Source organism: Martes martes (genome assembly GCF_963455335.1).
Source record: "Martes martes genome assembly, chromosome: 4".
NCBI lineage: Eukaryota > Metazoa > Chordata > Mammalia > Carnivora > Mustelidae > Martes > Martes martes.
In genome coordinates, this window is record NC_137891.1 from 189,788,598 (window position 1) to 189,916,190 (window position 127,593).

A 127,593-nucleotide genomic window follows, 5' to 3' on the forward strand; every position below is an offset into this window, starting at 1 on the left:
CTATGAATTTGATGACTCCAGGGACCTCCTGAGGATAGAATCCTATAGGATTTGTCTTTTTGGGACTGGTTGGTTTCACTCAGTGTGATGTCCTCAGGGTTCACCCATGCCGCGGCCCGCATCCGGATTTCCTTCCCGCTGAGGGATAAGCGACAGCCATTGTACGGGACACCGCAGCTGGCTTAGCCGTTCGTCCGTCAGGGAGCGCTTCACTTGTTCCCGCCTTCTAACTTCTGCGGGCCCCGCTGCTGTGAACACGGGTGAGCAAGCGTCTGTCCCAGCGCCTGCTTTCGAGCCACTGAGTGTTCGCCCGGAAGTGGACGTGCTGGGTCGCGTGGCAATCCCACCTCTAACGTCTTCGGAGGAGGCGCGATGCTGTCCCGGCGCCCCAACGGCTCTATTCTTGTTCCCACCGGCGCGAGCGCACGAGCCGTCCAGCTTCTCCACGTCCCCGCCGGCACTTGCTGTGCGTCGTTCTAGAACAGCCGCCCTAATGAAACGCATCCCGATGGACCTGTTCTAGCAGACGCAAGCTACGCCTCGTGATCTAAAATTTGTAAAGCGAAAGAGACGCGATGAAACCACAGTCTTCTGTCCCCGTGCACCAAGAGGAGGGTGGGTGTCTGAATGCGCAGGTCGCGTGGGAAGCCCGGGACCCTCGGGATGCAGAGGAGCGGGGAAGTCTGGGCACCACCATGGGCGTCTTCCTCAGAGAAGCTGGGCGGCCCAGCTGCCTCCTCTGGGTGCCCTTCCTCCTCTCAACACTCAGCCCTGTTGAGACTTTTCTCTGGGAACCCCCACCAGCACTCAGAGGAGACTTTCTAGTGGGACTGGGTAGGCAGCCACAGAAATGAGGCTGACATGGCACTCCGTGCCCGTCCGTGTCAGACCATGGGGCCCTACACCAAGCATTCAAGACCACCGCCAGGCATCCATCTGCTCCGATGGAGAGACCCCTCCTCCGCACCACAGACATGGGGCAAAGGGCAGCACCCAGGGGGGATGGGGACAGCACCTTGGACCCCACAGCATTTGAAATAGAGGACTATGGAGTTTCCAAACATATCTCCCCCTAAATTAACAATGAATTTCCTGGGTTATGCGTACCCCGCTGTGTGCTAACAAGGCTGCTGTTCTGCAGAAGTCGTGAGCCTTGTCCTGAAGAAGCCAAGCCTCGCCCAGGCAGGTGTCCCAGGAGGGGACCGGCGCATCCGGGGGAGGTAAGACCACAGGAGCAAGCTGGCACCACGACTCTGCCCCAGGGAAACACAGGGCCTGCGACCACCTGGCTGCTTCCTGTCTTTAAGAATGAAACCGTCACAAGGGTGCAATGAAGCAGGTTTTGGGAGCGCCCAGTCGTGCGCAAGGATGTGGAGGCTCCAGGCAGGAGATGGCGGGACCCAGGCATCCCACCAGTGGGACCGGGTGGAAACCACCAGGTTTCCTGTGTTTAAGATCTCTATCGTAATGAACAATGTCTACGGCTTTTTTTTTTTTCAGTTGTAGAACAGACAAAAGCATGACATGCATTCCATAATGCTGCCGCCGAGATCACGTACTCCGACGGCTGTGCCGTATCCCTGATGTGTGTTGTAAGTCTGCTAAGGCATCACAGCCAAGTACCCAGATGGAGAGGCTTAGACAATAGACATTTCTTCTCTCACACTTGGGAGGCTGGACGTCAAGACCCAGGTGTGGGCAGGGCTGGTCTCTCCTGAGGCTTCTCTCCGTGGCCTGTGGATGGTTGTCCCCTCTCTGTGTCCTCACACCATTATCCCTCTGTATGTGCCTGTGTCCTGATCGCATCTCCGTTTTTTTTCTTTTGAGAAAAAAAAAGGTGGGGGCAGAGGGACAGGGAGAGAGAGAGAATCCCAAGCAGGCTCCCCCGCCCAGCACGGAGCCCGACACGGGGTTCAATCTCACGACCCTGAGATCATGACCTGAGCTGAAATCAAGAGTCGGACACTCAACCATCAGAGCCACTCAGGCGCCCCACCAATCCCTTCTGCTCATAAGGACGCCTGTCCTATTGGATTATGACCCACCCTGACGACCTCATTTTAACTTAATGACCCCTTGTAAAGACCCCGTCTCCAAACACAGCCCCAGATAGAGGTGCTGAGGGTCAGGACTCCAACGCAAGAGTGTGGGGCGGAGGCCACAGTTCAGCGCCCACCTCGATGATTGCGGTTTTTCTCTTTCTTCCTGGGACCTGGAGACACACTGTCCTGCCTCCTCTGCCCACTTATATCATTGCAACAGAGCAGCCCTTTCCGTGTTAAAAAGCCCAAAGCAAAAAGTGACAGAAACCACCACCAAACCTCCCATCCTGGGACCCCTGTCTCCCAGCCCATGTGCCAAGCCAGTCGCTTGACTGGGTCGATAGAAACCCAAGAGGCGTGAGGTCATTGAGAGCCAGTGACATCCCTGCTGCCCTTCTCCGGACCATGCCTGGAAGCCACGTGCCTGGGTCGTGAGTTGCAGAAGGAAGCAGTCTCGGTTCCTGAGACACCCCCTGGGGACACCCATTAAGGGGCCCCCGTGCCCCCCCAGATCTCCTAAGACTGAGACATGAACGAGAAACAAACCTCGCCTGTGGTAAGCCATGAGAGATTAGGGCTTACTTTGTTCATCTTCGATAACCTGTTGGTCCAGAATGATACCCAAACTTGAACTTTACATAAAAAAAAAAAGAAAGAAAGAAATATTAAGGGATTCTTCCCAACCAGTTCTGAGATTAGACGCTAGATGCCACTCCCCTGTCCCGGACGTTTCTGAAAGCATCATGGTGGAGAATCTGGGTATCATCAGCTCAGGCTGAAAAGAAAGAAACTGGCCTGTGTGAGCGAAAACCAAGCCCCACGAGGGACCCTCTCCGGGGATTCGGTTTCAGCTCTGTTCTCCATGATACAAACTCCCGACGGACCCTGATTAAGTCTGTGTCTAGACCTTAAAGCTCTCATGTGGTCGAAACTATTGCTAAGGTAGAATGATAAGTGAGAGGTGAAGTCATTAGTAGAGCAGGTGCGGAGGGGGGAGGCGGGGAGGGGTGGTCATCGGGGGCAGTTCCGCAAGAGCCGGTGGCGCAGAGTACAGCCGGGCGCGTGGGGGATGTTGCCGGGGGATGCCCAGCACGGCCTGGACGGAGGCGTGCCGCAGGGCCTTACAAAGTTTCTGTCTTTATTTCCACGAAATTAGGAATTTGTCTTCAGGCTGACGGTCATCAGGACTGAGAGCTGCACTTGGTGGTTCCGAAGGAAAGTTCTGGATTTTCGAACAAAGAGAAGACCTAGAATTTTGCCGAAGCTGCTGGTTAGCTTTTACAGGGCGCTTCCCGAGTGTGGAGACCCTGTTCTACCAAGGTCTTGCATACACTCAATCCCACAGGAGCCCTGAGAAGCAGGACCGTTGTCTTTCCCAGCTCAGAGCTGAGGAGGCAGAAGCCGGTCGGTCATGCAGGAGAGGCCGTGGCATGAGACCCCGCGGCCCCACTGTGAGTGCCTGCATCTCACCGTGTGTGATGTGACGTTTGAAAGCGGCAGGTGAAACCATTCCCAACTCTCCATCCGCCCCGAGGCTCTCAGCGTGTCTCTCCACGCACTGCCTCGGGTAGTAGACGCGTTCGTCAAATGCACCGGGGACCTGTTGTCAGCTTAGTCCTCAGACAACTGAAGATATGGGAGAAGATCGACCTTTGGTACTTGCATTGCTTGTACCACAGCTCAATTTTATAAAGGACTATTTCATACTCAGCATTAAAGTACTTTTAGTTTTGCTAGACTGTTCCTGTGTATTACAGTCCATCCCCCCTTCCCTGTAGCTTCAGCAGACCGATCCCCCGACCCAGAACTAAAAACTGCAGTGTATATATTTGAGACGCCCAAGAAGGTGAGGCATGGACATGACCATGATCGGAGATCGGAGAGATGTGGCCGCAAACCAAGGAAAGGGGAAGAAGGTGAGGAAAGAAGCCCCCAGAGCTTCCGGAGAAATGCGCCGACACCTCGGCTTGGGGCTTCTGATCTCGCAAACAAAGGTTCCGCTCCCGCAAGCCCCAGTTCGTGGTGATTTGTGACACTAAGACGTTAGGCCACCCAGAAGAGGAAAAATAAGCACAGACCGTAGAAACAGACCCACAGGTGACCCAGATACCAGCGTTCTCAGGAAAGGCTAAACAAAGGTATATTTCAGAAAATAGAAAGTTTCGCCAGAAATTTGAAATCTGTGAAAAATAATCAATGGAAATTTCAGAACTGAAAAAAAAAAATGTCTTCAAAAGAGCAGTAATACGGACAATGCATTTCTCAACAGACATGACAGAAGCCAAGACATCGAGATGTTCTATCTCACGGGTTGGAATAAAGGAAGAGTCGACTTAGAATTCTGACGCAAGGGGGAAACTTCAAACATAAAGACCAGTGTTTCCTCAAAATGTGAAACACAGATCACATACATGACCAAAAATTCCACTCCCAGGTATACTCCCAAGAGAAATGAAAACATTTGTCCACGGGAGAATTTATACACAAATGTTTATAGCAGCTTTATACCCAAAAGCCAAAAAGAAGGGACAATCCAAATGTCCATCAATTGCTGAATGATGAATAAATGTGGTCTCTCTAGACAGTGGAATGTTAAGCCATAAAAGTGCCAGTTCATGCTACAAAGTGGATGAACCTCAAAAACTGTACCAAGAAAAGCCAGACACAAAAAAATGTGGTACATATCGTTGTACAAAATGTCCAAACTGTCAAATGTATAGAGACACAATGTAGATTAGTAGTTGCCGAAGGCTGGGGTGGGAAATGAGGAGGGACTTTAAACAGGCAGGAGGTCTCTTTTTTGGGTGATGGAAATATTCTAAAATTAGACTGTGGTGGTGGTGGTGGAGGTTGTATAATCCTGCAAATATACCAAAATCCAGTCATACCATGAATTTAATAGTGTGTAAATAAAGCTTAATAAAGTTGTTTTTAATGAAGACCAAAAAGAATTTGCAGACAAATAAAAACTGAGAAAACTGAGACGGCAGCAACGCACACACACAACACATCACACACCATGACACATAGCATCACACACACACACAATCATGCAACTAACACCCAACCACACACCATCGTATACACACCATCACACGTACACACACACACAGATATTAAAAAGAGTTCTCAAGCAGAAAGAAAATTTATACTAACTGAAGAAATGAAATTAAGTACAGAGATGATTAAATACAGAGAAAAGATAACCAGGTGAATAAATATTAATGAATCTTGACTATATAAAACCACAATAGCATTTTATGGGGTTTTGTTTATATGGTAGGATTAACATGTATCACAGCAAAAACACAAAACGCGGGGCACCTGGGTGGCTCAGTGGGTTAAAGCCTCTGCCTTCGGCTCGGGTCATGATCCCAGGGTCCTGGGATCGAGCCCCACATCGGGCTCTCTGCTCAGCGGGGAGCCTGCTTCCTCCTCTCTCTGCCTGCCTCTGCCTACTTGTGATCTCTATCTGTCAAATAAATAAATAAAATCTTTGAAAAAAAAAAAAAACACAAAACGCAAGAGGGGATAAATGGAATAAGATGCTTATTCTAAGATGTTTCCATGGTCTTAGGAGTGAGAAGTACTCAACTGTGGCAGATTTAACAAATCAAGCATGTGTATTTTCATCTTTACGGTAAAGACTAAAAGGAGGAGAAAACATCTAACCCTAACAAGGTAATAGAGAGGGAAAGAAGAAAACAACAGGAAATAAAAAGGAAAGAGAAAAACAGATTTGCTCCATAGAAAAACAATGGAGTCACACGGTAGAATTTAATCCCCAAAATATGAGTAATTATATGTAAAAGTACTAAGTGTTCCAATTAAAAGATAAAGAATGTCATACTCTATTAAAAAAAAAAAAGCACAGCTGCATGCTGCTTGTGATACACTTTAACTATAAAGACGTGCAAAAATTGAAACAAAAAGGATGGAAAAGGGGCGCCTGGGTGGCTCAGCGGGTTAAGCCACTGCCTTTGGCTCAGGTCATGATTCCAGGGTCCTGGGATCGAGCCCCGCATCGGGCTCTCTGCTCAGCGGGGAGCCTGCTTCCCCCACCACCACCTCTGCCTGCCTCTCTGCCTACTTCTGATCTCCGTCTATCAAATAAATAAATAAAATCTTTTTTTTTTTAAAAAAGGGATGGAAAAATCTGTGACTTATAAAGCTAGCCAAAAGGAAAGTCGAGTTTTGATACAGTAATACCAAACAATGCAGCTCCGGAGGGAAACAGCTGTGCTAGAAATCAAGGAGATGGTCAGTGAAGGTAAAACGGTCCCCCTTTCAGGAAAATACAATAATTTTACATTTATATGCATCTAATAATAGAACTTCAAAACATATAAGGGAACACTGACAGATATAAGGGAGAAATGAACAAAAGTTTAATGATAATGGGAAATTTTTTACCGACCTCAGCCTGAAACTGAAAGAACCAAGAAGCAGAAATTCATGAAGAATGTATGAGTCTGAAAATGTAACTAAAATGAGGCCTGCTCCACAGATGTACACCACCATAACCAGAAACTGCATGATACATATTCTTTTCAAGCACATAAAGAATATTAACCAAAGTTTATCATATTCGGAGACAAAAGAGACCTCACAAGTATCGAGGCAGGGCCAGGATGAGGATAACAAGGACAAAAAAGATGAGGAGAGATCGACTCCCGGTTTCTTACAAGTACAGAGTGAGCACTGGTCCATGGAATTAAGCTGGAAATCAATTTATGAAGATACTAGAATACAGGGAAAAAATTATCATAAGGAAAAAATTCTCAGAAAATAATAGAAGGAACTTCCTTAGTCTGACAGAGAGCAAAAAGCTTAGATCACATATTGGGGAAGAACTGGCGAGGCATTGAAAGTTTTCCCCCTGAGATTAGAAATGAAACAAAGACATCTGCTCCTCCTGCCCTGCACGGAGATCCTAGCCAGTGTAATACGGCAAGAAAAAAAAAATAAAATGCATTTGATTGGAAAGGAGGAAATAAAACTTCCATTATTTGTAGACAACATGACTTAATGTATAAAACATCTCTAAGAATCCACAGGAAAAAAAGTATTTTAGTGATCAAATAAATTCAGTCTGGTGTCTGGATACCAGGTCGATACAGGAAAGTTGATCACATTCCCGTATGCTTGTGTCGTGGTCAGCACACGATTAGAGACGAGACGGATCACCCCACCCCATGTAAAATCTTGTTCAGATGTCCATACTGATTACCACCTACACACACACCCAAGAGAATACGAGAAGGTTTATGACTCCCATGATGAGGCTCTGCAGAGAGAGAGGTCCTGGCTCAGCTGTCTGAAGATGGCTTGAAGGGGCTTGGCAAAGAGACGGGTCCGGGTTTCTATGGTGGTTCAGCAGTGGGAGGGGGAAGGGCTCCCACGTATGGGCTGGGGTCACATGGACGAAGAGCAGTTAGTAAAACAACAAAAAGTGGAATGATACCAGTGACATTAAAAAATCAAATACCAGGGGCGCCTGAGTGGCTCAGTGGGTTAACCCTCTGCCTTCGGCTCAGGTCATGATCTCAGGGTCCCAGGATCGAACCCCACGTCGGGCTCTCTGCTCAGCGGGGAGCCTGCTTCCTCCTCTCTCTCTGCCTGCCTCTGCCTTCTTGTGATCTGTATCTGTCAAATAAATAAATAAAATCTTCAAAAAAAAAATCAAATACCTAAGAGTAAGTTTAAAACATGCAGCACCTCTCACAGAACGCTGCAAGACCCGACTTTGCAAAGGTCACGTGGACCCTAAAGAAACAGGGTTGTGCCACGTTAGTGAGAAAACACAGCATCGCCAAGTGTCTCTGAATTAATCATGGATTCAATATTAATTTTTTATTTGCAACAGGCTTTTATTGGTGGAAGGTGACAAGCCAGGTTTTTTGAAGATTTTATTTATTTATTTGAGAGCGAGAGAGCACAAGCCGGAGGAGGGAGAGGGACAAGCCTCCAAGCTGAGCGCAGAGCCTGGGGCGGGCCTCCGACCCACCACCCTGAGATCATGACCTGAGCTAGAATCAAGAGTTGGACACTCAACCGAGGGAGCCCCTCAGGCTCCCCGGCGACAAGCCAGATTTAAAGCATACATGAAAACGGGCCAGGATCAGGAATAGCCAAGGCAATCGTACAGGAGAACAAAGAAAAAGGACCTGCCCCACCAGACACCAACGTTTATTATGAAGCTCCAGTAAGTCAGGGGCAATGACATTGGCACAAGGACAGACAAACGGACCCATGAAACAGACAGATACATGAACAGTCACTTGGTGTAGGTCCAACGCCATATTGCAGGGCAGCAGGGGAATATCGCCTCTTGGAGGAATAGTGCTGGGTCATCTGGATACGGAGAAGAAACCCAGACCTCCACATCACACCATCCATGAGCATCGGTTCCTAGGACAACGTGAGCTCTAAATGTGCGAGGTAAAGCAACCAAACTCCCAGGAGGTAACACAGGAGAAAAACCGCGTGCATCCGAGGCAGGCCGGCATTTCCTAAACAGAATACGCAAACACCGACCGTAAGGCAAAAAGTAAAAAGGCAAACTGTGGACCGAAAGCAAACATAGCAAGTAACAGACTCATATCCGAACGTACACGGGTCATCTACAAACCAGCAAGAGCCGAAGGCAGCCTAAAAATTACATAATTAAAATGTGAGTAGGCCTTGAACAGGTTTTTCATAAACTCCCCCGTGTTGGTGAGCACTCCGGCCTGCGGCGCCCCAGAAGGTGCGTACAGCAGCGTCCAAGTAGCACGACCAGCTGCAGCCCCGGGGCAGGGTGGGGGGGACGACATCCAATCCATTGGCAGTAGATGCTAAGCCGTGGTCTAGAAACGACGGGATACCGTGTAGCGGGAAGGGTGGCAGATTACAGCTCCGTGGGCTGTGGGTTTATGTCACAAACAACGCTGAGCACAAAGGTCCAGGCGCACAGAGGCCACGCCTGGGACTCCGTGTATATCAGGTTCAGAAAGAGGCAGCTCCAGGATGTGCTGGGGGAGGTCAAGTGGTGTCTGCCTTGGGGAGGAACGTGGAGAAGTGACTGGGAGTGGACACTGGGGCCAGGTTGGGAGGCGGGGGTGCTCCGTCTCCTGATTTGGGTGGTGGTGTCTCCAGTGGGGCAGTGACAGTGACAGTGGGGCAGCTCTGGGCATGCACCTGTGCCTTGGTTTACACTAACAGACGTGGGGACGAAAGTTGTGAAGATTTTATTTATTTATTTGACAGACAGAGATCACAAGTAGACAGAGAGGCAGGCAGAGAGAGAGAGAGGGAAGCAGGCTCCCCGCCGAGCAGAGAGCCCGGTGTGGGACTCGATCCCAGGACCCTGAGATGGTGACCTGAGCCGAAGGCAGCGGCTCAACCCACTGAGCTACCCAGGCACCCCAAAAGTTGTCATTTTTTACCCCTCATGAAAAGGTCCGCTGAGCCCCATGCTAGGACCGTGGAAATCAGATTTATTTACTTGAGTGGTGTCATATACTCCTGTCCCACCCCCAATCCACGCAGACCCCGTGATTCCTCCCCGTGTGGGTGAAATGCATGCCGTGTGCACTTTGTACCTCCGAGTGTCCCGCCAAGAATGTACATGCCTCACTGCCGTGCGTGGTCACGTTTGGGTTTTTCAGATGCGTCTTCAACCCCGCAGAGAGGCCAGACGGGCTGCTGCTTCTCTCCTCCGCACACAAACCAAGGTGTCCACCGGGTTCCAGGGCTGCCTCTGGCCTCTGCCCGGGGGCACCCGAAACTGACTGGTCCAATAGCGGCCTTTCCCAAGTGACACAGAGTAAGTGAGCCCCCTCCCACCGGCGACGCCATGGCTTTAGCCACAAGAGCACAGACAGAGGTTAGGAAGTCTCTGGACAATGCTGGCCGGCACCAACGCAGGGCGAGGCCACCCCGGGGAGGCTCGTGCACCGGAGCCCCTCGGCACGTGCCTTGGGCGGCGCTAACGGTAGCTCTGCGCTTTGTCCCATGACCGCGTTGCCAATAAGGCAGTGGACTTATTTTGTGCAGTTTTGATCTCTTCTCAGCCTTTAGCAACAAATACTTCCGCTTAAATCTGCAAAAGCTCTTTGCAGTTGTTCTAGGGCAAGAAGCACACACATACAATTGGTTTTATCCAGAGGTCCCCGAGCTTCCTTTGGAAAAGGTGCAAGGGCAGTAGGGCTCCAAGACTGTATTTGACAAAGTCTCATAAAGATAATGCCCTGGGGGTTGTGGAGATGGATCCCTGGGCCCTGCAGTCCTCCAGGCCCCTGTAGAAGAAAATGATTATTATTTGCATAATGGGATTTCTGTGGAAATCATAATTAATCTTAAACTTCATATTAGCGAATGTTTGTGGACCGTTGGCTCCCCGCACTGTTTCATCCACCGCCACCTCGCCGCCTGAAGGCCCGTGGAGGGGGTGGGCCTGTGCGTGGCCCATGGCCAGGCCCCCAGGAAGCCCCCGGGAGAGGCTGGCGGGGCCCAGGGAAGGGCGCCAGTGATTTTTCCATGCAGGGCCCAGGGTGGCAGAACCCGCGCCGGGGCTTCCGCGTGGCCCAGGCCAGCAGGGCGGCAGCCGGGCCAGGTGTGGGACCGCAGCGGAAGGACCTGTGTCTGAGCGATGACCTGGAAAGTACCTCTCATGATGTTTCACGCCCCGAGGGAACATTTAAAGGGCTAAGGGAGCTGAACCCCTCCTGGATGGGGCCACTTGATTTTTCCCAGATGACCTCACAGATGGGGACTCGTCGGGACCCCCACCTCTGCCACAGTCCAGCTCCAGCTCCGTCCTCCTCCCTCACCCAACGGTCAGGCCCCCTGGGGCTCAGCCCTAAAACCTGGACTCCAAACCCTCAAGTTTGGAAGTCGGAGCCCCCAGGTCTCCCAGGCCGCACATCCCAGTCGCACAGCCCGGCTCCGGCCAGGAGGCCAAGCTTCTGGAAGGCTCTGGGTGGTGGAATGCAGGGTGGGAGCCACGTGCTGCAGGGCAGGGCGGTGCCTGGGTCGGGGAGAGGGTGGTGTGCACAAAGCCCCCATTCTCCTCGCCCGCTGCCCTCCCCAGTCAGGGAAGGGAGAGCCAGGCCAGATTTCCCGGGAAGGTTTTCTGTCGCTGCTCGGGCACCTCCCCCCAGCAAAGCCTCTTTGTCCCCCTGCTTCCTGGCCAGCCTCCATCTCTATAAATACCTCAAGCCCCCGAGGTCTGGGGTCCTTCCCCCCGCCAGCACCAGCCTGCAGGGCTGGGGCAGGGGCGCCTCCTCCCGCTCTCTCTGCCCAGGACACGCGGGCATTTGGGGGAAGCAAAAACAAATCAGGCTTGGGAGGGTGGGGCAAGGACGTGGACTTGACCCGTCCGTCCCTGCCCAGTGGCCTCATCTCTAAGGCAGAATCAAAGTGCCTCCTTGGAGGCCATCGGAGGGTCCCTGAGGCTGTTCCAAGAGGCGTCCGGTTGGGGGCGTTGACTGACTCTGCTCACAACCGTCCGTCCCTGGTGCGTGCGTCCCATCACCCACATGCGGCCGCCACACTCAGCGTCCCGGGGGCCGTCTGAACGCAGCGAACCACGGAGGAGAACCACACGGCGCTGAATGTTCCACAGCGGAGACCGCGTCCACCACCTGAGCAGAAGCGGGCAACGCGTTCCCAGCCACCTGCTCACTCCGAGTGCCCACGTTGTTCCACGGTACTGGTTTGGGGGCCACGGGAGCTGTCAGCAAGGAGGTGAACTTGCCAACGGAGCGCCCGTGCACAATGACGGTCGGCTGCGCTAAAAACCGCTGGCTCGTCCACTCGAAACGGTGGGTTGCATCCGAGGAGACTTCCATCTTGATACAAGGCAACCGAAGGAAGAGAGCCACGTCTCGGAGAAAGGAAACCTCTCCGTGGCGAGAATGCTCATGCGGGCGGCACGGGTCCCACGGCGCCCGCCGGTCACCCCAGACCCACAGACTTCAGGGAGGTCCTCCTCCCGGACGGCCCCACGGACACACACTATCCCAGCCGACATCGAAGGGGGCCCTGCCGTCTCCGGAGCGTCCCAGTCTGTCCAAACCATTATCAGCACCCTCTCGCGTGGACGGCAGGTCACAGCCCAGCATGGCGACGGTGCAGGAGGGGATGGGCACAGGGCTCTTTTCTCAGAAGGTGGACTTTGACACAGACGCCAGCTCCCTCCGCATCAGAGGCCACTGCTGCGCTCACAGAGGCCGAGCTGTGCCACGCTGCTTGCCAAGCGTCTGGCGGAAAGCCGGAAGGAGCTTGGCGCTGCGAGGGGAAAGAGGGGCCAGGGGTCGCCCGTGGAGCTGCCCCTGGGCCCTGCCCCCACGCCCAGCCGGGCAGGGAGAGTGCGGAGGACGGTCACCCAGGGGCCATCTTCCCGCCGGCTCGCCGCAGCCTCGGCTGGCTCTATTAGGGAAAGTATGTTTTATTAATACTGGATATTAAAGTTTAATAGTGTGATTACAGCGGAAAAATGGGACTTCACCTCCGAGGAGTATTAGAGGATCCCGAGGAGAGCCTGCGCGTGAGAGGGACATCCGTCACGGCCTCGCAGGACGGCCGCCTCCATCCATCACGCCCCGGGCGCCCCTCCGCAGCTGGTCGGCCGGCCGCGCCGTGACTGCCCCGTGGTGCCAGCTTCCTCCCCAGGGGCTCTGAGACCCCCAGGGATGGTCGGAGGGCGATGCGGGCTCCCCAAGGCCCCCCAAAGAAGGGGCTCCTGCTCAGCACCCTGCGCCTCGCTGCCCACCCCGGCCACCCTCCCAGACACCCCTCCTCTGCTTTCTCTGTGCGGAAAAACCCGGCGCAACACGGGGGCCTCTCGGACCCTTCTTCGGGGCCCCTTTCACAGGTGCGAGGACAGAGGGCAAGGGGAGCGCTGGGCCTGCTGACAGAGGATTCTGGGAAGTGGAGGGCACTGCTGAGCCCCAGGATCCCTCCCCCCCCCACACCCAGGGCAGAGGCGTCGGGACGTGGACCCCAGGCCAGGCTCAGAGGCTGGTCAGCACAGCGCCGCCTGGACCCAGCAGCCCCCTTCTGCTTCCGTGCTCTCCACACGTGCCGTGACACCTGCTCCTCTCCGCCTGGCACAATGGCAGCCCCACGCACCTGTCCCTCTCCTGGACTCCAGGCACCCAGCCCCCCCAACCCGACGCGCACCCGGCTTCCTTCTGCACAAGATGCTGCTGGACGCGTGTTGGGGGGATGCGGGAAATTAATGAACACTTTGGGAAGACGCCGCAGGTGATGGACAGGTCTGGTGACCGGGGACTGGCCTGGAGGTGGGGGTCCAAGAGCACCCACACTCCCCAAGGGCCGGGAAGGCTAGGAAACAGCCTCGTGGCAGAGGACAGACCCCAGCCCCTGGTGCTCGCTCTCCAGCCCGCGCGGACATCACTAGCCGACTGTCCGTCCCCAGCCGTCCCCGCTGCACCCAACCCGGGCAACCAAGAGTGATCAGAGCGGCACTTGAAGGAAATGCGGCCGCAGCGCAGGGCGGGGCAGCCTGGAGTCCCCAGGTCCCCTCGAAAGGGAGCGAATGCAGATTTCACTCCCCGCCCTGCTGTTGGCTGAGCTCAGGGTTTAGCACGGGGCTGGCACAGAGCAAGGGTTTAATACATGATCTTGAAAGGCCACTCTGAACCAGAAAGGCCCCTTGGGCGCAGGACCCAAGAGAACAAAGAAAAGCGGCTGCAGTAAGGACCCCGCCAGGCCCCCTGGGAGAGCTGAGGTCACCTCGGGGCAGGCGCAGCTCATGCCGGCTCCTCGGGGCAGGGCTGGGCAGAGCTGCCGAGAAGCCGCCCAGTGGCCTCCCAGGCAGGAACCACTTGCGCAGCTGCTGGGCCCTTCCTGGGAAGGAGTTCGTGTAAAAAGTGGCAGAAGCAGTGGCTGGAAACAGATCCTCCTGGCAAAGTGCCCCACGGGCAGTGACCTCACCCAGAGGTGACCACTCGGCCACGGTGCGTGCATAGATGGAGACCCCAGCAGGGGGCCCATCCTGTGCCCAGCTGGGGAGGGTCCTGAGAGCCTGGACCTCAAGGGCAGAGCCAAGATGAGACAGGAGAGGGGGCGGGCGTAAGGATGGGTACAGCTGGCGTCACCCTCTGAGGAGTCCAGGGCAGGCATCGCAGGGCTCACCCCAGCAGCTCTCCGCTACACAGCAGCCCTGGGCCTCGGTCAGCCCTAGAGGGGACTCCGCAGCCCCAGAGCCCAGAGGCAGACAGAATGGGGGGCACACACCCAGGAACACCTAGGGAAACCCCGCGAGGCCTCAGACTGTGCCACCGCTCCTGGGTGCGCCCTCACGGGAGGTGATAGGGACGCACGGGAAGGAGATGTTAACTGACCGAGTAATTCCTCTGTCACTGGGGGCTCCGCGGCCGTGGTCCAGGAGGACGAGACCCATGGGCACCCGCACCCCTGCTTTGTGACTCTTGGGGATTAAGGTGGATTCAGGGCTGGGGAGTGGCTGGCGGCCAGGCAGGGGGGGACCTTCTCTCTTCCCAGATACTGTTGTACATTCTGAACTTCGTATTAGGTTAAAATTTTCCAGTCAAAGGTAAGTACCTTCATGCGTGTCTGACCCTATTTGTCTCTTGCCCAAGAAACGCTGTTCTCCCCCAAAACGGAGGAGGGCACGTGCGTTGCAGAGACACGGGGGCGGGGGTTCCTCTCTGAGTTGGAAAATTGTATCGGACTCATGAGGATTTCACGAGAATTTCAAACACTGCTGTGCAACATGGTAGCCACTAGACAGAAGGAGGATTTCAATTTAAATTAAAATAAATAAAATTTAGAATCCAGCTCCCAAGTCACACTAGTTACATCTCAAATGCTCGACATGCACACGCCACCACCCCCCCCGGACCACACAGGTGTGGGACACTCCCGGCATCGCAGAGCGCTCCGAGGCAGGGCTCCGGACACCCTCAGCCACCGAGGCAGGCTGTGCACTGTGGCCTCCAGCCGGACCTCCTAGGGCTCTCCCACGCACAGTAGGACTTCAGTAAACGCTCGGAGAACTGCGTCCTCATTTGTAGCCAGAGCTGGGCACGGCGGGATGTGGGAAGGAGGGTCTGGTCAGGGAGGGCTTCCTGGAAGAAGAGCAGCACCAGGCCGGAGGGTGAGCCGGGGACTTGAGGAAGGACTAGAGAGGACAGTGGAGGCACCGGGTCAGGGACCACAGCGCCAACCTTGGAAGAGGTGGGAGCCCTCCTAGGGGACAGCACGGATGACGCCGGTGGGTGACACAGACCCGGGGGGCACGGGCGCTCGAGAGAGGTCTCCACACCCCGTGCTTCCCGGCCCGCAGCCTCCCCAAGGGTTCTGAAGGGTACTGGTGAGCAGGGAGGCTTGGACCCCTTCCTTCAGGGAGGCTTGGACCCCACAGAAGCTGGAGCAGAGGGGTCGGTGCCGGACACAGGGCAGTCTGGGCCTCGGGGGGCCGCGCGTGCAGCATGGCCCGGGGGGAGGGGTCTTGGGGCCTCGGGGTCTCGTGCTGCCACACTTCCTCTGCCCCGAGACCCCGGGCACAACCCCCACGGCCCGAGCCTAGTGACGGTTACTTAAAGCTCGAGGAGAAAATAATGCACCCAAAGAAACTCCTTTCCTCATGTTGTGTTTTTTATTTAATTTTCCAACGAACACCCTCTTTTATCATCCAAAACCGTGAAAGTAAATTAAGAAGAAATGGGTTTCTTTCAATTAGGCTCAGCGTTGCTTTGAGTAACTGCCTATAATTCTATTTAATGAAAAAATAAAATCATTATTCCACGTCTCTCCCTGCCCTGTCACAAGCCCACAGACGGGCTCCATTAGCGTGCACCGTAGATTTATTTAATTAGAAAAATATTTTGTTTTCTCTGATTCTTTGGGAAAAGAAAAAAAAACCCTCCAGGCACAAAATTAATCAAATCTGTTACCTGGTGGTTAACGGCTCCCACGCGGGCATCTCTCTGTCCACGCAACAGCTCCCGCCCCTGGATCTCCCCCCGAATCTGGCCGCGTACCACCCACGGGTCCCACCACACCCGCCTGGCTGTGTCTGGCAAACTCCGACGCCAAGACCGTTGCTGCGGGGTGGGGAGCCCCCCCCACGGCGGTCACACGGGGAAAGGAGCCAAATTCTGCCGTCGCCAAACGCCAGTCCTCTGGGCGAGCGCGCGGCGCGCAGGAAGCCGGAGCCCGGACGCACACGTGCTGCTCGTTAAACCAGGGCCCCTGTGACCGCCCCGTCCCAGCCTGGCCCACCAGAGGCTCATCCGGTCCCCGGGGGCCCACACGGCGTCCAGAGCCGCCAGAGGAGGGGGACAGGGACCAGCCAACCGTACACAAGAACCTCCCACTCCAGGAGACTAATGACCCCACAGGGTGACCCCACCCGCACCTCAGTGCCCTCCACTGCCCAGCAGGAGCGTATCCTGCGGGACACGTCCCTTTCCTCGAGGCAGGCCAGCACCTGTGTCCCTGAGGCCTCGGGGCCCCCTGACCTCTGTCTAGGCTTTCGGGCCCTCACAGGGCTCCAGCTTCTCACGACTCATGTGCTAGGCCCCCTGCCCAGCCTGTGGGGCCACCTCTTGGGCTCTGTCCATCCTGAGTGGACAGGAGGGGGCCTACTCACGGGTCGCGCAGTGCGGACCCCGACTTTGGAGCACTGGTTCCTGCGGGAGAGACCTATGTGATCAGAACGAAGGTGCACAGAAAACCCAGCTCTCTGCGGTTTGGAGCCAGACCCTCCCCATCCCAACCCCCACACTTAGAACCGGCCGGGGCTGCCAACTCGGGCTCCTGTCCAAGAACCGTGCGAGCAGCAAGCTGTGTGGCCCTTTGCCCCACCTACCTGCCTCAGTCTCCCCTCCCACACTACGGAGGAGCTTGAGGGGGCCCAAGTACCTCGGCGGACACCGGCCGCCGGCCCAAGCTCGGGAGAACCAAGCGCAGACGCTGGGAAGGCGGCTAGGGGGGAAGGCAGGGCGGACGGCCCGTCACCCACAGCCCTCGCCCCCGTCCACAACGACATTCTCAGAGCCCAAGCCCAGGTCCCCACCTCCCAGGCCCTGCAGACGGCTGAGACCCTGCCTGAGACCCTGCCACTGCGAGCCTGAGGGCTCCAGGCCCCTGCCCTCCTGGACACACCTGGGAGGGGGCCGCCCCTGCGGAAGACCGGGCTGTGCGTGGAACGCGGCCTCCCTCTGCCGGCGGCTGCGTGCAATGACCACGGGAGGTAATCCCGGGAGGCCGCTCTCGGGGCCGCTGGGGGTCGCGGGGCCCACAGGCCGGGGCGGGTGAGGGTGCGGGTGCTGAGCTCGCAGGCGTTCTCCACCCTCCCTGCGAGGGCCGGTGCTGGCTGCGTCAGGCAGAGCCGGCACCAGCTGAGCACGGGCCGTGAGCCGGCAGGCCCTGGGCTGCCCCCGGGGACAGTCTCCCTGATCCCCACCGGCCCAAATCATTGGGAAGGAAACTGAGGCCCAGACGAGGTCGTGATCTGTGGGTGAGGTCATGCTCGGGGAAGAGCCCTGCCTCTCCGTAGGTCAGCCCCCCCCCGAACAGAGTCTCCCCCACTGGCCAGACGGAAGCTGAGACATGAAGAACCAGGGTCCTCGCTGGCCTTTCCTGCCCCCTTTGCTCTGCAGGCTGCCCGGGGCTGGGCTGTCCTGACTGCGGTGCCCTCGAGGGCGGTGCCTGGCGATGGAAGGGGCTGAGGTGGACCTCAGACGCAGGGCCCCGATGCTGCCCTCCCACCCCACGAGACCTCCTTCCAAAGCAGCTGGGGGCAGGAGGCCGGGAGGGATGGTGAGCGAGAGGCTTCAGGTGCAAGCGTCCGGGGTCGGACCCGGCCCAGGGTTCCTCCTTCCTGCACACTGCTGCCCCCCCACCCCGCCCCGGGTCCCAGGCCCCCACCCTGCCCACCCTTCATCAGCTCAAGGCCTGACCACCAGCGGCCAGTGTCCACACCCCCAAGTTACACACTCCCACACCTGGCCTCTGGCCCCCGACAGCACCCCTTCCCTGGTGCCCCAGGGCCTGGCCGTTCCTTCCTGGAGCTGAAGGCCAAGCCTGGCTCAGAGGTTACAGCTTCTGGGTCCCACCGCACCGCCCCCACTCTGCCGCGCCTCCCCCACCCCCCGCCCCGGGCAGCAGCCGGCAGGACCCAGAACCCCGGCAGATGAAGGGCTTCTCTCATCACCACCGTGAGCCGCTCCCCCGCTCCAGGGCCCGGCCGTCTCGGCAGGAATAAACAGCAGCCCGACTGTTTATCTGTCCTGACGGCAAAAGCTGGGACATTTCTGTCCACTGGGCCGTCGTTCCTGGGAGGCTGGGGGCTGTAGCAGGAAGGTGGCTGGAGCTGGGCCAGACTCCGAACCCAAGGCAGAGCTCACCGCGGCCCGCCCAGCTCGCTGGGAGCGTGGGGTCACCACCCCTGCAGGCCTCCTGACCCGGACCCACAGCCCCCAGTTCCGGCTGGGCCCACTCCGGGAGAGAAAGACCCTCGGGGAAGAGACGGCGTCGGTCCCAGGCATCACCCACACCCCAAGGTAAAGCCAGGAGGGGTGGTGGCGGCACATGAGCCCGCCCTCCGGGGAGAGCGCGCAGCAGTCAGCACAGAGCACGGCCTCTCCTGGTGACCCCGCGCCGCCCCTGGACTCCCTGGCCTCAGCTCCGCAACTGGGAGGGGCGGGGCGGGGGGGCCCAGGCTTTGCCGGCCCAAAGCTTCTCCGTGTGTGTCCCACGTGGGAAGAAAGACTAGAGAAGGAGGCACAGTGTGTGGGGGAGACCCCGCAGGCTCGAAGGGCCGCACACCTGCCAGTGCGTGGGCAGGACTGGACAGGCCCCAGCTCTTACCGCATGCCTGGGGCACACGCCTGCGCATGTATGACACACATGTGTGCCCGTGTGTCAACATGTGGACGTGCATTGCACATGCCATCCCAATGCTTCACATGCATGTGCACACAAACCTGAGTGCACACCCACACACCGATGCGTGTGAGAACTCACACCCACACACATGCACACACTCCCACACGTGGCGCGTGCGTGCACACACAGACACGGGCACACACGCGCGCACACACACACACTCACGGGGAGCTCCTGTATTTCCAACGCTCCAAGAAGCTCAGGGCATCCCGGCTAGGAGGCAGGAAGGGGGCTCACGGGATGGGGCCTGAGGGGTCAGAGCCTGCTGGAGGCCGTGCCCGTCTCCTCCAGGGCACCCCGGGAGGGAGGGCAGCACAGAGGCTTAGTGGGTGGGCCTGGCTCTCTGCAGTCTGAGCTGTGAACAGGAGCCCCTCGGCCCACAGCCCGGGGCTGGTCAGAGCAGGAGGCTGCAGCAAGCGTGGCTCCCCACCCCTGCCCACACCCCTCACCCGGCTCATGAAGGGCCTGGGGCCAGAGGGCCTTCGGCGACAGCTCCGAGGGAGGGAGGCCCCGGGGAAGACAGACACCGAGTCCCCCGCCAGCCCAGATGAGGTCGAAGAGGCGGTTTTGTTTGAGTCCAAGAATAAAAGGCAATCAGATGATTCTGATGCTCCCCAGTGTTGTGGGGTCAAGGTCAGAGGGCCGGCAGCTGGCCAGGGGCCCTCAGTGCGGAGTGTGTGCCCCGTCCCTGGGGCCATGGGAAGCAATGGGATAGGGCTTCTCAGGGAGGCAACAGCTCACAGAATGGGGGCTTCGGGAACCCACAGACTCTGGCCAAGCAAGGCCACCCTGCTTTCCAGGACTCCCTACCCTGGCACCCGGCATCCCAGTATCTTTAGCTTCGACCTTGGAAGGGCTCCAGGATACGGCCACAATACCAGCATTTTTTTAAATTTTTTTTTTAATTTATTTATTTGTTAGAGAGAGAGAGCGAGCGAGCACAGGCAGACAGAGTGGCAGGCAGAGGCAGAGGTTGAAGCAGGCTCCCTGCCAAGCAAGGAGCCCGATGGGGGACTCAATCCCAGGACGCTGAGATCATGACCTGAGCCGAAGGCAGCTGCTTAACCAACTGAGCCACCCAGGCGTCCCAATACCAGCATTTTTTTAAATCCAGATCTCACCGTTTACATCCTGAGATAGGGTCAGTGATTCCTTCGCTCGGTTCATCCAGAAAGACAGCCCCGCGCGCCGCTGCCGGGAGTCTGGGCAGCCCGCCGGCGCGAGCCACGGCCACAGCCACGGCCACAGCCACGGCCGCAGACGCTTCTGGCCAGGAGCAACTCCACCCCCGCGCCACGGATTTCCAGAAAGACAGAACGTGCTCTGGATGGCAGGGGGCTGAGAAGTCCGTCCTCGTGCTAGAAACCGCGACCAAGGCAAACAGGGCGGTCCCTCAACAAATTATTTAGAAAGAGCCCCTCACAGCGCACAGTGACCGATTCTTCGCCCCTCGGTCCACGGCGCCGTCCGTGAGGCGGTGGCGCAAGACGTGGACGGATGGGGACTCTGAATCCGGGCTCTGCATCCGGGCTGACCGGCGGAATCCAGCAGCTGCGGCCCCAGGGGCCACGGTGTTCCGTGCTTCGTCCCCGAACAAACTCGGTCCGCGTGTGGCAGGGTGAGACCCGGGTGCCCTGGCCTGCAGCCAGCCAGGCCCCAGACACAGAAGACCCGGCGGGACCTGCAGCCGCCGCCCCCCAGACCCACGGCTGTGCAAGGACACTCAAAGCGCGGCCCAACCGGATCGTTTCAAGCTTCGGGCGGTTTGTTGTGTGGCTGTAGCTCCCGGGTGCCGAGGGGACCGCCACGAGACGGAGCAGTCGGAGACAGATATTCGGGGACGAGAATGCCCTCGCTACTTTCTAAAATACTGAGACTCGGAACCGCTTTTATGTTATTCTATGACATTTCACTTTTTTTCTTACAATACTCTTTCTGGAGTTCATTTATCTACGTATACCTCGTTTTAGGGTAATAGTGTATATTTTTGCTCACTTTTGTAATATGCATGAACATTTCTAGATCTCAAATGTGGGAAATACTCATTCCTTTGATTTTCCTGTACATGAAATGTGGACACCGTTCAACACGACGCTGTCTCGGCGCTGTGGGGAGCAAAAACGAGGCCCCCGGGACGGCCCTTCGGCTGTGGCTTTGCGGCCGCTGCTCTCGCAGCCTCGACAACACTCCAAACCGAGAACAAATCCCCGGCTGATGCTCTGCCCGACCCAGGCCCCCGGTCCTCCCGCCTGGCCTGGAGGCACGGGCTGCCCCGGGATCCCTGGGGTCCGAGCTATGTGACCAGACCCATTCATCTGACCTCTGGGCAGAGACCGAAGCCCAGGACAGGCTGGCAAGAGAAGGGTCCCCATGCCCTTCAGTCCAGGACTCCAGTGGCAACCGGGGTCCGGGTAGAGACACCTGCCACCAGCTTTCCTGACTCAGAAAACCCGTCTCCCTCCTGCTGCCCCCGGGCCCCACTTGCTTCCAAGGGGTCTTGTCCCTTATAAAGTTAAAAACCCGGATCTTCCTCAAGCTGTTGATAACACAGAAACCACACTATTCTTTCTTTTATTTTAAAATTGCAACCATCCTTTTTTAAAGGAGGAAGAGTCATTAAATTCACTCACCATTTTAGACATTTATAAGGAACTAAATTTTATTTCCTTTTTAAGTTCTTCCACTCTCCGATGAAACAGACCTCCCCGAGTACTTGTTAAACTCTCACAATTCTGATGAATTAAACTGACGAATACAGAAAAATCTTGAAATTATCTTCAAATGCCAGGGCTGCTCACACACTTCGGAAAGTCCCACTCAACTTAAAGTTCCAAGTCTGGATCATCCGTTAAAATGTACGAGAGACATGAGGCTAGTCTGTTGGATCACGTAATATGCCAAACTCTCTTAAATTTGCAAGTACTTAAAATACCAAACACTGAGCGCCGATTTCTAAATTTAGCAACACGACGTGCCCAGGATGGCCTTGCTTTCCGGTGTCATCTCTTCGCTTGATACCCATTCTCAAGGGGACAGAGATGGTCACTCCGCGGGGAATGACGACTTGTGGGACCCCACCTCCCTGCCAGTGACCTTTCTCATGACCCACACAGCCGAGCTTTTTATAACCACCACACACTGGACGCCAGACCTTAAAAGGGCTGCTCTCACAGTCGGAGCCCGTGGGTTTAAATCGGCCGGCCCTGAGTGCCCCCCGGGGAGCCGGCCACCCTCATTCGGGCACGAGCCCCAGGAGCCCGGCAGAGCCGCAGTCTTGCTCTGGACCTCGTGCACGTCGGCCACGAGGCGAGCGGCAGTCGTCAGCCCCCGCGACTCTGGGTTTGGTTGCTCCAGCCCCGAATGCTCACTAGCACGCTTCTCTTCGCTGGAAACTTCTTCCCAGCTGTCGCTGCGGATGCTTAATGCCGTCCGTGCTGTGGGTCAGCCCCGTGCGACTCTCAGATGTGGGTCCTTCCCGTCCTCCCTCTGTGGGATGGGACCGTGGCCCCTACACGGAACAGGACAGCTTCGAATCCTGCCTCTGCCCTCGGCTGAGAGTCCTGCTGGCCGTGGCCGGGCAAACTCTCCAGCGACAGGCAGTTGTTTCAACAACCACACACTGTACGTGACAGCAGGGCCTCCCACACGAGCTCCAGAGCACGGAGATCTAGAAGTCGGGGACGGGAGGCGTGTGGGACGGGCTGTGCTCAGGAATCCCAGCACCTCCACTTTGTCAAGTGACGAGCACGGGACGGGGTATTTGACCCTGTGTGTTTCCCAAACTGGTCACACTGTTTCCACGCAGCCGCTGCCGAGGACCTTAGCATCTCACCACAACCCTCCCCAAGGCCCCGCAGCAGGCAGAGCTTCTCCAGCCTCCCGACGTTGGGTTCAGCCGGTGCAACGGTGGGCCGTGTTCCGGCGAAGGCTCTGCCCGCCAGCACCAGCAGAGCCCACCGGCTGCGACCACAAGTGACTGGCTGCTGCGACACAGAGATGCTGACTCATTGGCTCCTGCAGCAAAAGCTGCCCGAGCGGGCAGGTCCCGCTCCAGCCAGGATGGCCTTAGGACATTGGCTTTGGGGGAGAGAAAGCTCCCAGGAGGCTAGAAGCGTGGGACCCATGTCACAGCACAGTATCTCCTAAAACGATGGCTGAGACGCCTGCGAAGGCAGATTTGCTTCAAAGAGACATGCGTCTCTGGGGGAGGAGGGTCCTTGGTGGCCAGGTGGCCCCGGCTGACTACATGTGCCCCGAGAACCCGTGGTCTATTCACAAGTGGGCAGGGTGGGGACAAGGATCTCTGGATCCTTGGACGGCAGGGGTAGAAGTAGGAGACTTCAGATGAAGACCCGGCTGGGGACACAGACCAAGTCGGGGAAGGGGCTTCGCGCCTTTGGTGAGGACCACTGGCGGGTGCAGGTGGCCGTGGCTAGCTCCATGGAGGGAGCGCATGTGGAAGGGAATGGTGGGTGAGGCTTCCGGAACGGGGAGCTACCTCAACTCGGAACACATTTCTCTTAAAGACTTAAGACAGAAGGATTGGCCAGAAGGCCACCAGCCTGGACTGACTGTTAAGGATAAAATACAACCCTTCACCCCAGCCTTTCCGCAGGCGAGGACCAGGCAAGCAAATCTCCTTGGCCACCAAAGAGGTGATCCTCTCAAGTTCCCTCGGACGTGGGCCCGGGCGCCCGGCTGGCTCGGCCCTTATCCTCCGACCTCGGCGCAGGGCCCTGGCGTCCAACGCCTCCCTCAGTGGGGCTCTGCTTCTCCCTCTCCCTCTGCCCTCCATCCCGCTCATGCTCGCTAGCTCGCTCTCCAGTAAATAAAACCTTTTTAACAATGAATACAAAATTTAAAAATTATTTTAAAAAACAGGGCCCTGTCACCGGGGAGGGAGAAAGGGCCCGGCGCGCACCAGCCCCGTCTCGGCGCCTGTGCTCCATCTGGCGGGCCCGTCTCTCCCTCGGGGACTCGCCCCCAGGTCTGGGGGTCCGGGGAGCCGCAGCCAGACAATAGGCTCATCCGGAGATCTTGCTTGACGGCTTTCGGGGGTTGGAGTGTCTTGCGTGCATCAGAGAAGCAAACATCCCTGACCAAACGCGGGGACAAGCGGTGTCCCCACCGCAGCTGGCTCCCTCCTATGCAAACCCCAGGCCCCAAGGGAGAGCCTCCCGGCCCAGAGCTCAGGTGCAGCCGCGCGACCCGGGAGGAGTGGAGCACACCTGCCCCCACCCCCAGCCACAGTGGCTGCCGCTGAAACGCACCAGGACAGGCTCTGCCCTCTGCCCCCCCCACCCCCCTTTATCAATCTCCCAAAGCTGCCGCAAAAAACGGTCCGGACACGACAGCTTGAAACAATCAAAATTCGTTCTTTTACCATGGCAGAGGTCCGAAGTCCAAAACGGGTCTCACTGGGCTAAAATCAAGATCCCGTCGGGGCTGGCTCCTTCCTGGGGCTCCGGGGTGAGTCTGGGCCTCACCTCCCCCTGCACCCAGGGTGTCTGCGTCCCTTGGCTTGTGGACCCGCCTCCATCACCACAGGCGGCCGCATCTCTCTTCTCAGACTCGGACCCTGCCGTCCCCGGAAGACCTTGTCATGACCTTGGCCCACCTGTGTCACCCAGGATGTCCCTCCTCTCGAGGTCCTTCGCCCGATGCCAAATGCCAAGTCCCCTCTGCCGTGGAAGGGCGTGCAGTCGCCGGTTCTGGGGAGCGGCCTGTGGACGGGTTTGGGGCTCTCCGCCCGCTGCTCCTCGCGGAAAGCATCGCGGCCCAGGAGGAGGCCGCCACCTTACGCCTGGGGTCTGGAGTGGGAAGGCCGGGAGCTGCCCCTGGCTGAGCTGGGCTGACCCCAGAAGAGACAGAGGCGTGGGGCGGCTGGTCGTCGCGGCGTCTGCTCCCGCGGGAGAGGCTGGCTGGCACGTCAGGGCCACACGGTGAGCTGAAGAAATGCCACTATTTTAAAATATTGTTAAATGTTGAAGTTCTTTGAGCAGAAATCCCACATCATAGAACATTACACCCCGCAGTCCCCTCCTGACATCCAGGAAAGGGGCTTAAGAAGAACCCCACGGCCTCCCCCCACCTCCCCAGAGGCCCGTGGTGATGACAGTCACAAAGATGACTCTGTCACTAATGGGGCGGGCCCCTCGACATGAGTCAGACCAGAAGGCTAGGGTCCCCGTGTCCTGGGGGGAGGGCAAGAGCTTTCTGCACGCCACCCACCAGTGACTACAGCCCCCAGATCGTCACCTGTCCAGCTCTCTGGAGGGAACCTCTTCTGTCCTCCCCAGTTCCGGAGAGCTTAGAGCTCCAGTCCAGACCCAGCCTCCCAGCCCAGGGCCTGGCTCCAGGCCTTGGATTCCCTGCGGGGTCTGAGGCTCTGAGCCACACTTGTCCCACGGCCGTACCCTCCCTGGCCTGCGAGGACGGGGAGCCCGCACCCGCCCACCCTGCCTGAGACCAGGTGCTTCTACTCGGTCCTGCTGAGCTCACCCCTCTGGGCTGGAGAAGTGGGCACAGAACTTGTCCCCAGGGCCCGTGGGGACCCACAGCGGCCCTTACAGGAGGAGGGTGATCCGCCCAGCAGAGCAGAGGACGGGGAGGCTGTGCAGAGGTGGGGCCGGGACCCATCTGGGCCTCCGAGGGTTTCAGGTAGGATGACAGGGACAGCTCAGGGTTTGGTGAGAAGCAAAGGGGGGGTTCTCCAGGCGGGCCCCGTATCTTACAGGACCCCTGACCAGCATGCCGTGTGGTGTCCTCCCCAGTGGGAGCCAGAAGTGTGCAGGGCCTAGCTGGAGATGGTGAGCCTCCCTAAATTCATCAATAAGCCCCCTCAAATATATTGTGTAGCTTTTTATTGGAACCCATCAGATTCTAAATTTGCATGGAAAAGAAAACCTGAAAGACAGGTGGGCTCTGGCCCAGAGGTCATGTGACCGAGCTAACTAACGATGATTTCTTCAGCTCGTGATGGTCGGAAACTATCAAAAGACTAGAATTTTGTGACACATGGAAAAGATGAGCTGTAACTGTCAGTGGCCATAAATAAAGCTTTACTGGCACACGGCCATGCTCACTAGTTCCCTCTCATTGGTGTTGAGCCCGTGGGACAGAGCCAGGCTGGCCGGCAATGTGAGCTCTTACTCTTGGGGTCCCCCCTGCTCTGGACCAGCACACGACCAGACTTCACCCACTCCCCAGGGCTTGCTGGGTCCTGCTGTGCGCTGGGCTTCTCCCAGCACCGGGAAGACGGTGGTCAAGGGGATGTGTCCTTTCCCTGGTGAGCTGACATTCCGGAAGGGAGGACAGACAGCAAAATGCATGACCGGGTGGGATTCGGTTTAGGTGGTCAGGGAGCCCCCTCTGAAGGGCAGACTCTGGACACAGAGCTGAGTTCACTTGCCAGGCGCACCGGTCCTGGAGGAAGGCGCTTTGGGAGGCGGGAGGGGCGGATGCCAAGCCCCCCGGACAGAAACCACCTGGAATCCAGTGCAGTCGAGAGGGGACCCAGGGCTCAGCAGACAGCATGTCACCCCCTCACAGGGCCATTCTGCAGGCGCGGGGAGGAGTAAGGTGGGAGACGCTAGCACGGAGCATGGCACGGGGTGGGGCAGGCGCAGGCCCGGTGGGTCCAGGGCGGGGCAGGTGCCGACAGGAATGCTCTGCACATGGCGGTGACAGGCTCCTTGACCCGCCATCAGTCGGGCTCCCGGGGCCTTCCCCTGCACTGGCCTCGTCCCTGGAGCCTGCCTCAGCCTGCACGGTGCCGGCCCGAGCAAGACCCCCTGCCCCCGCTGTCTCCTCTCACTCGTCGCCTGCCCCATGAGCACCCCAGCCCTGTTCCTTGCTATCCGCCGGCCTCGTCCGGGCTGCGCGCACACCGCCGGGATCTCTGTCCCCCGCCGCGATCTCTGTCCCCCGCCACAGCAGTCCGGAATAAAGGCTTCCTCGCCGTGTTAACAGGGCGGAGTGATTTTGCTCTAACAGTGACCCGGGTCTCGCCCAACCAGGCCAGACTCGGCTCCTCCCATCCATCCCAAGACCACTGTCTGAGCGGGAGGGGGAGGCTCTCTCCCCAGACGGCATCGGGCGGCCTGAGTCTTCAGCCTCCCGGGGGGGATGGCTCTCTGGGCTCGCCGCCCATCTGCCGCTCGGCACGAAGGCACGCGGCGACCCCTACTAGCGCCCTGCTGGCCAATGTCGCCCAGGCCACGGAGGCCGCTGCGTGGCGGGCACCCCTGCCCCAGGAGGGGCAGCTCCTCCTGACTTCATTAATCCGAGGCTGGCTCACGTGTCAAAGTGCACGCGATTTCTTGTAAAAATGATCTGGCTGCTAATTAGGCTGTTTATAACTTGTTCCCTGGTCACTAATGATAATTAACATGCAAATTAGCTCGGGGAGGGGAGGCTCTCGGGCCCCAGTTCATTACCCTGTTAATTACTGTTTGCATACTTAAACATCACAGATATAAATGGCGGCATTTAGTGTAATGGGCAGGATGATAATTATACCAACGACATTTCGAAAAGTCATTTCACTGTGTTATTTTTCTGTGTGATTAATGATTCTGTGCCTGGTTGATGAACTTCGTTTGTTCAAACCAATACAGGCTCTGTACACAAACCAGCCGGCAGGCTCGGCCCCTTCGCCTCCACGCTCCTCCCTGTTGGCTCCAAAGTTTCAGAGGAAGGAGAGGCAAAGGGGAAAGTTGGGCTGCTTTGGGGAAAGAAACTTTCCAAACTTCTCCTCCCCTCCCTCCTCCCTCCTCCCTCCTCCCCTTCCTCCTCCCTCCCCCTTCCTCCCCTCCCTGTCAAGTTCCCTCTGGACAATGGCAACCCAACCCAACCCTGCTCTCCTGGAGCCAACATCCCAAAGGAAAAAGCCAACAGACAGGTGCGTGACGCAGGGTAGTGAAGCAGGTGAAGAGGCAGAGAAAACTGGGGAGCTGTTTTCGATGAGGGGGGTCAGGGAAGGTCTCTCCAAGGAGGGACCAGTGAGCTCAAACCTGAAGGACGTGAGGGAGGAAGGGTAGGGGAAGAGGGGCCGGTTGTGCAAAGGCCCTGGGGCAGGAATAGGCTTGTGGAGGAACGGGTGCGGTTGGGTACAGCAAGGGGGCCAGGATGGCTGGGCTGAGGGATGGGCAGGAGACAGTGGGGCAGAAGCTGTTCATTTATGGACACCCCAGCAGCGTCCCTGATAAGAACATCTGAGGAAGATCCATTTCCATCGGCATATCTTAAACGTGCTCCTCCCTAAGCCAAAGCTTCCCCCACAATAGCACCCCCAATGCAGGGTGGCCCTGGGCAAGCCACCATGTCGGCACCTGAGATTAAAGCAACCCAGGGCGACAGGTGGGCAGATGGGTGACGGGAACGGCAGGGGCGCTCCTCCCCTCCCCCGCCCCGTTGCATTATTGATCAGGAGATCCAATAGGAGGAGGCAGCCCGGTGACAGGTGTGGCGCCTGCCTGCCAGGCTGAGGGAGGGGTCCAGGCCTGTGGGTGGTCCGCAGCGAGGAGGAAGGGCCCTGAGAGGAGGGGGCCTCCCCACACGGCCTCCAGGCTCCAGAGGACAGCACGACTCCAACGAGTCCTGCCTGTCTGGCCACAGGGACGAGAGGCTGACATTTCACCTGTGACAACCGGGTCCCCAGCCACCGCCGTCCCGGATCCCTGCCACTGTCTGGCTACTGCTGCCACAGGTGAGCCTCTCGGGGTGACAGAGGGGATCCTCAGAGTCCCGAGGGTGTCCCAGGCCCGGCAGCCAGGGGGCTCTGGGTGGGCTCCCACACCCTAGGGGTGACAGGATGGTGGGTGGATGCTGATCCTGGAGAAGTGACCAGAGCCTCGAATGGCTGCCTAGCCAGGAGGCACCCTGGAGAGAGCCCACAACCACCTTTGGGGGGCACTGGGTATCGTCACAGGCTGTTGCTAAGGGATTTCCCTCTCTAATTGGAGTTGGCTGAGACAGAATGTGTCTGCCCTCCGGTTGGGCACCTGGGGGAGGGGCAAGGGGTCAGGCGGCCCCAGGGAACCCCAGGGAGACAGTGCCATCACTGAGTGGATGCTTGGGCCTGGCCGTGTTGGCCTCCCCACCCTCATGTGCCAGGAGGGCAAGGCCTAGCCGGCTTGCCTCCAGGGTCATGCCAAGGGTCCCCACCCGGGACGCCTTCGCTGGGCTCTGGCTGTGGTGGCAGCTCCTGGGCACCTGGGAAGGCCAGACTTCTCACTGGGAGGGAGCAGCCTTCCAAGGCCACAGCAGGGTCTGCAGTCAGGGCCGCAGGGGTGGGGCAGCAGGACAGGGCATGGCCCCCACTTTCTGCACTGGGACCTCCCCGGGGGGAGCACTTGGGTCTCTGGAGGGCAGGGGCTGGGCAAGCGCGAGTAAAGCACACCTTTTACGAAGAGGACTCTGAGCCTCGGGGCCTCTGTGGCCCGGAAAACATCCTGGGCAAAGGGTTTGCAAAGTGTCCTAATGAAATCGCCACCTGCCGGAGCTGGGAGAACAGACAGTGGGGGCCAGACGGGAGACCTCGCGGCCGCAGACCGCGACCTCCCACAGACAGGGCGCAGGGACGCCCTGCCAACCCCGCCTCCCACGAGGCGAAGGTCGCAACACTGTAGGGTCAATCCCAAGGTGGAAGCCGACAGTCCACACCCCTAAACTCCTTCTGTTTCCAACTTCTCTGTCGTCCTTTGGCTCAAACCCAAGAAAATTCTGGTAAGGCCTCAGAGCTTCCTTTCCAGCTGGTGGGGCTTCAGCCCAGAGTTGGCAGTGACTGGGATGACATCTAGAGCAGGACCCTGCGCTCCTGCTGGGGCCACGACATGGGTACCCAGGTCCCTTAGAGCTCCCGCTCCCTGGCTGTTTCAGGCTGCACAAGGAGTCCCGCAGGGGCACGCCCGTCCCTCCCTACACCCAGCCAGGTCTGACAGCATAAACCAGGGGCGAGAGGAACAGCCCCTGGGGGCCCGGGCTTCACACGCAGCGGTTGAGGGTTACACCCCAGGGAGACCCCATTGCCCCTAAAGCTGTGGATGGGCCATGGACTCCCCCCAAAGACCACCTGTGCTGTCCCGTCAAGGTCTGCTGGGCACAGCGGCGCAAAGGCACCATTCAGCACCACTGCCACCTGATACGGCCCAGAAATGGCACGCAACCCTTCGTATAGGAAGTCCGCTGCCTTTTGAATTGGGATCACCCAAGGCCCCAGCAACACACGTCTGTGTCCATGAGACCTGCTCGTGGTCCTGCATCCTGAAACGTCCACCCCGTGGCAGGCAGCAGGCACCCTGGGGTCACCTGCGTCTGCCTGTGCTGCGCTCAGATGGGGCCCGGGATCGCAGGTGGTGACCCGCTGAGACCACCGGCCCATCTGGCCTGCGCTGCGGGTCTGTGGGCACCGTGTGCAGGGCACAGAGGCGGGGGCGGGGGGCCCATCAGGGCTAATGTGATGCGAACGTCAGGCAGCCCTCCCTCCTGCATGCCCCGGGGCCTCCCTACAGCCCGGTGGGGCAGCACTGCTCCATTATGGCTTTGGCCTAATTAGGGTTTTTAAGTGAAAGTAATCAGTGAAAGTAATCAGAACCATGGGAGAGCTCTTAATAAACTGTCGCCACCACGTTCATCGCTCGGGTGTTGTGCCCTTGTGAAAGTCAGGGAAAGTCCGGGCCTGCCCCCTGCACACCTGGATCCCAGACTCTGCCTCTGTGCCTGGTGCCCCCGCAACGGGCCAACTGGCCACAGTCCGTGTCCCAGGAGACCTGGACCCTGGGAAGGACATTGGAGATGCAGCAATTATTGCTGGACACCGCCCCCCCCGTCTCATGGCACCCGTGTTGCCCCCCACTCTGCCACCAGCCACCCCCCCCCCCGTTTCCCTGAGCCCTGCGGAGGAATGAGGACTTACTGGGCATCTGGGGGCCTCGGCAGCTTGAACTGGAAGGGGCCCTCCCCCAAGGCAAGACCATCTCTCCAGGGACATGCATCCACCTTGCCCAATGCCCCCCACCCCCACTCGCTGCCGGTGGGAGTCTCAGCATCTCAGCCCTAACGGCAAAGCCCCTGCCCGCGGAGGCCCCCGGCCGCCTTGGCTTCCCGCTGCTGCCGCTTGGGTGGGGGTGGCAGGAGATGGGGGCTCCCAAAACAGTCACCAGACGCTGCACCCTTCCTCGGCCACAGTGAGGGTGACCCCCGGCCAGCAGTCTCACGTCACAGCCCCTCAGAGCCACCTTCTGGGCCGTGTCCCGAGGAGGGCCGGCCTCTGCTCCAGACCGGTCGCCTGGGCCGGAGCGAGCAAGTCAGCAGGAAGAGACTGGACGTGTGGGAACGTCCACCTGCCGGGGTGTGGGCAGGAGCCCGTGTGGGGGGAGACCCACAGGGCGGGGGGTCGGAGAGACCCACAGGAGCCCGGGCGGAGGGGTGGCCTGGGGCGGCCAGTGTCCCCGGAAGCAGCCCGCAGGAAGAGGGCTGGCGAGGACGGGCCCCGACGAGGCAGAGCTGGGGAAGGGCCGGGCCCAGGGGCTTCTCCCCCGCGGAGCTCCCTCCTCATCTGTGCGGGTGCGGAGAGGATGCGGTGAGGGCTGGCCTCGGCCGGGAGCGGCCCCGAGACCCCCACAAACTCGGGGTCTCTCTCCCCCGCAGCTCCGCCTTCTTCCTCCCCGACACTTCCCCAGCGAGGGCCTGCGGGAGGTAGGGCGGGGTCCGGACGGGGCGGGGGGGGGGGGGCAGGGGCCGGGGAGACCAGGGGCCGGCCGGGGCGGGGCCGGGGCGGGGCCGGGGCGGGGTCTGGACGGGGCGAGGTCCGGGGCCGGGGCGGGGTCTGGACGGGGCGGGGGGGGGGGGGACGGGGCGGGGAGGGGGGGGGACGGGGCGGGGAGGGGGGGGGACGGGGCGGGGTCCGGACGGAGCGGGGTCTAGACGGGGCGAGGTCCGGGGCGGGAACGGGGCGGGGGCGGGGGGGATCCGGGGCGGGGCGGGGACGGGGCGGGGTCTGGACGGGGCGAGGTCCGGGGCGGGGGAGGGATCCGGGACGGGGCGGGGACGGGGCGGGGGCGGGATCCGGGGCGGGGCGGGGCTGGGGCGGAGCCTGGCGGGGTGTTGACGCTCTCCCGGGAAACCGACCCCCGGCAGAGCTGCACCCACCGCCGCTCCCCACCGCCCGCCGCGCGCACCCCGCACGGCCTCGGAGCACAGGCGAGCGTGCGTGTCTGAGTGCACAGGCGTGAGTGTGTGTGGGCGTGTGTGCCTGCGTGCGTGTGCAGGCGTGGGCCGTCTCAGGGCGCTGGTGCCTGTGTCTGTCTCGGGGCGTGCACTGGGCGGGGCTTGGGTGCCGGCACTTGGGGACCCTACAGAGACGGTCCCGAGCAGGGCAGTTCGTACTTAAGATCCGGTTTGGGGAAGGGGGAGGGGCGTGGCAGGGGCTGGTCCCCAGAACCAATCTCAGCGACCCCCTGGCCTGGGCCAACGAGGCTCCCCACCCGCGGCCGAGAGCCAGGCAAGGGCGCCGCCGTCGCCGTAGCCCCGCGCTTCCCCCGGAACGGCGGGCGGTGGGAGGTGGGCAGAGGCCGGGCCCTGACTTTGCGCGGGTCTCTAGAGCCTCGGAGCTCGGAGAAGGCGGCCTGTGTGACTTGGACAGGCGGCGGGTGGGTGGGGGCGTCCCACATTCCCGTGGGGTCCTCTGCTGGCGGTGGTGTGGGGAGCAAGGGCCTGGACCCCCTGACCCCGCAGGCCACCCGGCTCCTCGCGTGGGCCGCCCAGCAGGGTAAGGGTCGCGTTCTGCAGAGGACCCTGGCCTGGCGGACCCTGGCAGATGCGCCAGCCCCACCCGGCTCTTCCCTCCAGGGCGCTGGGCGCTGGTCTGGGGTCTCCGTGGGGAGAGGTGGGGACTAACCACGCCCTCCCCCGCCCCAGGTGCCCGCGAGGACGGGACATGGGCCCGTCTGGGGAGCAGCCGTAATGTCGGCGCGGGAGCTTGTGGCCTGCCTCTGCCGGGAAGGAGACCAGCGCCTGGCCCTGGGAGAGCTCCCCTTGGCCACCGCCTTCTACCTGGCGGCCTTCAGCTGCCACGCCCCCTCGGCGGTGCGGAGCGTCAGAACCGCCCTGGCTGAGGCCCGAGGGGCACCCGTGCTGGCCACCCTGGAGGCCTGGTGCCGCGGTGACAGCCAGATCCCCGCCATCCACTGGGACGGCATGGCGGTTGTCTCCCTGACGGGGACCCTGGCCTCCGCGTTCCTGGCCACCCTCTGCCCGGACCACCCCGCCGCGGTCCTGCACTCCCTGGCCAGTCTGCTGGCTCAGGGGCGCCACCAGGAGGTGGCTCAGCGCTGCAGCACCTTGCTGGATGCACGCTCCCAGCAAGCCCTGGAGCTCCAGCTGACCCGCGCCCTGGCCCGCGTGCTGTCCGGGGTGCAGGTGGACGCTGGCGTGGCAGACTATTTGCAGGCCTTTGCCTCCAGTGCAGACCGGACCGTGGCCTTCGTCCGCACCCACCAGCAGCCCCATCTCCCCATGCTGATAAGCGCCCTGCAGGACCATATCTCAGGGCGCCGGGAGGCCGAGAACAGCATCCGCCAGCAGGAGGCCGGCTGCCAGGGACTCTTGGCAGCCCTGGACCCCGAAGGCACCTGGAGCGATGCCCTGTCACCAGAAGCCCTGCTCCGCAGTGGCCGGTATGAGGACTGCCGGGCGGTGTGCAGCCGGGCCCTTGAGTCTGACCTGACAGGCAGCAGACTCCCAGGTAAGAGTGAGGCCAGAGTGAACGTCGCTCCCGTCGTGCCTTCACAGCATGCTTAAGTCCTGGTTATGGTAGGGCGGGGGGTTGTTCCTGGGCTGGGGACACCACAGTGACAAGATGGACAAACCCTGTCCTTACAGAGCACCCAAGAAAAGGAACAAACAAAATATGTGCTTTGAAAAATGGCCCCTGCCAGGTGCTGCTCTAGCTGGGTGGTCAGGGAAGACTTCTTGGAGGAGGTGTCACTTGAGTTAAGGCTAAAGGATTCCCAGCAGCAGAAACAGAACACACGAGGTCCCTAAGGGAGAAAGAACTTGGGATGTCCTTGCCAGTCAATGGAACCGTAGTGGCTACTGGGGGCCAGGAGCAGAGGAAGAAGACAAGGCATGGAAGAAATAGATGTGGCTAAGCCCTGCTGGGCCTGAAAGGACTTTGGATTTTACCCCCAGAACAGCGAGGAGCCATGGGAGGGTTTTGGACTGTGGAGTGAGGTGCTCTGGGTTGCATTTCTAGTTTCTTCTCTCTGCTGTGTGCAGCGTATGCCGGGAAGTCAGAGTGATGACAGGAGCTGCTGAGAGCCTGGGGGGCCGGGAGGCCGGGAGGCTGGGGGGCCAGAAGAACAGTCCTGGAGAGACAGCAGAGGCCCAGGTGGAGGAAGGAGGAGGGTCAGGAATGATTTCAGGAGTTGGGCCACTGGACTGCAGAGGGCAGGGGAGAAGCAAACAGGGAAAGGGAGTCAACAGGGGCTTTAGACACATCTGGTTTGAGCTACTGCTCCTTTCTGGTCCCTTTACGGAGTCTTCCTTCCCATGGGTGGGTGGAGAGCCAGAAGCCACACGCCAGCCTACCGCAGACACCCCAAGATCCCTCCCGGCCCGGCGGCCCTCTCTGGGCGGCTTCCCCATGTGCACGTGGGGATCGGGGCTACACCCACTCCTCAACATGGTGTTGTGATCTCAGTGAACGTGTGTATCAGACCCTTAAAGTGTTGTCGCCCACAAAGTGTTCAAAAAGACGTCCTTGAGCCGATCGTGCGGACATGTCACTGGGCAGCTGAACACATGAGCCTTGAGGTGAGAGAGGACCTGGTTTGCGGAAGGGATTTCAGAATCCAAACCCACAAAGAAGAGAGTCAGAGTCAAGGGTTTAGATGCGGAGGGAGTGGGGCAGCCGCACACCCGGAGGTGGGGAACGGCCGTGCTCGCCGCACTCCCTGAGCACGAGGCAGGCAGAGCATCATAAGGCTCATGTGCATTCAGTGAGGTTGGACGCAGCTCCCACGGGCCGCCTCCTAGGGCGCCCGGAGTGTTCGTGGTAGGCTCCTAACCACCCACCACACTGCCCCCACGAGGAAGCCAGCAAATGGGACCAGAGGACAGGCAGAAGGAGGGAAATGGGGAGCCTGCAGGGTGCTGACGAGAGCCAGAAGACGCAGGAGTTTGCAAGAGGCTGAGGCACGCGATGCCACGTGCATGACGAGAGGACGGACGGTGTCTGTTTTCTGTGCACATGGGGTTTGCTGGTGACCCCAGTGTTTGTGTGCTGGGGAGGCAGGGATCAGACAGAACTGAAAAGTGAGTGGGCAAATTTGTTTCTGGAAATAAGCTAGATCAGAAGCCCGAAGTCCTCCTACTATAAAAGGTACAAACAGGCTCAGCAGAGTCACAAAGAATCCTGAGCTCATGAGAAAGTAGGGCACCGTCCATGCCCAAAGCATAAACGTGCAGTGGCCTGTGAGCGGGGACACTGAGGCTAAAGCATCAGCAACTCCCAGGGGGGAGGGGCCTTCCACCAGAACGACTGGCAGAGACCCCCATGGAGACCGGAACTCCCAAGGCTACCACCTCAGGGAGCCAGTGTGCTGGGTAAGCCCTTCCCGCCCCACCCCCCAACTCCAGGAAGCTTGTCTGGGCTGCCTTGTCTCCGCAGCGGACAGACCACCCTCCCTAAGAGTTGCTGCATTAAGTAGACCTAAGTCACTTATGTCACAGGGAGTCACCTTATCGCCACCATCAGCACAAACGTGGCTCACAACATGAATAAGTAAATGGCCTCTAACCGGCTTTTTACAAACACAATTTTCTGTAACAAGTGTATTCTAATCCCAAGGTTACTTATAAGGGTCCTTGAAAACACGGAAGAAACCCCGTGTATTTGAGAAAGTGCTCTGCCCTTCTCTGCAAGCAGACATTCAGGCACACTCTGTATGAAGACAAGAATAAGTACAGTTTTAACTCGCATCTCCCATGGGTAAGCGTCCAGGCACCACGGCTCCCTCGGCGCCCGGGACAGCCATATCTCCTTCATTCAAGGTGCTTCATTAAGAGCTACTGCTGTAGGTGGAAAGCATGGCCCTGGTCATTTTAGAATCCTTCCAGCAAGGGGGCAAATTGGCTTGGCCTCCACACATGCTGGGATCAATGAAATAGTGGGGTAGATGTGATGCCATGTGATCCTGAATTAAAGATTATGACAGATAAGGGAGGATACAAAATGTTATCCCATTGGTCCGCTGTTGTTTTAATTTTAATTTTCCTGGTTACTAGTGAGGCCAAGTTATTAAATTAAATTAAATTAAATTAAAAATTTTTTCCAATCTGGTGGGTGGAAAGTGGTATCTCATTGTTTTGATTTGCATTTGCATCGTTACTATGATGCTGAACATTTGCCATGTTTCTTCGCCATCTGTGTTTTCTCTTATGGGAAATGCTTTTGCCAGTTCTCCTATTGGATTTTTTTTATTGATATGTAGGAATTCTTCAAATGCTCTGGGTATTAATCTTTTGCCCATTGTATATTTTGCACATATTTTCTACGTATTTGCTCTACCGGTTGTTACAAAGCTATACTACCCAATGCAGAAGGCTGCTGACTTAAGGGTTTGATAGGAAAACCAATAAAACAAATTAGAAAGGCCAGAAACAGATCCATAGGCATCCAGAACTTAATATGTGAGAGAGAGCATCACAGATCTGTAGCGAAAGAAGAGGACCATTATTCAGTGGATGGTGCTGATTCTGGGAGAAAAAAATTAATTCCAAGTGGATTGTGTGATAGTTAAGTTTTATAGTTTCTAAAGAAAATATAAGAGAATCTCATTAAGATTTCTGTGGACAGCTGGACTTCTTAAGATACAAAAGATGGAAAGAGTAAAGGGAAATTTTTACTATTTGATGAAATTAAAATTTTTAGACTTCCATTTCGCCCATAACTATAGAAAGCCCCCGTCCTCACGAGCACACTCAGACAGCAAGTATGAGGCAGTGGGGTGATGCTGTTGCCGATGGGAACCTCCCTGAGTAAAAGACCCCCAGGCCCTGTTCCAAGCACTAGATGAGCATTAATCCATTTCATCCTCATGGCCCTGTGAGTGCAGACCATTTTAAACCGCATTATAAAACAGAAAAGGAAACTGAGGCACAGTGAGATCCGGTAAACGGCCCAAGCCCCCGTCGTGTAAGCAGCAGTGGGTGTGCCTTTCCCGTTTCCCTGTACCTGAGGGCGTTCCCTATTTCGGAGGGTAGCGTTGGGCCCCAGCTTTGCCCCAAGAAGGCCAGAAGCAAAAATGCTGGAGTAGCAACCAGCCCCTCCCAAGGTCACAGGGTCAGAACCTCAGCACTGACCTGGGGGCACTGATCCCAGAAGAGGAAACTCACTCCCCAAATCCATCATTAAAGAGTAAAGAGGTTTCGTAACTAAATTTCCTTGTTGGCCAATCGGTCAGGTTGACTTTGAACCCATGGGATGTAACACTGTTGGGTAGGTATGTGTGCCGCACCCACCCCAGCTGTCCCTCCGGATTCTGCTCTGTCGCCGGAAGGTCTAGCATCATGATGCAATGTCCTGGGCTACTGGGACACTCTAGGGAGATGCCCTGAGATGCTTCACAGGGTCCAAAGTGCTGGACCGTCGGCGGCTGCAGGTGGCAGCCAGGAGGATGTGGGCCTAGAGGCAGGACCGGAGCCTCTGTTTCTCTCCCCAGGTGAGCGTCGGGCTGCTCTGCTGGTCACCCGCGCAGCTGCGGCCTTATTCCTGGACAGTGGGGCCCAGAACCTGCTTCGAGACCTGCACGAGGCCTTCCGCCAGAGCCCGGCAGAGGCCCGGAGGCAGTTTGAGGCAGTGCTCTCCGCAGGGGACCGGGAGCGCGCGCGGGCCCAGGCCCAGGAAGCCGTGGACATGGGCTTCGCCCAATTCCAGGAGGCCGTGCGGAGCCGCGCTGAGCTCCGCGAAAACTCGGGCCGCGAGCTGCTGGCCCCAGTGACCCGCGCACTCCGTGTCCTGCTGCGCGTTGCACCGCCCGGGGTGCGCCCGGCACTGGGCACTCGCCTGGCCGAGTGCCTGCTGCTGGCTGGGGACGCAGCGGGCGCCCGGGCGCTGTGCGAGCGCTTGCTGCGGCCCGCGCGTCCTGGGCACCGGGCGGACTACCGCGTCGGGGCCCACACCGGGGACCGCGCGCCCCTGTTGGTGCTGCGCGGCTTCTGCGCGCTGCACGCCAGCGACGCGGGGCGCGCCCGGGAGGACTTCCAGGAGGTGGTGGAGCACGGCCCGCCTCACCTGGGCAGCTGCGTGCGCGCTCTGTGTGGCCGCGGGCTGCTGAGGGTGCTGGAGGGTAGCGCGTTCCTGGGAGCGCTGGACTATGTCACCGCCTGCCGGCTGCAGCCCGAGGAGGCACTGCTCATCACCAAGGCCTACGTCCCCTGGAACCAGAGGGGCCTCCTGCTGACCGTGCTGCGAGAGGAGGGCCGCAGGATGCTGCAGCGGGAGCTGGACCTGGGACGCACGCGCGCACCGGGCTGCCGGAGCAAGGCCGTGGAGATGGACAGCCCCGAGGCGCAGGAAGGGTAAAAACTAGCCCCATGCACCCCTGGGGCCACTGCTTCATTCTGGTCTCCCGCGAGATAGCTAGGGATGTGTGTCTTCCTTTTTTACAGATAAGTAAACTGAGGCAGGAAACAGCGGGGCTATTTCCCTGAATCACGGACCGCAGGTTTAGCGCTGGAGCCTGCTTCTTAGGACTCTCAGTCACAAACAGTGTGATGCTTTGTGGGCCTAATTATCATAGAAAATTAAGAACTTAAAAAGGAATGAAAAAATACAACCTTCCCATCACCCACAGGTAGCATCCCCTTCTGGTTGTTTCTCTCTGCACATAGGAGCTAAAACGAGTGGGAGCTCTATGGGCGATGTACGGCCCACTTTTTTCACTCAGTAGATCACAAACATTTCCTGTGCCTCTGGATTCCTCCTCAGGCAGCCCGGTCTATAGCCTGTCCAGTGAACCTGCCATCATTCCTTGTCCATTCCGAGAGCCTTGCCCTCTGTTAGAGCACAAATGTCCTCTGTTAGAGCACTCTGTCCTGAGTGTGGACACAGAGGTGGGGTTTCCTGGTCATGGAGCACAGGCCTCTGTTAGGTCCTTGACTTCCTGACCGGTCCGTCCGCCTGTCGAGCCACAGGCCCAACCCTGATGTTCATTGGAATTTCTCTCGCAGCCTGATGGGTGCCCTGTTTGGATTTGCATTTCTCTGGCTGCCAAGAGGTGACGGGAAGGTGTTTTAGCAAAGTTCAAAGCACTGAACAGTGTGGGGGGCGTGTTTGACGTCAGCTCCCCACCCTGCATGTGCACGCGTGTGCACACACACACACACACACACACTTCCTCTGCCTGCGGGTTGCGCGATTCAAATTGCTTTGATGTGCTGGTACGGAGGATTTCATGTGCGAGATGGGTTCCTTTCTACTTTTTGTCTCCGGGAATTGTCATTCCTGGAGGCTCCAGTCCCTCTCCCAGTGGGAGCTCATTCGCACTCCCAGCGCACCAGGAGAATCCAAGTGAAGCCAGTGTGTTCTCTAACTCTGCCTACAACACACCCCTGAACCCTGCAAGGCCAACACTCTTGTCCCATTTCTACAGAAAAGAAAACTTTCTGTAGAGGCAGGATTGGCCTGTGGCCAGCCTACAGCTTCCATCTCCAATTGCAAAATGGTTGCCACACGGGGTATGGGTGGGGAGTGAGCGCCGAGGGATCAATGTCAGAGAAGGCAGCTGTGGCCTCGGAGATGGCATGTGTGAGGGTCCTTCCAGCAGACCCCAGGGCTCTGTGGTTGGATGGGAAGGGAGCTGCCCGGACCAGGTGCCCGGGGATAGAACTTTCCTGGGGCCCACCTTCCTGGGCAGCTGAACGGGGTGCAGACAGGGGCCAGGCTGGCTATCCCCCAGCTACTCTCTCCACAGGGATGCCCACGGCGTCTACCAGCTGGCCATGCTCCTGATGGAACTGGACCGGGAAGATGAGGCTTCGGGCCTCCTGGCAGCTGATGCCCTATACCGCCTGGGCCGTCTGGAGGACACCCACAAGGCCCTGCTGCTGGCCCTCTCCCGGAGGCCCCAGGCGGCCCCTGTGCTCGTGCGACTGGCCCTGCTGCAGCTGCGGAGGGGCTTCCTCTATGACGCAAACCAGGTGAGGAGACGGGGGGAGGGGGAGGCATGGCAGGTGGACATGGGCCACAGCCCTGTGGAGGGCACAGGCCTCTGGGCCCCTCACTCTGCACCCCACAGCCTAGACTTTGGAGCAGGTGAAACTTGTCCCAGCCCCGGGATCTGCCACCTCCAGCAAGGCCCCCCTCACTTCCCTGACCCTCAGTCTCTTCGTCTGTGCCCTGCCCTTGTGGGCTGTCCTGAACTAGCTGGAGCAGGTACCCTAGGACCCAGCAGGTCTCCAGCACGGAGTAATTCCTTCATATTTGCTTTCAATGTGTTATGAAGGAAAAGGGCCCAAAGTCAGGTTGGACTGAGCTCCGTCCCAAATCTCCCAAGTAAACTAGGCTTGGAGATGACCCTGCCCAGGGAGGGGGGATGGCAGAGGGGTCCCCCGGTCCTCAGGTCCCGCTCACCTCACCTCTCTCCAAGACCACTCTGCTCCCAAGAAAAGCAGAACTTCAACCGGATGTTAGGAGACCATCCGGTTGGAACCCGGGTCAGAAGGTTACGTTCCAGGGGAAGATGTCGGGCTTTGGGGCCTGTCAGCTTCTTCTGCTGTGCTCGGATTTGGGTTCCTGGTCTCCCTGCGCACGGTGGAAGAGGGGAGGATGCCCGGAACTGGCCGGTCCTTCTGCTCTGGGACCCGTGTCTTCAACGAGGGGCAGCAGGGGCAGCATCGGGTCCCTGTGGGACCGAGCCACTCCGAGAGCCGAGGGTGTGTCCCCCCGAGTCTCGCTCCTCCTAGACCAGGCACTGGTCCCAGCGCATTTGCTCCTCGCGCGGCGCCCTCGGTCGCCCTATATCTTGAAAGCCCTCTTTCCCCGCGCTTCTCGTTGGATCTGCAGTGTGCAGGCCGGCGAAGCGAGATCTCCACCTCCATGCCACGGAGGAGTCCTCCGGCCCGGGGACACTGGGATCCCCCACCCCAGGCCACCCCCAGCCCAGACGAGCTGCCCGACGCAAGCTCAGACCTCCCGCCCTCAGCCTTCCCGGGGCTCAGCGCCCGCGTCGCGCAGTCCCTGTCCCTGAGCACGTGGCCCCCGGGCCCCGCCCCGAGCACCGCCCCCGAGCACCGCCCCTGCTCTTCGCCCCCGAGCACCGCCCCTGAGCCCCACCCCTGAGAGCCACCGCCCCGAGCACCGCCCCTAAGCGCACCGCCCCCGGGCCCCGCCCTGAGCACCGCCCCGAGCACCGCCCCGAGCACCGCCCCTGAGCGCACCACCCCTGCTCTCCGGACCCCGAGCACCGCCCCCGAGCCCCGCCCCGAGCCCCGCCCCGAGCCCCGCCCCTGAGCGCACTGCTCCTGCTCCCCGCCCCCGAGCCCCGCCCCTGAGCCCCACCCCTGAGCACCGCCCCCGAGCCCCGCCCCTGAGACCCGCCCCCCGAGCACCGCCCCTAAGCGCACCGCCCCTGAGCCCCGCCCCCGGACGCCCAGCTCGTGGGCCACGCCCCGTGAGCCACGCCCCCTCAAGGGGGAATGAGGGTGGGATGGTCTGGGCGTCCTGCACAGAGAGGAACGGGGTGACTGCCCTGCCCCTTGCAGCTGGTGAAGAAGGTGGTCCAGTCCGGGGACACGGCGTGCCTCCAGCCCACCTTGGACGTCTTCCGCCACGAGGACCGGCAGCTGCTGCGGGGCCACTGCCACGCTCGGGCCCTGGCCATCCTGAGGGCGAGGCCCAGTGGGGCCGAGGGCACAGCCCACACCAGGGAGGCCATCGCCTACCTCTCTCTGGCCATCTTCGCTGCAGGTAGGAGCTGCCCGCCCGCCTCCGGGGCTCCCCCCTGGGCCAGGTACCTAGGGGCAAGAGAAGCCATGCGGGGCTCAAGCCCACTCTTGGTTCGCTGGAGTGTGCGTGCACTGGGGCCCCTCGCGCCGTAGGCCTTGCCGCGAGCGAGGCCCTCGCTGTCCAGGTGAGCATGCTAAAGTGTGGGAGAGGGGCCAGACCAGCTGGGGCCTGAACTGGGATCCTCCTGTCACCCTGGCCTGCCATCCCACAGCCCCTGGGCCCGGTGGGTAGGAAGGCCACACTTGAATAAGGCCTCTCCTAGCTTGGCCCCCTCCACCTAGGAGAGGCCATGGTTCCCCTAAACCCTTCCTGGAAATAGTGGAGTGTCTCTGTGTGGTGTCCCCATGTGTCCAGCCGACCCCCCAGCACCATCCTGGGTGACAGAGCCTCTTGGAGTTGGGCCTTCTTAGCATGGGGTCATAGGGCACCGAGCTGGAGGGAAGGGACTTTCCCAAGGATGCACCCCGATTTCCTGGGGTGCGTGGAGATTCGGAGTGCGGGCTTCGGATCGAAACACCAGGCGGACTCCTGGCTCTCCACTTACTGAACGGCTCCTTGCTTGCCTTTCTCAAAGTGGGTGACAGAGACGCCAGCGAGGGGTGGGAGTGAGGATCCAGTGAGCTAGTTCACGGACAGCGCAGGGCTCGTGCCTGGGGCGGAGCTCATGCCTGCACACGTTAGTGGGGAGGCAGGCACGACCCAGAGTGTGCGCTGTCCTGTCAGTCACCGGACAGACACCGGAGGGAGCGGGGGGGGGGGGGGGGGGGCGCTGTCCTGGGGGAGGGGCCTCTGTGCCCAGCATTCGGAGGGCTCCTCCCGGCCCACCTGGAAACTTCCCACCTTCAGCTGTTCCCTGTCCAGCCCCAAGGAACCGGCCACCTCCCCGCCCCTCCTCCGGCCTCACCTCAGATGCCCCTGCAGCGGCGCCTTCTCTTGGGACCCCTCTCTGACTAGTCGCCCACCAGCCTAGATGCCACCCTCACAGTTGGACTCCCTGTTTCCCACGGCCAGTGCCCCCAGGTGAACCCCAGCTGCCCTCCAAGGCTGTGTCTTGGCTTGTCCGTGAGCTCCCCGAGGCGGCCTCGAATGCTGAAGGAGGGCAGACGCCCCGCACCCACCGAGGCCCAGCAGCGGTCACGTCCCAATGCCACACCCCCTTCCTCCAGGGAGTCAGGCAGTTGAGTCCCTGCTCACCCGCGCCCGCTGTTACGCGCTCCTGGGCCAGAAGAAGACGGCCATGTTCGACTTCAACTCCGTGCTGCGGGCCGAGCCCAAGAACGCACAGGCGCTGTGTGGTCGGGCGCTTCTGCACCTGGCCCTGGGCCAGCAGAAGGTACCGGGGCCGCCCACCCCACCTGGGATGGGCAAGGGGGTTAGGGGAACGGTGCTTTAGGGGAAGAACCCGCACGGCCGCCTTCCTTCTCAGCCGAAGCACAGAGACAGCAGGGCCCGGCCGTCCTGAGTGTGGGGCCCATCACAACCCTTTCTGCTCAGACCTTCCATGGGAAGAGGCCCGCTGCTCCCCGGACTCGGCAGGGACTGTGCAAACCCTGGGGGCTAACAGACGCCCCCCTCCCCCCACTTAAAATAACAAGACCTCGGCTGCCTTTTGGGTACGACACCCAGAGCTGCCTGCGCGGAGCCGGTGGATTCACGCGGTCGGCTTGCAGGGACAGGGGTGGGAGGGGACCCGCACTGTCCGGCCCCAGGCAGGCGCTTTTCGCCAAGCAGGTGGCCACGGCTGCACAGCGGCACGGGGGCCCTTCTCAGCCAAGAGCAAGGTCACAGGCGAGCGGCTAAAGCTGAGTGTCTGCCCCGAGGCCCTGCGCACAGAGGTGACCTGCCTGCCCGGTTTCTTAATGATGTAAGGGCTGGAGTGCGAGGGAGTGAGGAGAAACGGTCGCGGGTGCTGCTGAAGCTGGGTGGCGTCTGCGGGTGCCCGCGGCCTCTTTTCTGTCCCAGCCCGTGGTGGGTTCTTCCTCAGTGAGAGCCCGGGTGTGGCCAACGCTCCCTTCCCACAACCCCAGCACCCTGGCCGCACGCAGCTCGTCAGGCTGTGCCTCCTGTCGTGGAGGGCAAGAACTGGGCCATCTGCCTCTTCTGGTGTCCCCAGCGCCCGGGCAGATGCCCAGCGGGGACGATTCTGCCGCCCACCCTGCCCTCCTCCCCCGCAGGAGGCTGTGGACGACACCCTCTCCGCTCTGAAGCTCGACCCTGGGACGGTGGTCCCTGAGGTTTGCTCTCTGAAGCCAGAGGCCCAGGCCCTCATCACCCAGGGCCTCTGGTCCCGCTGCCGGGCCCTGCTGAGCCAGCCGCTGGACACCGCCCCCCTCAGCGACGAGGACGCCCGGGGCCTCCTAGCTGTGGGGGAAGCGCTGATCAAAATCGATGCCGGACAGCCGAGCGGACACATCCTGCAGGCAGACGCGCTCACTGCCATGGGTATGCCCGGTCCGGGTGTGGGGAATGTGGGTGTCTGCCCCAGCCCCTCTCACCCTTGATTCTGTTCTGTAAAATGGAAGGAGACACCCTGGATTCAGTGCCCCCTGGGGTCCTTTCCACCTCAAGTGCTGGTCCCTGCGACCTGGTCCCGAGTGGGGCCGGGGGTGCTAGTGTCTTTAGCTTTCGTCCACCCGTGTGCTTTTGCCCGCAGCGAAGACAGATAAAGGAGCAACCTGGGGGTTCATAACAGGACCCAGACGCTTGGGGCTTCTCATAAACTCCTGCATTTACTCAACAGCTGTTTACAGAATGCCTGTGGACACCAGGCCAGGTTGTAGGTGGGCTTGTGTCAAGCCCCCATGTGCCAAAACCCTGAGAATATTCCAGTACTAATGTGAAAGGGGAGGGCTCTGGGCAGCCTGCATTTCCCTGACCTGTCCCTGTCGCCTCCAAGCCTGCGGAGCGCCCCTGGCAAGGCCTACACTGCCCAGCAGCCGAGTACACGTTCACGCAGGTGCTCAGGGCAGCCCCTCGTGGTGACCAGTGCGTGTGCTCAGAGCTGTGCTGCTCAACCTGGGGTCATGCAGCTTAGTGACCCCCCCCATGACGGGGTCAACAGGCAAGCAGGGACTGGCGTGGTGTCACCACGTCCATCTCCCTGAGCCAACACCGAGCACTAGAGGCTCTGGCCGGCTTCCCAGCGCGGTGGCCAGTGTCCCACCTCTCCCGCCGCCTGCCCCAGCAGCCCCCTGACTGTCCTTCCCGGATCACGGACAGGCAGCTACGAGGAAGCTGGAGACTGCCTGCAGGACGCCCTGCGGCCCACCCCGGGGTCGGAGGCGGCCCGCGCCCGGCGAGGCCTGCTCTGGCTCAAGAAGGGAGACGCGCCCGCCGCCGCGCGGGACCTGCAGGGCCTGGCCGAGACGGACGCCCCGGAGCTCTGCTTCCTGCTGCAGCGCCTGGGGGCCTCGGAGCGGCAGAGCCTCAGCCAGGTGGGCTCCCCGGGCCCCGCGCGCTCAGGGCTGCTCCGCCCTCCCTGATGCCCTGGTTTCAGTTGCGGGTCAAGGGGGACAAGCCAGTCCAGCCATCATAAACCCCAGCAACCTCCTGGCTTCTTTGCAAGAGGCATCCCACAGGTGACAGGGCCTGGGAGACAGGGTGGACCCCTCCTCAGACCTGGCTGAGCCAGCCAGGGGCACCTGACCTTGCAGGAAGCCCACGCCCACCCCCAGGTCGGGCAGAGGGAGGCACCCAGCACCCCCCAGCGAGAGCACGGCGGGAAGGCAGTGGGCTGAGGGAGGCATCAGGCTGGGGCTGCTGCATCTGGCTGGCTGACGTTTCGTTCCGCGGTGTATTCAACAAGAACATACTGACCACCTTCCACCAGCCACTGGGGAGCCGCTGCCCCAGCCTGTGGGCCTCGTCTCAGGGGAGACAGGCTGAGGGTGCCCCTCTGAGTGTCCTGGTATCGAGAAGACCCTGAATCAGGGCAGTAAGGAAACGAGGTGGCACTCGAGGCGAAACCGTGATGGGACAGACTGGCCAAGGAAGAGTTCAGAAAGTTCAGGAAACGGGCAGAACGTCGGTGTGGCCGGTGTGGATGGAGGAGGGAGGGGGATGGGGGACAGAGGCCTCTGGCCCAATATGACAGACCAGGGGGAGGAGGGGAGGACGACAGGGGGCAGGAGCTCCAGCAGGTGGGGAGGAGAGGGGATTCCCCTGAAGTAGCTGCGTTTCACCTGTGCGGAGGGGCGGGAAGCGACCAGCAGGAAGAGGCGGCCACCAGCACAAACCCACCTCGGAGTCCGGGCGACTCAGAATCAAGCCCCCTGTGGCGTGGGGCTAGCCCCCTACCTCCTCGTTCTGGCATGTGCCCAGGACTCCAGGGGGCTCTCTGGGGACCCCCCGCAGAACAGAAACCACACTGGTGTTCCAGCCAGGGGGGTCAATAGAGCAGGTGGCTGCACAGGCCTCGGGGGCAGAAAGAGCCAAGACAGCCCCGGGTAATGCAGGGGGAACGGCTGCCACATAGGGGAATGGGTCATCAGGACCTGGTGCTCAGAGGAGCAGAGCCCTGGGGAGGGGACGGGCTGGGGTCTCAGCACGGAGACCGGATGGTCTGGTTGACAGGACCAGTTCGGTGGAGTCACTGAGCCCTTACGAGGGGGCGGGGCGGGGTTCCGAGACAGGAGGAGGGGGCGGGGCGGGGTTCCGAGACAGGAGGAGGGGGCGGGGCGGGGTTCCGAGACAGGAGGAGGGGGCGGGGCGGGGTTCCGAGACAGGTGCCGGGCGGGGTTCCGAGACAGGAGGAGGGGGGCGGGGCGGGGTTCCGAGACAGAAGGAGGGGGCGGGGCGGGGTTCCGTGACAGGAGGAGGGGGCGGGGCGGGGTTCCGAGACAGGAGGAGGGGGCGGGGCGGGGTTCCGAGACAGGTGCCGGGCGGGGTTCCGAGACAGGGGGAGGGGGCCGGGCGGGGTTCCGAGACAGGAGGAGGGGGCGGGGCGGGGTTCCGTGACAGGAGGAGGGGGCGGGGCGGGGTTCCGAGACAGGAGGAGGGGGCGGGGCGGGGGTCTCCGAGCGGACAGGAGGGGCGGCGGGAACGCGGGCTTAGCTGGGGCGGCGCGCAGGGTGGTTTCCGCGGCGGTTGAGACCCGCCGGGCCGTTGCCGGGCGACGCGGGCCGACCCGGAAGTCAACCGGAGAGGTCACGCCCCGCTTCCGTAGCGCGCCCCGCCCCTCCGGCCTCACTGCGCTTGCTCCGCGGCGGGTCCCTCCGAGATCCGGGCGGCCCTCGGCGGTCCGTGGGCCGCGGTGCTCCGCTCGCCCGGCCTGCGGGCGCCCGAGGCTCTGCGCTCCTGCCGGGGACCGGGCGCGAGTGCGACCCGCCGCGGGGCGGAGGCACAGGGACAGCGGGGAAGGCCGGCCCCGGGACCCTCGTCCGGCAGCGGGGAGCCAGTGCGGGCTCCGGAGGAGAGCAGGCGCCGGAGACCCGCGGGGTCGTCCGAGGGGCTGGGAGAGCGGGACGGCCTGTGGGCGGGCTGGGGGAGGGGACGTCCGCCATCCCCGGGAGAGGAAGTGAGCCTGGGGCAGAGGCCAGTGGGCTGGGCCGCGCCGACGGGGGTCCGGCAGCCCCCAGGAAGGGAAGGCCGAGGTCGGACGGTGCCCGCTGACCTCGGACTCCGCCCTGCGGCATCCTCCCAGGCCGGGACTGGGGGGGCGCCCCCCACAGCCCTCAGCACCGCGCCGCCAGTCCCGGGCGCGAGCACAGCGAATCCCGCGCCCTGGAGGTCGTGCTGGCAGATGCTGGGGCGGGTGGCCCGTCGGCGACGCAGCCTCTCCCCACCGGCTCCGCTCGGCAGGGTCTTCCGCACCCTGCACTGAGAAACCCAGCCATGCTCCGCGGACCCTGCCCTCCGGACCTCAGGCAGAGGAGAGGGTCCAGGGACCCAGCTGGGCAGAGGCGGTGCTGGCTCCTGCCCTCGGGCCCATCCGTGGGCCTCTGGGGAAGGCAACCGCAGAGAAGGGCTGGGACAGGGAGGAAGGAGGGAGGAGGTCACCAGATGACAGAAGCAGTAGGGCTGGGGGTGGGGGGGACAGTGAGGAGGAGAGGGGAGTCCAGAGGGACCCCATCAGAGTTGGGCTTCCAGGGTGGTGGGGTTGCAGGGCGTGCCCTCTCCCCTGTACTTCCACTCCCAACGAGGAAGTGGGCAGCGCTGTACAGAGGTCAGGACCAGAGGCCCGCTGGGCAGGGGAGGGGCCTGTGTCTCTCTGGGCTGACCCACACTGCCTCCCTCTGTGCCCTCTGTGCAGGCTGCAGCCCAGGAAGCCAACACCCTCCTGAAATCGGGGCGGCCAGAGCAAGCCCTGGGCTACTGCTCACTGGCAGTCCTGGCCGGGAGCAGCAGTGCCCATCACCTGCGCCTGAGGGCCACCTGTCTGGCTGAGCTGCAAGAGTTCGACCGGGCGCTGGAGGACCTGGACCATGTCCTCCGGGGGGACGTGCGGGACCGTGACCTCCCGACGCAGGTGGAAGACCTGTGCTCCCAGGGCCGCCTGCTGCTGAGCCTGGGGCATGGGGCCAGGGCCACAGGGGCCTTTGCCCAGGCTCTCAAGCTGGCACCCACCCTAGCCCAGAGCAGCCTGTGGGAGCGGCCAGGTCGGGGCCCCACTGCCAGGGCGTTTCTGTGCCATGGCCAGACCTGCCTGGAGGAGCAGCGCTATGCAGAGGCCTGGACGGCAGTGGAGAGTGGCCTGCTGGCAGACCCCGAGCACAGTGGCCTGAGGAGGCTGAAGGTGAGACTCCGGAGGGAGGCATCCTTGGGCTGCCGGCTCCACTGACCCCATGCTCCCGAGGCCCAGACGGGGGCCCCCCGCCATTCCACCCTGGATGGGCTCCTGAGCCGCGGGATACAGTGGGCCTGACTGATGTAGCTCCGACTCAGCGGAGAAGAGAGACACCAAGAAGCGTTGATGATGGTGTATAGATAGTGCTCCCTCATCTCACGACAACAAAGCTATAAATCCGTCTTTTAGAGTTCCCTGCGTGTGAAACGGCTCTGGGGTCCAAGAGGAGATCACAGCTGAAGTCAAAAGAAAGTTGAAAAACTAATCATAACAAAACCCGTGCAGAGGAGCACTTGTGGGACGCTGCCCCGGCGGGCCGGGGGAAGGTCCGGCCCCAAGCAGATTATCAAGCAGTGGAAAGAAAATGAAGTACATGTTCAGTTCCAGAAGCTGGAGAAAGACAATAAAACTAAGGAAATCAGGAGATAGGAATTAAGGATAAAAGCAGAAATTAATAAATTAGGAATGAAAGAAGAGTAAATACAAAATCTGGTTCTTCAGAAATAAAGTAGATGAACCAACAGCGACTCTATTGAGACAGGCAGAGGAAGCACAGGGGCCGTCGTGTTCACCGCAGTGAGCCCCGTGCACCTCCCGATGGGCAGATGGTGCGGCTGTGCCGGCTCTCAGGGCAGCCGGTGCCCTTGGGAGAAAGGTCTACACTCCCAAGTCTGGAGGGTCCCCCAGAGGGCTCGGGGTCACACAGCTCCGTGGCAGGAGAGACCGTGAACCTGGCGTTCGGCCTTTAGTAGGGTCTCAGGGTGGGATCTCTGGGGTTTTGTGGGTCACTCGTTGGCTAGTTTGAAGCAGCAGAGTAGGAGTGGTGTCTCGGGAGACCAGAGGCGGGGTCGTACAAGCAGTCGGTTGCCGAGGTAGCCGAGGGCTTTCTGAGGGGGCACCTCACGGGTGGGGGCGGCCCACTTCCTTCTCTGGTCGTTTTGCTAACAGCCGTGTCATACAGCTGGCGACACACGTTTTCCATCAGGCACAGCACAGAGACAGAATTTTAAAGTGACAAGGACAAAGTAACAGAAACAGAGGAAATTAAAAACATCGTAAGAAATTATGTTTCTCTGAGCAAATAAATTTTGAGGCCTGGATGACATGAATTGGCTTCTAGACAAATATTTAACTAAACTGCTCAGAATAGGCCTAAAACTTCTGCAGGACAGTTGCCAAGAAGGAAGAGAGAAGGTTGTCCAGGAGCTTCCCCTAAAGCAGGCTCAGTTGCAGATGGAAAAACCTGTCAACCTTTAAGGAACAGTCAATTCCAAATGTCTCTAAACCCCTCCAGGCCAAGAAAAAGAAGCTTCTGAGTTCTTTGCAGAAGAAAGCATAATCCCAACCGAAAGGAAGCTACAAACCAGTTTACCCGGGTCAGGCGGCACGTTAGTAACACACCCAGCGCAGCACGCACAGGAATGCAGGGATGGCTCGGGGCAGGACGCACAGCCCTACAGCTCATCGCAACCAGAGGCTGGAGAAGATAAGTCCCGTGATCCCTCTTGGGGGCTGCGGGTGGAGGGGGGGTACACATTCACATGTGAGAAGTCCTCCCTGCACCTTTGGGTGCCTGCTCTGTTCTGCTAGGGAGGCTCTGGCATCTCAAGTTTGTTAACGGTAGACCCCGGTGCAGAGGGCATGCAGCCACGTGGCCTGGTGGCGTCACTGCCGGCCGATGGTGTGCGCCCGCGCGTTACCTCCAGCGTCCGTGGTGGGCATGCCCCAGCAGTAGGGCCAGCCCAGCCCAGAGCTGTACCCCCTCCACCATGGCCCGAACCCCTGACTCCATTCCCACACACAGTTCGCAGGTCCCAGTGCCGATTAGCGGAATCTTGCAGCTGTGGGGATGCGCGTGCCGGTTCCTGCAGGACCAGCTTCGCGCCTGAGCCCCACACCCCGAAGATGCTGAGATGAGATCCCTTCTGTGGGTCTAGAGTCAGTGGGTGAAGGAGGGGGTAGTAGAGGTTGAACAGAGCCAGCATCCTCCTTCCTAAGCCCATGAGGCTCTCAGGATTTATAAAGAAAGAAAAGGCAAATCACCCACTGGGGAGCCCAAGTGCATCCACTGCAAAGGGGCTTGGAGGACTTGGCGGTTCCAGGTTCTCTGCTTCCTCTGAGCCCCTCCGAGGTCCAGGGTCCCATCCCATCTCAGTGCCCCAGTTTTTCATTAGAAAGTTGGTGAGGCTCTAAGTGCAGGCGACATCGTCCCTGCACGGCTCACAGAGTTAAATGCCGTGTTTGAGCCTGTGCTGCAGCCCTGTGCCTGTCACAGGGGCTTCTCGGGGGCCACGGAGCCCTCCGACTCCCGGGCAATGACCCGAGGTGGTCATTCTCTTTCTGTGCTCCGGGACGTTTGAGAGAGCCCGCCCCATGCCCCGGCCCCTGCGCCACCGCCGCTGCCTGAACAGCCACGTGCGGCGGCACCTGAGCTCCCACAGCCCCCGATTCGGTGGGCGCACCACAGCCCCTGTGGGGAGATCACCCCACACCATGACTCTCCCTTCCCAACGAACACAGCCCTACAGTCAGACGCCAGATTCATCTTTGAGCGTCTGGTGATGGGGACCGCGCTTGGTACCAACATATGCATCCGTCAGGGGCGCTTTGGAGACGGACCACACCAGTGATTGAGATAGTGAGGGTTTAATAGACTCGCTCGTTAGCCACGAAGGTGTCAGGTAGGTACCAGGTAGAAGGGACTCCAGGGACAGTGGAAGTAGCAACTACAGAGTTGGACGTCGGATGACCAGGCCTCTCCCAACAGCTGCCAGCCGCCACCGACGGCCTCAGCTTGGTGACCGAGCTCTGCCGTATGTGCCTTTGCCCCACGTGGTCCTTCCTGGCCACGCCTTTGTGCCTGGCACTGCGCCTCCCTTCTCTCATCTGATGGGTTGGCTTGGGGGCTCAGGGACAGTCAGACCACCCAGCCCCTTCCCTCCTGGACAGGATACCCAAGGCCCAACCTCAGGAAGTGTGTGTTGGGAAGGTGTGTAGAAGGGGGACTCTCACAGGCCAGACCCTCACCCCAGCTCTCTGAGTGCTCCAGAAACGTCCAACTTCCTCCAGCCTTTCCCTTCTCTGAGCCGGGCCCCCCATGCCTGCCTGCAGCTCGGATGGGCAGACCCAAGGAGAGCTCCGAATCCTGCCCTACAGAGGCCCAGAGACACCTGCCAGATGGGGCTGGCCTCCACGCAGAAGACAGCAGATGGCCCACGACTGTCCCGCCTGGCAGAAGAGGGGTGGGCCCAGCGGTCAGGGGCAGGTGTCTGCTGGGCCTGAGAAGAGCCCCCTGCTCGTAGCAGCAGTGACCAAGGCTAACTCCTAGACCTGCCCTGGTCCCAAGGTTGCTAAGGGAGGTGGTACCCACCCCTCCCCCCCCCCATGGTGGGCTGGGCCTCCCAACTTCACATCTCACATCTTTCGTCCAAGCGACAGGGAGGGGTGAGCAGGGAACGTCCACCAGCCCCGAGCTCACCTAGAAGGAAGGATTAAAATCCACCCTCCAGAGTGTCCCAGGCAGCAGTGGGCCTGGGACTCACTGCATCCAGGGACCTGGCTGGGGCTGGGGGTCTGGAGCTCCTTGGCCGGTTTCTCTCGGCTGCCAGTCCCTGAGCACTGCCTTGCTTGGTCCCACACCACAGTGGGCAAGCTCAACACCCCGGCTCGCGGGGCCCCCGCTTGCTCACAGCCTGCCGTTCGCTGACGGAGCTGCAGATGGAACTCCTGAGCAGGGCTGGGGTGGGAGAAGCGGGCTGAGCCCCAGCCCTCCGCCAGCATCTGCATCCAGGCAGGCTTGTGGCGGCATAAGGAGAGGCGCTCTGGCCGGCCTGAGCTGCCTACGGAGTCGAGGGCCACCACGCCCCACGAAGCAGCTTCTGGCCGGCCAGGCTGGTCCCTGGCCGGCCCAAGCTCCCCAGGAAGAGCCGTCCCGGCCTCTTACTCCCCCAACCTCGACTTCCTCCCCTTCCAGGCCAGCAGCCCAGGCAGCCTCCAGGCCAGGCTACCAGCTCCGTGCTCTGGGTGGGGTTCCCAACCTTCGGATGGGGTGGGTGCCGGGAGGCAGACAGCGGGCTGAGTAGAGCCTCGCCGGGGCTCTGGGGGTCCTGTCTGGTAACTGCCCCCGCAGAGCTGTCTTCCTCCCAGGGTGGGGCCAAAAGGAGAGGCTGCCTGAGCAGGGTCTGGGCACCGTCGACCTGACCCCGTCACCCAGAGCCCCGGAGGCCTGGGGGGACCGCTTGTTCCGTGGGGTTCTGAAACAGAAGCAGAACTGGGCTGGTACTCGAGTCGGGCCTGAAGAAGAGAAGCCTGGCTTCTGGCTGGACGTGCTCTGCCCAGAGCCCCCGCCCCCATCAGCAGGGCACCTGATTCGCTCCCAGAAGCACTGGGATGCTTCTGTGTCCAGGAGGGTCTGTCCCGCCCCTCACCTCTTCCAAAACTTCCACCCGGCATGGCCCCTGGAGCCCACCAGTCTCACTAGAGAGGGAAGTGATAGGATCCCCTGGCAGGGGCTTTGCAACCCCTGTGGCCAGTGTAGCTCTCTGGTTCCTGGGTCTCGGGCAGGGTGGGGAGAAGCATCTGGCCTTCCTTCCCAGCGCCCCTGTGGCCCCTTTGGACTGTGGAATCGAGGAGGGAGGAGGGGTCAGGACCGCAGGGAGCCCTGTGCTCCCTGAGTGGCTCTCTGCCCCCTCCCCCGACGCCAAACCCAGATGGAACTCCCCACCTGTGCGTGGACACGTTCCCCGCCTCCAGGGAACCCACGCCTGCATCACAAAGGAGGCCGGAAGCCTCAGTGGGGCCCCACCCGAAGCCACTGCTCTCCCGCCCCTGGGAGCCCTCCCACCTGGCCCCCCGCTCACCGAAGCGCTAGGCCATCCCGACGCAGCCTTCTGAGACCCGCCCGTCGGGGGCGGCCGTTCCTGAGTGACCTGGAGGTGAGCCGAGTGTGGGTCCAGCCCGCGGGCCAGCTTCCCTCGGCGGCACCGGGGTGCTCCCCACAAGCACCCAGCCTGTCCCCCCGGGGGGCCGGGCGGAGTGTTTTCAGCGCAGCCCGGACCCTGGGGCAGGCATCCCCCCACACACAGCATTCTCCTCCCCAAAGGAACCCCCTTTCCCTGGCCGGCCACCACAGACCTCTTTCCTGATTCTCTAACGCTGGGCTGGGCACTCAGCCCTTGGGAGAAGACTTAGCGCGTGCGCCTCTCGGCTTTAGCGGGCCCCTGGCAGCCCGCAGGACAGGAGCGAGGGAGTTCACTAGTTCTGATGGGAGAAAGACCACACTGGGGAGACCGGGCCGCGGACGGCCAGGCCAAGGCTCGGACCCGTCCAGCTGAATTGATTCAGCCAGCAGATGGTGGTGGACGGCTCGCGGGCACCACTCTGCGTGCTGGGGGCCCGGGAAGGCCGAGCCACCCACCCCCCCCCCCACGGCCCAGACATTCCCCTTGGGGAGGGGGACAATGGGGACAGAAGAGGCACAGAGGCTGAATCGCCCATCCAATGGCAAAACCGCCATCAGGCCTGGGGTCAGCCTGGCTCCGGTGAATACGGACCCAGGGAAGACATCACTGGGAAGGTGACCTTGAGCAAGGACTTTTGGAGAGTGAGAGGAGAGCAGACCGGAGTCTGGGGGAAGGGCAAAACCCCTGAGGCGGGGTCTGTCTGGGGGTGCAGTGGGGAGGACCAGAGCCAGTGCAGAGAAAGGTGACTAGGTCCCCGGGGGATCCTGAGATCAGAGCCAGCCCGGCTTCTCCGCTCAGTCAGGTCATGGGGCAGGTGACCCCTGGCGTTGGCAGGGAGGAACCTCTCCCCCTCCCCCTCCCAGGCAGGACTAGGGTTGCCTTCCTCAGGCTTCTCCCGAACTCCCCCCCCCCCCCCCGGCCTGGTGCAGGGTAGTCGCTGGGATTCCATAGCAGAGGTGTGGTGGGCGTCGAGGACCCGGAGTCTGCCTCGGGGAGGGGCAGCCCACGGTTCTCCGGCCCCAGAAGCAGCTGTCCGGGGCTGGGCTCTGCACACTGGCACAGAGGCGAGCACACACACGTGTGTGCGTCCTCACGCATGCACACACAGAAGCACAGGCCCATGCGTGCACACACTTACGTAAGGGAGATCATCCAGACCCCAGAGCCTGTCCCACAAGCAGCGTGCCCCCTCTGCACACCGTGGCAGCCCTGAGTGTCCACCACCAACGCTCACCTCCTGGCGTGGTCCCTCAAAGGACCAGGCAGGGGAGGTGGGGAAGGGAGGCACGGGAGCGGCACACCCCCCGGGTGACCGCTAGAGCCGGTCCTGCCTGTTCCTGCCTGGCCTGCTGGTCACTGCCTGCATGGGCACAGGTCCTTTTGGTCTCCCCCACCCCCCATTCCTGGACTCTAGGCAGGAAAGGTGGGCAGGGGGCCCAGAGGCCCACACCACCTCCCAGAGGGTTTTCCTGACCCGGTGCCCAGGCCCGTAGCTCCAGGACCCCCTCCCCCAGCCCCCGGCGGGCTCCACAGCAGTGGCCATTGGCCAGCATGGGAGCTGGGCTGGCTGGGTCCCTAGGGCCCCCCCTCCAGCTGTGAGCAGAGGGGTCCCTGGGCCTCCCCTCCAGAGAGCGGGCTTGGAGAGGCCGACCTTGGCAAGAGCTGCCACCGTGGCTGGCACGCTGGGCACCCGCCCCCCCCCACTGTTGCCTCGGGCACTCAGAGACTCTGGCCCAGGGTAGGTGCCGCAAGCCAGAGACACGGGCTGCGCCCGAAAGTCCATGGGTGTGGACTTGGCAATGGGAGAGCGAACGTCCTCCAAGGACCAGCACCTGCTCCCAGCTAGCATCAGGCCTCCCAGCCTCGGGCCGGGCCTCAGGGGCTCCTCACACGTCTCCCCTGCCCTGGTGTCCCCACCCTGGCCAGACACAGCCCCTGCCCTTGGCCTTGGGGTTTCTCAGCTGTGCACTTTCCCCTGGCTAGAGACTTGGTGGCGGGGAAGCCCGGAAGCCCAGTAGGGATGGTGGAGATCGCCGGCTGGTCGGGGCAGAAGCACCGAGGCTTCCTGGAGGGGGGGCTGCTGCTGCTGCTGCTGCTGGTGACAGGCGCCCTGGTGGCCCTGGGCCTCCTCTACGCCGCCAACAGCAGAGGTAAGTGAAGGCGCCCCCCCCCACCGCTGCCTCCCCCAACCCCGATGAGCCAGTCTTGTCAAACTGGGCAGGGGGGGGTCTGCCCTGGGCGCTGACCGGCAGGGGTCCGGCAGCCCCTACCAGAAGGCCCTGTCCAGGGCGGGCTGGCCCCGGCGAGTTCTGCAGGCTCTGCGCTGCGGCCGCTGCGGGACTCCTTGAGATGCACAGACCAGGTCCCCCACACCGTCCGCGCAGCCCCCTCCCTTCCCGCAGGCGGCGACCGCACCCCACAGGTCACAGCCAGCCCAGCACAGGACTCTGCGGACACCCCACCCCCCGCCCATCCCCTCGGCTTACCTGTGTCTCCCCGGCTGGTCGCTGGGCTGGTCCGGAAGGACCTGCTGGGATTCCAACCCCCACCCCCACGCCCACCGGCTGAGGGTTGCGGCCTCCCAGACCGGCTCCGCTTACTGTGAGATGGTGGGAGGGGTCAGCCTGGGGTCCCAGAACAACGGGGGCGTGGCCAACACTGCCTCTTCTGCTCCCCTCCCCCGCCCAGCCCCCCGTGCACCCCCCAAACCCCCCCCCCCCCGCCGCACTTGGCGGTGGAGGGGCTGTCCCCGGCTTGGGTTCCGGGGTGTGCAAGCCACACCCCCTGCTCTTTGGGCACCACCTCAGGCGTGGACTCCGGGGTTCATGGGACTCAGGAGAGGTGTTCCCCTGGCACTTTCAACAGTTGGGTGTCACAGCCTCTGTCCCTAGAATGTTCCCCCACTGGCTGGGCCAGGGCCGTCTGCTGCGGTGGACCGGACCGTGCATCCATTGCTAGTCTGTGGGTGTGACCGACGTCCCAGCCCAGGGCCGCTCCCAGCCTGTGCACGTGCCTGCGGGCCCCTGCCCGCTGCTCTGGTCTCTGGCCCCTCCGGGTCTCCTGCAGGGTAGATGGGCTCTGCCGCATGGGCAGGGGACAGGGGAAGGACCACTGGCTGCACGGAGCCTCAGGGAGCCCAGATCTCCAGGAGCCTTTGCTCAGGGCTCACTGGGCTGGAAACACCTTGGTTGGATGCTTCCAGAGGACAGCGCTGGCCCCCGACCCCGACCCAGTCCGCCTTCTTCTCCTCGTGGTCTCCTAAGTACAGAAGGGGACTCGGCCGGGGCTCCTCCCTCGGAACCCCGTGCCCCCACCCGCAGACGTGGCCTGCCAGCTCATCTCGGCCCCGGCCCTGGTGTCCACGCGGGGTTTACACGCAGCGTTGCTGTTTATGTCTAAGCGCTTTCTCACTTCCACAAGGATCTTTTCCACTGATTCATGAGTTATTTCAAAATATATTTTTTAAATCAAGATGCATGGAAATCTTCCTAGTTACCCTTTTTTTTTTTGGTTTCTGCGTCTGCTGCACTGTTGTCGGAAACCGTGGTTTATGGGGCACTGACTCCTCGGTATTTGCTGAGCCGCTGCAGGACTAACCCGTGGTCCCCACTGCCAGCATCCGGGCGAGCTGGGGGAGGACACCTGACCGTGACCGTTAGATGAAGCCGGAGATGCAGGTCCCTCCATGACACCAGTCAAGTTTTCTCCCTGTTTGGGGTTTTTGTGTGTTAAGTCTTGGGCTAGAGAATCGTGCCGGGTAGCCACTTGCCCACGTTGAGGCTACGCTGTTGTGAGTACAAATCTAGAATCGCTTATCTTCCAAGACCTCACATGGCGTAATGACCCTCTCTACCGTGATGCCGTTTGCCTCGAATTCTGTTTCGTCTGGTACAAGCCTGACTGCCTGGGCCCGCTCACTTAGCAGGCTTTCTTCCATTTTTCTTTCGAACGTTGTGTGTCCTGCTTTCGCTGTGCCTCTTGCAACCGTGCGCAGCTGGCCTGGGGTCCTCGTCTCTTACCTGAAGCAGAGTCTCTCTGCGTTCACCATGATTCATGCAGAGTCTGGTTTTTCTATTGTGTTCTTTCGTGCTTCTCACGCCGCTGTTAGTTTGTTCTCTGCTCTCCCGGAGCCAGCTCGCGGGTTTTCGATCGTTGTCCTTTAAGGGGTTATTATCTCAGATTTTTTTGTTTAAATAGTTGTTATTTTAAAAGTTAGAGACGAAGACTTTTCAGAACATCGAACGTTTTTATAGAAATTATAGTGGGCGATAGAGCCCCTCCTGGAATCCTGCTCCCACAGGCAGCGACAATCACTGTCCGGCACAGAGGCCAGCACACCGCGGCCCGTTTTGGCAAATAAAGTTTTATTGGAACACAGCTGTGCCCGTTTATTCATGTACTGTCTTTGGGTATTTTCTTGCTATAATTAAGTTAAATAGGCGAGACAGGGTCTGTACGTGGCTCACCAAGCCTAAAATATTGATTACTTGGCCCTTTACAGAAAAATACTGCCCACCCCTGGACTCGTGTGTCTTCCCGTCCAAGCCTTGACTGTGAACCTTTTACTGTCGCCATGGGATGGCGAGGAGGCATTATAAGGTTGTGAACACCCAGGTGTGGCTAGGCATGCCAGCTCCCCCAAATCTGCCTGTGTGACCTTGGCGGGTTTCCTTCATGCCTCTGTGCCTCATTTCCCTATCTGTAAAATGGAACATAGCGTAGTACATACATTAGAGGCTTACTTGAGGGCCCAGGATTTAATACATCAATGACACTTAGAAAAACGTCTATGTCTGTCATGCTGTTCGCAATCAGATGTCCTAGCAAAATGGTGCGTTTGGTCATTTCCCAGGGTGGTGGCTGACGTGCTGAAGGGAAGGCAGATTGAGCTCCTTACGCCAGCGAGGTCCTGCCCGCCCAACAGCAGTGCAGCTGTGCTTTGGGGTAAAGCCACCGGCATTGTTTACAGTTTTCTCCTGAGTATTCTCCTTTTCTGAGTATTCTGAGTATTCTCCTTTTCTCCTGAGTATTATTCACAGCTAAGCTCCCTGCCAGGGTCCGGTTTCCTCGGCACGAGTAGCTGCCTTGTTCAAGAGGTTTCCTCTTTCACTGTCAAATTATCTTATTACGAGCCTGTCTTTACCCGTCTCCAGTATCAACCTCTTGCTCGTGAGATAGTTCGTTGTGGGACGCGGCTTGAGGGCAAAGTAGTAATAGCTCAGCAACAGCGCTCACTGCTGACTCCGTCGTGCACGTCTGTTCCAAATGACATTTCTCAATCTTAGTTCTTTTCCGAACGTCTCTGGTGTTTTCTCCAAGTAATTCCTGAGAAGTGAGCAGCTTCTACTGTCGCACAAGTAGTGACACTCGCTGTCTCTGTCCGGAAATCTTCATCAGGTGAACTTTCCGTCCCTCTGAGCTCTGTTCTCTATGTCTTTGGTATTATTCACTTTGACCGTGGAAGCATCGAGCTGTGAAAATTCGTGTTGTTCATTCGGCTCTGGAGAGGCTGCGATCCCTGAATCTGAGCCGTGATACCTCGTGTTTACTGTGGGACATGGCACACGATCTTTCTGAATGTGGCGTCTCTCCCTCTCTTCTCCCGTTGTCGAATTCTGATTCTGTGCGTCCTCGATCCCCCGCCCCATCCCCTGTGTCTCCGGAGAGTTTCTGTCTCCGACTTTGTCCCGCAATCCGGGTCAGTCACTCCGAACCACATTCCGTCTCACTAAACCTCTCTTCCCCCCGTATTCTATCTGCAGAAATTTTCTCCCAAAACCCTGCGATAACTTGGAACCCATACACTTTAGGACACTGCCTTTTCTCACACGTATGAATTAAAATGTTGATTGTGTTTTTGCAAAATGTCCATTCTTCAAAAATACATCTGAATATTTCTGTACCGCAGTGCGGACAGGGTTTAGACAAAACCCCATGATCAGAGGGGTAAGCAGTCACTCCGGTTTCAATCAGCAAAGGAAACTGCAGCTCAGGGGAAAAATCCATTTTGGATTTTTTTTTTTAATTTAATCTCAGTGGGGGCACTGGGTGGCTCGGTGGCTTAAGCCTCCGACTCTTGATTTCAGCTCAGGTCATGATCTCAGGGGTGTGGGATCGGGACCTGCGATGGGCTCCGTGCCGAGCGCAGAGTCAGAGTCTTCCTGCCTCCCTCTCCTCCTCCTCTGCTGCCGCCCCCCCCCCCCGCGCCGGCTCACGGGCACTCGTGTGTGTGTGTGTGTGTGTGTGTGTGTGTGTGTGTCTCAATCTCCCTAAAAAAATAAATAAATGAAATCCTTAAAAAAAGTTAACCTCAGCTACGACTTTCTTCTGTGTTTCTAGAATTTACAATTTATTCTTCCACAAACTTATTCTTTGTGAATGTCTCACAACCTTGTTTTCAATGTTTTCTTTTACTTCTTCAACATACTTGGAATATTTTCTGCGTCGCGGAGGCATTGCTGCCGCGCACGTACCCAGTGCCGAGGGATGACAACGGCACTCGTCTGTGGGGACGTGCCTGCACGCAGCTGTGCGGGGGGCGGGGGGCGGGGGTCAGCTGCCGGGTCAGGTTCACAGGGCGACTCTGTTCCACATGAACTGACACCCCCCCCCCACCCCCGCTGCCCCGAGCACAGCAAGCAGGCCTGGGCAGGTGCCTCTCCCGGCAGAAGTCTGAGAGGACAGCGGGAAGCACGCAGGCCTCCTGGGGTCTAGACCCAGAACCGGAATAGTGTCCAGGAGCACCACTGCCACCCCATTCTGTGGCCAAAGCAAGCCGTGCGGCAAACCCACGGGCAAGAGAGGGAGAAGATGTCCTCTGGCAAAGGCACGGGGCAGAGCAGGGTCTGGATTTGGGGCCATCACGCCCCATACCTTCGGATCCGAGAGTCCCCGAATATACCATCCTTGGGGATCACGGTTTCGCATCTGGTCTGCACTCGTCGAAGCTCGTCTTGGCGTCCGTGTGAATCCAAACTCGCCTGGCTGCCTCTGTGGGGACCGTGTCTCTCGGGCCGGCCAACTTCCCTCCAGAGAACATGCGTGTTTGTTTCCATCGAGCACCTGGGGAGGCCGCCAGCCTGGGCCTGCTGGAGCTGAGCGGCTCACCCCGAGGCTTCCTCGGCCACGCGGTGCTGTGCCCTCGCGCCCACAGCTGCGTGACGACCGGCCCGCCTTCCCCAGGGAGGAGGGCTCTTTGCCACCCGTCTGAGATTTCTGCCGCCTTCCTTTTTGGGAGAGAGACGTGAGGAAGAGACGGAGGGGACATAAATTACTCAAATCAAGGCCACAAGAGCGAACCTCGCAGACAAAAACGTCAAGACATTTCTCTTCAAAAGATTTTTTTTAACGTAGACAGTCTATGTGAAAATAATTCACGTATTACGCAAGTTCCGGGAGCAGATAGAACAGAGAGTGGATTCTGTGTCCGTGGGCGTCAGGGACAGCCGCTCGCGTCTGGACTTACAGAAGAGGAGGGCGGCCTTCTTGGGGCTCCGTCTGCCGCCTTTCCCACTGATCCCGTGTGAGCACTACAGGAAGCTTCGTTTCTATTCGGCCTTGGTGTCGGAAGGGCCTTGCCGTTTTGCGTCCCAGTTAATACTTGGGGCGCCTGGGTGGCTCGGTCGGTTAGGCATCCGACCCTTGATCTCAGCTCAGCTCACGATCTCGGGATCGCGAGAGGGGGCCCCATGTCAGGCTGTGTCTGTACTGGGCGGGGAGCCTGCTTCACATTCTCTCTCCCTCTCCCTCTGTCCCTCCCTCCCTAATAATAATAATGTCCCACAGGTCCTAGATTCTGTGTTCCAGTTGTTTTAAAAGCAATTTAAAAGTTTCTTAGAATAGCTTTGGGCTCAGGCAATATTACGAAGATGGCACAGTGCGGTATGGACCACTCCAGCGTCCCCTGTTAACATGTGCTCCACTCACTGAGATACATTGTTGCAAGTAATGAACCAACATCACTATCTGACGATTAACTAAGGCCACGCTTTGTTCTGATTTCCTCTGTTCGTCCCTCACGCCCGTCCTGTCCCAGGATCCTGCAGGACGGCGCATGACATCATTCGTCAAGTCTCCTTGGGCTACTCTTGGCCGTGATGGTTTCTCAGACTTCCCTTATTCATGATCTTGACAGTTTTGAGGGGTCCTGGCCTTGTATTTTGTGGAATGTCCCTCAGGAGTTGCCTGATGGTTTTCTCCATAATTAGACTGGGGTGATGTGTTTTGGGGAGGAAGCCCGGAAGTCAGGGGGCCACACTTCCAGTGACTGATTCGGTTTCTCCACTTCCCCCCTTTCCATTCTGTCTCCTGGGAAAGGAAACCGGGGGGGGGGGGGGGCAGCCCGCTCCCAAGGGGTGGGGAGTTAGAACCACGCCCCTAGAGGCAGGGCACCGACGGACACTCCTCGGAATTCTTCTGTATGGGGAAATCTATCAATTTCCCCCACTTCTTTATTTATTCAATGATTTATTTGTGTCGGCATGGACTCACGGACGTGTATTTTATGCTGTGGATTATAATCCAATACTAGTGTCTTTTGTCATGCAGACGGTTGCAGCTTTGGCCACTGGGGGTTCTAACCCACCTCCCTCACGGTGGCTTGGGGGTTTCGGAGGGGAGGGGGCGCTTCCTTGCTTTCTAGCCGTTGAGATGTTCCAGGCTTGTCTTATATGCTTTCTGCCCGCCGTTTCTCCAAGGATCCCTGGTTCCTTCTACGGGGTGACAGTGTTAGAAGCCACACTCGGGTTACTAGGTGTGATCATTACTACCGGGTCACTGCGGGCAGCGACTCTCAGCTGACAGTGGGAGGACGTGTGTGTGCGCACGCACACGCTAACCCACGTGTGTACACGTCATCTGTAGCGCTTTTCCGTGCAACCCTCTGTGTCTACATCAGTCTACACTGGGGCTTCTAACCCCTTATCACAGGCATCATCCCAGCCTCCCGCCCTGGCTGGCCCAACCTCCCGTTGCAGTAGTGGGGAGTCTGGCCACCTGCCTGCCACTTCACACTCCCTCAATCCCAATGCTCATGCCTGGCATTCCCGCGGGACCGAGTCCACCAATGACCCCACAGCGCGGCTGGACAGCTCCCCTGCCTTGGGTCTTACGCACCATTCAGGGCCAGGGTGACTTGGGTCAGCACCCTATCCTCACCCCTTTCTGCCGGGTTACTGCATATACGTGGGATGCACTTTGGTTCTTGCGTTCCGTTCCGTCCTGGGATCTGAGACCTCCTCAGGGATTTTCACACTTGCGTACATTAAGCTTCTCTCTCTGCGCTGCAGTTGTATGGGCTTTTGCAGAGACTCCAGACACCTTATCCCACCCCCCGTGGCCCCACAGAACAGCGCACTGCCCGGAATACCCCTCATGCTCCCCGTTCTCTGTCCACCACCCCTACCCCGCACCCCTGCCAAATGCCTGGCGATCGTTGTTTACTGCCTCCGTAATTTTGCTCGTTCAGAATGTCGTCTACTTGGAATCACACTAGTGCAGCCTTTCGGGGCGGCCTCTGCACTTAACAGTACACACGCAGGACCCGTCCGTTCATCGTTTTGTGGCTTGATGGCTTCTCTCTTGTTAACAAAAATTCTATAAAATTCACATTCAGGTTTTCGTATGGACATACGTTTGGAGCCCGTTGGGGAAACACTCAGGAGCGGAATCACAGGATCGCGGGTCAGATGGTTTGGTTCTGTAAGAAGCTCCCACGCTGACTTTTGGCGGGGGAGGGCTGCGTCGTTTGGGGATTTGGGGGTGTTTTCCTCTGTCTGTTTTGTCTTTTTCCTTTGTGCCGTGGTCTGGATCACCCACGGCGACACGGATTCTTTCTTGTTCAGGTTCGGTGTGTTGTGAAGCCTATAAAACTAATTCTTCGTTTCAGTCCTTTCTTATCACTTCCGTTTATCTGGGCATTCACCCCATACCTCGATCCGCTTCGCGTCTCCTGGACCAGACCCTTTACCGAACTGTCATAAGCGCTGAGCGTTTTGTCTGCTCTCTGACATCTGGTCCCCCGAGTCCACGTCCTCGGACTATCTAGGGCTTTTCTGAGGATGGGCCACATTTGCCTGCTTCCTCCTGTGGGGAGATATCTCTCGGCTTTCCTGCCCTGCCTGTGCCCTCAGGAAAGGTCCTGTGAGAAGGACCTGGCAGGTGGGGGTGCCGTGTGGAGCCCCACCCCTGGCGCCAGCCCACAGCGTCTGCCCTCACAGGCTCCTTGCCCAGGGGAAGGCTGCCACAGGCCACTGTCTCTGGGGAGCGCCCCTCCCTGTCTGGAATTCGGCTCTGTGGGCTTCCTGCCCACCGCGCTCCGGCAGGTCAGGTGGGCCGACCTCCCAGTTTTTGTATCTGCAGCTTGTTCCCCTCCCTGGGGAGGGAGCCGCGGTCTCCTCCAACTGTCCTCATCCTGATCAGAAGCAAAAATCCCTTCTCCTCCTCGTCATGTCTGTGGCCAGAGCTCGGACGTCCTGTCCTTCCCGTCCACTGTCCCTGAGGGGGTGGCCCTTTGGGGTCCAAGGTCTAGTTCTCGTCCCAGGGCTCTGGGTTAACGAGCCCGACAAACACCCGTGGGACAGCCATGCCTTGGCACCGACGACCACTTCACTTCCGGTTGCGATCAGCACTGTTCTCCTGGGTCCGCGGGGCTGGGCTCCCTGAGGCGGGACCCGGGTCGGACTCTGTATCTTCAGTGCCTGGCTCTGGGGCTGGTAATCCACAAACGTGGGGCTGACGGATGAACGACGGTGCCCGGGAAGAGCAGCAGCAACGGGCAGGGGAGAAACGCCCACCCCGCCCAGTCCCCATGTCTCATAAGCGTTCCTTCCGATGGCCAGGAGCCCGGCGAGTGTCCCCAACATTTGGGCAGCTCCCTGCACCCTCTGCAGCCTCTGACCTGCATGAGGCCCTATTCCTTCCTTCCCAGCAGGTCTCCATGCGCCTCCCTGGTGGAGGAAACCATCCACAAGCCAGCTCTGTAGGTGGCTAGGCCAGGCATGCCCGCTCCCCAGACCTGCTTCTCCCCTGTCCCTCCCCCTCACCCCTTCCCCACCCCCGCTCCAGGTAGAATTGACAACCACCCAGAAGATCCTGATGCTGACGAGGCAATGCCCCGATCCTGTGCAGGGGAGGGATGGAGGGAAGGTGGCCAATGGGTCAGAAAGTGAAAGTGACCTCCTTTCCCCGGGAATGAGCCTGTCGTACCTGCCTCCGTAGGACTCCAAGACTGTCCACCTTGCCCGGTGTGGCCCGTGGCCCCGAGATAGAAGAGGCAGTCAGAGGGGAAGGAGGTCCTGCATCAGGAACCCTCTGGCCCCCGGCAGAGAAGGGTGGGGCGGCCTGGGTGGGGCGGCTCTGGAGCGTAATGAGGGGGACAAGCCCACAGGGCCCTCTCCCCCACACATGTTCTGCTGGGTGACCCTGGTGACCAGGCCCGGCCACAAGGAGGCAGGCAGCGATCCGAGCGCCCCGGACCCCCGCCCTGCAGCACGATGCCAGGCCCGTCCCGGCAAGCCCCGAGGTACCCCAGGGTGGGGCTGGAGGCCGGAGCTGAGCGCAGTGTCTCTCCCCAGGGAAGCAGCTGACACTCTTTCCCGCCCGGCTTGGCTTCTCAGAGGAAGAGAAGACCATTGTAAAACGAAAGCCCCGAGGTAGCTCTGCCTTCCCTATCAAAACACGGCCCCAGCAGGTGGGCTGGAGACTGGGCCTCCTGTGGGCTGGGCGGCTCGGCAGTCCAGGGTGTGCAGCCGGGAGTGGGGCCTCCTACTCCCCAGAGTCCCGGGGCCCCAGAACCCCATAGAAAGATGGGACAAGACAGGGGTACAGCCATGAGCTGGATGCAGGGTGTTCCTTGGGCTCCAGGAAACCAGCATGAGTTACCCCCAGGCTTGGGGTGCCGTCCCTGAGACTGCGCAGGTGTCCCTTTATACAATCAGCTAGCCCCACGTAGGGGGTGTCAGGGGGCCGCAATGTGCAGAGACGGGCAGCACGGACAGGCTGCCTGGAGGAGGTGACAGGGGCGAGAGCTGGCTGGCAGAGAGGTAGGAGGGCAGAAGGGCAGCTGCGGTCCCGGGGATCCAGAGAAGCTCTGGGGGTCAGTGGAGGCAGAAGGTGTCAAGAGGCTCCCAGTTCCCAGCAGGACTGATGCCGGCGTGAGGCCCACCTCGCTCCAGGCCCCGTCCTGGGCCACCTGGGAGGACTCGGGGTCGCAGGTTGGACTGACCCTGGGAGCTGGGGGTGGTCTGAAGCCTGGCCCTGCCCGCCCCAGCAGACTGACCCCGCCTCACCCTGTCCTGCTCTGCCTCCCCTCTTGCTCACAACGCATCCTGCCCACAGCCGTCCAATGGCCCAAGGAGATGGGCGAAATCTGCACCAGCCCCGGTTGTGTGATAGCAGGTGAGCCCCCTTCCCCCCACCTTCCACAGCCTTGCCCGGGGTCGGGGGCCTCCCGTGATGCTGGCCCAAGCCCCCCAAAGGCCCAGGGGAGCCACCTCAGACGTGGCACAGGGACTGGCAGGCGGACCCTGGTCCTGCTTGCCGGTGGGGCCCCTGCAGTGGGCTAGGCAAAGAGGGGTGCTCCCACTTCCCATCCCCGCACCCCCAGAAGCCGCCCGCCCCCCCTCCGAGGCCCCCGTGACGGGGAGGGAGGTCGTGCTGGGCTGGGGCTTCTTGCGGTTACAGAAAGAAAGGTCACATGAACAGACGAGTTTCCTCCCACAAATTTGTCGACACATTGGAGTCCGTACGCTGCTATTTGCAGACTGAAAAGAGTGAAAATGGCCAGAAGAAACACCAGTGAAAACTCAGAAATGAGATTTTTCTGACCACGTTGGGGGCATGGACAGGCACTCAAGCTGGTGCTTCCTGCCAGGCTCCAGAAGGGACAGAAGGCGAGGGAGGGTCCCAGATTCGGGGGGCCGTGAGGGGGGGTCCAGCCTGGCCGCCTCCGCGGAGAGCCTGCCACCGGGAACCCCAGACCCCACCTACCCCGCACACTCGGGCTGCTAGAGGCCAAGCCGTCTCCTCTAATTGCAGACAAACCCCGCGTGGTGGGTAAGAGCCCCCTCCCCCACAGACACACCAGTGAGTGAGGGGGTTCCAGGGCCAGGGCCCCCAGCAGAGTACCTCCTGGGCGCCCAGACTGCGGGCGTCCCAGGTTTGCAAACGTGGACACGAAGAGCAGAAAAGTCCCAGGGTCCCAGGTCATGTGACTAATAAGTCGTCGCCTAGAACTTGAATTCCTGCTTCCCAACTCACAGAGGCTCAGAGAGGGTGACGGACACTCCCGGGGGCACACAGCCAGGATCAATTATCCAACAGTCCACAAGCCACCCGTAACCAGGTGCCCCCCCTCCCTCCCCACCGTCTCCACGAGTAGCCGCCAGGATCCTCCAGAACATGGACCCGTCCAGGGAGCCATGCGACGACTTCTACCAGTACGCGTGCGGAGGCTGGCTGCGGCGTCACGTGATCCCCGAGACCAACTCCCGATACAGCGTCTTTGACATCCTTCGAGACGAGCTGGAGGTCATCCTCAAAGGTGAGAGCAGCTGTGACCTTGGACGTGGAGCTGGGGTGATGCTGGGCATCTGCCCCACTCTAGGGTGGCCATGAGGCCAGCGGGACCGGCTGCTGGGTCCGCCTTGGTCCAGCGAGCAAGGGGAGAAGAAATCCCCCTGGATAAAGGGCTGCGGGGACAGAGGGACCACCTGTCACTGAATGGGGGGAGGGGGGCACTGCGACCTTTGACCTGGCTCTCTGTGCAGCCGCCTCAGGCCTCCATCCACCTTCCTCCTCTGCCCACAGGAGTGCTGGAGAATTCCACCACCAAGGACAGGCCAGCTGTGCAGAAAGCCAAGATGCTGTACCGCTCCTGCATGAATGAGAGTGAGTGGGGGATGGAGGGGTTGCAGGGTAGGGGAAGTGCTCCGGGACCCACAACCCCTGTAGCACAGCATGGAGAGGGGCACACCACTCAGGATTCATGCCAGAGGGGCTGTGCCCCCCGCGGACCACTGGGCCCAAGCTCCCCTGAGGACACGGCCTTGCTACCAGCTGCCTGTGACCCTGTCTACACCCTGACCCCAGCCCAGGGCCACACTACCCAGGCAGGGGAAAACAGTGAGGGGCCCACCTAGAAGCCCCGGGGAAGGTGCACATGCATGCACATGGATGTGTGTGTGCACACATGTGTGCATGTGTGTGTGCTGATGAACATGCGTGTGGGTGTGTGCGTGCAGGTGGACATGTGTGTGCATGCATGCATTCACATGGATGTGTGTGCTGTAGGTATATGCACGTGTGCATTCATTCACATGGATGTGTGTGCGTATGTGGATGCACGTGGATGTATGTGTACATGTGTGCACGCATGCATTCATTCACGTGGATGTGTGTGCATGCATGTGGACATGTGCGTGTACATGCACGTGGACGTGTGTGCATGTGGTTGTGTGTGCATGTGTGCATTCATTCACATGGTTGCATGTGTGCATGTGCACATGCTCACTGGTAAAGTATTAGCACGACGCTTGTGAAGGACGGTGAGGCTGACTTTATTTGGGGCTGTCCAGACGGGCGCAGGGCCGTCTGTGGTGGGATTTTCCACGGGCGAAACAGCGTGGGGATTTCTAGCACAGGCGCAGGGTGGGGTCTGTGATCAGAAAATTACTAGAATGGGAAATTGAGGTGGGGGCCTCTGGCTAAGCTGGGCTTAGCTGCCCAAGCTGGGCTGCCGAAGGTGGGTCAGGGAGAGGAGACATCACCTGACCGCCCCGAGGCCCCTGTGTCCCCACCTTCATCTTCTGTGTGATGGAAGTTCCCAAGCTCCCAGCCAAACCCTCGCTGCCCCGGAGAACTTGTTTGTGGCCTGTGTTCCATGGGCCACGCTGCTGGGGCTCCCCAGGGGCCCCCACCCAGACCAGAGTGCCCAGGGCTGCCCACGGGGCACCTCTCGGAGCACTCCCGGGCCACAGGGCCTCCCCCAGGCTGGCTTGCCCACCCCCAACCCTCCTCCTGCCTGCCCACCTGCTCTCACCGAGCCCCGGACTCCAGTCGCAGCTGCGTCCGTCAGGCCCCTCCGTGTCTGACGCTGCAGCGTCTGATGGGGACCGGGCTCGGCGCCAGGCAGGCGGTGTCCCGCGGGCCCATGAGAAGGTGCACCCCCGCTGCGTGCTTGCGTGAGTGACCCCTCCTCGCCTCTCAGGCATCATAGAGAAACGAGACTCGCAGCCCCTGCTGAACATCCTGGACCTGATGGGCGGCTGGCCGGTGACCATGGAGAGGTGGAACGAGAGCGTAGGTAAGGCCAGGGCCGGGCGACTCCGCCCGGGGCTGCTCGTAGCTGAGCCCCTCCAGGCTCCTGCGGGCCAGTGTGTCCCGGCTGCCGGTGGGGCCCCTGCCCGACCCCTCAGGAGCCCTCACCTCCCCGCACACGGGCCCAGCTATTCTCTGGGCCCCGTTGAGGGAAGCGGGTCCCTTGAGTCCCTCCAGCCCCCGGGGCCCACCGCGTCCTTGCCACCACAAGCCAGGCAGGGGCTCAGGAGGCCCCGACGGGATCTGGGACCCGGAGTCCAGCAGGGGCCCGGCTGGGACCCCAGGAGCCCAGCCAGGCTCCAGCCCGAGGTGCGGACCCCCAGGCCCCAGGTGGGAGCTGGAGCAGCAGCTGGCGCTGATGAACGCGCAGTTCAACAGACGCGTCCTCATCGACCTCTTCATCTGGAACGACGACCAGAACTCCAGCCGGCACATCATCTACGTACGAGCCGCACGGGGGCCGGGGAAAGCCGGGGCCCTCGTGCCTGGCTGGGGCGCACTCAGGGCCGCGGGGAGCCGGCCAGGGCTGGCTCTGGGGAGCGGGTGAGCTCCAGGGGTGTGTCCCCAAGCCCTGCTCCCGTCCATGTCCTGCTCAGGCCCTGGTCAGGGAAGCTGGCCTGTGTGCCAAGCCGTTTCTTGGGCTGTCGGGGGCCCTGGCACCAGGGCTGGAAGGCTGACCTCAGAAAGCCCCCACGGGCCACAGCTGGGCCATAGTGCTCCAGGAGGGCAAGGGTGCCATGGGGCCACCTCTGGGCCCACCCTGCAGTCCAGCCCCCGCAGCCCTCCACCCATCCCTCGCAGGGCAGGGCCGGGACCTCAGGGCCCCATCCTGGTGGACCCCATGTTTCCACCGGGCCCAGTTCAGGGGGGAGCGGAGGGAGCTGGTGCCCTCCTCAGCCAGGCTGCGGAGGGACCCCCGGCTCCTCGCGCAGCTTCACCCCCTCTGTGTCTCCAGATAGACCAGCCCACCTTGGGCATGCCGTCCCGAGAGTACTATTTCAACGAGGGCGGCAACCGGAAGGTGAGTCAGGCTGACCCCCGGCTCCCCCGGCTCTTTCCTGCAGGCCCCTCTGCCCTCCCACCCATCACTGCAGGGCCCACCCGTGGTCCAGCTTCTCCTTGTGACCCCGTGACCCTCGCCACCCACAGCCTCTGTGAGCATCTGCAGGGGGCTCCGAGGCCTGTGGACAAGCTAAGCGCGACCTTCGGCGTCATCAAAGGGACCGTCCCCCGGCATGCCCTGCCATATGTGGGGACAAGCTCAGCTTGGCCCATAACCCCGCGGGTCACACCCCACATGCCTGTCGTACAGTGCAGGGCTGCGGCCACACCGCAGATCTGCTGCGAGAGCCCGCTGAGATCTGAACACCAGCCACCCCCGCCCAGGCTGCGCCTTATGCACTCAGCTCCTACATCAGGGGAGGAGGGAGATGAGGAGCCAAATAGGGTAGAAGGAAGAGCCAGGCCGCAGCCTGTGACAGGCAGAAGTTGCAAAATGACCCACGGTGGGGAAGCAGTATGGTGGGCTTCCCGGTGGAGGGGCCTATGAGCTAGGCTGGGAAGGAGGGGCCCAGCCAGGAGAAAGGCTGAGCGTGGCTGACAGAAGAGCCCTGGGGTGGGGCAGTGGAGCTGAGAGAACCAGACCAGGCGGCTGGAGCAGGGGCAGGGCATCCACACGGCCTCATGCCGGGCAGCATGGGCAGGACAAGGCGGATACGCCGGCCTTCTGCCGGAGGACGTGCCCCGTGGCTCCTCTGTGGGATGAGGGAAGCCCCTCCCAGAATGGGGTCCCGAGAAAGCAGGCCCAGGAGGGACATCCATCCTCAGTACCCACTTTGTGACCCTAGGGCTGAGCCTGGAGAGGGCAGCCCAGCCAACGGCCCTGGGCCAGCCCCGGACCTTCATTAAGCACCTGCTGTGTGCCCCGCACTTTACACACAGCCACGAAGCCAGGCAGAATAGGTCTCTGGTCCTGCAGGAGCTCAGGGGCACGGGGTGGCCGAGCTGGCAGGGGTGGACAGGGGTGGAGCCGGAGGGCGCTCTGAGCAGGCAGGACGTGGGCTCCGTGTGCAGGCGACCATGCAGGTGCGGGGAGAAGGTCCGCTCCGACGGGCCTCCAGCTCCCGTTCAGCCGATTCTGGGAGCGTGAGCAGCAGCCGAGGCCCCGGCCTGGGGGACAGGGCGGGGACTGGGGTTTGGGGGGGCGGAGAGTCCGGAGACCCCCGTCCCGGGGCTCACGGGCCCTGCCATCACCGCCAGCCGAGCTTGGCCCTGCGAGCCTCCCGGGGGGCTGCTTCCTGTCACAAGCCCACCCGCGCCCCACAGAGAGCCCCACGGGGGCCAAGGCGGCAAGGCCGCCGGGCTCCGTCCCGGTCCTTTGGCGCAGGTGCGGGAAGCCTACCTGCAGTTCATGACGTCGGTGGCCTCCATGCTGCGGGCGGACATGAGCCTCCCGGAGAACAGCGACCTGGTGCGCGAGGACATGGCGCAGGTGCTAGAGCTGGAGACGCAGCTGGCGAACGTGAGGCCGGGCCCGGCGCGGGGCGGGGGATGGGCCCGGCCGCCCGCCCCAGCGTGACCTCCTGCCCCCCCCCCCCGCTCCTGTGCAGGCCACGGCCCCCCAGGAGGAGAGGCATGACGTCACCACCCTGTACCACCGGATGAGCCTGGAGGACCTCCAGAACAAGTTTGGCCTGAAGGTGAGTCCCCCCCCACGCCCTCCCCATCCGCTAAGCCTCAGAAGGATCCCGCGCGCACACCCCAGGGGCGCTCTCACATGGGACAGCAGGTGGCAGCTGGGCTGTCCAGGGCCACAGGGCCCCCATCTATGAGACGGCTGCCGCAATGACCCCACTTTTCTGAGCAGGAAACGAGCCTGGGAGTGTTGCTGATTAACCCGAGCCAGGGGGACGCCCACCCAGGGGTCTCGGTCACCATCCCCACGTCTGCCCCACCGACCCGCCCACCCCAGACTGAAGGCTGCCCCACACCACCACACCCTCAAGCCCTCCCTCCCTGGCCAGGCTTACGCGCAGGGGCCGGGGGCTGGGAAGAGTCAGAGAGAGGGGAGCACCTCACCCAACCCCAAACTCTGCTGGCTGGCCACCCTGAGCCCCCAGCTTGTCCTGCAGCCCCCCTCAGGAGGGGCAGAAGTGCCATCGCCAACCTTACGGTGGAGGCCAAGTCAAAGGGCGGAGACGGTGGGTGAGGACAGAGCTGAAGTCAGAGGGCAGAAGGCCTGAGCAGGGACGGAGCCAAAGTCGGAGGGAGGAGACGACAGGGGGATGGAAACCAAAGCGCCTAACTCCTGATCAGAAAATGCTGTGTTTAGAGCTGCAGAACAGAACAGGAAAACTCAGGGGACTCCTGCCCAGGGCTCGGGGCACTTGGTGTTCCGGAAGGCTCCATGGTCCCCGGATCCTGCCCTCTTCCTTGGCACGGGCTCCCAGTGAGGACCTGCTGTGGCCACCCCCTCAAGATAGCCCAGTAACTGGCCCACCCCCCAGCTCGCACGTTGGGGGGCCAGGCCCTGCTCTGGCACTGCCACATCCAGGAACCGCGCAGGCAATCCCCCCACCTGGCGCCCGCGCGGCCGTGCGGGCCGGGAGCGACAAAGAGCAGGACTTGCAGGGCGTCGGAAAGCAGGGAGAGGGTGGGACGATGGCAGCCAGGAGGGGCCACCACAGGCAGCTGAGAAGTCTTGGAGGAGGGACCGCCTGGGACATGCGGCCCAAACAGAGGGGCAGCAAAGACCAAGGTCCTGAGGCAGGAGCCGCAAGGCCGCTGGAGGGCAGAGGAGGCCCGGGAGGTGACAGGGTGCACCGGGCCGGACTTCCAGGGCACTGGCCTTGATGCTGCGAGATGGGGGTCTGGGGCACCGACTTGACTCACACTGAGGACTAGCCTGCAGCACGGCCCGGGCAGGAGATGGGGGCCGCTGGGCCAACTGTCAGCAGACGCGGTGAGAGGGGGCTGCTGGAGCCATATCGAAGGTGGACCCCATAGGGTTTGCAACTGTGCTAAATGTGGGGAGGGAAGAAAGAGAACTCCGATGGCCCGCAGGTGCCACGCCACGGAGATGGCACGGGAGCGGCCCCGGGGATGTTCTGGGAGCCGGGCCTTGGGCCGTCTGGTGCGTGATGCACTTATAATGCTTAGACTCGCCTCCCCGTGAGCACGTGCGCACAGGCCTTACTCAGATCAGAGCCACCACAGACCCCCTCTTCTTGGTCCTGCCCCTGCCCTTCCCCGAAGCAGCCACCACCCCGACTTCTCCCACCACAAGAAGCAACATCAGAACCAGGCAAGTTGGCTCGTTTGCACAGGGCCTCTCTCGCCCTGCGTCTTCTAGGGGAGCCTCGCCGTCCTTATACCCTATCTCACTGGGCATCGGGCAAGTTTCCCTCATCCTGACTACTGTGTGACCCATTCTGGGAACGCGCAATTACGCCCCTGCTGTACTCTTTTTAGACCTCTGGGTCAGATCCCATTCTGGGCTCTTCTGAATAAAGTGGCCGCGCTCATTCTAGCACATGTCTTTTGGGGTGCACATGCGCGCGCTGCTGTCGGGTGTCGACCTAGGGATGAGATGGCCAGGTCACAGAACACACATACGTCCATCTTCAGCAGACAGCGCCAGACTTTGCTCCTGTGTGCAGAGCTGCTGTCCCCAACGGCAGTGTATGGAAAGTCCTCGTAAGATGCCTTACGCATCTCTCGTCAGATTTATTCTTAGCCGTTTGGCTTTTTTTATACTGTTATGAAGGGCCTCATTTTGTAACATATCTTCGTATTTTTTGTTGTTGGCATACAGAGGTTCTGACCATACACACGGCGGTGTTACCCAGTGCACACACGAGTTCTGACAGGGACAGTGATAGTGCACATCTTGTTTCCTTCCTAAGGGAGGAAGCTGCCCCAGTCCACCATCTTCCTGTTGGCCGCAGACACGTTTGTTGCTGTCGTCGCCGCTGTCGTACACAGATCCCCTTCATCAGATTAGCGAACTCACCTTCTGCTTCTAGTCCACTAAGAGTTTCTATCCTGGACAGATATGACATTTAACAAATATTTTCCTTTCCGCATCCATCAAAATTAGGGTGGGATTTTCCTGCTTTATCCCGTCATCACAGTGAGTTACAGGATTCGATTTTCCAATACCGCACCGAACTTGAACTGCTTGACTAAATGGAATTTGACTGTGATGTATTATCCATTTTATACAGGTACAGATAAGTCCTAATTCCTAAGATTTTTCTTAAGGTTTTTGTATCTACGATCATCAATGAGACAGCCTGTTACCTTCTTATTGTGATATCCTTATTTTAGTATGAAGTGACTCTCGGCGTCATCGTTCCGACTTCCCTTCTCTCTCCTGGGACGTTCAGGGGGTTGGCGGTGTGTCTTCTTTACACATCAGATACCATCCACTGGGAGAGCCGGATGAGTGTGGAAATGTCTTTGTGGGAGTATTTCCAATTAAAGACCTGTTTATTACGTAGAAGACTGTATTAGCTACTCTTCGGTCATTTTGCCAAGTTGTGGGGGGTTTTTTTTCAGGAATTTTCCCACCACACTGAAGTTTTTAAACACATCGGCATAATCTCTGACTGCAGTCTGTAGGCGCTTGCGAATGCCACCCGCCCTCCCCCGATTCTGATCATCTGTGATTTCTCTCTCGTTCTCTGAGTATTCTTTGGGGGGAGCTGGATTTCCCGGATGCCCAGGAGCTGTGTCTACCTCTCTGTCTCTCCCTCTCTCCCTCCGTGCCCGCCCTCCCCAGGGCTTTAACTGGACGCTCTTCATACAATCTGTGCTGTCCTCCGTCCACATCAAACTGCTGCCGGACGAAGAAGTGGTGGTCTACGGCATCCCCTACCTCCAGAACCTTGAAGACATCATCGATGTCTACTCAGCCAGGTGAGGACCCAGGGGAGGGCCCGGAGGCTTCGGCCCCCCCCCCCTGCCCCGGCCCCTGCCCCCGCCCCTGCCCCGGCCCCTGCCCCCGCCCCTGCCGCTTCTCCTGACGGGAGAGGACCCCAGGGGGCCTTTGCTCAGGGAGTGAGGGACAGGAGCGGGTCAACGTTCGTGGCGGACAGAGCCTTAGAGAGAGATGCGAAGCCCCCTCGAGGTGTCTCAAGCATCGGGGAGCAGACAGGCCGTATCTGGGGCTCGTCCTCGAGGCTTTCTCCGCCACCCGCCTGCAGCGAGCTCTCTGCTCGGCACAGAACCTGCCGACCAAGAGCCCGTAAGACCAATAATCTCTCTGGGCATATCGCACGCCCTGTTCCATACCCATGCTCTGCCCCCCGCCCTCAGGACCGTGCAGAACTACCTGGTCTGGCGTCTGGTGCTGGACCGCATCAGCAGCCTGAGCCAGCGGTTCAAGGAGGCTCGGGCCAACTACCGCAAGGTGAGGCCCCGCAGAGGCAGCCCCTGCCCTGTCCTGCCATTGGCTCACTCGGTTTACGGTACGGAGCGCCCGCTGTGGGCCAAACACCAAGGTCCGCCCTGGGGTCAGAGCCATAGAGGAGCCTGACAAGGTACCTGCCGGAAGTCCCCTCCTTCAGAAGCAGCAGTGGGACAGCAGGAGAAGGGACGGGAGAGCCTCTCCGTGACGGTGACGCTGGAGACCTTGAGGAGAGAGGGACAGGGGCAGATTCCCAAGGCAGGGAGCACCGCGGGGCCATGTGAGGGAAAGGACGATGAGGTCAGGGAGAGAGATGGGGCCAGCAATCATGGGACCGATGCATGGATTCCCCACGCCCTGAAAGTCGCCGAGGCGGTAAGAGTGGGACCCACAAGCTGGCGTCCTGCCGGCATGGTCATTCCGGCTGCTCTGGAGGTGGACTGGGGTACAGTCAGGGCAGAGCAGGGGACCCACTGGGAAGCCCTGTGGTCTCGGTGGCTGTTCTGGGACAATGATCGGAGGGGGCGTGGAATCAGACTGCAGACAGGTGCCGTCATCCAGGCGGGGTGACAGGTCGGACCAGGGCATCAGCAGCAGGCAGAGGGGTCTACGGCAGACGGCTGGGGTCCAAATGGGGGAGGAGGCGAGGGAGTGAGGGGGACTCTGGTTCCTCGCTAGAGAACTGGGACGGGCAGAAGTCCTGCAGCGCACCAGGAAAACACGGCAGAGCAGTTGGGGGCACCTCTGGTCCCCTGCTTGTCACGCTGGGTTGGAGACATGACTAACCAAGCATCTCCTCTCTGGTGATGGGAAAACTGGGGGCCACAGAACTGGGGGGCTGCAGCTGAACTGGATCGGGCCCCCAGGGCCTCCAGCGTCAACACGAGCCTGTGCTTTTGGGTGGGGCTGGAGTCCGTGTGGTCAGAATCCAGACAGCCAGGCCAGGGTGGCAAGAACAGGGGGCAAGGAGGCACTGGGGGCTGAGTAGGGCCCTGCCACCGCCCCGGGGTAAAGGCACAACCCAGAGCCCGAGTCGGGCGCCCTCCCCCGAACACTGCGCTCTCGGTCCTGCCCTCGCCTGTGGCTAGACCTCATAGGGGACTCTGAGTTCCTCCGCGCCCCCCACTGGCTCCTGGGCTCCCCGAGGCCGAGGACAGGGAAGCAGGTGCTGGTGAAGGCAGCAGTGAATGAGCGTGAACGTGACCGGCCGCCGCAGGCGCTGTACGGCACGACGGTGGAGGAGGTGCGCTGGCGGGAGTGTGTCAGCTACGTCAACAGCAACATGGAGAGCGCCGTGGGCTCCCTCTACGTCAGGGAGGCCTTCCCCGGAGACAGCAAGGACGCGGTGGGTGCTCCGCCCCTGTCCATGGTCCGTGGCCCGGGTCCAGGTGCTTCTCCCCGCAGGGACGCTGGCCCACCGTGGCGGGGGGGGGGGTCCCAGCCCCATGTGGTGACTCCTGGCTCCCGGGGTAGGAAGACCAAGGGCCCCCCAGTTGCCCGAGTGTGCTCAGTGATCTTGGGAGCTCACGTGTGCCCGGCGCCCCTCCCATGGGGAGGCCAGAGGCCCTACCCCCAACCTTACAGTTCTGTCAGGGAAAAGGAACGGGTCCTACGGGCTAGGAGTCCAGGGGTGGGCAGGTCCCAGGCCCACCCAGGTGAAATACTGACAGCCACGATCCCTGTCCCCATGGGGATCATCCCTCATCCCCACCCCAACGCCACAGCAGGGACGGGGCTCCGGACCCGACCCCCGCAGAGACCCCAAAGCTGGTTGTGCAGGACAAGGGCCATGCACTCCCCCCAGGTCCGAGAGCTCATCAACAAGGTGCGGGCAGTGTTCGTGGAGACCCTGGACGAGCTGGGCTGGATGGACGAGGCATCCAAGAAGAAGGCCCAGGAGAAGGTGGGCGGGCGGCTGGAGCCCCGAGGGCTTCCCGCCAGGAGAGGGCAGCCCCAGCGTGGGGTCCCGGGGGGACCATCATCACACCCGCTTCACAGATGAAGACACTGAGGCTGGGTGTGGCTTGCCCAGAAAGAGGCTGTGGGCAGAGGCGGGACCAGAAGCCAACTGTGGGAGACCCCCCGCAGCACCCCTGGGAACAGGTGTGGGTGGCCATGACCTCGGAGCAGAAGCCCCTCTGGGCCAATGTGACAAAGGGAAGCTGAGCGCCTCCGTCCAGCCCTCGCCCCGTCACACCCTGGCTGGCTGTCAGGCAGACCTTGGGCTTGGGGCTGAGCTGGTCCACATCTGTCCCCATTAAACCTCCCCACAGCTGGCACAGAGGGCCCGTGTCCCTGAGCCCCTTGCCCGCAGGGCAGTGCAGCGAGGGGCAGAGCCAGGATCCCCGTGGTGGGGCGGGCACAGACTGGCCCGATGTCCTCCCTAGGCCATGCACATCCGGGAGCAGATCGGGTACCCAGACTACATCATGGAGGAGAGGAATAAGCATCTCGACGACGAGTACTCCAATGTACGCCCCGCCGGCAGCCCAGGGGCCTCCAGAACCTCCCCATCCCCTCACCCGACCCCGATGGGCCCCCGACCCAGTCCTGCGAACCAGGAGCCTCCAGGGCCCCGGCAGGCGGTGCTGGCACTAACCCGGCCCCCTCCCTGGGTGGGTGGCTCCAGAGTCAGACGGGGAGACCCGAGCCACCAAAGGCCCCCTCCTCCACCCGCACCCAGAGCCCGCTGGCCTTGCACAGGACTACTGGGCCAGCCCCACGGCCCGTCCCCAGCCACTCTTGGCCCCCTGCCCTCCGCCCCGGCTGTGACCGCCCCTCTCCCATAGCTGAACTTCTCTGAGGACCAGTACTTTGAAAATGGTCTTCAGAACCTCAAGGCTGGAGCCCAGCGGAGCCTCAAGAAGCTACGGGAGAAAGTGGACCAGAACCTGTGAGTGGGGGCGGCTCGCGGCAGCCGGTGGGCCGAGGACGGGGCCCGCTGGGCGGGGCGCTGGGTGCGACTCAGAGCCCACTGTGCCTTTGCTTTGGGGCTCGGGGAGGATTCGGATCTGTGGACTGCCCAGACCTCGCCCTGGCTGTGGGCGACACCGGTCTCATGGCACAGCCACCCTGACACGAGCCCGAAGGGACACTGAAGCCAGCAGGGGGGCGGGAGGGAGGGCTCGGAGCCACGGGCTCCAGGAGACCGACCGCCTGTTCATCACAGCTGGATCATCGGGGCAGCCGTGGTTAACGCGTTCTACTCCCCAAACCGGAACCAGATAGGTACGTCCATGCCCTGACCGACCCCAGCCCCTCCTCCTGGGGGGCACCCCAGCCCGTGCCCGGGAGAGAACCTCCCCCCACCTGTAGGAACTTCACCCATCACCCCAGCTGTGGGGACATTCCTCTCCTTTGTGTGCGGTGGGGGGTCCTGAGACAGGGGCTGCACACCCCGCCCCAAAGGCGGCTGAGAACCGTGGGAAGAGCCCGGATCTGCTGCGCACTGGCCCTGGCCCTCGGCTCCGGGCCCTGACTTTCTTGTCTGGAACGTGGGCCCGTTTGGAGCCCCGCCTCCTGGGCCACGGGGTCCCGAGGCAGGAGCCCCAGGGGGGCCGCCCCGAGCTGGCCCACGGGGGTGCGCGCGCTCAGGGCTGCCCCCACCTGTCCCCGAGCAGTGTTCCCCGCTGGGATTCTGCAGCCCCCTTTCTTCAGCAAGGAGCAGCCCCAGGCCCTGAACTTCGGGGGCATTGGGATGGTGATTGGGCACGAGATCACTCACGGATTTGACGACAATGGTAGGGAAGCTCCGTGGGGTGCTCAGAGTGACACCGCCAAGTCACACACCCACACACTCCTCCCCTCTGCACCGAGCCGCAGTCCCGGGAGGGGACTGAGGGACAGGGCCCCTGGGCCATCCGATCAAGCCCTTCAGGATTCAGATGGGGACGCTGAAGCCCAGGGCGTGGGAAGGACTCGCCAGGTCCCCAGGGGAGCTATGCGGGCAGGACAGGTCCTGAATGGCAGGTCCCAGTTGGGCCTCTTGCTCTAGGCAGAGCCATGGAGGAGAGGGCACAAGGGCCTGACCCTGCCCCCACCGCACTCGCTGGCCCTCCCTGGGTCTGTGACGTGGAGACAGGGACACCATCACCCGGGCAGCTCGAAGCCGCAGGTCCTGCCCTGGAGCCCGACCGGTGTCATTCCAGGACAGCCAGCATCCTCCAGCCTAGGGATGTGCTGACCCAATGTTCCTGCCCCGCACCATAGGCTGGGGACACCTGCCTGGATCTAGTGGCCTGTGACCGTGCACACAGGCTCCCGCAGCAGCCCAGCAAGGCTGGCTCTCCCACCGGCCTTGACCCCTTGACCTTCTGAGGGCAGCCTCTTGTCCCCCGCAGGACCACATGCTCCCCTTACCTGGGGTCCAGACAGTTTGGACACCCCAGCAAGGGTCTTAAACCCTGAGACCAGACAGCCCAGGCCCTGACCTCGGGGGTGGCACGGGAGACTCCCAAAGCCCCCCTCCCAGGCCAGAGCAGCCCGCTGACATCGTGCTGACCTTTCAAGCAGGCCAGTGTCCTTCCGGGGCCCGTTCCCTGCTCACACACGCGCTCTAGCTACTGGGGCTCCCGGGAGCACCTGTGGGGAGGCTGGCCCTGGGCAGGGACGGCCGTGTGGCAGCCCACCTGTGCCCACCCAGGCCGGAACTTCGACAAGAACGGCAACATGCGGGACTGGTGGAGCAACTTCTCGGCCCAGCACTTCCGGCAGCAGTCGGAGTGCATGGTGCGCCAGTACGGGAACTACTCCTGGGATCTGGCGGACAACCAAAACGTGAGCGAGCCCCGGCCGCGCCGCCACCCCCGGGGGGCCCACACCCCAGCCCTGGGCCCCGGGGGAGGCAAGGCGGCTCCGGCCACCACCCCCTCTGCCATCCCCGGTCCTGCGCACAGGTGAACGGCTTCAGCACGCTCGGGGAGAACATCGCTGACAACGGAGGGGTGCGGCAGGCATACAAGGTGGGTCCGAGCGGGGGGCCCCTCAAGGACGGGCGCCTCGCTCAGGCAGAGACGGTGCCCCGCCCAAGCCAAGGCGTACCCCGGAACCCGCCTCCATCGGTCCTGGGAGGCAGCGGGGGCCCGGGGGAGCCGACCTGGCCGCAGGCAGGCAGGCAGGCACCTGGCTGTTCTGCCCACCTTTCGTCCCGACCTTAGAGGAGCCTTCGACCTCTGGGGTAGCCGCTGTCCATCTCCATGTGAGACAGTGACACTCCCCACATACCCACCGGCCGCGGCAGCACCCCTACCCCTGCAGCCCCAGGCCCTGGGCCTCTTTCCTCATTCCGGGTGGGTCCTGCGTGGCCGTCTGCCCGAGCCCAGCCAGCGGAGCCCTGAGTTGACCTCGAGGCCTTTAAGGAAGGAGTGACCGTCCCTGGGGGTGCTCAAAGGGCCGTAAGCTGCAGAAGCAGGACCTCCACCAGGAGTAGTAGGCCTTGGCGCCGGAACTCCAGAGTCCCTACGGGCTGGTGTGCCCCCGGGAGCGAGGGCAGGCCTGGGCCCAGCTCCGGTCTGGCACCTGCAGGCTTACCTGAAGTGGACGGCAGAAGGCGGCAGGGACCGGCAGCTACCGGGACTGGAGCTCAGCTACGCCCAGCTGTTCTTCATCAACTACGCGCAGGTAGCGGCCCCAGCCCCCACCCGGCCGGCCGCCGGGCCCCCTGGGAACCAGCCGGAGGAGGGCCTCCACTATGGGATGCTTCCAGGGGTGTGGAGAGCGGGCAAGCCAGGCAGAACCAGAACTTACAAGCCTGGAAAGGTTCCTAGAGGGAAAGGGTGGCCGGGGATTGGAGCCCCGAGGGTTCCGGTGGAGCTGGGCTCCCTTCCCCGCGCCGAGAAGGGGCGGCCTGGGACAGGCGGGACTCCCTCATGCCTAGAAAGAAATGAGACCACAGGCCCGGCCCTGCCACCCCAGGCCCGCCCCGCCTGCGCCTGGATCCCCACAGGGCCCCCCTTATTCCCCCGTCCCATCCCCCCAGGCCCGCCCTCCCCGCAGGCCCGCAGCCCCGCCCTTCCTACGCCCACAGGTGTGGTGCGGGTCCTACCGGCCCGAGTTTGCCATACAGTCCATCAAGACCGACGTGCACAGCCCCCTGAAGTACAGGCAAGTAGCCCCCGCTACCTGCGGGCAGACCCCCCACCCCCCAGCCCGCACAGCCAGGGAGGCCGGCTCAGGCCCCCGGTCGCCCTCAGGGTGCTGGGCTCGCTGCAGAACCTGGCGGCCTTCGCGGAAGCCTTCCACTGCGCCCAGGGCACCCACATGCACCCGCAGGAGCGCTGCCGCGTCTGGTAGCCATGGGCGAGCCGCACTGCGTGGCCCACGCACACCCGCCGCCCGGAGCCGGGCGTCCCTTCCGCGGAGCCGGGCGTCCCTTCCGCGCAGCCGGAGCAGCAGGCGAGGCCAGCACGCATCCCGCCCCGCGCCTGGAGCGCAGCCGCGGCCCCCCGGGAGAGCGGCGCCGCCGGGGCTCTCCGCGCTGGAGGCCAGGGCCGCTGCGCCCCGGCCCCGTAGACCTGTTTAACTGTCTGCACCTGCTCTCCAAAGCGTCCTTGTCGGCTGTCTGTGCGCTTCAGCCTTGAGCTAAGTAAACGCTTCAAAGAAGTCAGTGGCCTTGTCTGTTCAGGAGGGCCCCAGGGCCAGTCGGGGTGGCGATCCCCCAGGCCAGAAGCACTGGCTGCTGGTGGCCAAAGTGGGGGCCTTGGGCAGAGCGGCAGCCGGGAGGGAAACAGCAGGGTACCGTGTGGACGGGGATCACTCCTGCTGACCGTCCCCAGCGCCCCGGGCTGTGGGCACAGCAGTGACCAGGATATCTCCACATACTGGGCCTCTGCAATCCTCCCTTTCAGAGGGGAGGAAGGGCTGCTGAGGTTGGCAGGTGGGCCAAGGGGACTAAGGAGCCATAGCTCAGAACTGAGCGTTTGTGTAACTAGAGGCCAGTGGAGGAGTTAAACCACACAGGGACATTGTCACCTACCCTGGGTTTTTAAATGACCCTCAAGAGAAGGACTGAATGGGCAGGGGTGGGTAAAGTGGGAGGAAGCTGGGAGGCCAGCTGGGAGGCCACTGTGGTCACCGAGGCCAGGCCAGGGGGGGACGGGAGGTGCTGAGACAGTCATCTGAACCCACCAGACCGGAGAGCCCCTGACAAGGGTGGCGGGGGCAGGTTTCCACTCTGGACACGTTAGGCTCCAGTGCCTGCTGCCAAGGAGTGGCCCTGGGGGAGCCGGCTGAACCAGCGGGGCCAAGACTCCCCCACCCCCACCCCCACCCCGCCACCCCCAGCAGGGGGCAAATGACCCATCCCATCAGGGAAGGTCCTTCGTCTCCCTAAGTCCCACTGTCCATCATGCTCCAGCAGCTGTATGAGACCACCTCCTCCCCGGAACCCAGCAGACGTGAGCAGTGAGCCCGACCCCTCCAGGCCGGGCTCTCTCCTGGGTTCCCGATCCCACCCTTAGCCTCCGCACCCCGGGCCCGTCCTCAGACCCCTGACTCTCCTGTGCCACAGGCCTGACATCACCAGGGAGGCTGCAGGGGCATTTCCAGCACTCCCCACCCCCTCCCAGGGAAGCCTGCGGACCCCTGGCCGCCCTGCTGGCCGGGGGCGGGGGGCACCGACAGAGATAGAGGAGCCAAAGACTCGGGGCTCAGAGCCAACGAGGAAACCTGGTTTAATGCTCACGGCCGCCCTGGGACCCAGCAGAGCTTAGTGCCCCAGTCCAGCCGTCCCGGGAAGACTTCACGTCCGGCTCCCAGCAGGCCCAAGCCAGCAGCCGCCTCGAGATCTCCAGAGGCCCCGGGGGTTCACCCTGTGCACACTTCTTCATCACACTGTGGAGCAGCAGAGGCCCCGTCAGGCCCGCCAGCCTTCCCGGAGTCAAGGGCAGCTTGTCCCACCCACCAGCTGTCTGGGGCCCAAGTGCTGGACACTTCCCTCATTCGGGCACAGAAGGCCAGCCCCCAGGACCTCACGGATGCTGGCTATGTTCACCTGGGATGAGCCCCGCACCCCCCCCCCCCACCGAGGTTTAGAGGACAGGCGGATTGTCTGCCCTGCACCCCTGGGTAGACTACTGTCGTCTGGGGAGGGCCCTGCTGTGCCCACGGGTCCAGCCAGCCTGCCCCCGGTTCCCCACTGCTCTTAGCCCGTTACCCCTCTGCAGACTGGGGTGACAGTGACATCCTGGGCTGCCACAAGCGCAAAATGACCTGAAGCTGCAAGGTCCAGCCTAACACCTGGCCACACCCAGCGCTCAACCCAGGGAAGGTGGGTGTGCGCCACGGGTTGTTCTCAGCAGGCCGTGTCCTCCCGCCCCACCCCCGCCCAGGCCCAAGCTCACCTGGGACAACTCACTGGCACGGCCCTCCGCAGAGAGGCCCAGGGCCTGCAGGATGCGCTCCTGGGGAACATAGTCGCCTGGGGACTTCTGAACGAAGTGTAGCAACACTCTGTCACCACCTACATCAGCGGGGGGGGGGGGGGGGTGCGGTTAGGGTACCCCTGCAGGCCAGGAGGACAGAACAGCCTTCTTCCGTGACCCCGCCTGGCTGCCCTGACCAGTGGGCCATTCTGACCATGCCCCACCCAGCTAAGCCAAGAACTATGTCACCCCACAGAGAAGACCTGACAAGAGAAACAAAGCCGAGTAAAGGAGAAGGGTCAGGGCACACGGCCAGCTTCAGCAAGGCCTTCCCACCCCGTGGGACCAGGCACTGGCCTCTGACGCCCTTCCCCAGCCCACCTTTGGTAACTACCAACAGCCCTCCGCTCTGTAGCAGGTCCCCAGACAGGTTCCCCTGGATGCCGACAGCTTTGGCCTGGAGGGAGGGAAGCAGGTCCGGGTCAGCCCTAGAGGGAAGTCCCACCACCCCAAGTCCCACCCAGCCTTGGCGGGCACAAACCTTGAGGGCCACATCGCGCACGGGCTTCCCCAGGGCGGCCGGCACGATGCTCAAGCTGTTGTACCTGCAAAGGGACAGCTGGATTGTCCAGGCTCTGGCTCCTCTCTGAAGACCCAGCGCCTGTCCCCAGACTCTACAAGGTGCACGGACCAGTTCATGCAAGCGAGCTTCACCTCATCTCACCAGGGACTCAGGGGTCCTGGGGCAGCCAGGCCAGCAACCGGCCAGAGCTGGAGGGCACCCAGCCCAGGGTCAGCAGGTCTGGGGCCCCACAGAAGATCTAGGGAGGGTGGCCTGGCCCCCAGTCAGGGTGAGCGGGGAGGAGGTGGCTCAGCTTCTGCCACTAATCAGGCCGAGCGACAAGCATATGACGCAGGCACTGGAGGGACTCTGATGGCTCCAGGCCCCCTCTGCAGCCTGCCCGGGCTTGACCTTGGGTGAGAAGCCGAACCCACAGTTGTACCAACCCCCAGGAGACAGCCCTGCAGGACCAGCTGAGCAGTGGATGCCGCCAGAGCCGCATGCCCGGGAAGAGGCCAACAGGGAGACGGTGAGGAGGCAGGGTCCCCCACTCACCGCCTGAAGCCCAGCTCCCTGTAGAACTGCTTGCTCTCATCCAGGTAGAGCTCTGGAAAGCAAAGGCCCCAGGGGTGCACTCAGGCCCATCCACCACCTGGCCCACCCTCCTGCACCCAGCCCGCCTCTCCCCTTCTTGTCCAGCCAGGACAGGGGGGGAGGAGAGTGGAGCAGAGGGGAGCTGAGCATCCCCACTGCTAGAGGAGGGGTGGAGACCCAGAGGGGACAGAGAAAGGGAAGAGCAGGACTCATCTGGACCCTGCCCCTTGGCCCAGGGCTCTGGGAGGGCAAATCCTGAGAGCCAGGGAGAGGAGGCTCGCAGGGTGGGAGTGTGGTGGCAAGCAGCAGCCTTGTCCCAGCTGCTCCTGCAGGCTCCTGGGGAGGTGGTGAGTACCCGAGGCCATCAGCACCAGGCCGTGCCACTGTGCCCAGCGGAAGGGGCGTCATGCTTGGGGGACGCGGGTAAGGGCAGAAGGTGGAGAACCTAGGAAAGACGACTGGAGGTCCTGGAGTGAGAAGGGTCAGGGCTGGGCAAGGAGGGGATGACCAATGCCCTGAGCTTGGGGGGGGGGGGTCTCAAGGCAGCTGGCCGGGCTCCAGCTCTGGGAGAGGAGAGCACAGGCACCTCCTGAGAAGTAGCCCCCGTCCAGGAACTCCTGCAGGCCCAGGGCCTCGGGGCCCACGCCCACCAGGCGCACGCCGTGCTGGTCCAGTAGCCCCTTGAGGCTGCTGAGGTCCCGCGCGATCCAGCGACACACGGAGCAGCCGAAGCGCCGCAGGCCGGCCACCACGCACGCCTGCTCGCGCCACAGACTCCGCAGCTCCACGGCCTGCGTGGGGTGGACAAGGGGTGGCGCTGGACCACTGCCCAAGCGCGTCGGCACCGCCAGCCCCACCACGACCCTCCCGGGACCCCGACGCCGGTCCAGGATGCCGGTGCCAGGGCACACCCGCCGTCCCGCGCTCGTCTGGCCTCACCTCCCCGGTCACCGCATGCTTCAGGACGCAGGCGCCCACGCGGGCAAGGTCCACCGCGCTCATGTCTTCCTGCCACCCCGCTCCCCTGCGCCCCGCTCCCTCTGCGGCCCCGCTCCCGGCCGGCTTGGCCACACCCCTCCCGCAGGCCACGCCCCCAGCCCGCGACCGCGTCCCGGCAGATCTGCCGGCCCCGCCCCACCCCGCCAGGTGATGTGTTTTGCATATGCATAAGCCGGCGGCCAATGGCGTCCCTGCGCTGGAGGAGCGGCGGGGACGGGCGCGGGCACGCGGTGCGCCTGCGCACGGAGCCGCGTCGCCAGGGCGCGGCCCCGCTGGGGGCCCGGGTGCGGCGGGGGAGCGCGCGGGGTCCCGGCTCGGGGGTCCGGGGGCGAGCGGCTTGGCGGGCAGGGTGGAGGCGAGCGGAGTGAGCGCCCGTGTCGCGGCCCTGCGCGCCCGGCGGCGGTCCTGCGGGCCTGGAAGCGCCAGGGCCTAGCCTCGACCCTCGCTCTTACTTCGACCTGAGACTCCCCGCGCAAGCCCGGGTCCCGCAGCGCCTGTGCGGGTGTCCCCCCGCCGTAGCTCCGGGAAACGGCCTCCGGGCGCCGCGGGCCCGGGATCGAACGGCGCTGCGCTGCGGCCGTGCCGCTGAGAGCCCGGTCACCCCGGATCACCCTGTTTACCGACGGCGGACGGTGACACCGGGGACTTCGCCCCGAAAACGGTCCCCCCGGGCGGACGTCCGCCCCGACCCGGGGCTCCTGCGTTCGGCTCGCTCCCGGGTCCCAGGGGGCCTCCAGGGCCCGGACCAGGCTGCAGAGCCGAGAGGGCGGATGCCTCCCCTGTGGCGGGGAGAGGGAGCCCCCCGCCCTGTACGTCCAGGCCCAGGACAGAGGCTGCGACCCTCCTTGCAGGGCTGCGGATGGAAGGTGCGGGCCGGCTGGAGCGGCGGAGGGCAGGCGTCCAGCCCGCGTCTCCCGCGGACAGCGTTCGTGGCCGGGACTACGGCAGGAGGAGCAGAGAGACGAAGGAGACCACCGGGGAAGGAAGAATCCGGGCGGCCCGCAGCTCCAGAGCCTGGGAGTGCGGCCCCCGGAGGCCGGGGATGGTGCTGTGAGGAGGGGCCGCCAGCCCTGGGGAGCGGGAACCCCACAACGGAGGCAGCCAGTCTCAGGGACACCCCTAGAAGGAGGAGCGTGAGGTCAGGGACTCCTGTCCCCGTCCCTTGCATCTCTCTCTAGTGCTCCAGGCGCTGGAGCTTCAAGGAGGCTGCAGGCAGAGGACGAGGGGACCGGGTTTGCCGCCCCAGGCCTGGTCCCCCCACCCCCACCAGGGAGGGGCTGGGCAGCTGAGGGACAGCGACAAAGCAGCGGGCCCATGGGTGTCCTCGGACCGACTTTACCAAGGCGACTGGAGGCCTGGGAGTGGGCCTGGGGCTTTTACTGAGTGATGAGCAGGAGAACGCAGCCCCCGCTCCTGGGGTCCCCGCAGCCACCCCCAGAGTCCCAGCCTCTCCGAGTGGGTGGGCCTCAGCACGCCCGTTGCAGAGGTGGGGTCTCACCCACAGGCCGAGTCCCAGGTCAGAGTCCCACAGGAGCGCGTCCCCCCGCACGCCTCGCTCCGGGACGCTGCTCATGGTTTCAGAAGGACCTGAGGTGCTCACGGGACTCCTCCCTCCCAGCGGGTGTGGGGTCACCCTTGGCTTGCTGGGCGACAGCCCGCGTGCCCCGAGAGCATGAGGCATGTCCCTGGCCTCTTGGAGCAAAGAGGGGCAGGTCCAGACCCTCTCCAGGGTCGCCCTGCTCAACTAGTTCAACCCCCAGAACGGACGTCTTGACGATCCTGCAGACCCCCTGCCCCCGGCCTCGCTGGTCCCCGGCCATGCGGCAGAGGGACGGTCCCCACGAAAGGTCCCGGCAGGACCCGCAGGGGACGTTGGCCAGCGGGCCGCTCGCGGGACACGAAGCTGCCCCGTGAGTGCTGGTCGGCAAGATGAGCGAGCGAGTGGGGAATCGGGCACATCTCGGGCCGGGCAGCGTCCCCTGTAAATTCAGACTCGGGAACGGGGCCGCACACCCCCCTTGGACTCGGTCTGTTCAGCGATTTGTCAAGTGACCCCAGTGACCGTGTGGAAATGAGAAGGCAGAGTGCAGCCGTCCTCTGTGTCCCCGGTGACAACAAGGGGTGACCGTCCAGGGTGGGGGCTCCCTCTGACAGGCCCTCGGGCGTCGGGGCATGGCCTGTGTTCGCGGGGTCTGGTGGGTCTCCCAAGCCCCTGGGTCCCGCCCAACCCCCGCCCTGCCTCGGAGGCTGTGCTGGGCTGGGCTGGTCGTGGGGCCTGGTCAGCCCCCACCCCACCCCCATGACCTCACCCCTGCCTGCTTCCTTCCCTGGCACGGAGGCTGTCCTCGTCAGTGTCCCCAGGAGGTGGGATTAGGTAGTGACCCCAGGGCCCGTGGTGCCAAGGTCAGGACAAGGAAGGGGCTCAAGGTCGGTCCGCGCTGGGCCACCAGCAGTCAGCTGCCGAGGGGCTGGTTCCTGGTCCTGGCGAGGGCTCGACCTCAGGACCTGATGGGGACCTGCCCGGGGCCCGTGGAACTGGACACCCACAGCCGGGTCGGGTCGGGATGGGTCTGCTGGGAGGGAAGACGCCACAGGTAATGGATTTGCAGCCTCACGGGGGAGGGAAGTCAGAGGGCTTCATGCCCCTCGCACGAGCCCCGGGGCTGAGCGGGGACATGGGAGTCGTGGGGCTCCGGGGGAGACTCCCCAGGACACGTCCCATCTGAGGCGTCAGCAGGGGTGCGCTGCCTCTTGCCAGCCCCCCCGCCGCCTGCGTCTTGGGGCCCCAGGCACGCCGGGGTCCCCCACCCCTGAGCTGCCCACAAGGTCACCAGCTCTGGGGGCCGCAGCGGCATGGGGAAGCCCAGGTGGGGAGAGCCCCTTCTGCATGGGAAGATTAGGATTAGGGTCTGAGCACTGTCTGCACTCCAGAGACCCGGGGCCAGGCCCTGTTGCTTACTAAGCCCACAGACCCACCTGCCCATCTGTGAGATGGGAGCAGGAATGAACCAGCCCAGCCCCTTCCCGGGGACAGGGTGGACAGTGGGTGCAGCTCGGGGAATGCAAAATGTCACTCCCACCCTGGGTGGGGGCACTGAAGGTGCTCCCCCTCCCCCCCCCCAGCCTCCAGCAGTCTGGGGAGGGACCCCTTGTGCTGAGCTGTGCTCAGGAATGTGTAGGTGGGAACCAGCACCCCCATCCCTGACAGAGGGCAGTGCGTGGGAGACGGGGTTCCTTTGGGGGGCCGGTCACCCTGCTTCGGCAGACGCTGTGACAGGGAGCAGGAGAGCAGGAGGGCTCCTCTTGTGGCCTTGGTGCGGGTGCCGGAGGGGAGCAGCCGCGGGGGGCTCACCGGGTGTCAGAGCAGCCGAGGAGACGCAGATGCATGATTGGGGGGGGCCCAGCTCTACGGCAAAGTCAGGGGGCCGCTAACGGACAGGGAGGCCAGGAGAGACTCCTCAGCCAGAACTGAGTGGGGCTCACTGAGTGGGGCAGGAGGGCTGTGCCTCTGTGGTCCCGCCTGGTGGCCTCCCCCTCCCTTTGGGAGCGCTTCTGCCTTGCGGTCCCCTCCTGCCTCCTGCACAGCCGGCCCCGCGCCCCCTTTCTCCCGTCCCTGTGGGCTCCTGTGGGGTCCCGGCCACAGGCGGCTTGGCCCCGACAAAGCCGGGTATGGGCAGACTGAACCCGACCGCGACGGCCGAGCCTCCCTCGCGGGGCCCCAGTTTCTCTTTCCCTTTCAATTTAGACGAGGCAGGTTCCGGGTTGAGTGCGAGCTCGGCCTGCTGGCAGGGGTGCTGGGACAGCAGCCGGGGAATGAGGGGTCCTGAACAGGGGCATGGAGCCCCCTGGAGGCTGGGAGCCGCCCCCCTGCAGCCGGGCACCCAAGCCTGATGCCCTGAGCCAGGTGAGTCCCTGAGCCTCTGTGAGTGTGTGTGTGTGTGTGTGTGTGTGTGTGTGCGCGCCAGCGCTTCCTGGTGTCCCCTGTGCTGACTCCCGAGGTGCCCAGCTCTCTCCGCGGACCCTGCTCCCGGTCCCACATGGGCTTTTGTCCCCCAGCATTGTCGCTCTGGGCTGACCCAGCGCCTGGCCCCCAGCGCCCTGATCCCACAGTGTGGAGGAGCAGCCTGACATAGGCCACACCCACCAGCCCCTGACGTGCTCCTCCCGCACCACGAGCCACCTTTGGCTCCAAGCCTCCGCTCACCCCCAGCCCTCTGAGCCTCTACTTGCCCATCTGTAGGACAGGCTTGTGGGTACCTACCATGGGCTGGGTGACACTGGACGGACCACGAATGCAGCGTGATATCAATGACTGTCACATTGGGAAGTCATTTCTAAATTGGAATTGTTAGGGGCGCCTGGGTGGCTCAGTGGGTTAAACCCTCTGCCTTTGGCTCAGGTCATGATCCCAGGGTCCTGGGATCGAGCCCTACATCGGGCTCTCTGCTCAGCGGAGAGCCTGCTTCCCCCTCTCTCTCTGCCTGCCTCTCTGCCTACTTTCTGTCTGTCAAATAAATAAAAAATATTTTTAAAAAAATAAATAAATTGGAATTGTTTTGCTCAACTAATTAAAAATTAAATTTTTTAGTTTTTAAAATTAATTTTAATTTAATTTTAATTTATTTTATTTTAATTTTAATTTTTAAAAGTTAAAAATTACTTTTTAACTTGTCATCAAAAAGTATATTTTGAGGGGTGCCTGGGTGGCTCCGTGGGTTCAGCCTCTGCCTTCAGCTGAGGTCATGATCTCAGGGTCCTGGGATGGGAGTCCCGCATCGGGCTCTCTGCTCAGCGGGGAGTCTGGCTTCTTCCCTTCTGCCCCTCCTCCCTGCTCATGCCCTCCGCCCCGCTTACTCTCCCTCCCGAATAAAATAAAATCTAAAAAAAAAAAAGAGTATACTTGGGCAGGATGATTTGAGAGCGTGTACATATCCTCTTTCTCTGGAAACTTTCAGGACATCGGGACAAGCAAGGACAGCCGTATGGATGAACATGTTGGAGGAGATACTCTGAGGCTGTGTAAACGCGCCTTTCTCGACTGTCCGTGGCTGAACAGGGGCGTTCAGCCGGAATCGGGAGAATTCCCCTTGCATCACTCATTCGTGCGCCATCGTGCATTGACGTCACGGAGGGCTTTATGGTTCCAGTTTTATCCACTGAGTTTTAATCTATTACTCTTACATATTTTGGTCTCCAAATTGTCCCAAATTTTTCCAGCCAGAGACCCTTTATCTTGGCTTATGGATTTTTTCTACTTACTCCTACCAATCCATAGCCCTCCCTTAATTTCTGGCCCAACAGAATGTGCCCAGCTCTCTGGGTCTTACCCAGCCCCAGTCCTGGGAGCAGACATTTCCCCAAGAAACCCAAATTATTTTTACAGAGAATGGATTTTTTTCAATTTTATTTAAATTCAATTAATTAAAATATACTATATTATTGGTTTTCAGAGGTAGAAGTCAGTGATTCATCAGCTGCATACAACACCCAGTGCTCATTCCATCACGTGCCTCCTTAATGCCCACCCCCCAGTTACTCCATCCCCCCACCCACCCCTGCTCCAGCAACACTCAGTTTGTTCAGCCTCCCTCTCTATTTTTATCTTATTTCATTTTTCCTTCCCTTCCCCCATGTTAGTCTGTTTTGTTTCTTAAATTCCATGTACGATATTTGGTATTTGTCTTTGTCTGACTGACTTATTTCACTGAACATAATACCCTCTAGTTCCATCCACACGGTTGCAAATGACAAGATTTCATTTTTTTGATGGCTGAGTAATATTCCATTGTGTATAGACACCACATCTTCTTTATCCATTCATCTGTCAGTGGACATCTGGGCTCTTTCCATAGTTTGGCTATTGTGGACATTGCTGCTATAAACCTTGGGGTGCACGTGTCCCTTCGAATTACTATGTTTGTATCTTTGGGGTAAATACCCAGTAGTGCTATTGCTGGGTCATAGGGTAGCTCTATTTTCAACTTTTTGGGGAATCTCCATGCTGTTGTCCAGAGTGGCTGCACCAGCTTGCATTCCCACCAGCAGTGTAGGAGGGTTCCCCTTTCTCTGCATCCTCACCAACACCTGCCATTTCCTGACTTGTTGATTTTAGCCATTCTGACTGGTGTGAGGTGGTATCTCACTGTGTTTTTGATTTGTATTTCTCTTATGACAAGTGAGGTTGAGCATCTTTTCACGCGTCTGTTGGCCATTTGTATGTCTTCTTTCGAGAAATGTCTGTTCGTGTCTTCTGCCCATTTCTTGACTGGATTTTATTTTTTAGGGGTTGTTGAGTTTAATAAGTTCTTCATAGAGTTTGGATACTAGCCCTTATCTGACAAGACACTTGCAAATATCTTCTCCCATTCAGGAGGTTGTCTTTTGGGTTTCGTTGACTGTTTCCTTTGCTGTGCAAAAGCTTTTTATCTTGACAAAGTCCCAGTAGTTCATTTTTCCTTTTGTTTCCCTTGCCTTTGGAGATGTGTCTAGCAAGAGGTTGCTGTGGCTGAGGTCAAAGAGGTTGCTGCCTGTGTTCTCCTCTAGGACTTTTTTTTTTTTTTAATAAACATATAATGTATTTTTATCCCCAGGGGTACTCCTCTAGGACTTTGATGGATTCCTGTCTTACATTGAGGTCTTTGTTCCATTTTGAGTCTATTTTTGTGTGTGGTATAAGGAAACAATCCAGTTTCATTCTTGTTCATGTGGCTGTCCAATTTTCCCAACACCATTTGCTGAAGAGACTGTCTTTTTTCCACGGGACATTCTTTCCTGCTTTGGGGAAGATTACTTGACCATAGAGCTGAGGATCCATTTCTGGGTTCTCTGTTCTGTTCCGTGGATCTATGTGTCTGCTTTTGTGCCAGGACCATACTGCCTTGACGATTGCAGCTTCGCAATAGAGCTTGAAGCCTGGAATTGTGATGCCACCAGCTCTGGTTTTCTTCTTCAACATTCCTCTGGCTATTCAGGGTCTTTTCTGGATCCATACAAATTTTAGGATTATTTGTTCTAGCTCTGTGAAAAATGTTGACAAAATTTTGATTGGGATTGCATTCAATGTGTAGATTGTTCTGGGTGGCATAGACATTTTAACATCTTCATCAGCATTCATGGTGAATAATTCTTTTAATGTACTATTGGATCCTCTTGGCTGCTATATTGGTTGGAAATTTTGCATCCATGTTCATCAGGGAATTGGTCTGTAATTCTTCTTTTTGGTGGGTTGTCTGGTTTGGGGATCAATGTAATGCTGGCCTCATAAAATGAGTTTGGATATTTTCCTTCCATTTCTATTTTTTGAAACAGCTTCAGAAGAAAAGGTATTAGTTCCTTTTTAAATGTGTGGTAGAAATCCCCTGGGAAGCCATCCAGCCCTGGATTCTTGTTTGTTGGGAGATTTTTGATGACTGCTTCAATTTCCTTGCTGGCTTTGGGTCTGTTCAGGTTTTCTGTTTCTTCCTGTTTCAGTTTTGGTAATTTATGTTTCGAGGAATGCATCCATTTCTTCCAGATTGCCTAATTTGCTGGGGTATAGTTGCTCATAATATGTTCTTATAGTTGTTTGTAGTTCTTTGGTGTTGGTTGTGATCTCTTCTCTTTCATTCATGATTTTATTTATTTGGGTCCTCTCTCTCTCTCTCTCTCTTTTCTTTTTGATAAGTCTGGCTAGGGCTTTCTTGGTCTCATTAATTTTTTCAAAGAACCATCTCCTCATTTCATTGATCTATTTTACTGTTCTTTTGGTTTCTATTTCATTGATTTCTGCTCTAATCTTTATTATTTCTCTTCTCCTGCTGGGTTTAAGCTTTGTTTGCTGTTCTTTCTGCTGCTCCTTTAGGTGTAGGGTTAGATTGTGTATTGGAGAGTTTTCTTGTTTCTTGAGAAAGGCTTGTATATACTTTGTCTCTATATACTTTCCTCTTAGGACCCCCTTTGCTGCATCCCAAAGGTTTTGAAAAGTTGTGTTTTCATTTTTGTTTGTTTCCATTAATTTTTTAAAGTCTTCCTTAATTTCCCTGTTGACCTATTCATTCTTCAGTAGGATGCTCTTTACCCTCCATGTATTTGAGTTCTTTCCAAATTTCCTCTCGTGGTTGAATTCCAGTTTCAAAGCATCGTGACCCGAAAATTGCAGGGAATGATCCCAATCTTTTGGTACTGTTTGAGACCTGATTTGTGATGTGCACTATTGTGATCTATGTGATCTATTCTGGAGAATGTTCCGTGTGTGCTCAAGAAGAACGTGTATTCTGTTGCTTTGGGATAGAATGTTCTGAATATATCTGTGATGTCCATCTGGTCCAGTGTGTCATTCAACGCCACTGTTTCCCTGTTGATCTGCTTAGATAATCTGTCCATTGTTGCAAATGGGGTGTTAAAGTCCCCTACTATTATTGTACTTTTTATCAATGTGTTTATTTAATTTTGTTATTAATTGCATAATATAATTGGTTGCTCCTATATTAGGGGCAAAAATATTTACAATTGTTAGATCTTCTTGTTGGATAGACCCTTTAAATATGATACAGTGTCCTTCCTCATCTCTTATTATTGTCTTTGGTTTAAAATCTAATTTGTCAGATATGAAGATTGTCACCCCGGCTTTCTTCTGATGTCCATTAGCGTGGTAAATGGTTTTCCACCCCTCACTTTAAATCTGGAGGTGTCTGTGGGTCTAAAATGAGTGTCTTATGGACAGTATATTGATTTTTTTTAAATCCAATCTGATACCCTGTGTCTTCTGATTGGGGCATTTAGCCCATTTACATTCAGGGTAACTGTTAAAAGAGATGAACTTAGTGCCATTGTATTCCCTGTAAAGTTACTGTTTCCATAGATTGGCTCTGTTCCTTTCTGGTCTATGTTACTTTGGCTCTCTTTGCTTAAAGGATCCCCCTTTAGTATTTCTTGCAGGGCTGGTTTACTGGTCACAAATTCTTTTAGTTTCTGTTTGTCCTGGAAGCTCTTTATTTCTCCTTCCATTCTGAATGTCAGCCCTTGCTGGGTAAAGTATTCTTGGCTGCGTGCTTTTCTTCGTTAGTGCCTTGAATATATCATACCAGTCCTTTCTGGCCTGCCAGGCTCCATGGATAGATCTGCTGCCAGCCTTATGTTTCTAGCCATGTTGTTTAAGGACCTCTTATCCTGAGCTGCTTTCAGGAATTTTCTGTTTGTCTTTGAAATTTGCAAGCTTCACTATTACATGTCAAGGTGTTGACCTATTTTTACTGATGGGGAGGGGGTGTTCTCTGTGCCTCCTGGACTTGAATGCCTGTTTCCTTCCCCAGGTTAGGGAAGTTCTCAGCTATGATTTGTTCAAATATACCTCCTGCCCCTCTCTCTTTTCCCTCTTCCTCTGGGACCCCAATTATTCTAATATTGTCCCGCTTTCTGGCATCACTGATCTCTTAAATCTTCCCCTCATAATCCAGTACATGTTCACCTCTCTTTTTCTCAGTTTCTTTATTCTCCAACGTTTGTCTTCTGTAGCACCAACTCTCTCTCCTGCCTCATTTAGCCCAGCAGTGAGGGCCTCCATTTTTGTGTTGCATCTCAATAATAGCTTTTTTAAAAATGTTGACCTGATTAGATTTTAGCTCTTTCATTCCTCCAGTAAGGGATTCTCTAGTGTTGTCTATGCTTGTTTCAAGCCCAGCTAGTATCTTTGTAATTGTCGTTTTGGATTCTAACCCTGACGCCCTATGTATCTCCACAATGTGCAAACCGCCGGCTGTCAGTACTGCCTCTTGTTCTTCGTGGGGTGAGTTCTTCCATCTTGCCGTTGTGTCTTGCAGGAAGTGGTCACTTTTCTATGTGTAGAATTGCAGCAATTCTCTTCTTAGATGCCTGTTGAAGTTGCAGGTGTTCGGAATGTTTTGATAGCTGTCTAGCTGACTTCCAGGGACTGGATGAAATTAGGGTCCCCTACTCATCCACCATCTTACCTCTCTCTCCTGGAGAATGGGTTTTAGAACCCAGCCTGAGGGGGCGTGCTAATTGTGCTTCAGTGTCATCGCTTCTAGGATTTCACAGGGAACGCTTTAGAAAGTGCCCCCACACCTCCCTCGCTCGTGGGTGTCCCATGCACAGATGCACTGAGAGACGTATAATCACAAGGTCACACCGAGAGCTCCAGTTCCAGACAAACCACAGTGTGCATCCCTCTCTGTTCCTGACAGGAACTCAGCTTCCTTTGTCCAGAACTTGTTTGCTCGCGGGCTCTGTCCTAGAAGACACAGACCCTTGTCTCAGGACTGCTGCCATTATGAGAATCCTGACAACTTATGAGTTCAGTATTTGCTCGCCATTATTTTTTCTTTCTTTAGTCCAAATACCATTCTCCAGAGTTGCATAGGTTCATTTTCTTTTTTCTTGGTGGTGGTTTTGTTCATTTGAAATACAATTTTGTTCATTGAGTTTCAATTGTTTTACAAGTTTGCATTCAACCCTTGTTGATTCAACCTACTGTTATAACGTCAAAAAAATAAAACTGCCCATTATTTTACCAGCAAAAATGGTTTCTTTGGGAACAGCAATCTGAGACTTGCAATCTGAGACCACCAGGAAAACTCTGCGCGTGCAGAGACCCAAGCAGAGGGGACCGCGTCTAGAGGAAAGGCTGCTCTCCGGCAGTGTTGGGGGAACCTTTCATTGGCTGGGCCGGGACAGTCTCATTAGCTGCTATGACGTTTCTCATTGGCTGGGCCAGGGCTGTCTCTCATTGGCTCTGCTGTTGCTGGGTGGGAGGAAGCTTTCCTTCCTCCCCGGGGCTGGTGGACAAGCAGCATCCTCCTGCAAGGTCTGCCTCTTCCTGCCCGGTCTGCCGCGGACCCCAGTGCAGCCCCTCCCTGCTCCACGGGGCCTGGCAGAAGAGGGCAGGCCTCGTCAGGGCACCGGCCGGGCTGGCTGCGAGCACCACCTGCTGCCCCGAGGCAGTGCGTGGCGGACCCCACAGGCGCTCCTCCGGCCCCCACCACCGCGCCCGCTGCTGCCCTATGCCCTGGGTCGTGAGTTCTAGAGTGCCACCGCGACGGCCCCCGTCCACCCTCCGCAGCCAGACCTGAGTTCCGAAGGGTGCGGGAGGACGGCCCGGTGCCGGGTAAGAGCTCATCAGCGTCCAGGACGCCCACCAGGACCCGACTGCGGTCCACCCTCCTGGCCTCTTGGCAGGAGGAGGCCCGTGGGACCGGCTGGCAGCCACAGTGCCCGTTCAGCGGGACTCTTGCTGTACTGCTGGAGGAAGCCCCCTCCCTCTCCTGCGCACCAGGACCCCTACCCCTGAGAACCCAGAGCTGCCCGATGAGAGCACACTCCTGAAGGGCGTGGGGCTCAGCGTCCCCCAGGCCCTGGAAGGGAAGGGCTCAGCCAGAGACCGAGGGAGCAGCGAGCAGAGGCACACGCCGGCGGCCCCGGTCTCCATTTTCCCGCGGCGGGGACCCATGGAGGGGCAGCTCCAGTCCTGGGGCTCCGGCACGCAGATGCCTGCCTCGCCTCCTGTCTGCACCAGCTTGGGCACCAGGGAAAGGACTCCCCGAGCTGGCAGGGCGCCCCGAGCTCCGGCCTCCTGCTGCCCGGGGGGAAGGGAGCTGGGAGCAGAACGAGCTGCTCAGCTCCATTCTCCGTCTGACGCAGGCTGGATTCGGGCTCGCTGGCCCGAGTGGCCCTGCTTCACTCCCTCAAAACCCTGGGCCAGGGAGAAGCTGGAGGAGAGGGGGTTGAAGCAGAAACAGACCCGGGGTGAAGTGGTCACGAGGAGGGGTGGGTTTCGCAGAGGGGAAGCCGACGGGCCTGCGGGGCGGGCAGCCACGGGGGGCTCAGGGCTCCAAGGGCCGCGGGAGAAGGGAGGAGGACAGTGGGGAGGGCTGCAACGGCTGGAAGGTGGGCCTGCAGCCGGGCCTGGCAGGCTCAGGGCAGAGCTGTGGGGTGTGTCCCTTGGGGCAGGGACAGGCCTGTCCCGTCCTGTCCCATGACTTTCCTCCAGAAACCTCTGACCCGTTCACCCCTGGACTGGAGAGGGGCCGTGTCTGGGGCACAGAAAATAAATGCCTCGATAGAGTCCGCGGGCGCGTCTGTCGAGGACGTGTGACGCGGTCGTGTGTGGTTCCCCTGTCCCCAACCCCGTGTTGCCCCGTCCCCGGTGTTCCTGCAGTCCTGGCTGAGGATCTGTGCTGCTCTCTGGAGCCCTTTGGGCGTCCCCTCTGTGGCCGTGGTGAAACCCTCGGATCGGTGGTTCTCAGAACGTGCCTGATGCAGGGAGTGCGCAGAAGGACCGGAAAGGGCTAAAATGCTGGGGCGGCTCGGGGGCGGCTCGGGCGGCGCATGGCACGTGCAGCTTGCAAAACTGTGCTTGGGAGGGTGTCACACGTTGAGTTCTGTGGTGCCCTCAAAGGTCACGAAACGGCTGAGATGTGACCAGCACCTCACCCGCGACTTCTGAGCTGGAATTCAAGTGTCCTCCTTGGTGAACCCAAGGACACCCGGGCCGGGCGCGCTGCTCCAAGGGCACCGGGACCATTGCGCTGGTCCTCACTGCCCAACCCAACCTCACGCCATGTAGACACTGGGATGAGGCACCGTGGTGGCCACAGTGGCCGTGGGCAGGCAGGACAGTGACCTAAGTGGACCCTCAGGTGGGACTCTCTGGGGGCGCTTTGGGCGGATGGATGATGGTTAGAGCAGCCGCATCCAACGCGGGGAATGTTGAATGAAGGGAGGTTGCACTCTGAGCCCGTCCCCGGACGTGACCCCTTCCCGAGGCCCTGGCCTGGGGCCCGCCGCTCCCGTGAACAGCCCAGCGCGGTCTTAGAGGACAGCGTGTGGGCCTGCTATGCTCACTGTCACTGGGATGTCACTGGGTCGAGGATCCTCAGGGACAGAGTGGGGACTGTGCTTCAGAAACGAGCCGAAGGGCATCTTGTAAGACAATTCTGGGACCGCACCAGTCCCCAAAGTAAGGGCAGTAGCAGATTGGAACGCACTGCTGAACTAGGCAGCGAGGGGCACCGCGGGGCGGGCTACAGGGCGCAGGGAGGCTGTACTGCCCATGGACGCGGACTTGCCGGTACGCAGAGAAGGGTGGTCACGCCACAGGCTGGAAAGCCTCAAAACTCACCGTTCAGGCAAAACTCATCCGTGGGCGGAAGTTTCAGGAGAAACAGGGCGTTCACATACTCTCAAAGCATCTGCAAAGTACAGTTTCTAACAACAAATTTTAGAAAATGTTTATTGGTTGAGTAATCTTAATCCCATTGAGAAATCATTTATGGCAGGCCTGTGGATCACGCCGGATTCGTGGTCCCTCCCGTGTCGCCGTGAGGTAGGTGCTGGCAGGCCCATTCTGCAGATGGGCAAGCTGGGGCTCAGAGGGCTGGGGTGAGTGAAGCTTGGAGCCAAGAGTGGGTCATGGCTGGGTCCTCACCTGCGCAGAGGTGAAGGGAGGGCTCTGGGGTCTTCATGAAATGGATGGGACACGGGTGGGGTCCCCAAGGACCCCTGAGCAGGGCCCGTCTCGCTGTATTGGGTAGAGTGTGAAGTCAGCCCAGGGAAGGGCCCCTGGGGACCTGGCACCTTCTAGCAGGCACAGCCCAGGACAGCCTGGGTGTCTGCCTCCAGGATCCTTCGATCCGTAAGTGGGTCATTCCGTCCCAGGGGACATGGATGTTGTCTCCTCCATAGCCACTGTGGTGACGTCTGGTGGGGCCCGCGGGACCTGGACAGGCAGACACGACATCCCCTTCTGTGATCAGCTCATGCTTCCAGCACCGAGATGCTGCCCGCCCTGCGTCCAGCCCGGGGCCCTTGTGGTGCTCAGGGTCAGTCGGGCTTCTCAGGCAGGACAGGGCCTCCTTTCCCACGTTGGCCTGGTCTCACACTAAGGACTCAGGGCCCTCCGAGAACTGGAACACCCCCCCCCGCCCCAACAGCATCACCCCCAGTGGGTCGGTGGGGGACGATCTGGGATACCTGGTGAAATAATCCCGCCTTCGTGGGTCCCCCTGAAAGACAGAGACACTGTCACGTCGGGGTCAGTCTCGGCGGTCTCACAGCAACGGGGCTGGAGGGACCGGAGCTCCTGGCTTCTCCCTGTGTGGCCTTCCTTGAGAGAAGGACCCTCTGGGAGAAAGGCCAGACCCGTGTGGACAGGGCTCCTTGCTGGACTTGCCAGTCGGGGAACAGGACATGGGACAACGTGGGGACACCTCCTGCCCGAGTTCCCAGTTGCCAAACCCTGTCCCTAACTCACTCCAGTGTGATGTCACCCAGGGAAAGGGAGTAAGCACTTCACAGAGGACGGTTGCCCACCCCAGGAAGCAGCTGGGTGAGAAGGAACGAGCGCTGGCCCCTGGCTGGCCCGCTCAGAGCCTGGGGCCCTGAGACCTGTCTGCAGCCTGGGGGCCCCGGGCTGAGGACCCAGGACACGTTAGCTGACAGCGGCCCGAGATGCTGGCTGACCTCCCCCATTTGGACTCTACTGGGTGCCTGCTCCCTGTTGGGCAAGCACGGGGCTCCCCAAAGGCCAGAACCGGGTCTACAGGGCCAGGGCCTGGCCCAGTGTGGAGCCCAGCGCAGGCAGGAAGGAATGAGTGAAGGCCTTGCCCACGGCGGGGCTGCTGCGGCCCCTCCAACCCAGCCCTGTGCTCCCCTCACGCTCTCCGCCTGCCCTGTGCTTCTCTGTCCCTGAGGGCAGACGGGGTCTTGGAGTCCATGGTGGGGAGTGGGCGGGGTGGGGGGGGTGCACAGCAGGGGGTTCCTGGCGCAGGGGGCCCTGTCTGCCTGGGCCTCTGGCCCCAGAGATCCCATGACACCAGGACTCCCACTCAGCGGGAAGCCCGCACCCCCAGGCCGGCACAGCCCCCCGAGAGGAGCCAAGGAGTCCCGGAGTCGCTCCTGCCGGCCGCCTGCGCCCATCAGAGGGAGAGAGCCGGGAGACGCCCCGACGGGACCCCAGCGCGCAGCTCACCGGGCGTCTGTCTCCTCCTCATCCTTATCCAGAGGCCTAGGAAGCAGAAGGCCCCTGCGGCAACACAGACGCTGCCAGCCACAGCGGGCAGCAGGGAGGAGCACGTGACGTCTGAGCTGCTGGTCCCAGGCTCTGCTTGTGTCTGCAAAGGGCCGTCGCACCTAGGAGAGAGCAGCGAGGAGAGCGCGAGCTGCTCGGCGGGGGCCTGGCACTCAGCCCCGAGGGTCCCCGAGGGAAGGCGGCTGCCCGTGGCGCGCGCTCCGGCGGCTCTGGGTGGGAGCTCCCTGCTGTGGGCAGACGGAGGGAGGAAAGAGGGGGGAAAACGGGGATGCCCCGGGAGAGGGACGGGGACGGGGACGGGGTGGGGTCAGAGGAGACGGGGCAGAGAGCCCAGATCAGGGGGCCACAGAGGGATAACCTGGGAGAGGCAGGATGGTGAGAGGACCCGCCCCTCCCCCCAAAGCAGCCACGTCTGGTCACCCCAGGTTCCCCTCAGGACCCGAGGACGGGCATTTGGGAGTCCTGCCACCTCTCAGGCTCCCTGAGAACCTCCTCGACAGCCCTCCCCTGACTCCAGATTCGCTAGGACCCCCACAGCCCCGGCATCTGAGGATAGCCCAGAACCACAGGTGCCCCGGAAATCCGGCAGCACCTCCCTCCAGATCTGCCCCAGGACAGAAGGTCCATCCTTGGCCTCCGGGAAGCTCACATCAGCTACCGTGCTGGGGGCAAGAGCCACGGGGTCCGGCAGCTGCTGTCCTGGAGGCCGGCCCACGACGGGGGGGGGGGGGGGGCCTGGAGTTTCTGCCGGAGGAGGGCCCTTATCTGCCAGGGGAGCGTGGAGGAGGGCCCCCCCGGGGACACGGAGCCGAGACCACCCCAGGGTCACCTACGTGCTCCAGGGCTGGCACTCCTCCAGGGTCCCACTGGGTGAGAAGGTCCCAGGAGGGCAGTCTTCACACACCCTGTCCTGCCGCTCTGTGCCTGGGGAACGACAGGGCCAGGCAGAGGGGGAGGGTCCGGCTAGGAGGGAAACTGGGTTCCCCCCACACACACGGGCTTGGGTCCGGGGTCTATCTCTTCAGAGGGTGCCAGGGACCAGGCTGCTCGGCTGCTGAGCAGAGAGGGCAGGGGTCGGGGCACCCGGGGTCTGCGGCTCACCTCTGGCCTGCACCCTCTGGCCGGGTCTGCAGGGCGTGTGGGGACGGCACTCTGCACAGTCGTCCCCAACCTCACTGACGCAGAAGTGGCCCTGGTTGCAGACGCACACAGTGTTCTCTGTCTGGGAGCACTTCTGCCTGGTCATCAGGCCCATGGCTGAGACCCAAGAGAAGGAGCTGAGAGTACCTGCACGGGCTGCCATGGGCAGTGCTGAGCCCCCCATCCCGGGAGAAGACCAAGCAGAGGCCTGGATAGCAGCCGCAGGCCTGTGGGCTCCTGTCCGGGGCCTGGGAACGGGTTGGCGACCAGCTCTCTGAGCCCAGCTTTGCAGCCTGCTGTGTGTGTGTCTGGGTCCAGCTGTGCTCCTGCCGGAGGACCCGGCCACGTGCACGCCCTGCTCAGCCCAAACCTGGGCCTGCGGGTGCTGGACACAGGGGTGTGTGTCCCAAGGGGCTCCGAGGGACAGGAGCGGCAGCAGCCGGGGCTGGGCAAGGAGGAGCTGTCAGGAGGATGGGGAAGGCTGTTCTCAGGAGGGGAGCCAACACGCCAGGGAAATGGCCTCGTCCCCGCGGGGCCCACACAGGAAGTGAGAACCACAGTCGGGGGGGGGGGGGGCAGTCCCAGAAGGCGGGTCCCAGCCCCAGGCCCCCCACGCCTGAAGACCCCGCGCCTCGGGCAGGCTCCCACGCGGCAAGCGAGAGCCCCTCCCCCAGCCGGCAGTGGGCCTGGGCTCAGCCTCGAGCCCCTGCTGAGGGACAGCCTCTCAGCCGCCCTCACCTCAACCGCAGCCCCATAAGACAGGTGGTTCCTCTGGGGCATCGAGGATCTGTGGGTGAGCCGGGGGCTCCAAGACCCCGCCCCTCCCTCCCCCGGCTGGACCCACAGGCACTGAGGCTTCTCCTGGGTCCCGCCTTTCCTGGGGCGGCACCACCCCAGACCACCTGGCAGGAAGAAGACAAGGGTCCAAACGCTGAGCCACAAGCAGGGGCCCTCAGGGGTGTGCTGTGGGGGTGTGGACACTGGGGGTAAACAAATTCCAGTCCCCCAGGACCAGCGGGACCCGTGGCTCGGGGGTCCATGTGACGGGTTCAGGGTGACGGGCTCCCCACGCTCTGGACAGTGCAGCGAACGGTGCTATGACCATGCTGGCCCCCCGGGCAGGCAGGTGTGGACAGAGGCGCACGTCCCTGGCAGGGTTCCCGTGCAGACACCTGTCCTGCAGACGAGGTGGGGTGCGGCACAGCGGTCCCGGCCCTGTGGGTGCCCACAGCAGCGGGCCTTGGGTCCCTAGTGGGGTGGCGGCTGTGGCCAGGGGTCCTACCTGGGTCACACACTCGGCACTGTAGGCACTCGCTCAGGCCATTGAGGTGGGCCGTGTAGGTCCCCGGGTCACAGGGGGCACACACGGTGCCAGTCAGCTCCCCACAGGCCTCCTTCACCCGGTAACCTGCGCCCAGGGGGATCTGTGTCACTCGGGCCTGGGGAGCGCCCTGCAGGAGCCCATCCCGCCTGCCACCTTGAAGACCCCAGCAGGTAGGACTCCATGCCCCGGACTGAAAGGCACCTGAGCTGTCCCCCACACCACCCTTTGTGTCCTGCTGCCTCTCACCCAAGAGGGCAGAAGAAGTGGGAACATTCTGGAAGGAGATGGAGACCTCCTGGTGTCATGTGGGCATGACTGTGCCCCAGTGCCTGGTCTGGGCCCCAGCTTCTGGCCATAAGTGGGCCAGCTGGGCCCCCAGGCCACATCCCTGTACCCTGCAGCTGCGAGGGTCTTGGGAAGGAGAGACTCAGCCCCCCCCCCCGTCTGTGCCCTGCCCCAGGGCTTCAGCTGAGCCCGGGCACTGGAGCTTGGTCCCTCCGGGGCTGCACCCACCTGGGCTGCACTTGGGACAGCATTCGGAGCCCACCGGGTACTCCTCCTCTTTGCACGGGGCCATGGCCAGAGCACAGGGGAGGGACCCCAGGAGCAACAGGTACAGGGCCTGCAGGACACGGGATCCGCGCTGGAGGGGAGGGGCGGCCAGGGCTGCCCTTGGGGCCTCGGGCTCACCCCCGAGAAATGGGGCAGCAGCAGCCCTTGGGGAGCCACAGGGTCAGAGAGGGACGGTCCGAGGAGTCACCGGCCTGGCAGCGGAGACGGGGGGCTTCAGGCCTGACGGGGAGGGGGCCTCCCTGGGGGACTCTCGTTCCAGGGCTGACTCTGCCGGGCGGCGCGGGAGGCTTCGTGTGGAGTAACCAACGGCCAGTCTGGCAGCCCGCGCGGCCCGGTCAGGGAGCCGCCCTCTCTGCGCGCGTAAGGGTTTTATCTAATCGAGTGTCGGCCAGGCTGGGGTGGGGGGCGGAGGACGCTGGCTGGGTTCCTTGACCACCTGCTTCCCGTGAGCAGCCTCCAGGACGGGCCGAGGGTCCTGGAAGGGGGGTGGGGGAAGGGTGACCACGGAGGCCAGTAGCGTTTCCGCGGCTGCTCGGCACGGCTTCCTGCCACTCTACTCCCCCACCCTCGGGGATCAGGGCGCTGGGGGCCAGGCGCTGGGTCAGCCCAGAGCGACAATGCTGGGGGACAAAAGCCCATGTGGGACCGGGAGCAGGGTCCGCGGAGAGAGCTGGGCACCTCGGGAGTCAGCACAGGGGACACCAGGAAGCGCTGGCGCGCGCACACACACACACACACACACACACACACACACTCACAGAGGCTCAGGGACTCACCTGGCTCAGGGCATCAGGCTTGGGTGCCCGGCTGCAGGGGGGCGGCTCCCAGCCTCCAGGGGGCTCCATGCCCCTGTTCAGGACCCCTCATTCCCCGGCTGCTGTCCCAGCACCCCTGCCAGCAGGCCGAGCTCGCACTCAACCCGGAACCTGCCTCGTCTAAATTGAAAGGGAAAGAGAAACTGGGGCCCCGCGAGGGAGGCTCGGCCGTCGCGGTCGGGTTCAGTCTGCCCATACCCGGCTTTGTCGGGGCCAAGCCGCCTGTGGCCGGGACCCCACAGGAGCCCACAGGGACGGGAGAAAGGGGGCGCGGGGCCGGCTGTGCAGGAGGCAGGAGGGGACCGCAAGGCAGAAGCGCTCCCAAAGGGAGGGGGAGGCCACCAGGCGGGACCACAGAGGCACAGCCCTCCTGCCCCACTCAGTGAGCCCCACTCAGTTCTGGCTGAGGAGTCTCTCCTGGCCTCCCTGTCCGTTAGCGGCCCCCTGACTTTGCCGTAGAGCTGGGCCCCCCCCAATCGTGCATCTGCGTCTCCTCGGCTGCTCTGACACCCGGTGAGCCCCCCGCGGCTGCTCCCCTCCGGCACCCGCACCAAGGCCACAAGAGGAGCCCTCCTGCTCTCCTGCTCCCTGTCACAGCGTCTGCCGAAGCAGGGTGACCGGCCCCCCAAAGGAACCCCGTCTCCCACGCACTGCCCTCTGTCAGGGATGGGGGTGCTGGTTCCCACCTACACATTCCTGAGCACAGCTCAGCACAAGGGGTCCCTCCCCAGACTGCTGGAGGCTGGGGGGGGGGAGGGGGAGCACCTTCAGTGCCCCCACCCAGGGTGGGAGTGACATTTTGCATTCCCCGAGCTGCACCCACTGTCCACCCTGTCCCCGGGAAGGGGCTGGGCTGGTTCATTCCTGCTCCCATCTCACAGATGGGCAGGTGGGTCTGTGGGCTTAGTAAGCAACAGGGCCTGGCCCCGGGTCTCTGGAGTGCAGACAGTGCTCAGACCCTAATCCTAATCTTCCCATGCAGAAGGGGCTCTCCCCACCTGGGCTTCCCCATGCCGCTGCGGCCCCCAGAGCTGGTGACCTTGTGGGCAGCTCAGGGGTGGGGGACCCCGGCGTGCCTGGGGCCCCAAGACGCAGGCGGCGGGGGGGCTGGCAAGAGGCAGCGCACCCCTGCTGACGCCTCAGATGGGACGTGTCCTGGGGAGTCTCCCCCGGAGCCCCACGACTCCCATGTCCCCGCTCAGCCCCGGGGCTCGTGCGAGGGGCATGAAGCCCTCTGACTTCCCTCCCCCGTGAGGCTGCAAATCCATTACCTGTGGCGTCTTCCCTCCCAGCAGACCCATCCCGACCCGACCCGGCTGTGGGTGTCCAGTTCCACGGGCCCCGGGCAGGTCCCCATCAGGTCCTGAGGTCGAGCCCTCGCCAGGACCAGGAACCAGCCCCTCGGCAGCTGACTGCTGGTGGCCCAGCGCGGACCGACCTTGAGCCCCTTCCTTGTCCTGACCTTGGCACCACGGGCCCTGGGGTCACTACCTAATCCCACCTCCTGGGGACACTGACGAGGACAGCCTCCGTGCCAGGGAAGGAAGCAGGCAGGGGTGAGGTCATGGGGGTGGGGTGGGGGCTGACCAGGCCCCACGACCAGCCCAGCCCAGCACAGCCTCCGAGGCAGGGCGGGGGTTGGGCGGGACCCAGGGGCTTGGGAGACCCACCAGACCCCGCGAACACAGGCCATGCCCCGACGCCCGAGGGCCTGTCAGAGGGAGCCCCCACCCTGGACGGTCACCCCTTGTTGTCACCGGGGACACAGAGGACGGCTGCACTCTGCCTTCTCATTTCCACACGGTCACTGGGGTCACTTGACAAATCGCTGAACAGACCGAGTCCAAGGGGGGTGTGCGGCCCCGTTCCCGAGTCTGAATTTACAGGGGACGCTGCCCGGCCCGAGATGTGCCCGATTCCCCACTCGCTCGCTCATCTTGCCGACCAGCACTCACGGGGCAGCTTCGTGTCCCGCGAGCGGCCCGCTGGCCAACGTCCCCTGCGGGTCCTGCCGGGACCTTTCGTGGGGACCGTCCCTCTGCCGCATGGCCGGGGACCAGCGAGGCCGGGGGCAGGGGGTCTGCAGGATCGTCAAGACGTCCGTTCTGGGGGTTGAACTAGTTGAGCAGGGCGACCCTGGAGAGGGTCTGGACCTGCCCCTCTTTGCTCCAAGAGGCCAGGGACATGCCTCATGCTCTCGGGGCACGCGGGCTGTCGCCCAGCAAGCCAAGGGTGACCCCACACCCGCTGGGAGGGAGGAGTCCCGTGAGCACCTCAGGTCCTTCTGAAACCATGAGCAGCGTCCCGGAGCGAGGCGTGCGGGGGGACGCGCTCCTGTGGGACTCTGACCTGGGACTCGGCCTGTGGGTGAGACCCCACCTCTGCAACGGGCGTGCTGAGGCCCACCCACTCGGAGAGGCTGGGACTCTGGGGGTGGCTGCGGGGACCCCAGGAGCGGGGGCTGCGTTCTCCTGCTCATCACTCAGTAAAAGCCCCAGGCCCACTCCCAGGCCTCCAGTCGCCTTGGTAAAGTCGGTCCGAGGACACCCATGGGCCCGCTGCTTTGTCGCTGTCCCTCAGCTGCCCAGCCCCTCCCTGGTGGGGGTGGGGGGACCAGGCCTGGGGCGGCAAACCCGGTCCCCTCGTCCTCTGCCTGCAGCCTCCTTGAAGCTCCAGCGCCTGGAGCACTAGAGAGAGATGCAAGGGACGGGGACAGGAGTCCCTGACCTCACGCTCCTCCTTCTAGGGGTGTCCCTGAGACTGGCTGCCTCCGTTGTGGGGTTCCCGCTCCCCAGGGCTGGCGGCCCCTCCTCACAGCACCATCCCCGGCCTCCGGGGGCCGCACTCCCAGGCTCTGGAGCTGCGGGCCGCCCGGATTCTTCCTTCCCCGGTGGTCTCCTTCGTCTCTCTGCTCCTCCTGCCGTAGTCCCGGCCACGAACGCTGTCCGTGGGAGACGCGGGCTGGACGCCTGCCCTCCGCCGCTCCAGCCGGCCCAGGGTGACCAGCATCCCCCAGGACCACCAGCCCATCCCCATGGACACAAGGGCCCCGAGGCAGGATGGGGTCAAGAGGGACCAGAGGTTTGGGAGCCCCCATGAGACCCCCACCAGATCCGGCTCTGTCCCCACACAAGAAGCCCGTTAGAGGTGCCCATGCCCCGGCTCCTTACGTGTACACGCAAAGCCTCTCACCTACAAGGGCTTCCAGTAAAGGTGAAGGGGCACCCTCTCTGCACCCTGCACTCAGCCCTCACATGCATTGGGAGGTAACCTAGAATGTCTAGGAAACTCAGCAGCTCCCGGGTGTCTCAGAGCACACTAGGGGCCCAAGGCAGGGTGTAGGGGTGCCGGCACTCGCTGCACCCTGCTGCACCGGTCTGACCTCCCAACCCCGGCCATGCTCCTCCTGACGGAGGCGGCTGAGTGTCCCATTGGCTGGGACTGGCGGACATGCACCTCATGGTCACTCCCTAATTCCATTTGCAAGGGGCCCTCAGGAGGAGATCCTGGGCAGCAAGGGACGTGACAGGGCAGGAGCACCTGAGTCATCACTCGGGAGTGAGGCAGAAGGAGGAGGCTGGCAACAGGGCCCTCTGCCCCCACTAGGTGCCCCTTGCCGGCCGTCACCTGCTAGGCCCTCCCTTGCTCAGTGCTGCGCCCCAGGAATCAGCATGTCTGAGACTCCCTGGGGACCCGTACCCCATTCTCCCTGGTGGGTGAAGTGAGCCCCTAGCCTGGGGCCTCTCCTCCCATCGCCCCTTGTGACCTGGGCCCTGGGACGCCCCCCCGCCGACTCAGCCCGATTTGTGCCCAGACACCCATGGGGCTCAAGCTGGGTGTCTCACCCTCAGACCGCAGGGAGGGACTGGCCGCCCGTCCCACTGCCTCCCTGTGACCTCCCGGTCAAGACAGTGCAGGGGAACTCTGGGAATCCCCCAGCCACATTTCCCCTTTCTTCTTGAGGAAGATTTCCGGGGTCTTGGAGGGTAGAAGAGAGATGGTGAGGGCTTGAGCCGGACCTTGGAGCAGAAGCGGGGGCGTCCTGAGACCGCACCACACGGCAGCGGCGGTCCCTCGTCTCCTCTGTGTTCAGGCTACCCTCAGTGCCCCTTGGTCTGTGTGAGCTCTGGGCTGGACCCAGTGAGGTTCAGAGGCAAAGCGGCCGGGTCCTCCCCATCCCGGGGCTCCGGGTCTAAGCAGGGAGCCACACCTATAAGCCAGAGCTAAGTCGCGTGGTGAGCACCTGCTTAGTGAGGGGGCAGATGCTGGGCGGGAGGAAGGATGCGGCCCTGGGGATGGGGGAAAGGACATCTCTGAGAAAGAAGATAGTTGTGTAACACGGCTGGGAAGTACCTGGGGTCCATTCTTGGTGAGACGGGGGGCTAGCACAGTGCAGGCTGGCCGGGGCCCCCTCCCACAGGGCCACCATGCAGGCTTCAGGCTCGTGGGGGGCAGACAGAGCGGACAGGAGGCCGATGGGCCAGCTCCCAGATTGGGCCAGGTGGGAGCCCTGAAAGGCAGGAGGCAGGGTGGGGAGGGTGCAGAGGGGGAGGGTGGGGAAAGGGGACACCGGGGACGCCTACAGGAGGCAGCTCCAGCGTCCCGTGGAGAGGAGGGTGGACGGAGCTCACGCCTGCGACAGAGGGGAAGGACACCGGGTTAAGGGGTCAGAGGAGGGCCAGAGCGTGCGCAGGGAGCCTGGGGACTTCCCAGGCGTTGAGGGGCCGGCTCCCGGGAGCAGAACTGGGGGGACGGTCCGCCCCAAGCTCCAGACCGGGGTGTCCGTTGCTGACCCCTGTCGCCCCGCGTTCCCGCCAGCTCCTCCCTGCAACGGGACACCCTCTCCTCTCACCCAAAACCCGGAGCCTGGAGGCAGCCGCGCCTGCCCCCGCCAGCCGGGTCCTTCCCCACCCACCCCTCCCCGGGCACCCACACCCTCAGCCCTCCCTCCACTGCCTGGCGGTAGCCGGGGCACCTCTCCAGCAGCAAATCACGCCCTGTCTGCCACCCCCACATTGTCCGGGGCCTCGTGACCGCGCGCCTCAGGCTGGGCTGCTTAGACAGCACACACCTGTTTCTCCGGGTTCTGGACACAGGAAGTCCAAGATCACACGACCAGCAAGGCCGAGGGCCTTGGCCGAGGCCTCTCTCCTTGGATCGCAGACGCTGCCACCGTGCCGTGTCCTCCCACAGCCTTCCTCTGCACACACGCTGTGGGGGGGGGGGTGCAGAGCTCACGTGTCCCCTCCTCTTTGTTTTGTTTTGAAGCCATCTCCTTGCCCAGCCTGCAGCCCAGGGCAGGTCTTGAACCCAAAACCTGCGATCAAGACCTGAGCTGAGATCGGCTCGCTGTCACGCAGCCCTAATTACCTCCTAGAAGCCCCGTCTCCCGCTGTAGCCACGGCGGGAGTGAGAGCCTCCACGCGCGAATCTGAGGACACACGGTCCAGGGCGACCTCCACCCCGAATGTGAGCTCCTGAGACAAGGAGCTCTGTCCCCTGTCACTGCTGCGTCCCCAGCAGCAGGCACACGGCCAGGCCCGTGGGGACGCGGGAAGCAGAGGTCTCCCACCCGTGGAGAGTGGCCCACACGATCAGCCGGGTTAATCAGTGACATCACAGCCTGTCAGCATCGCCAGGAACACAGGCCACGTGCTCACTCAGACACAACAAAGTCACGGTCAGGCCACAGAACCACCCGCTGACCCTGGTGGCTTGTCACACGCACAGCCTCTGCCTCGCGCTCCATTCCGCCTCTGACGCGGGCAAGGTATGTTAATACCGGGGGTTCGTGGGACACGCAGGTGTTCAGGGCCAGTGTCCCCAGCAAGGAAATAGGGTGTCGGGACAGCCAAGACAAAACCGGGCGGGCACCACTTAGACGAGACCGCGACAGCTTCCTGCCTGGCGGGACTGACATTTGCAACACATCCCAAACAAAACCAGTAACCATGGAACGTCATTCACTGTCCAGTTGGTCCCCAGAAGTCAGCCCACGAGACCAGCCACACGTGAGCCATAACCCCACAGGCACACGGGGACCTGATCAAAGCCCTGACTGGCACACCTTAGAGGCCAGTCCTCAGGATGCTGGAGACAGTTCCTCAAAAGTGCTTATAAAATCCCCTAAGGGCGCCTGGGTGCTTCAGTCTGGGAGGCATCTCCCTTCCGCCCAGGTGGTGATCCCGGGGTCTGCAGGGATCGCAGGATGGAGTCGGGCTCCCTGCTCCGTGGGGCGTCCGTCCGTCCCTCCCTCCTCCCTCCGCCCGTCCCCCCTGCTCATGTTCTCCCTCAAATAGATGAATGGGATCTTTGAAACAAATAAATAAAAAATAAAAGCCCCTATATTTGAGCACCAAAATGGCAACGCTCTCGGGTCCCCTGTTTCTCCAGGCGCTTTGCACGATGTCGGTGAACTTCGCTTTGCCACCCTCGTCTGGCCCACCTCCTCGTTCTCCAACCAGCGCGGCCAAGAGCCACGGGCACTAAGGGGAGAAAAGTCCTGTAACATTAAGACACCTGGTCAGGAGCTCCCCGCTCCGGGCCGCACTCAAGGCACACACAGCCCCAATCCCCCGACACACCCAAACCCCATGCTCACCGCCCCCGGAGTGATCCCACGCCAGCAATCCCCCAACCTCACAGCGTGGGCACGTGCCGGGGGGTCCCACGGCCAGGCGCGGAGTGTCTGTGTTCTTCCAGTAAAGTCGCTGCTTGGGGAACAGGGTGTTCTTTGTCAAGCAAATGCTGATCGCCTGGGGTAGCTCTGGGCGGCCGACGCGCCCAAGGGCCCAACACCCACTCGCACAGGCCTCCACGTGTGTACGGGGCACACGGCACACAGCCCCGCCACAAGGCCTGCGACAGGCATCACGAATTCCGCCGGCGCCGTGCTTCCCTGCATCCTGGAAAAGGTCGGACCCCCTTCTGCTGGGCTCTGGCCAAGGACTGAGTTCCCCTTTCTGCTTCATTCTCTTCTGCCTCGTCTGGGTTTTTTTTATAAGACCATGTTTCCCTTTTACAAGAAAAAGCCCGACGGGCAGATGGATTGACATCACTGCTGGTGAAGGCCGGGCCGCTGGGCCAGCCCCAGGGGAGCCCACGGGTTCCCCAGAAGCAGCCCTGCCGGGCAGCGAGGACACTTCCCGTCTGCTGCACAGCCCGCTCCCCACCCAGCTGGCCGGTCTCCCCACCTGCGCCCCTGACGCCCCAGCCCTCAGCCCAGGGCTAGGGGCTTGGGAGTGAATCAGGGCCAGCGTTGGCCTGAGGCTCGGAACACCCACGCTCACGCCGGCCAGAGGGCGGAAGCAGCGTCCCTCACAGTTGAACGGATGAGCCCGCACACGTCCCCGCGCCACAAGCGTCACTGAAGCTCTGATGTGCATGGTGACCCGCATGGTTGACCTTGAGGACGTGGGGCTCCGGAAGCTAAGCCAGTCCCAAGAGGACAGATGCCCTCTGAACACACTTGCACAAAGGACCTGAGTTGTCACCTTCCTAGAGAGCGCAGGCACCAGGGACTGGGGAGGGCTGGGGCTGGGGTGTCAAGGGGACAGAGCGTCAGATGGAACGTTCCGGAGACAGGCGGCGGGGATGGGGGAGTATGCTTCATGACACACGTGGCTAGCACAGTGGCTGTCATGCATATGTCACAGCAGTTCTTAAAAAATAGATCAAAAAAATTTTAAGAGAGGGGCGCCTGGGTGGCTCAGTGGGTTAAGCCTCTGCCTTCGGCTCAGGTCATGATCCCAGGGTCCTGGGATGGAGCCCCGCATTGGGCTCTCTGCTCAGCGGGGAGCCTGCTTCCCCCCCCCCCCGCCTGCCTCTCTGCCTACTTGTGATCTGTCAAATAAATAGATAGAATCCTTAAAAAAAAATTTTTTTAAGAGAAAGCAGGAGAGACCCTCATGTTGCTAGAACGTTCTCTAGCTGGCCCACGTCAGTGTAAATATCTCCATCAAGTCTGTACCATGGCTTCGCAGGACGTCACCCATGGGGGAACCAGGCGAAGGGCCTGTGGGGTCCCTCCGCACGATTTCCTACAACTCCCTGGGAACGGCACTGAAAGACAAGGCTCACTTGAAGACTAAGAGCTGCGGGCCCCGCGGGTGTTGTGCACTTGTGTGTGGCGTCCGTGGCTGGGGGACGAGTCCCACACCCCAGGCCTCGGCGCCCTGCTCGTTGCCACACAGGAAACCCCTGAGGCCCCGGGTCCCCACGTGGCAAGGTTCCTCCCTGCCCTGGGAAGCTGCGGTCTCTTTCCCAGTACGTTCCACAACCACGTTTCCCCCTGAACTGCCGTAATGAAATGAGAAGTGTGACTCTACTTTGCTTTTCTCTTTTGTTTCAACAAGGTCACAGGAGGTCGCGTTACACAAAAAGCACGAACACACACCATGAATGTGGTGTGTGCCCGTGGCGGGAGGAGATGCACCTTGCTTGCTCACGGACCCGCCCAAGCAGCGCCCACGGGGCAGCCTCCAGCCCCCACCCCACCTGTGCCTGGACGACAGCTGCCCACCCGCCTGCCGGGGTGGGGACCGGGACCCAGGGGATGTGTCCCCAGGCCTGCATCTCTGAGTCCCACCAAAGATATGACTTCCGGGGACCCCTGACACTGCTGCTTCAATATCCGGCAGATGACAAGGGTCTCTGGCCAACTTGATAAGGAAAGCCCTGGTTAGTCCCGGAGACAGCCCTGGGCCAGGGGAGGAGGAGCCTTATTCCAAGCCCAGAGCTCCCCCGCCTGCAGGAAGCCGTGCTCTGCTCGGCCCACGTTTACAAGGCAGCTCCTGCGCTGGGCTCTGGGCACACCCACGGCTGTGCAGCCGTCCCACCCACGCGGGAAAGGTGCGCTGCTCCGCGGGTAACTGGAGCACCGTGGAAGCCAGGGGAGCACCCAGGGACTGGCTAACGGGGTGCAGCTCAGGGCCCCACGAGCTGGAGCTGCACCTGTCAGGGAAGCCGCAGCGGCCTCGACCCCGCGGGCCGCAGGCAGCCGTGGTCACCGCCCGAGCAGCGACTCATGCTCTCTGCGCGTCCCCGCCCGCAGGAGGTCACAGCAGGGCTGGTGCTTCCCCAGAAGGTGACTTCCCAGCCGGGCGCATCGGCTCCCCGCCTTTCCTGGAACCTGCCGGAAGACACGCCCAGGCCCGGGCATTCCCTCCGTGGCCGGCTCCCCAGCGCCCCATCCCCGGGGCAGGGACGGGCTGGGCCTGGGTCCGCAGGGACCCGCCGCCTTCCCCTCCGCTGGGGGGAAAGCTCGAGCCTCCGTGGAGCTGCGGAGGCCAGCGGCCGCCGGGCCTTCCCCACGGCGGGGTCGCAGGACACCAGGGGGCAGCAGAGCCCGGCCCTGCGCTCCGTCCCCCCCGGAGGCGCCCGCCCGCCCCCCGCAGCGGCCTCGGAGACCGGGAGCGCGTGCTTCTCCCGCCTCGTCCCTCCGAGACGGCGCGCGGGGCCTGTAGCTCAGCGCGCGACTCAGGCTGGGCCCGGGACCAGGCAGCCTCTCCGCCGCGATGCCGCTGGGGGAGGCGGTGCTTGTCCCGCGAGCAAACGCGGGGCGACGTCTGGGGCACCGGCGGGAAGCGCGCGGGGCGCCCCCGGCACAGCGCCAGCCCCGGCTGCGGAGAGGCCCCCGCCCACCCGGACCCCCGGTGCCGCCGCCGCAGGCTCCTCCGTGAAATGGGGACCCTGAGGCCCCTGCCCCCAAGCTGCTGCGACTTCGGGGCCCACGACCTGGGGGGCTGGCGCACTGCCTGCCCCCCGGGGGCTCAGAGTCAACGGGAGACACCCCGAGGCAGCCCAGGGAGGAGAGGAGCCGCCGCGGGCTCGGTACACCCGGAGGGTCTTCCCCGGCCCGAGCCGCGGGCGAGGGCTGGGCCTTGACCGCGGGTCCAGGAAAGAGGCCGGTGGGGCGGGGCGGGGCGGGGCGGGGCGGGGCGGGCGCCCCAGGAGGGGGCGGATCGGTCCGCGCAGCCTGGGCGGGGCCCGGACTCCGTCCGCCTCGGGGGAGGGCGCAGGGGCCCCGGCTGGGCTCTCCCGGCTACGTGGTGCTCCCGGCACGCGCACCGCCACCCCGCCCGCCCGTCCGCGCCACACACCTGCAGGCCCGGGGCTCGGCTCCAGCACACGGCCTCGCCCGGCCAGCGCGCGGCCCTCCCACTCGCTCGCCCTCCTGCAGGAAGCCTCCCGTCCTCCGTCGTCCCGCGGCAGGTTTGGCTCGGGTGACCCGCAGCCGTCCCAGCGCGCCCGCGCACCGCCTCCGCAGCCTCCACGCGCCCCGCACCGCCCCGATCACGACCACTTACAGACCTTGTAACACCCAGAGCCCTGCCCCCAAGACCCCTCCTTCTAGCGGCCGCGGACGGCACCCGGCCCGCAGGCTGCGCTGCCGGGAAACAGGAGTGGACACAAAGTGTCCAGCCAGGCCAGCCTTCTCCTCTGGGTCCCAGCGGCCTGGCAAAGTCACGGCCGCCTTCAGAGCGGGGACTGCACTCGCTCGCCGCTCTCGCGTGGCGGCAGGACTCCGGGGAGCGCTCTGCCGCCGGGGTGTCCCTCCGCGCCTGGTGTGTGCAAAGGATCGCCTTCCCCGAGGTCCCTCAAGGTGCTGGCGGGGCTGCGGGGGCTCCGGGGCTGTGGGGACTGAGCCGGGCAGGTGAGCGGCTGGGGCAAGCAGGCGGGGGGGGGGGGTGGCGGGGGCCGGCCTGGGGGACACCCCTCCTAGCTGGTGCCCCCAGCCCCCCACCCTCCACCAGCCCCGGGCGGCGCTCACCCGGGATGTTGCCCCCTGTCTCCACGCTGTCCCTTCTCCAGCTCAGGGCTGGGCTGGTGCCCGCAAACTTCTCAAACAAAAGGGAGGCCAGGGAAGTGGCCCAGGGCGTCTGCCAGCCCCGCCCGGACCCTACCCCCACCCCCAACCACCGGTGCCCCAGACTCCAGCCGATCTTCATTCTGGGGGTGAACAGGGGCTGTGCCTGCCTCCAGGCGCCCAGGGCTGGAGGGTGGTCGGAGGCGGTGGAGGCGGCTGGGTGCTGGTAGGGCCTTTATGCTGAGCAGGGTGGTGGGGCCTGAGACGCGCGTGCCTTCCCACGCTCTGCCGCCAATCAGCGGCCAAGCCTGGACAAAGAACAGCCCCCCGCCCCCACCACCCCCTCTCCCCACCCCTCACGCCCCCCCCCCCCCCCCGCTGCTGGGCTGCGATAATGATGCCCTCGCCCCCAGCAGGTGGGGAGTGTGGGGGGAGGGGGAGACACGTGGGGCACTAGCTGGGACTTGCCCTACCACCAAGTCCCTGCTGTCAGACCCTCCCAGAGCAGCCCCCAGCGCTCCAGCTGCCTGCCCAGGCTACAGAGGCCCCGAGGAAGCTGTGGTCCCTGGGGGCTCAGCTTCGGGACCCCACCCTCCCAGCACAGGTCAAAAGTTGCTCTGATCACTGCCTGCTCTCAGGAGCCATGCTTGGTCTCTCCCCGGGGCCTCTCCAACCCCTCACACTTGACTGCTGGGCCTGGCCATACTCACTGGGGGACGAAAGCCGCTGCAGGAGCAGCTTGAGATGTGGGAACAACGTGGAGATGGCACATCGGAGACGGGGAGCTGACCAGCACCGTGCCCCTTGTGTGTGCCAGGGGCACTGCCCCTGGAAAACCCCAACCTCATCTCGCTTTCAGAAAGGCCAAGCTCCAGCTGGCCACCTCTTCCAGGAAGGCCCTCTGAGCTCCTTCTCCATCCGCCTCCATCCTCACGTTACAAGGTCATCATCAGATGCTCTGGACAGTTCATTCCCTGGGGGACAGGAAATGCATGAGTTTCCCACCCCAGCCTCCCTGGGACCCAGTATTTTGAAACGATGGATCTCAGGAGGCTTTTCCACTAGCCCAGGGAGGAGGAAAGGTCGTCCTGCACCTCAGAGAGGAAGCTAAGTTCGGGGTGGGGGCAGTCTTGCCGGCCTCTGTCCCTACCACGCTGCCTGGCAGGATGCGCCGGGCGGGGCGGGGGTGGGGGGCACCGCACAGCCAGGCTCGGGAGCAGGGGTGCCAGGAGGGGATGAGGCGGGGCCAGCGTAGGTAGCAGGGGGAAGGGGTGGTGCGCCTGGCTGCCCAGGGTGAGCCAGAGGCCCAGGAGTGGTGCCAGCCTGGGGCAAGACAGGGTTGGGGAGGGGCTGACACGTGGCTCCCCAGCCCCGGTCCCAGGGACCTCCTGGGCCCTTTGATGGTCAGCAGGCAGGCGCTGCAGCACGGAGGCTAGCTCTGCTTGGGGGTGGCCAGGTAGACCCAGGCTGCCCCTCTGCTTGCCCCGCCTGCCTCCAGGCCCTGAATGGCTGGGAGCCTTTTGTGGGAGAGCAGCTGGCGGCCCGGCCCTTTATGTGGGGCTGTGGGAAAGTCGGCCGGCAGCCTCTCACACCCTCTCCAAAGCCCGGATTATCTCGGGGCCAGCAGGACACCCTCTCAAGGATGTCCCCCCCACCCCCGCGCAGCAGGGGTGGGGGTGGGGGCCCCCCAGAGGTCCTGTCTACCAAGCACTGGCGCCGGAGTCCCTCAGCAAGGAAGGGCCCCTGAAAGCAGAGCCCCTGGGACACCCGGCTCCCTGCCCCCCACCGGCCCAGCTGCCTAGACTCAGAACTGCCCCATGCTGGGAAGGACCTTCGAGGAGCCCCCACCCACCTCACCCCTCCAGCTGGTCCAGGCCTCTGACCTTCACGGGGGTGGGGACAGGAGAGTCGGCTCGGGGCGGACAGCCCTTTCCCTGGCCACTGGCAGCGGGGCCACAGCTGGGCCAAGTTGCGGCAGGCCCAGGGCTGAGGTCAGACTTGGAGGTCCTGAGGGACCTGGATGGGGAGGGTGTGGCAAGGAACTGTGCACTCATTTAGCACCTACTGCATACCGGCTGAGCAGGGCACATTATCTTTCTGGACCCGCTCAGAATCCTGAGGGGGAGGCAAGACCACAGTTCAGGGGCCAGACCTAGGCCTGGCTCTCGAGTTGGCCCGGCTGCACTTTGGCCCCTGAAAGCCACTCCAGCGGGCAGCTCCCAGGCGGCCCGGAACTTGGGCAGGGATCATGCTCCAAATGAAGTGGGGTGGGCCAAGTCCAAGGCCTCGCGGAGCCCAGCGCCGGGACGCCTGGCGACAGCGAAGAGGTTAACACCAGCAGCCTGCGGGGAGGTCTCCTGAACGCTCCGCCCTCACCCACCGCCTTCCTCCTCTGTACCTGCCTCCCACGGACTGCTACTGGCCCCATCTTACAGACGAAGAAACTGAGGGCCGGAGAGCCCAGCGACAGCGCAGTGGCACTGGATCAAGCCCGCACCCCAAGCCCGCAGCCCTAGCAGCTCAGAGGGCCTCTGGCAGGGGCACCCCGGGGCGGCAATCAGAAGGGGCGGGGCGGCAGGCGTTCCCCTTTGCCCCTTGGTACCAGCGGTGCCAGGCCTGGGGCGCGGGCACTGCCGAGGGCTGTGGGAATGGGAGGGCACCGGCCGGGCCAGATGTGCGACCCCTCAGCTTGCGGTTCAGGAGCTGCTGCTGCTGCCCCAACCTTCAAAGGCAGCCTGGGGGAGCCCCGCCTGGCTCCCAGAGCTCCCCAGATGGCCTCTGGGCCCAGCGCTCCGCACACAAAGCCAGCACGCGCCTTTTGTGCCAGATGAATGTCCGCAGCAGGCGCGGAGTGTGGGAAGCCACCCGGAGAGGCCCTTCCCTCCTGCCCAAATTCTCCTCCAGCTTGGGGGCGGGCAGGGCTGCAGAGCTGCGGGCCTGGGGTCCGCCACCTCAACCGGCCCCCCCGTCCCCGGGCCTCCCTGCATGGTGTCAGACCGGCGGGGCCCTGCACCCAGTGAGACCACCGAGACCCCCTCACGCCCTGTTTCACGCGAAGAGAAACAGGTCCGAGGGGGCTGAGGGGGCTGCCCGCTCTTTCCCTCGAGGGAGCTCCAGGGAGGGTGGGGTCTGCCTCACGGGTCCGAGCCCCGGGGACAGGCGGGTGCTAAGGCCAGGAGCCACCTCAGTCCTGGGGGGTGGGGCAGGAGACTGACTGCGAGGTCACTGCCCGACACGGGAGACAAGCAGAGAAGGAAGGGCCGGACTCGGAAGGCTTCGCCCACCTTCCGCACACCCTGCCCCAGGGCCGGGCTCAGGCCTCTGCCTGCACCAGCAGCCACTGAACGAGGGTAATTCCTGCCCAGCGGGGGGTGGGCAACCTTGGTCTGGCTTCCTCCCCTAAGCTGGAGGCCGACCAGGGTCCCAGGACTGGCTGGGGCCCTCGAGCCTTCCTCTGTGAGCTCGGTGTTGGGTCCTGCGGGGTCTAAGGAGACCCCCACCCAGAGGCTGTAGGGAGCATCAGGTGTGCCCAGCAATGGGTCCCTGGGCCAGGCTGGACCCCTGTACCCCCAACGGCTGGCCCGACTACCGACTACCGTTACAATGCGGGGGAGGGAGTCTGTGGTGCGTCGGAGCCCCGGCAGGTACCCAAAAGGAATGCTGATGAAGTCATCTGGAGTCAGGACAGGGGTCCTTTGAGGGGAAGCACTGGGGGGGGAGTCCAAGGATGAGTGAGGCATGACCCTGGGGAGCACGGAGCCTGAACCCTCATCTGCGACCCTTCGGGCCCCCACAGTGCCTGGGAAGCAGAGGGTCCCAGCGGGAATGGTTCTTGGCTCTTTCAGTCATCCTCGGATGGGGGGACTGCGTCAGTGTGTCACTGTGACCCCACGCCCAGGGCTGCCCAGGCCCCTCTGCGTCCCCCGGCAGCTTCCCAGGTAACTGAGCCGCCGGAGCCCCCCCACCCCCCGTGGGTCGCTTTGCCCTCTCTTGCTCCATCGTTCGTGTGCACACTAGCTGCCCCCCCGAAGCCCTCTGCCGCTGGCTCGTTGCTGATTTGCGGAGCCCCCGGCGGCTTGAGCAGGCGGCTGGGGGGCTCTTTCCCCACCAGCCAGGCCCACCCTTTGACCGTCAGATGGGGAACACAAGGCCCAGCGTGCGGCAGGCCCACGGGCTAGAGCTGGGTGGGGCAAGGGGGTAGGACCCGCCAGTCCGGACCCGAGAGGCAAATGGGGTCAGATTGTGCGGGAAGCGAACTGAGGCAGAGGGAGCTGGGAGCTGCCCCGAGGGCCCGGGTTGGTCCACTGGGGGTCAGGGAAGGTCCCCCACCCCCAGCCTAGACCCCGGAGTAAGCGCAGTGGTTGACGGAGAGGTTGACAGAGGGAAGCAGGACCAGATCTAGGAACCTGCCCCTGCCCTTCCTGTGGGAGAAGCAGCCGCCACACCTGCCCTCCCCCAGTCTGGCCTCAGCTCCCAACGCGCAGCTTGGGATAGACTAGTCCTCGGTGTCCTTGCCCGTGCAAATGGGTGCGATGATACTCAGCCTTGGCACAGCAGGGTCCCACAGCAGCCCCCGGAGGAGCAGGGCAGGCGGGCGCGGGCCCCCCCGCGGGGAGTGAGGACGGAGGTCAGCAGCGGGCAGACAATCCACGCAGAGCAGGTGCCCCCTCTCACCTCCGGGACAGGCCAAGGGGCATCAGGCTGACCCCCCCCCGCTCCCCGCTGCCTCGGATCGGAAGGGCAGCCCCAGAACAGCGGAGGGGTGTGCCTGGCACACACCCCCGACATGGTACTCATGGACGCTCAATTTGAGTTTCATGTCATTTTTGTGTGTCACAAATTATTTTCCTTCTTTGGCTGTTTTTTCACGGGTTTAAACACGTGACTACATTCTTGGGGAGACACAGACAGCGCAGGGCCTGATGCGCACCCCCGTGCTCAGCCTGATCTCCCCAAACCTCAGGCAGCACCGTCGTCATCGCGGTTTACAGGAAGCCAAGGCTCAGGGCGGGTTAAGAGCCCCATCCCGGCTCTCCCAGCGGAGAGACACCCTGGCAGGGCCCGCTGGCAGTCTGGCCTCCAAGAACCAGGCTTGGGGTCCCCACGCGCCCCTCCTGCATGCGGTTTATGCTGGCCTGCGGTTCCCACACTGCGGCCGGCCGTGGAAGTGTGCCTGGGCCCCCCCCGACCCCGCAGCATTAGTGCCGGGCTCTGCTTCTGAATGAATGGGGGCGGCCACGGGGGGCGGGAGGGGGGGACGACTCCCAAAAGACCATCTGGCTCCGCGTTATAATAGAGCAATAAAGGGCTTGTCTGCCTTTCAGAGGTTGGGAGCGAGCTGCTCTCTGACACGGCAGGGTTTTAACCAGCTTTGGACTGCGACCTGGGCCTGCCCCCGGCCGCTGAGGGGGTGGGGGCCACGTGGGCCAGAGAGGCCCCTAATCCGGAGGGGGCCCATGAGACTCAAGGGCTCTGCGCTTTCCCACACCACCCGCCGCCGCTGCACGTCCACCCTTGCTCCTCTTTCCGCTGGGGAAACTGAGGCCCCGGAGGCTGGGGCTGGTCAAGCCTGGAGTCTGAGCTCTCCAAGCTCAGAGACCAGAGCACCCTCCGTTTAGGAACATGGGGCCTGCTCTGGCCCACAAAGCCTGGGGTCCCCAAGTCTGGCCTGGGAACTTGGTGGGACTGCTGTCCACGTGTGACTCCCCCCACCCCATGAAGGACAGGAGCCGCTGAGACCAAGGGTCGGCCTGCCCTCCCCCAGTCAGGTTGCAGGGTAGAGCCTGGTTTTGATGAGCTGAGAGAAGGGGTGGGTGCAGAGGCTGGAGTCACCACCCCCACTGTCCAGGGGAAGAGCCAGCTCACCCCAGGTCCCCAAGAGTAATGACGGAGGCCAAATTCACAGCTGGACAGCTGTCCAAGGGCAGCTTCCGCAAAAGGGTTTCAGCCCCCTGGAGCACAGAATCTGACGGAGCCGGCAGGTCTATGACCTGACCCCCAGCATTCCATGTATGAGGCCCAGCCCGGCCCACCTCATGGGTACTCACACACGGTCCTCCCTGCTCAGAGCCCCCACTCCCTGGGACCCCGCCCATCATGGAAGGAGAGGTGTGTGTACAGACAAGTGTGTGGAGAGCCTCGAGCCCCTGACTTGGTGACCCTGGTTCAGTACACTGGCCTCTGTTCAGGTGAGAATCACAGGCAACCCCAGGCCGTCAGCCCCAGCAATGGGGTCTCCTTCTGGGCCAGGCCAAGTGGGCCAGGAGGGGTGGGCACTGCTCTCCTCTCAGCAGTGCCCCACTCGGCCACCTTTGGCCACCCTTGGTCATCTCCAGCGACCTAGAACCAGCGCCTCCATCAGGCGGTCTCGGCGGGGAAAGCCCGCTCCACAGAGATAAAGTGAGGCGCGCGAAGGTCCAGCACGTGTTCACCATAAAGCCAAGGGCAGAGCCCAGCCTCAGCCTCAACTTGCCCCTACACCCACCCCCCGGTGTCCATGGTGAACATGCTCAGAGAGCAACCTCCCGGGCTCCCGCTGTCCCCCCAGGCACTACCGAAATGCGCAAGGAGACCATCTGCGGGGAGCACGTGTGTCTGTGTGGGTAGGACGCTGCGGGAGCCAGGCGCAGGACCAGAGGGCCACGGGCACATCGCACGTCGCCCCCGCCCGACAGTGCAGGAGACAAGCTGTTGATAGGGCCTTCCCCACACGTCCCCCAGGGCCAAGGTCCACCTGCTCCCGACCAGGGGGCACAGAGCAGCGCTCAGCCCAGCGTGAACCTTCTTCCACTCAGGGGCCTCTAGCATCTGGGCAGTGGGACGGCACTGGGAAGGAGTGACCTAGCTGGGACACCTGAGCTGTGTCTACACACTGACCTGCCAAGGAGAGGGGGCCAAGCTGAGGGGCCAGGGAGCCAGGGCCAGGCCCTTTATTCCCGGAGCCCGGGGCATATACACATAGGTGCACACATTGGGATGAGCACACCCAGGCGGGGGAACCCCTTCCAGCCAGACTTGGAGACGCTGGTCCCTATTTCAACTGCCCCCCACCCCGCCAAGCCCGGATCCCACCATTCTCTTTGCCTGGCAAAGTGTCTGCCGTTCCTTATCTGGAACACACCTGCTATCCCTCCAAGGACTGCTCAGGCCTTTCCTCCTCCAGGAAAGCCTTCCTGGGCACCCCATCTCCCCCTCCATTCCCGAAATCCACGGCTCTTTCAAGAAGCATCGGTGCCTCCACCCTCCGCCCTCCGCACGATGCCGAGCCCAAGTGTGCGCACGCCCTCTTAGAAACCACAGGAGGGTCTGATGCTCCAGAGAATCCGGGAAACTGAGGCATAATGGAAACCAACCCCCGTGTGTATCACACAAACTAACCAGTGTGCGTCCCAAACCGCCGGCATCGGGGAGCTTTCCCTCGACTTCTCTGCCAACGTCAAGTGGGCGTCCAGCTGGAGTGTTGGCCTGTCTTAGATGCACACCTCGCAACGTTACCCCCTACCTGTGAGGGTTTCCTGCCCCCCCCCGCCCCTGGGTGGAGGCCAGGCCTCAGGACCCTCTTAGCCCCGTGGGCCCAGGTGTCTGCGCCCTCGCAAGGGGAGGAAGCCCCGCAGTGCGGAGGGGCGGGGAGGGAGGAGCGAGCACCCATCGCTGTGTCCAATTCTTCGGTATGGGACAGGGGTGCATGGAGCTAAGGGCACGGGGGCCGGGGCTCCTCCTGGCCGGGAGGTGGCCACTGCCTCCAGGGTACCCCCAAGCGGAGTGGGGTACACAGCCGCCAGCTCCCACACTCCACCTTCGTGGCAACAAAGGCAGTGCGTGTATCTTGCCTGCAGGCCCGGGCACCAACGGGAGGAACCCAGTGGCACCCAGCTCCCGGAGGGCGGGCCCCGGGGGTCCCTCACGGCATTCCCCGGCCCTCCAGCCACTTTCTGAACCAGCTTCCAGAAGGCTGTGCAGACGGGGCGCGCGGAGAAGGACTGCGCCCAGGAAAGCCACACGGCGACCTCGGACACGGCGACCTCGGACTCCGAAACCTCGGACACGGTGCCCTTGGACACACAGCACTCTCGGACACGGCCCGGCACCCACCGCCACCAGCACGCCTTCTGGAGCCACCGGGAGACTTCCCTCGTGGTCTGTCTCTAGGCCTGGCCCATGGGGAAGGCGCGGGCTCCGGGGCCGGCGCAGGCCTCTCCGCGTTGCAGGGACGCCTGGCGCCTGACCTCCGACCCCCGGTTATCAGGGTGACCCCCGGTTATCAGGGTCACCCCCGTAGCCCGGGCGGCGCGGGAGGGAGCTGGGCACTACCCCAAGGCGCGTCTCCCGTGCGGCCGCGGCGTTCCCTGGGCTCCCACGGAGCAAACAGTCGGCCTCCTTTAAAAACATCTCTGTGTATCGTGAAGCACGCCTCACGCGAAATTCGAGGTTGTCACCGCTAAGGGAACGGCTCCGGGCGTGAAGCGCAGTCACCGTCGTGCGCCCGTCCCTACCGGCCGTCTCCAGGACGTCCCATCTTCCAGACTGACGTCTGCCCCCAGGAAACACTAGCCCCCCGACCTGTGGCCCCCACCCCGCCACTTTCTGTCTCGCGGTTCTGACTGCTGCAGCAGCCGCGCGTGCGGGGAGTCCTGCGGGACCTGTGCTGTGGGGAGCGGCTTGTCTCACTGAGCACGGAGTCCTTGAGCTCCGCCCCTGCCCCTTCCTCTCTCAGGCTGGCTAACAGTCCATCACATGGAGGGACCCGGTTCTGCACCCCGTCCGTCCACCCACGGACCCCGGGGCTGCCCCCACCGCTGGGCCCTCGTGAGCGCGGCTGCCGTGGACGTGGGGGGCACAGCGCTCAGCCCCTGCACCCAGGTCTTCGGGGCCACGTGGTGACTCCCCGCTGGGTTTCTGGGAAACCCCACGCCGCTCCCACGGAGGCCGCCCCATTTCACTTTCCCCGCAAGTGCTCTCCTCCTCCAGCCTCAGGAGCTAATGCCCCTGGAGCCCTCCCGCACTGCAAGCCGCCTGCTTTGCAGTCATCCTAGGGGTGGGGTGTCATACAGAAAGGAGTTATGGTCCCAGATTCCTGAATTCTAGCATAATCAGCCCAACTAGGGGAGCCCCCCACATCCGCAGCCAGGCCTCTTCCCTCACTGGCTGTTTCTACCTCACCTCACCCCAGACTTACTGAGGTCTCCAGGGTGGGGGGCAGGACAAACTCTCCCTCCCCCTCAAAGTCCCGGCTGGAGAAAGGAGCCCCTCCCCAGCTACTGGGGGCAACCAGGCCGGAAGATGTGACCTTCGCCTGCATTCCCGGGGGCTTCTGCGCCAAGCCCACCAGCCCGGAGCGAGCCTCAGCCCTCCCCCCACCCGCCCATCCGCATCCCCCTCCCCCAGGCCTGGTGGGCCAGCCCCCTCGGGTGGTGTGAGCCAGGAGCCCAAGGAGTTTCCCACACTTTGGCCCCATTCATAGTGTTAAACGGCCCACAAAGGCCAGGCGTGTGCCTTGGAGGGCTCAGAGCTGCCATCTGGCCCGCACGCAGGGAGGGAGCCAGGCTCTATCCGGCCTCGCTGGGATTGAACACCGTCCGTTTCATATCTCCCACAACTGAAAAATGGACCAAAGCTGCTCCAGCTCAGGGGGAGGAGGGAAGAGGGAGGCAGCCCACTCACCACCCTCACCTCAGGCAGGCCACCCGGGCCCACTGCGGGTGGGTGGGCAGCAGGGGGGGTGGTGGGAGCTGGACCACGTCTCCTGCACGTGTCTCACTGGGACCAAGAGCCAGCTTGGGGAAGGGGGGTGAGGGCAGGACACAAGCCCTAGCCAAATGCCCCTCTGAAGCAGGAAGAAGTGAGGCAGGGAGCGGGAGGGCCTGGCCTGAGGACTGCCCTCACTTGTGGTCGGGCCCTGGGACCCCCCGTCTAGCAGCCAGGCGCTTAGGGCACACGTGGACTTGGGCTCGGATCTCGCCAGCTGTGTCTGGCCAGCTGTGGCCAGGGCTGGGGTAGGTTTGGGGCTTGCCCCCTGCCCCTGCACTCCCCAAGCCCTTAGCTAAGCCATTTCTTGGTGCTGAGTCCCTAGCTTCGAGGGTGTGGCCCATGGAGACACAGGTGACAAAGTCATCCTCTCCCTCCCCACCCAACCCACCCCTAGGGAGCCCATAAACAAGAAAGGGACACACCAAAACGTGCCCACTGCCCAGCATGAGTCCCAACTGGGCTGCAAAAATGGCCCCAGGGAGCATCCTGGGTCCCGCGCACGGCCCGCAGGACCTGCCAGCCCACACCCAGGCTGCGGGCCACCATCAGCATCCAGGGCTGCGCGGCAGAGCCTGTGGCTTCGGCACGCCCGTCCCCAGCTTCCTCGGGTGTCCCCTGCCCTTTGGCATCACATCTGGCCGTACATCTGTAGTAGGGCTCCATGTGCTCCGAGAGGAGCCCCGGCCCAGGGTCTCCCGCCTCCCACAGCCAGCCCAGGGCCCGGGTCCCCTTCGAGAGAAGCGCTGTTAGGAGGGAGGAGGAGCAGAAGGTACCAGAGGGGTGAACAGGGGCTCCCTATGCTCCCCCTTCAAAGTCACCTGAAGGTTCCCCTCTGGAAGCTCCCCAGCCTAACACACCCCAGTGGGTGACCAGCTGGCCCACAGGGCAGCCCTGAGCTGGCTCCCAGCCACTCCTGTCATGACACCATCCTGCCTGCTTCCCGCCTCGGCCCATTGCTGGGAAACCAAAGGCTCCTTGTATGCGGTGGGGGTGCGGGTGGGGGAGGGGGTCTCTGGAGCAGGTCCACCAAACAAGCCAGTCATAGCTGTGGGTCCCTGCCAAGACCCTGGCGGAGGGTGGAGATCTGACTGGACCCTTGTTAAAGCCCCGAGATTTCCAGCCACACCTGGACCTGTTCCCGGATTCAAACTCTGGCTGACGTGCCCTGATGCCACCTGCCGGTTCCCAGGACAGAGGTTCCGCCTGCCCCTTGAACCTGACTGGGTCCCGCCCTGCCCCCAGGAGGAAACCCCAGCCCTCCCCCCCCCGCCCCAGTCCCTGCAGGACTCCAGAGAATCAGAGCAAGATGACTGCTCTGGGCAGAGGGGGTGCTCCCGGACAACCAGGGTAGGGCTGGCAGTCCCCAAAGCAGCTGCGGGACCTGGGCTTGGCTGGCCAGGCACCAGGATTACCAGTTTTCCCAGGGAGGCCCTAGGGGGCTGTCTGAGCTCATGAAGCATCCGTGTGGGCTCCAGGCCTGTCCTGCTCTGACCCCCATGCCTACCACCTGGCACCCTTCCTCCCCACCCGCTGGCAGAATGCCCAAGGAAAGCAAGCCCCACACGTCCCCACCAGGCTGGGCAGCGGCCAGCGGGCAGCAGAGGCTCCCCCCAGCCCCGTCTTGTATGTGTGGTGACCACACACGTGTGTCAAGCACACCCCTGGGGCCCCGGGCTCTCCTGCGCTCTGCGGACGGACGGTGTGCTTGTACCTCCTGCCGCATGGGGCAGGGTGGGGCCCCGAGGAGCACCGGCTCGTGCAGGGCACCCCAGCTGCCGCTGCCTGACAGGCTGCTCCCCGGAAGAGGGAAGACGGGGTGCAGCAGATCCTGGGAGGAGCGCCTCGGCGCCAGACCCCATGCTGGGCACTTCAGGTGCTCTGCTACCCTGTGCCTTCCCCAGGCTAAGCCACGGAAGCACGCAGCCCTGAAGGAGTCAGGTAGCAGCCTGGGACTTATCACCTCCGCCAGCAGGTCTGATTCCAAACGCGTGGGTCCCTCCTCCCCCTTCCCCCTGCGCACAGGAAGAGTGTAGCCTCCTGCATGCCACCCGCCCTGGCGTGGGTGTGGGGTGTGCAGCAGGTCCGCGTCAGGGAGGGTGCCCACCCACTGGAGGCCGCCCCACTCACTCACTGGAAAGCTTCTCCCCACCTAGCCTCTGCCAGCCTGCGGCGGGAGACCCGGGAGAGGGGAAGGGGAGGGGC

The 127,593-nt window shown here is 61.7% G+C and overlaps 4 protein-coding genes across 7 annotated transcripts; 2 read left to right on the forward strand and 2 right to left on the reverse strand.

The window, feature by feature from the left end:
- Positions 1-32,933: 32,933 nt before the first annotated feature.
- TTC34 (tetratricopeptide repeat domain 34) lies at positions 32,934-49,864 on the forward strand (the record flags this gene model as incomplete). The annotated part of the gene is made up of 8 exons (XM_080800750.1): positions 32,934-33,714; positions 37,694-38,552; positions 39,947-40,172; positions 41,736-41,940; positions 43,146-43,312; positions 44,154-44,421; positions 45,199-45,413; positions 48,230-49,864. The coding sequence occupies 8 exons, from the start codon at positions 32,934-32,936 to the stop codon at positions 48,755-48,757; spliced, it is 3,249 nt and encodes a 1,082-aa protein (XP_080656876.1). The 3' UTR covers positions 48,758-49,864.
- Positions 49,865-51,136: 1,272 nt separating this feature from the next.
- Positions 51,137-81,739, forward strand: MMEL1 (membrane metalloendopeptidase like 1; the record flags this gene model as incomplete). Its single annotated transcript, XM_080801748.1, has 24 exons — positions 51,137-51,215; positions 55,686-55,874; positions 65,298-65,375; positions 66,061-66,120; positions 67,103-67,264; positions 67,531-67,611; positions 68,930-69,025; positions 69,363-69,481; positions 69,995-70,060; positions 71,426-71,560; positions 71,649-71,738; positions 74,822-74,958; positions 75,358-75,451; positions 76,665-76,793; positions 77,253-77,351; positions 77,836-77,919; positions 78,238-78,341; positions 78,618-78,676; positions 79,069-79,188; positions 80,091-80,224; positions 80,344-80,409; positions 80,972-81,067; positions 81,474-81,550; positions 81,640-81,739. 24 exons carry the CDS (start codon positions 51,137-51,139, stop codon positions 81,737-81,739), a joined length of 2,454 nt encoding a protein of 817 aa, XP_080657874.1.
- A 1,348-nt stretch (positions 81,740-83,087) lies between these two features.
- On the reverse strand, positions 83,088-86,029 carry PRXL2B (peroxiredoxin like 2B). Its single transcript, XM_080801320.1, has 7 exons — positions 85,904-86,029; positions 85,551-85,755; positions 84,926-84,977; positions 84,350-84,413; positions 84,190-84,265; positions 83,788-83,906; positions 83,088-83,278 (listed from the first exon to the last, which is right to left on the reverse strand). Exons 1-7 carry the CDS (start codon positions 85,964-85,966, stop codon positions 83,252-83,254), a joined length of 606 nt encoding a protein of 201 aa, XP_080657446.1. The 5' UTR covers positions 85,967-86,029; the 3' UTR covers positions 83,088-83,251.
- A 13,134-nt stretch (positions 86,030-99,163) lies between these two features.
- Positions 99,164-104,981, reverse strand: TNFRSF14 (TNF receptor superfamily member 14). Of its 4 annotated transcripts, XM_080800984.1 has the most exons (10): positions 104,799-104,979; positions 104,459-104,497; positions 103,963-104,071; positions 103,408-103,533; positions 102,087-102,242; positions 101,819-101,909; positions 100,926-101,086; positions 99,929-99,960; positions 99,533-99,674; positions 99,164-99,383 (listed from the first exon to the last, which is right to left on the reverse strand). In XM_080800984.1, the coding sequence occupies exons 1-9, from the start codon at positions 104,865-104,867 to the stop codon at positions 99,600-99,602; spliced, it is 858 nt and encodes a 285-aa protein (XP_080657110.1). In that variant the 5' UTR covers positions 104,868-104,979; the 3' UTR covers positions 99,164-99,383; positions 99,533-99,599. The 4 variants fall into 4 exon arrangements, with proteins under 4 accessions (XP_080657110.1, XP_080657111.1, XP_080657109.1 ...); XM_080800985.1 differs by lacking the exons at positions 99,929-99,960; positions 104,459-104,497 and having other exon boundaries at positions 99,166-99,383; positions 104,799-104,981; XM_080800986.1 differs by lacking the exons at positions 99,164-99,383; positions 104,459-104,497 and having other exon boundaries at positions 99,461-99,674; positions 104,799-104,976.
- Positions 104,982-127,593: the final 22,612 nt, after the last annotated feature.

Coding starts and splice junctions, on each gene's coding strand:
- PRXL2B (XM_080801320.1), bottom strand. CDS start 85,966: ATGAGCGCGGTGGACCTTGCCCGCGTGGGCGCCTGCGTCCTGAAGCAT. Junction 85,756..85,903: donor AGCATGCGGTGACCGGGGAG/GTGAGGCCAGAC, acceptor CACCCCACGCAG/GCCGTGGAGCTGCGGAGTCT. Junction 84,978..85,550: donor CGGGGGCTACTTCTCAGGAG/GTGCCTGTGCTC, acceptor TTTGCTTTCCAG/AGCTCTACCTGGATGAGAGC.
- TNFRSF14 (XM_080800983.1), bottom strand. CDS start 104,867: ATGGAGCCCCCTGGAGGCTGGGAGCCGCCCCCCTGCAGCCGGGCACCC. Junction 102,243..103,407: donor GTGCCGAGTGTGTGACCCAG/GTAGGACCCCTG, acceptor CTTGGGTCTCAG/CCATGGGCCTGATGACCAGG. Junction 101,087..101,818: donor GAGTGCCAGCCCTGGAGCAC/GTAGGTGACCCT, acceptor GCTCTCTCCTAG/GTGCGACGGCCCTTTGCAGA.